The sequence below is a fragment of the Ictalurus punctatus genome, chromosome 27, assembly GCF_001660625.3.
Source record: "Ictalurus punctatus breed USDA103 chromosome 27, Coco_2.0, whole genome shotgun sequence".
In the NCBI taxonomy this organism is placed as follows: Eukaryota; Metazoa; Chordata; class Actinopteri; order Siluriformes; family Ictaluridae; genus Ictalurus; species Ictalurus punctatus.
The window spans coordinates 12,677,119-12,799,014 of NC_030442.2; the positions used below are offsets into that span (position 1 = coordinate 12,677,119).

General features: G+C 37.8%; 4 protein-coding genes across 6 annotated transcripts in view; 3 read left to right on the forward strand and 1 right to left on the reverse strand.

Annotated features, from left to right (window-relative positions):
- coro2ba (coronin, actin binding protein, 2Ba) overlaps positions 1 to 4,441 on the reverse strand; it is a 57,064-nt gene extending 52,623 nt beyond the window's left edge. For both annotated transcript variants that reach the window (XM_017458604.3, XM_053676502.1), the window contains exon 1: positions 4,221 to 4,441. In XM_017458604.3, coding sequence (XP_017314093.1) covers positions 4,221 to 4,235 — 15 coding nt within the window. In that variant the 5' untranslated portion in view covers positions 4,236 to 4,441. The remainder of the gene's footprint in view (positions 1 to 4,220) is intronic.
- A 28,479-nt stretch (positions 4,442 to 32,920) lies between these two features.
- itga11a (integrin, alpha 11a) lies at positions 32,921 to 89,452 on the forward strand. The gene is made up of 30 exons (XM_017458307.3): positions 32,921 to 33,137; positions 41,502 to 41,613; positions 53,849 to 53,961; positions 54,468 to 54,559; positions 55,546 to 55,660; positions 55,998 to 56,125; positions 56,359 to 56,507; positions 57,653 to 57,797; positions 59,727 to 59,892; positions 60,169 to 60,239; positions 63,243 to 63,387; positions 64,808 to 64,956; positions 66,601 to 66,744; positions 68,072 to 68,275; positions 68,439 to 68,569; positions 69,078 to 69,244; positions 73,126 to 73,265; positions 73,597 to 73,707; positions 74,145 to 74,230; positions 74,326 to 74,530; positions 75,498 to 75,596; positions 80,155 to 80,231; positions 81,861 to 81,944; positions 82,042 to 82,132; positions 82,244 to 82,357; positions 84,124 to 84,207; positions 84,672 to 84,782; positions 85,075 to 85,170; positions 86,786 to 86,899; positions 87,997 to 89,452. Exons 1-30 carry the CDS (start codon positions 33,089 to 33,091, stop codon positions 88,072 to 88,074), a joined length of 3,570 nt encoding a protein of 1,189 aa, XP_017313796.1. The 5' UTR covers positions 32,921 to 33,088; the 3' UTR covers positions 88,075 to 89,452.
- Positions 89,453 to 90,725: 1,273 nt separating this feature from the next.
- mns1 (meiosis-specific nuclear structural 1) lies at positions 90,726 to 95,799 on the forward strand. 2 transcript variants are annotated; one of them, XM_017458351.3, is made up of 10 exons: positions 90,726 to 90,911; positions 93,093 to 93,317; positions 93,411 to 93,538; positions 93,627 to 93,729; positions 93,837 to 94,066; positions 94,274 to 94,490; positions 94,647 to 94,754; positions 94,901 to 95,158; positions 95,319 to 95,444; positions 95,514 to 95,799. In XM_017458351.3, the coding sequence occupies exons 2-10, from the start codon at positions 93,099 to 93,101 to the stop codon at positions 95,622 to 95,624; spliced, it is 1,500 nt and encodes a 499-aa protein (XP_017313840.1). In that variant the 5' UTR covers positions 90,726 to 90,911; positions 93,093 to 93,098; the 3' UTR covers positions 95,625 to 95,799. The 2 variants fall into 2 exon arrangements, with proteins under 2 accessions (XP_017313840.1, XP_017313838.1); XM_017458349.2 differs by lacking the exon at positions 90,726 to 90,911 and adding an exon at positions 91,683 to 91,832.
- Positions 95,800 to 106,533: 10,734 nt separating this feature from the next.
- tph1b (tryptophan hydroxylase 1b) lies at positions 106,534 to 114,815 on the forward strand. Its single transcript, XM_017458363.3, has 11 exons — positions 106,534 to 106,658; positions 107,731 to 107,865; positions 108,312 to 108,495; positions 108,589 to 108,689; positions 108,808 to 108,875; positions 108,995 to 109,191; positions 110,953 to 111,088; positions 111,444 to 111,570; positions 112,300 to 112,395; positions 112,574 to 112,707; positions 113,817 to 114,815. Exons 1-11 carry the CDS (start codon positions 106,569 to 106,571, stop codon positions 113,989 to 113,991), a joined length of 1,443 nt encoding a protein of 480 aa, XP_017313852.1. The 5' UTR covers positions 106,534 to 106,568; the 3' UTR covers positions 113,992 to 114,815.
- The last annotated feature ends 7,081 nt before the right edge of the window (positions 114,816 to 121,896 follow it).

A 121,896-nucleotide genomic window follows, 5' to 3' on the forward strand; every position in this document is an offset into this window, starting at 1 on the left:
ATGATGTGGACTCGATTGTACTCCAAGATTTTTTTCCGTGTCCAAAATGCCCGAGTCCGTGTCAAGTTCGAATACAAATTTACCCAAGTGCATGACAAGTCCAAGTTTGTTCATAATTGGACTCGAGTCCAATCCAGTCTCGAGTCTGGGATTGAGTACCCCAACTCTAGAGATTTCTTTGACTCGTCAAAGTTTTCTACATAAATTCATGTATTCATTTTTTTTTTTTTAAATCTTTTTTTATTCTTATTACTGTACAATACATCACAATTCTTGTTCATGGTAGTCACACATTCACATGTGATATCCCTTTAACATAGAGCCTCTCTGTTTCTGTATGAATTGTGAGAAGTAGTTTAACAACACTTAACTCAACATCCAATGCTATAAACATGCACACAATACACATCCTGTTTCACTCATTCATGTAAGTGTCACATGACTTGGATGATGTAATGACTAGTTGTAGTTGCAGCTGAACATTGTGTGTGCTACTGTTTGATTTTATTGACCCCCTCTATTAATAGGAGCATAAGGGGAAAAAAGTTGACCTTGTGCTAAAGGCAAACAAGTACCCTTTAAACCTCTCTCTCTCTCTCTCTCTCTCTCTCGCTCTCTCGCTCTCTCTCTGTCATTTTTATGAGAGTATCATACAATTGTTCATTCTTTCATCATTAAATATTTCATGTTAAATATCATTTACGATTAGGCAAGAATCTGAGGCTATCATGGGCACAGATTCACTCAAACTGGACAGGTGAAGACTGGAAAAAGACCAGGTGATTTTTAAAAAATATATATAATCTTCAACTGTTCAGTTTCTGTGAGCTTGTGCCCATGATAGCTTTAGATTCCTGTTCTTGCCTGATAGGAGTGGAACCCGATGTGCTCTTCTGCTGCTGTTGCCCATCCACCTCAAGGTTTGATGTTTTGTCAAACATGCAAGTGATTATATGAGGTACTACAGTATATTCTTCCTGTAGCTCGAACCAATCTGGCCATTTATCTCTGACCTCTCTTATCAACAAGGTATTTCCGCCCACAGAACTGTCACTCACTGAATGTTTTTTGTTTTTTTGTAAACTCCAGAGACTTTTGTGTGTGAAAATCCCAGGAGATCAGTGGTATCTGAAATATTCAAACCAGCCCATCTGGCACCAATAACCATGGATAAGGATCACGGAGATCACATTTTTTCCCCATTCTGATGTTTGATGTGACGATGAATTGAATCTTGTGACCTGTATCTACATGATTCAGTAAAACACAATTATGCATGTTAACAACAGCTTTATCAATGGTTACATTTTATATTTTGGCTGGAGTGCCCCCTTAACTTAATGGCTAAAGATGCTGCAGGCCCAAGCCTTGTTGTCTGTTATAGAAAGCTGGAGAGTTATAAACTGTGTACTGTGAGAGACTGAGAGATGCAGCCTGTGCCACACACCACCATCTGGACCACAGACGGTTTCTGCCTCAAGGTCAGAGTGGATATCCTGTCTCGTCAGTTCTATTCAATTCGATTCGAAACAATTCAGATCAAGTTAATGAGCCTTATTAGCCTGACCTTATGTAGTTACAGTTTTGGCAAAGTATCACAGGAAATAGTAGAACAGTTATTAACAACAATAAACAGTAATAATAGTAACATGGTAAAAAAGCAAGGAAATGACAAACATCGTGTGTGTGTGTGTGTGTGTGTGTGTGTGTGTGTGTGTGTGTGTGTGTGTGTGTGCAGATAGACAGTAAGCCAGTTATTGCTCATTACTATGCAATCCCAGTCTGCCTCCCACTGTGTTTCAGCCCTGTCAGCAACCAGCAACACACACACACACACACACACACACACACACACACACTTTTCAAGGTCATTGTGTTTTTCAGTGCCAAATCATTTAGTGGAACCACCCACAGTTATACTGTCCTCTACATCTACTGCAGAACAGTGCACATGCACGTACGCACAAACATATGCGCACACACACACACACACACACACACACACGGTTATAAAACAAGGTAACAGCAATGTTAATTCTTTATTGTACTACTCATTACACTTTGTACAGGTGTGTATATTATGAAGTGTATTCTATGATGTGTATCTTATGTGCAGATGTGTTAGGATGTGTATGGTATGTTATGATGTGTATGTTATAATGGGTTTGTTGTATGCAGATGTGTATGTTATGATGGTATGTTATATGCAGATGTGTTATGATGGGTATGTTATCTGCAGATGTGTATGTTATGATGTGTAAATTATATACAGATGTGTAATGATGTGTGTTATGTGCAGATGTGTTATGATGAATATGTTATGTGCAGATGTGTATGTTATGATGGGTATGTTATGTGCAGATATGTATGTTATGATATGTATGTTATGTGCAGATGTGTATGTTATGATGGTATGTTATGTGCAGATGTGTATGTTATGATGGTATGCTATGCGCAGATGTGTACGCTATGATATGTATATTATATACAGATGTGTAATGTGTGATATGTTATGATATGTAGGTTATGTGCAGATGTGTATGTTATGATGGTATGTGCAGATGTGTATGTTATGATGTGTATATTATATACAGATGTGTAATGACGTGTTATGTGCAGATGTGTATGTTATGATGGGTATGTTATGCGCAGGTGTGTATGTTATCATGGTATGTTCTGTGCAGATGTGTTATAATGGGTAAATTATATACAGATGTGTAATGATGTGTGTTATGTGCAGATGTATATGTTATCATGGTATGTTATGTGCAGATTTGTATGTTATCATGGTATGTTATATGCAGATGTTATGATGGGTATGTTATGCGCAGATGTCTATGTTATGATGGCATGTTATGTACAGATGTGTAATGATGAATATGTTATGTGCAGATGTGTATGTTATGATGGGTATGTTATGCGCAGGTGTGTATGTTATCATGGTATGTTCTGTGCAGATGTGTTATAATGGGTAAATTATATACAGATGTGTAATGATGTGTGTTATGTGCAGATGTATATGTTATCATGGTATGTTATGTGCAGATGTGTATGTTATCATGGTATGTTATATGCAGATGTTATGATGGGTATGTTATGCGCAGATGTCTATGTTATGATGGCATGTTATGTGCGGATGTGTAATGATGAATATGTTATGTGCAGATGTGTATGTTATGATGGCTATGTGTGAATGAGAGATTTAGAAGTGGTGATGACATGACCACAATAGTCCAGCCTTAATTAATTAACCATACTTGAGTGTGATATTGGTGAGCATAACTAAAATTAGCTAGCTAATTTCAATTTTATATTTTTATGTATATAGTACATTAACTCATGGGCTCATATAGTTTAACTGTATGTTGGCTGGATACTGTGAGAACAGTGCTATATGGATTTAATTGTGTACTTGGCCTTTAATTATGTTTGACTTCTGTATTTAAAAGGTTAAAGCTTAATTAATTATGTGACCTTTAGATGTAAAGTAATACCAGTTTATAATATAAATTGTGGAAGTGACAGCTGTTTTGTTTTGATTTAAAGAGATAAAGTAATGAACTGCAACCCGAAATATTTTTAATTGGCTAAATTACTGTGATTTCAATAAGGATTATTTTAGTTGTTGTTACAAAGCCCTACTAGATTACTTTTCCATAAATTAAGTAAACTTCATCACATAAATCACACACACACACACAATTGCACGATTGAGTTTGATCTAATGATAAATCTCTCCATCTGGTCTCAGAATGTGCCACATGCACAATGATTTATACTGCATCATGTCACTTCCTTCCCTTTATTTTGAACACACACACATGCATGCATGCACGCACACACGCACACACACACACACACGTCAGTATGCATGACAGTGCTGGATTAAGTGCTTCTGTCATAATCGGTGTGTGTTGAGGTCACGGACAGACAATCCGACTACACACTGATGGCACAAACATTAGCCCAGACTGCAGGTAAGATAGTCAAGCAAGTACTAAAACACACACACACACACACACACACACACCCCTTCAACTATAGACAGACACGCAGCCTCTGTATCAGTAGCTCCACTTATGATAACTCAAATGGTGCACCAAAAACAGTCTCACACTCTCTCTCTTCCTCCACACACACACACAGATTAGCGCACTGACAGCATCACCCCACTGCAGCACAGTCGGAAAGTGCTCCCCGCCCCTCTGCACCACTCTTACCTTTGTGACAGTCATGCAGAGATAGGGTGAGAGTAGCCGGTGTCTATCCCAGGAAGACCACAGTGTGTGAATGTGCGTGTGTGTGTGTGTATGCGTGTGTGTGCGTGCGTGTACGTGTGTGTGCTCTATAGCCGAGAGAGCAGCAGCAGCAGACTGACAGAGAAAGCAGGATGAAGCAGTGCTACTGCTTCTGTAGGGCACTGCAGTGAAGTACGCTCAGCCTGCCTGCTTCCTACTACAGAAAAACATCCTCCTCCTCCTCCTCCTCCTCCTCCCTCTGTCTCTCACTCTCTCACTATCACACCCTCTCTCTCTCCTGACTTCTCTCTCCACCCCTGCACTGTACAGCCTGATTAGTGGGCTCTGTAGTAAAGCTTACTAATGAGTCAGCTATGGCTGAGAGATAAACCCAGACGTTCTCTGTATCTCTCTCTCTATCTTTCTCTCCATTTGCAGTTGAATTAAAATGTACACTATAGCTTAATACAAAGTCTATTCTTCTCTTTGCACCAACAGCAATAAAATAATAGTCAATTATAGAGATTGACCGATATTGATTTTTTAAATAAAATATCTTTCTCTCATATATATATATATATATATACACACACACACACACACACTGGTTTTCTTGCCAGTTTCTTTGCCATTGGAATGATGTCATTTTCAACCTCAGTGCATTTGACACACACACAAAGTGGGGGGAAAAAACATGGATGACTCCATGTTCATCTTCTGTAAGCATCAAGCTAGCCAGCGAACTGTGATGAGTGATGTGTATTTACCTCTGCAAACAGCCAAAAGTATAGCCAGCGTTATAGTTTAAACAAGCTAATATGTGTGTATGTTGATTGATCTAAAGCAAATACTTGTATATAAAGCACAACTCATTATAAGTTAAGTCCTACTTCATTTAGCACTGGTGCTGTGTGCCTCTATGTTGAATTAATGTCACTTGCTAATCTCATACGAACTTGGAGAAGTTGAGGAGACCATCTCGAGTTCCGAATTAAGGAAAGTTTTCTTTAGATTTTCCTGGTCAGGGGTCAAGAATTATGAGTTATGACTTCTAGTCAAATGCAGCATTAGTTCATGTTTACTTGGAAAAGAGCTGCACAGCTCCACCTGTTTCCTTTCATGAGGCAGAAATATATTGCATTCGACTAAAACTTGTAACTCAGAATTGTAACTCAGAACTCGGAAATCCAGGACAGTCCCCTCAACCTCAATATGTCAGATCAACATGGCTACTCACAGCATAAACTGTAAACAAAGTAGCACTTCTTTACTGTACTAGTATGACCTGTAGACAATTCAACATACAGACATACTGTGCTGCTTGAAAGTTGTGAACCCTTCGGAATGTTCTATATATCTGCATATATATAGCCTCAAACATCATCAGATTTTCACACAAGTCCTAAAAGTAGATAAAGAGAACCTAATTAAACAAATGAGACAAAAATATTATACTTGGTCATTTACTTATTGAGGAAAATGATCCAATATTATATATCTGTGAGTGGTAAAAGTACGTGAACGTCTAAGATTAGCAGTTAATTTGAAGGTGAAATTAGAGTCAGGTGATTTCAATCAATGGGATGACAATCAGGTGCGAGTGAGCATCCTGTTTTATTTAAAGAACAGGGATCTATCAGAGTCTGATCTTCACAACACATGTCTGTGGAAGTGTATCATGGCATGAACAAAGGAGATTTCTGAGGACCTCAGAAAAAGAGCTGTTGATGCTCATCAGGTTGGAAAAGGTCACAAAACCATATCTAAAGAGGTTGGACTCCAACAAATCCACAGTCAGACAGATTGTGTACAAATGGAGGAAATTCAAGACCATTGTTACCCTCCCCAGCAGTGGTCGACCAACAAAGACACTCCAAGAGCAAGACGTTTAATAGTTCACGAGATCACAAAGTCCACCATCATGAGAACACTGAACAACAATTATCGGCATGGCAGCTATTGCTCTATAAAACAAACATTGCTGGCCTTCTGCAGTTTACTTAAGATCACATGGACAAGCCAGAAGACTATTGGAAAAATGTTCTGTGGACAGATGAGACCAAAATAGAACTTTTTGGTTTAAATGAGAAGCGTTGTTTGGAGAATGGAAAACGCTGCATTCCAGCATAAGAACCTTATCCCATCTGTGACACATGGTGGTGGTAGTATCACGGTTTGGGCCCGTTTTGCTGAATCTGGGCCAGGACAGCTTGACATCATTGATGGAACAATGAATTCTGAATTTATTATATACTTTTAAGACTTGTGTGAAAATCTGATGTTGTTTTAGGTCATATTTATGCAGAACTATGATATATAACTTTCAAGCACCACTGTATTAGTTTGTTAAATCAATAACACTGACTATACAGTTGGCTGCTTTGAGGAGGTAAATATACAGGGTGTCCCAAAAGTCTCCATACATACGGGGCTATGTTTGCCAGCACCACGTCAGTTGTGCATTCGTCAGTGGGTGTTTGTGGACGTCCACTTCTTGGTTGGTCCTCAACACTAAGTCTTTTTGAATTTCTTAATAAGTTTAGCAACAGTGTCATGTGTGATGTTCCTGTTAAAGTCCATGGCAACCTTTTGACAGATTCCCGATCCAGTCATGAGAATGATTTCAATATGTTCTTCTCTTGTCAAAGGTGTTCTTAAAGACTATCTGGGCAAAAAAAAAAAAAATATATATATATATATATATATATATATATACACACACACACACACACACACACACACACACACACACACACACACACACATATATATATATATATATATATATATATATATATATATATATATATATATATATATATATATATATATATATATATATATAGATATATATATATATAGATAGATAGATAGATAGATAGATAGATAGATATACACGTGTATATAAGCCACATTTTGTCAGTGGTTGTGTTTCTATGCAAAGATTTTCGAGAATTTTAAAATTTCATTCCGATTGCAGATTGAGAATGAACTGTTTATATGGATCCTTACCTGGGCAATCTGGAGACAATCCTCATTTCATGTTGAAAATAAAGAAGCACACATTTTCTACCGGTATAATGTCTTTACTCATCTTATAATATTTCCATCCATTGTTTGGGAATAACCCAAAAAACAGATAGAACAACCCCCCCAAGAAACAAGCAAAACAAAACAATAAATTGTGTGGTTCTTTGTATTTATTTATTTATTTATTTATTTATTTATTTAACATATTTGTGTAGAATATTTCTGCAAATCCGAAACACTGAACCATACTGAGGTCAATCCGCATAAAGCATTTGTCTTGTAATGTTAACTTGGTGTCCATTCCACCTCAAAATGATTTTTAAATACACGAAGTGATGTATCAAGAGCTCTGTTTTCTTATAGGATTGTTTTATTGCACAAGGAGCATATCATGATGACTCAAACGCATGTGCAGAACACACACATGCTCATTCTGGTAGTGAAAGTAATCAGACACAAACGTTTACATGACTTTTATTCTTGGATTATTCAAAGGATGACCTACTTCATTCATTCAGATAGAAATTTCATTCAGATTGGCCTCAATCAGTGTTCCGACTGAAGTGTTTACCTGAACATTTTCTATTATGATTGGGTGCCGATTGATCGTTCAACTTGCACTCACAAATCAACTGTAGTAGCAGGTGGCAGCAGAGGCAGCTACAAATTACAAAATGCTTCTTTAAGGTGTTCAGGGTATTTGGAATCTGTGCCAAAGTTTCTCCCAATGCAACCAAGTAAATCTAATACTTTGCAGCATTTCAATTTTCACCCCAAAACTGTACTCTTTGGCTCATATCATGCATGAGATGTGTTTTTTAATCAAGATCGAGCTGAGGTTAGTCAGCTGGATTCAAGTGAGCTGTGCACCATAATTCCACAGAGATATATTAGCTACGTACATGAGAGTAGTAAATGTAGAAGGAACAGACTTTGTTTTGTTTTATACCGCAGTGCTGGATTGGTCAGAAGGTGGTGATTCATTTTCTATAACAGCAACTTTGGCAGTAGAGCAGCTGCAAATCACATGGTTTATACTGTATTGTTTCTCTCATTCTAATACATTACCTTTAGAACAGAAACAACTTATGGAAGGACTTATATGGTGGACACTCAACATAAACATTTTAAAATGTGAGCTAATCATATCATTAATATGATGTATTGTTTCCTGTAAGAAGACGTTTCGATGCAAGTTTTAATGCAAGTAATATTGTTGTTGTTGTTGTTATGTTATGTAGACTGTTTTCTATTGCATATAGTGAGATATCACTCAGTGATGCCGAAATGAGATTTGCCAGAAACTGAGTGTTGCTGAAAATATCCATGAGTATACATCCCCCTCTAGTGGTCTTCTTTAGTACTGTAGTAATTATTGTAAAGCAACCTTAAAGGCAACATTCATTTCAAAAGTTGGGTTTTTATTATATTTAATTAGAAATTGTTTGATTTGAAACATAAGCATCTATACATCTGCACACATCACAAAATCCTGAATAATTGAATATCCAAACTATAAATCTACACACAGCCCACCGCTTTCCTCCAAGTCTTGTACATCCATTAATGTGGAGCGTACACCAAACAAGTGTCTGTGAATTTTACTACAGGAACAATAGCACACACTATATGCTCAAAAGTATGTGGCCACCTGACCAATCACACCCATATGTTTTTGTTGAACATCCCATTCCAGATTTAGCCCCCTTTTGCTGTTATAATAAGCTCCGGTCTTCTGGGAAGGCTTTCTATTAGATTTTGGAACGTGGCTGTAATCCATGTTGTAATTCATCCCAAAGGTGTTCAGTGGGGTTGAGGTCAGGGCTCTGTGCAGGAAACTTGAGTTCTTCCACTAAAACCATGTCAAACCATGTCTTCATGGAGCTCACTTTGTGCACAGGGGTATTGCCATGCTGGAACATGTTTGGGCTAGGTCTGCTAGTCCCATTGAAGGGAAATCTTAATGCTACAGGGTGAAAAGCTTTATTGATAAGATAAGAATACTTGTTCTGATTTTTGGTGCCAGACTGGCTCTTGCGCACTGCATTTGAGGAAATTTATCTTATGTGCACTTGAAGTATTTAGATGAATTACATATAGTCCTTTAAGTGTTTGAGCTTTTAACACAATTTTGGCATATTTAAAAAAAAAAAAAAAGAAAAAAAAAGAAAGAAAAGAAATTAGAGTTTGACATGTGAGATAAAGACTATTGAAGTCAAAAAGACCTCATTACTGAAAAAGCACTTCTTTTTTTTTTTTTTTAGAAATCATTAAAGATAGCAATCTGTACTGCATCTGACATTTTATCAGCCCAATTATTCGGTTCTCATTTAAACAGCCGTGTCTGGGTAAAGGTTTGAAACGCGTTAACAATGCATATCAGAGATACCTTGTGACCATTTTGGAGATTCAGATACAAGCATCAAGAAGCGTTAAAGGTCAGCACTTGTAACACCTGTACTGATAGGCCTCCACCAATAGGGGTCAGCCTCGTAATCACTGGCAGTTGAGTATGATTTGAAATAAAACACATTGTACCTCTATCATACAGCATCCTCCATCAATGCACTCTGAAATCCTCCTATTCATGCACCATCTGACCACTAAATCCCTCCTCACGGAAAGCGTTACTCTAGTGGAACTTTTAATGTGCTGCTCTCCGGTTTCCCGTGTGAAAGACGTTGTCCCAGCCAAACGCTGTCTGCACACAAACCACTTCCTTCAGCACCCGAGGGAAAAGAGGGAGATGTTGGGGGGTTTGGCGCAGAAGAGAGGAATAGATGAGGTGAGGTGCATGATGGAGAGAAAGAGAGAGTGATATGGTGGAATAGAAAATGAATGATTCATTCAGCATGGATGTAAGATCTGAATCTCTAATCTTTTTTTTCTGTCAGAGTTTGTAGTTCTCAAATGATTTTCTATAGATTATTATTATTATTATTATTATTATTATTATTATTATTATTATTATTATTATTATTAGTTTTATTATTGTATTTAATAAAATATTGTATACATCATCTCTCCATCTTTTTCTTTTCTTTTCTTTTTTTGTTTTTTTTTAAAAAAGGTGTTTCCAGTTTGTCAGTAACATTGTGTCAGTGAAGAATCTCACGCTTCCAGAAGCACTTGAGTCACATTCACATTGGAAATCTCTTGGGATTTTCAGGAACAACTATCGCTAGAGTTTAAACAGAATGGGGGGCAGCCAGTGAGTGACACTTCTGTAGGCATACATGCTTTGTTCATGAGAGAGGTCAAAGGAGAATGGATACTGGATTAAGCTGACAGGAAGGCTACAGTAACTCAAATAATCACTATCAATGTGGTGAATAGAAAAGCTTCTCAGAGCACACAACCTTTCTGTGGAAAAGCTACAAAAGCAGACGACCACATCAGGTTCTTCTCCTGTCAGCCAAGAACAGGAATCTGAGGCAAAAGTGAGTGAAAACTGGACAGCTGAATATTGGGAAAATATCTCTCTGACATATTTGTTAAAAGCAAGAGGGTCATGATAATCCTTTTTTATAATAATTTTTCATTTTGCTTTGGATTGCTGTAATGAGAAGGCACAGTGGCTTAGTGCTTAGCATGTTTGCCTCGCACCTACGGGTTAGGGGGTGTGAATCCTGCCTCTGCCCCACGTGTACAGAGCTTGCATGTTCTCCTCATGCTTCTGGGGTGCTCTGGTTTCCTCCCCCTTTCCAAAGACATGAGTTGGAGGTTGAATGGCATTTCCAAATGATCTTTAGTGTGCGATTGTGCCCTGTGATCAGTCGGTACCCTATCCAGGCTGTCCTCCACCTTGTGCACAGAGTTCCCTGGGATAGGCTCCAGGCTCCCCACGGCCCTGTGTAGAATAAACGGTATAGAAAATGGATGGATGGATGGCCTTGCCACAAGATACACCCATTTATAGCTTCTTGGAATACTTTTTATTTGCAGAGAAATAATAAAATACAGGTACACTTTCCTTTATTCCCATTCAAAAGCCCTGAAAGGTGCAAACTTATGCACTTGATTGTATGAGCCCCACAAGTAGCTCTTTTTCTCTGGTATTCCCCTGCTGGGACAGGTTTTGTTACTGTTTTATTATTTCACCTGCAATCACAGTGATTTACGGTAGAACAAGTAGGAAAGAGCCATATCTCATGCCTTCTTTTGCTCGTTTTATCTTTTCTCTCTCTCCTCAGCGCAAGATGTGCAAGAGTAGTTTTCTTTCCTCACATAAAACTGTTACTGTAAGAAAATAATTAATCTTTTTAACCCCAGAACATCCTCATGGGCCATCCCGATGAGTTACTACAGCCAGATGAAGGAGGGGAATAAGAGATGGCATCATCAACACAGTGCTACTCTTAAAGGAGACTAAATATATTATTGTGAATTTTTTTTTTTTTTTAATTATGACTTAAAATTGAGTGTGCATATTGTGTATTTCTTGTACAGTGAGGGACTTCTCAGATTAAATATATGTTTAATACACATGTGGAAGCAGTTTTGAGCCTTTACAATACAATACTTAAAGATGACAAAGATATACTGCATAGTTTAGTTAGTTACATAGCTTAGAAAGTCTCACATTTTAGTTTAATTATTACATTAACTTCAGTAAGCAGCTACATCAAGCTAAATTATACACGAAAAGTCCTTATGGGCATTATTAAAGTTGTGTACTATAAAATACCAATGCTTTGATGTATAACAAATTATTTCAGCATAAGTGCCAAGCTGCAATGATGCACTGAAATACCTTTAAGGTGAAATGCCACTGTTCATAGTCTGTACAGTACGTCACACATGAGCCATGTCTGGTTGTGGTTTGAGTCCACAGAGAGGAAGCCACTATTATTTTTTGAGTATAAATACTGAAATATTTGGCTGAAGGGGGTTAAATCATCTGTTTTACTGAGCTCATTTAACATCCTATGGGTAAAATGAGGGAGAATGACATAACAGATTGTAACAGCTGGATGACGCAACAGCTGGATGATTAAAATCAGTTTGCACAAGCGTGTGCAGGACAAAATATTCGACTAAGATCCTTTTTAATTCAACACTGCATTCACTGAGCTATCACAAGAGCAAGATGGCTATGTACAGTATTTAAATCCCTTGAGGTTGAGTTTTACAGGATTAAAGGCTTAAACTCCACCCTGAAACACATTAAATATGTTTCTAATTAAATATTTCTGATGTGCTTAGGAGTTCTGGTGCAAATTTATTTATTGATGTGTGAGACATTGTCACAGGGGACATTGCTAATGCAGATTTTTTTTTAAAAAAATCAGAAACTCAAACATAAGGGAGAATGGTCAGGTTTTTCCAGCAACGTTCAGGGTCAATTTTGAACACAAAGTTCCTGAATGCAATGCAGCTATACAACACTGCAGCACTGAGGTACAGCAGAGACTTTGCGTGGCTAGTTAATGATTTACCAGATGACAAGCATGATGGTGTTGATGCCGGTATTAGCATGAAAGCTCAAGTTTTGAATTTGAAGCTGATCCGTTTGAGTGAGCTAGACAGTCTAAAAGTACTAAAGCACTACTGCATTTTTTCTTTAGGTGGAGATTAAATGAGAGTTAATGCTGCGTCGACTTACTTCGAAAGTGGGAAGTTGCAGCTTGGAAAGAAGTCATTTTTGACCTCCATGTGTTCAAGCTACAAACTGCGAAAAACAAGCAACAAGCTAGCCAGCTAGCTGTTATGAATGATGTAAATTTTCCTCCCCAAAACAGCAAACTGTATAGTCTGTGTTATAGATTTAACAAAGTAATATGTCTGTATGTTGATTGATTTAAAGTACATACTTGTATATACAGTATAACTCATTTAAAGTTTTTTTTTTATTATTTATTTTTTATTTATTTTATTTTTTTTAAAGGGCTGCTTTGTTTACTGCTTATGCTGGGTGCAGCCATATTGATTTGATATTGATCACTTGCTGAAATTGGAGGACTCAGTTTGGAGGAGGCCACCTGGAGTTCCTGTTTAAGAGGAGTTGAGAATGCATTTTCTTTTTTTGCTTTTTTTCTGTTCAGAGGTCAGAAATTGCATAGTCGTATAGTTGAATGCAGCATTTGCCCCACTGGTGCCACTATCACTATCATAGTCAAACAATATTGTGGGTAATCTAAGAAACTGTTAACCATGAAAGAAGTAAAAACTTAGTCAACTCAGAATTTAATTACAAAATACATCTTGAACACTATCGAAGGTCACATTTTAATTATAAAGATTATGTACAGTGTGTGTGTATATATATATATATATATATATATATATATATATATATATATATATATATATATATATATATGCGTGACAAAATGCAGCTCACTCAGGGTGGATTTTCCCTTTAAATCCAAGAGCATCATGTACATGCTTGCTTGGCTCTGAGCTGTCAGTCCACCTCCAGGCTGTGAGGGTTATCCCAGTGACCAGACCTTTCATCTGTGTTTGCTCTGCAACAAGAAAAATAAGAGAGAACAATAGTGTATTCTGTGCAGGAGTGTGTGTGACTTGTCAGATGCTTGCCAGGATTCGGACTGCAAGTCCATTGCTGCTGCCTCTGTTTTGAAGGCCTTGAACCACGCTTACACAAAGCTTTCTATTAACCAGCCACAGACTACAATGAAAGAGGTGGGTTTCACTTGTAATCCCTGAAAACAGAAGAATGTGAGTGTAAAAGTGTGCAAGTCAAAGTGTGTGTGTGTGTGTGTGTGTGTGTGTGTTTGGTAGTTTGAAAGAATTGTGCCTACCCTCCTGCATGTCTGGCATTCACAGCTGTGTAGTGTTTTACAGTTTCCTGTACTTGTGATCCATCTGCACACGCTGATCTTTAATGCGGTTACAATGTTAATTAGGCTTGATTGAAATGATAATTGGATACAGAGCTGGGTGAGACTTCATGATTACAGCCAACTGCGCTGGTAAACAAGTGAAAAACATCAGCATATACCTATGTATGACTCAAAAATAAACTTGGCAAATTGGTCAAAGACAGTAAACTACAGAAGTGTGGAATAAATAACAGAGCCTTTTAGAGCTATGGTGCATGGTTGATTGAAGGTTGAGTTGGCATTTCCAAAGTATCTTTAGTGTGCGATTGTGCCCTGTGATCGGTTGGCACCCTATCCAGGCTGTCCTCCACCTCGTGGAATGAGTCCCCTGGCATAGGATCCAGGATCCTCTGACCCTGCTTAGGATAAACAGTACAGAAAATGGATGGATGGATGAATATTTTTGTTATAAAATATTGCAGGCAGGTACTAACAAAAATAATAATGGCACATTTGAGATTAAATAAACGGCTCTGTGCACATCTTTAGTTGAGACCAGTTATGAACTTGAGTGATGTAAGCTGAGGTTGAGGAGAACAAGTTCATGCTGACAGTGCCGGTGTTTCTACCTCATTAGTCAATCATAAATTATACAGACACAGATAGTGTTATTGCATTACCTCCCTACTCTTTTTTTTATTTAAGTGTAATTCCAAATTCCAAATTGTGATATAATACATTTTGAAATACATAAATTAAAAATGTTTGAGTTGTTTCCTCAGTGTACACTTCAGAAAAAAAAAATCTAGATCTTAACTAGAACTAAAAAATGACCATTCTGCATTGGATCAAATCCAGCTGTCACAGTACTGATGGAGATGAGGCAACGGCGTCCACATCGATTTGAACATGAAAACCTATTGACACATATGGGAATGTGTGTGTGTTCACGTAACACTAACCAGGCTAAAACACACAAGACATGACAGCAAGGACAAAATATGTTTCATAACTGGAGACATGGGAAACCATTCAGCTCTCCATTTTACTGTGATTTTTCTCAGAGCCTTATATACTGTATAAAACAAAATCTAACTTATGAAAATATTTCATATATATTCAAAGCTGCAGAATCTAGAGCCTTAAAACGTACAGTGAAATGATTTGTTTCCATGGTGATCTGAATCCTGTTTGGAAAATGAACATCATGGTGTAAATTGTAATAGTAAAATTTTTCCCAGGAGGATGTGAAAATTGTTTATTACATTTCTAAACTTGCCTTGGCTTTCAGCAAATTAAACTTTATTTCAGGAAAACCTGTCACTTTTCAGAATTATATACATTTTGTAGCAAATTTCAAAATTTCTCACGTGAAAGGTTTTCCCAGTCTGCCACACATATAATATAATGTCACCTCTCTCTCTCTCTCTCTCTCTCTCTCTCTCTCTCTCTCTCTGAAATATTTTGATAGAGAGAAATTGATGTACATCTTCACCATTCTTCTCTGTGGCAGTATTTTATTTTATTTTTTTTACATTTCTCCATCCAAATCATCTCTCCACATACTTCTTATTATTATCCATCTATACTTTATACTGATTCAGCATTTTCTTAGCATGCAGTGTGGCCTTGGCCCCAATGACAGTGTTTCTGGTATACAAAGAGTCAAATTTGTCTAACTATTGGAGAAATTAAACTGACTCAATATTTCCAGCTGAACCCTGTCATTCCAGGACTCCAGCTGTTTGGCTAGACTCAATCCCCGGCCCACCAGCCTTTGTAAAGGTGCCTAAATGTATTTTTTTCCCCATACTCAGGAAACAGGTCATTCCTTTTTTTCCCCCTGGCTCATGTGATGTTATGAGTTTATTTTTGCTCCTGTCCGGGGCATATATGCCATAGCTGTGAGGTCCATTTCTCAAATCCAGGAAGCTCACTTGATCCCCCTGGTGGGAGCTTCTCGTTCATTCTAGGCAAATGACATGTGACTCGTAATTCGCTGCCTGGATCTGCGGTCATGATCAATATGCAAAGCCATGAATGCAGACAGAAGGGAAAATCTATTTTGGGGAAAGTGTCACGTTAGGAAAAAATCTGCAATTCTAACACTGCCATGAGTGAAAAAATCTGAAATGCATAAACTTTCTCAAGAATATGATTTCTTAAGGACCGATGAAACAAGTGCTCATAGCATGACACTACAACATGAAAAGGCCAGATCTGTTTCAAGTTGGTCCAGTTAACCTTCAGCCTGGCATTATATCAGACACACTATATCATAAACATGGAAATCGGTCTCATTTATAAACCCCATGTCCTCCTGTGGTAAACAGCTCTTTCTTTTTTCATCTTGGTGGGAAAACAGATACTTGGGATTGCTTTGATGCCATTTCATAGGAATAGGAGAGTATAAGGGAAGTTTTTGGTCAAATTTTAGGTCACTTTTAGTTTTAGATCATGGATGAAAGTACTCACAGGCACCATCTAAAATTCTAACTGAGGAGTGAATTGGTAATAATCTTAAAACATTCACCCCTACATTTAAACACCTTTCATTGGATTATGGCAATACTTTAAAAAAGCATGCGTTAACAGTATTAGCTAACTCATAACCTCCTGTTAGTTAATATCGAAACAAACATAGGTAGAACAAATACATTACTTTGTCACAGTAAACACGTCGTGAACAAATACTTCATGACTCTAATGAACTCATTGCGCTGTTTAATTCCAAGTTTTGAATGTCTTGTTTTAATAGCAATATGACCTAATTTAATTCTGAATCTTACTGAACCTCACTTAGATAGCAGTGCCTCATCTCTGAACACAAATAATATTTTGTTGTTAGTGGTGAATTCTTAGACATTACCAATTTGCACAGTCATTACTCATAATTTTATTCCCTTCCCTTATTTAATCCTTGTTAACCAATAGTAAAATATAATTTGACAGGCTGTCTGGCTTTTATAATGTAATAGATTGTAAGTCAAATAAAAAAATCTCTCTCTCTCAACACACAATCTCAATCCCAGCTAGTTAACTCTTTATACTCAAAGCTTCTAATTATGTAATCACTTTTACCTACGGTAAATAGATACACATATAATGTAGAACCTCATACCCTAATACTTGTATATGTTAAAAACCCTTGTAAAATCCTGAGTAAAATGCCAGACGATGTGCTGAAGCGTTGTAGATTGGAGAAAGCATTTAAATTGTGTAGTCAAAGCACATTAAATTATTGGATTAAATTATTGATGTCAGGTGAGGAGGCCTAGGGTGCAGTCAGTGTTCCAGATCATCCCAAAGGTTATTAGTGGGGTTGAGGTCCGGGCTCTGTGCAGGACACTGAAGCTCTTCCACTCCAACCTTGACAATCCATGCTTTCATAAACCTTGCTTTGTGCACAAGGGCATCGTTATGCTGGAAAATCTTTGTTCAAATGAAGGGAAATCTTAATACTAAAGCATATAAAGACATCCTTTACAATTCTGCACTACCAACATCATGGCAACAGTTTGGGGAAGGCCCATTTATGGGTGTGATGGTCAGGTGTCTACATACATTTGAGCATATTCAGCAGTTTTCTAAGACACAAAATTAGTGCAAAATTGGTGTTTATGTTTGAGATGTTGCATTAGCAGCAGCACCATTAGGAGATATTGACATACCAGAAGTACACTGAACTACAGTTCAGTATGGAGAGTGTCATAACTCAAACAATATCCTTTAAAACATGTCAGGAATGCTCTTATAGTAAAATATTCAATCATAGTGTAGTGTGATGCAGTTTAGATCCACTAACACAGCAAAGTTGATTATTTTTCCAATAACAGCATGTCCTGAAGTGTTGTAATCCTCTTAAAGCACATAATTTGCCAATGATTACAGTTTTATTTTTTATTTATTAACAAACAACACAGCATACCTCTATCCATTTAAAGTAACATGCTGCATAATATTGTGGAATGTCCATGAAACAAGACGTGGTATCATTTTTTACTTTGCTGTACATCAGTTGCAATCAGTTAGCATTTCCCAGTGGTTGTCTGTGTATTGCATTCTGGGTATTGTAATGCAAGCAAAAACACCACCAAGTACAAAATATGGAATTCTTCCAAAACACTGACAACGAGAAAGTTAATAACATAACACATTAAATACTGTTTGAATGCTTGAATTTTACTTTAAATCTCTGACTCTAATCATAATGGATTAGATTTATACTAATTGCTTAAACATTGTTAAAGGTGCCAATCATACGAGACTAATTTATGGAAGACAAATGAGGATCCAGGCCATGACCAAAAGCCATAACTAGATTATTTAAGGATCTGGCGAGAAACAAAGCACCTGAAAACACTCAGCATTTTTTTCCTCCTCAACCTCAAGAAGTGCTTCTTTAACTCCCGGATAGGCCGTCATGTGGAGAACATGTACAGACACTGCACATAAGAGCTCAGCTTGGCGTTTAGGCGGTCAACCACGAAATAAATAATTGCATGCACAGCTCCCCATAACTAATAATTACATGCTGGAAATGACGGAGTTCTGGTTTTCCATGGTCACAACACACACAAAAAGTCAAACTTGCAGAACTAAAAGACGATTTTTCCTCCCCTCCTTCTTACATTTTTCCATTCCATTCCATATGATCTAAACCGGAAGCTCTGTGAAACAAGACCGTGCGTTCTTACTTCATAGACGTTTACTCTGGACTGTATTACAAGCTTACAGGACAATGCGATCTGAGCCCAGTGGCTGGTAAAGAGGTCAGGAAGGGCAAGCTGAGCGTGCAGCTCTGCTCTGATTGATTTTATGCATGTTAGGAAGAGCAGTTTCCGACCACAAGCACATTGTTTTTCTTTCAATGCTAACAGGGGTCTGTGTCCTCAGAGCCATTCTCTCAGCACACATCCGGTGATTTTATACGTGCAGAATGTTTACCTTTGGAAATAATTTGGAGAGGTGACATGGAAGGTGGGTGTTGAGGGAAACATGTAGTTCCAGGTTAATGCATGTGTTTGCATTGCATTCCTCTGTGTTTGTGTTCATGCCCTTTGTGTGCATTGCATGGTGTGAACTGTGTGCTGCAGTCTCTCTGCGGTGTATGTGGTTTCAGTTTCCACATTACCCCATCTCTCAGTGTTGCTACTGGCTCTCTTTGCCAGTGCCCTTCCACTGCCAGATATCTGGAAAAGTAGCAATGACTCACTTTTCAGGCTACACCATTTTTTCTTTTTCTTTATATATTTATTTTAGGCTGCTCTACCATTATAATAAGCTTTTCTAATGCCACACTTATGCTCTGCCCTCAGTCTAAAGAAAGTGGCCACATGAGTACAACAGATATGCAAAAAAAAAAAAAAAAAAGCCATCGTCTCATTCTCTCATTTCATTAGCACTATTTATGTTTGCTGCCTATGCTTGGATTTTATTGCTCCTCTGATACTCAGGCTTTGCTGCAGAATCTGAGGGCAGTCTGTAACGTCAAACCTCATGATACTAAAACTGTGTAAAATGTTTAGTGTGCCTCTCAAAGAGAGACAGCAAGGAGACATTTCCAACTATTACATAATTACGATATCACATAATGGCCATACTGAATGCATTCGATTCTGTGAACCATTATTTTTCCAAAATTATTCGATTGCATATGTGTATGTTTACAACAAATAGTGTCAATAAGTTGAATTGAGGGTAATAAACACGTACATGAACACAACAGCCTTTGCTTCATGCTATCATCAGATTGAACAAACAATCCGTCATGTAGTATTCCCTATATCATTATTCATTTCAGTGGTTCTCATAGTGGGGTCCAGGAACCCCAGGGGTCTGTGAAGTACAGCCAGAAGGTCTGTGATTTTTTACATTTTGTTACAGGAAATCGCAACCCACCATTATCAAAAGTTATTATAATTATTGTTTAGTTCACATTGCACAGCTATAAATAATTTCCACTGGGACCAGATGCCTTCTGTTCCGGTATAGAAAACTATGTCTTTTTAAAAAATAGACAAAACATTACTATATACATTTAAATCATTTTCTTGAAATCAGTACTGAGATGATCTGTAGAATATATTTTACAGACTACAAAAGGTTTGAGAACTCCTGTTTTTTTTTTCCATACATAAAGTAATTTCTCACAAGATAACACCTCAAGCAGGTTTAACAACATTTCATCCATATTATAAAAGTGTTGCCACATTTTTATGTGTTAGATAATCACCATTAAACTGTTGAAACCACACATTTGTGTTGCATATGAGTTTTTGGAAATGAAAGACCCATCTATACACTAGCTAACTTGAATAGCTTTTTAGCAGAACGTTAGGCATACAATAGTTGTGTAAAGTTGTGCTATTCGAAGTAAATATACGCACAGCAGATGTGACATCATTGATGAATTATACGTTTAACTCCTTTTCAAACAACCACATCATTTTCATAAGCAGCCATTAAAATGAAAAGCATGGATTAAGGCCTTGTTGCGAAAGCAAACACAACATTACCACTGTGGTAACATTTTGGTTTGAAAAAGGAGACGAATAACTTGGTAGAGGCGGGCGATTTGTTAGAAGTGCAACGAACCTAAAAAGAAAAGATTCGCCACCCCACCAAATTTGCCAAATTTAGAAAACCAACCACAGTTGTAGTTCCTTCCCAGCAAGCGGCTATTCTGAAAGTATATGTATGCTGCATATAAATGTGACGTCACCACAGGCCTGTTTTTACTGAAGAAGGAATGTTTCTATATCTTAAAATGTTAATTAAAAAATGGAATCATTAAAATTGAATTTCTTTTTAAATTTAGTACTGCTCTGAATAAGCTATTTCACACAACAGATGTTTACATATAGTTCACAAGACACAATAATAATTGAATTTACTCAAATGAACCTGTTCAAAAGTTTACATACCGTTGTTTCTTAATACTTAGAAAAACTGTGGGGCTCATACACAACTATTACAAAAGCTGCAAACATTCACGATACATTAAGAGCCAGAGGGGTGTAAACTTTTGAACAGGATGATTGGTGCAATTTATTATTTTGTTTAAAGAGCTATTTTTAATTTTATTTAGTACTGCCCTTCAGAAGCTGCCCACGGTATTTAAATGTATCCCAGAAGACGAAATAATAACAATTTGCACAAACCAAAGACAAATTCCACTTCCTAAGATCTTCACTGCGACAATCAATGGCAAATTACGTCACATGACCAGTCACCTGGTCAATATAACATTCACAGTTTTGCTAGTGATGATATGGAGCCTTGTCTGCTATTTCGGTCTTGACCTCACCATGTACTTTCATTACAGATTTAAGTTTGTTTCTTTTCAACCTCTCGATCATTCCAATAAAACCCTGCATTTACATCCATCCCAGTCCTTGCCTGACAGTATTCTGGGTATGCCACTTATAATATTTTCCTTTTTTTTAATATGTTATTATCCACTCAGGTAAACACAGATCTCCATAATAAAACTAATAAATGATTTCTGCTGTACAGTCACGTAAATAAACCGTTATTGCTATATTTGGTGTCAAAACGAAAGACAAAATGGATGCTTTTAATAGATTAACCCAAATAAAATTTGGGTAAGTTCCAAACAGGTGTACTGGATCCAAAACAATGGAAACTACTCATATTTATTTGGATGTCGGTAAGTATCAGGATAAAGTAAACTTCCTAAATGATTAAACTCATGCAGTGGTGAGTAAAGAAATTGAGTCAGAAAGATAAACTTTAAATATCCACTCTTTCCTCACTGCTGAACTTTGGAACGTACTATTGTATGGCAAGGTTAGAGGTCCTGCGAATGCCAAGACAGAATTTCATTAGAGAAACGTGGAATTATCTGCGAAAAAAGAACAGTTAAGTCATCAAAAAGCATTAACTATAAATGTTACTGCATTCTGAGCTTGTCAGAAGATGCCAACCAAGTATAGTGTGAGTTTCCAGAAGATGTGAAGATAGAATAGCATGGTTTTTAATAATATAAACTTAAATCACTTAACCACCCAGATACAGTATGGCCAATCCCAACAATACTGGGAGTTTTGTCCTAAAAGGAACCCTAGACCACTGTGTGTGTGTTTGTGTATGTGAGAATATGTCGGTCCCTCTGTCTGTACTCATGCAGTGTTTGATTTAACATTCCCTTAGTGTGGCCTTTTATTGAAATTGTGTCACATGGTCTCGCACTCTCTCTCAAATTCAAAATGACACAGACACACACACATAAATTTGCATTTTTAAAAAAATCCAAAAGTTAGTGATAGCTTTGGGGCAGGCTTAGTGTCCGTATATTTTCTGATGTATAAATATAAATTCATTTTGATAAGATTAATTTCATCTGCAGATATCCCTATTATGGAAGCTTTCTTTGAGTCAGTGTATTCAACAACATGTGGGAGTGTATTTATGTAGAAACGAGGAGGAGTGGATTAACCAGAGCGTCTTCTGGTAATAGGTGGGAGAATCTTAATGTGTTGGATGGGTCAAGAGTTTGTGATTTAATTAGTTTGGACTTTGGGCTTTGTAGGCAAACATCAGTGTTTTAAATCGAATGTGGGCAGCTACAGGAAACCAGTGGAGGGAGCATAGCAATGGGGTGGTGTAGGAGTACATGGAAAAGTTGAAAACAAGTCATGCAGATGTATTCTGGATCAGTTGCAGAGGTCAAATGGCATGGAGAGGCAGACTCCAGCAATGTGTGGTGAGAAGGACAGTTGATTGTCCATGCAGTGACAATGCTAATTGTGAGATCTGAGAGCTGTCCAGCGAGATCACAAGATCCTCTTGTAAGGGATGAATCTCCAGGGATGAACAGCAGCTCAGTTCAGCTGGGATTAAGTTTCAGTTGCCATTCCTGATGAGATGTCTGCCAGTTGAGTGTCATCAGCATAGCAGTGGTATGAAAACCTTTGTGAGGATATGACCTCTCCAGGAGAGCAGGTATAGAGGGAGAACAGAAGAGGACCAAGCACTGAGCCTTGTGGGACACCAGTGGAGAGTATGCATGGAGCTGCATGAAGATTGCCTTTATGTCACCTGATATTACTGTCCCTCCAGGTATGAAGCAAACCATTGACATGCTGTGCCACAAATTCCAAGACTCTGTGTAAAATACTTCGAATTATCTGTGGTGGTGTAGTTACATCACTCAGTTCTCCCAAGCCAAACCCATAAATATGAAATAAGCATCTCCTTACAGTTTTGTAAAATAAATAGATAAATAAATAAAAATAAGTTTATTCTTAGACTGAGTGAAGTTATTGAGTTATTATAGAAACAATAACATCATGAGCACATTTATATAAATCTGTAATTGACATTGACACAAGATGACATTACTTTGATTTGAGAATTCACCACTGCTGTGGTGAATTCTCTGTCCTAAATTGATATTGTTTACTGCTTTTAATATTCTTTTGAATTATTTTATTATTTAATTAATTTATAAATCTGCCACATAACCAACAAGATAATATATTTCCCTGGCTTGACAGTTCAATGCTAATGCTCCTGCAATCACAGTTTATAGTGCATAACAGGAAGGTTTTTCAGTTTCAGGTTGATTCTATATTAGCATTCCCGGACTCCCAGACACTGTGCTTGAAATATAACATGATAGATTTGAAGAGTTAAGATTTTATCACAGCTTGAGAGTTTAGTGAAAACCACTGAATTCCTTCCCTCTTAAATGATCAGTCAAGTTCACAGTCCAAAGTACTTAAGCATGTTTACCTTGACAAGTCTCATCAGTTGATGCAAGATTATGTGTCCTGATCATGCACAAATGTATGTGGTAAAGCGAGGACCTCAACCAAAAATGGCAAACTGATGATGGACTTATAAGGAACATTCAGAGAATTATGACAGGGAAAAAATAACTTACTGAAACCGATGGCATGACGCACATGCCAGTTTTAAGCTTCTGCCCATTTTAGAGAGTACTTTTTTCCAGATAATTTTGGTTTTTCAACTTGATGTGCACAGTCATTTACTGTGGATGGGGCTGAACATTTCACAGAATAAACAGCTTCCATACTTTGCATTCTGCTGTGGTTTTCTGGTGTGTCTTCTCACTGGGTGAAACTGAAGCATGATGCTCTGAGGGATAACATTAGGAATGTGTTTATTCAGCCACAAATTATCACATAAACTGACCTTAATGTAGTTTCATCACACACCAATTCCATGGAAACCAGTCTACATAAAACCTGGAGAGGTTTTATCACATTTCTTGAGAAATATGACCAAATTTTTTAGAAGATAGTTGACCTTAAAACAGAGTAAGCTCTCACTGATAGTAATATAGCAGCTGAGTGATCTGACTGTCATATAAAATGGTGTTTGTTAGGTATTAAGCTTCACTAATGGGTAAAAACGTATTAAAATGTAACCTTAGCATGGGTTTAGAGAGCACTCTGCACTGTGGATTGCTTGAAACTTGGAAGGTTTATCCCAGCTATTCAAGTTTATGGATCAAACACCAACCTCGGACTGTGTGGGTAACAGTATCCTTTGGTAACATGGACCCCCTGTACTTATATCTCACAGTATCAATCATTTCCAATGTTACAACTTGGAAAAACTTGGCAGATCTGTAAGGAAAATATGGAAAAAATCAACCCAGTTTGGTCTGTACATGTAACTATAAAATGTCAATGAAATCTATTTAAATGATTGACCTCGGTTGATATTTTTTGGACTATGTAATAGGAAATGGCCTAGATCTGGGTTAGCGCTCAGTAGGGTGTTTGGGATAGCATGGCTCTGAACACTGATGCCTGAGGATACTTGACTATGTGGTTTCTGATCGGTCCCCATGCAATAACGATTTCCAAAATTCGACCACAGGAGAGCTGCAGAGGGGAGCTGACACTGATGCTGCCAACAATGTGTGTTTTTATGATCTAGCATAGATCGGAAAACGCCAGCTTGCAGGCAGGCCTAAGAAGAAACAGACAGAATGAATACACTACTCTTTTCAGAAGCATGGCAACCTGTAGGTCAGCCCCTATTCAAGTGTTTATGGTCAGTCCAGCTTTTACAGATCATCTGGATTCCTTCATCTGGGAAAGTGAGACCTTTTAGAGGTCCTTTATTCTTTTCAAATAGTTCTTTAGGCTACTGTAACATAGTTGACTCAGAAGCAGGAAGATTTTAATAAAGTTTGTAGCAAACAAAGTGAAATCATAATCCAATACTCATTAACATTGAAGGTTATAAAGATGATTATCCACAATAAACAAGGCCAATCTAACAAGGTAATCTAAAGAACAGTCTAGAATGAACACTGCAATAATCAAAAAGACAGAAAGGCAGTCAGTGAATACAAATGCTCAGAATTTACCTTCAACCTTCAACTGAAGGTATGGCAAGACTTATGGCAAGGTATGAGGTGCTTAAAAAAAATCCAGGAAGTGACCAGGAAATGAATATGTGAGGTCACACTAAACTTCTGGTGATTCTGACCTCTTTTGTTGGGGAGAGGAAGTGTCCTAAATTCTTCTTACACCTACAAATTACAAATGGATTCATACATAAGACATACGCTGTAGTGAAAATCACAAAATCATAATCAAATGGATCATATTTAAGAGCCTGTGTGTGGGGTTATCAGGACTTGAGTAAACTAGCAAGAATATATGAGGCAGGATTTAAGAAAAGAGCCCACTGAATGAGGTATGCATAAATGATTAGACTAAAGCATGCCTTTCTTTAAACAAGTGTTCCTTAACTGCACAACTGCAAGCTGCTTGCAGTTGTATGTCTGGTTAGTACGTAGCCTGAAGGACACAAACAAGACTGGAATTAAACGAACTGTACAGTATTTAAACTGAAACAGTGATGAGTAAATGAGATGGTGAGTGTGATTAGTAACGTGCGTGGGCTAGCTGAGAGGTGGGTGTGGCATTCGGCAGGGGATTCTGGGAGATGGAATTCCAATAGCTTTAAATATTAGGACACCTATAAGAGACATTATTATCTGAAACTTAGCACCTTTGTGGCTTAGTGGTTAGCATGTTTGCCTCACACCTCCAGGGTTGGGGGTTCAATTCCCACCATTCCCACACCCGCCCTGTGTGTGCATGTTCTCCCCATGCTGCGGGGGTTTCCTCTGGGTACTCCGGTTTCCTCCCCCAGTCCAAAGACATGCATGGTAGACTGATTAGCATGTCCAAAGTGTCCGTAGTGTGTGAATGTGTGTGTGATTGTGTGTGATGGGTTGGCACCCGGTACAGGGTGTAACCTGCCTTGTTCCTGATGCTCCCTGGGATAGGCTCCCCGTTTCCCCATGACCTTGAAAAGGATAAAGCGGTATAGAAGATGGGTGGATGGACTTAGCACCTTTGAAGAAGGCTTAAAGTCTACCCACATGTCAGCAATCAACTGCTGAAGATTGTTTTATATAAAACGATCTTATTAACGTGTATTTCTTCCAGGTAGTTCATAATGAGTCAGTATTGGGACAGAGTTGAGATGGAGATGGTATCTGCAGGGATGGTGTGAATGATCACAGTGATGGTAGAGCTTGAGGGCAGAATTTTACAAAGGTGTGACTATGTCATTGTTTTGCAAGTCTCAAGTCTTGACATTCAAGTCCCATGTCAAGTCCCAAGCCAATACAGATAAGTCCAATTCATTTACATTTACATTTATTCATTTAGCAGACGTTTTATCCAAAGCGACTTACAAATGAGAAAATACAAGCAAAAGTTACAAGTCCTTAACTTTAAGTTTTGAGTTACCTTTACCAAATGTAAGACCAGAGTAATAATAAATATAGTAAATTTAAACAAATCAGGCTTTTCAAAGTTGGTGTTCATCACTTTCTAGACAAACTTCTTGAACCACAGGATGAACATTCACCTTGGAAATGAAGATTGGTGCTGATTTGTTGAAAATTTATTCTTTGTTGGGAAAAAAGAACAGTTGATTCACTGCACACGCTCAAATATATAATTATTGAATTCTGGTTTTGAAAATGTATCAAGACTCTGTGTAAAGGTTTTGAAAATGTATTCCATTTCGTAAAGCTCGAGTCGCAGTGAAGTCACAAGTCATTCATGTCAAAACCAAAGTGTTCTTTAATTATTCAAAATCGAGTCGAAAGTCAGCAAATTTCTGACTCTAGTTTAATTCAAGTCCAAGTGACTTGAGTCCACAACACTGGAATTTCATCCCCCTTGCTGGTATATATCCCAGACTTATAGTAACAAAAGTTTCCATTCCAGTTGGATCCTTGCCCTAGTGTGTGATATATCATAGGCTTTGCATTGAAAGCTTACAGTCTCAAACTCCCTAATGAAGTTGACAAATGAATTTCTTTCTGCTTGGTCCACTCATATTTTTCAGTATTAGGCTAGTCTCTGAGGGTCTGGTCTGGCAGAGGACTCCAGATTCTGTCCTTCTCATCAGCATCTCGCTGGAGGTAAATCTGAGGCAATGTGCTTAATTGTTTGCAGTTGCTGGTCAGCATTTTGAGCCTCTGTGGACATGAGAGGTACTTTCTGCTCCTGCACTGGATGGAGATTGATTTTTAGCTACTCCTCTTTAAGGGATTCCCCGACCTCTGAATGTTGGAAGGTAACAAAAAAGAGGGTCATTATTTAAAAAATTAGACACATGTCCTCAATGTCTCTCGCATCTCTCTCCTTAAATATCTAAATCCACTATTCTGTGGAAACACTGACAGATACAACCCAGGTCTTCACCCTTGGTCATTTTCCTCCATTTGCTGAGAAAAAAAGAGGTTCATTTTAATTGTATGTTCCGCTCTAATTTATCATTTTTTCTGATTTTTTTTATACTTCACAAGCAGACAGTGGGAGATTTTTTAACCTTGAGCTATGTCTCTAACTTCTGTTGTGTAACTTGCCTGATGTTGTGTTGTGACAGTTACCAGAGTACCACCACCACCACATTAGCCCTTTCTTCCATTCCATCCAAGCAACTCTTATAACCCTCCTATTTACTTCAGTCGTTAATGGAGGAGCATGGGATTTAAAGCCCAGAATTTAAGGCCTCCCAAAACTCCCACCCCCGTAAGCATTCCAGGAGGTGGACTGGCTACTTTAAATTTCCCATATTTGTGAATGTGTGTGCATGTGGTCTTGCGATGGACTAGTGTCCAGGATACAGCATTTAGTGAAGATGAATGATGTACTGTGTAAAATCTTGTTAATGAATTAAGTACGAGGGGCCATATTACCAGAGCAACAAATGCTATGTTCCTTCTGGAAATGTCATGGAAAAATCATTACATACAACTAAATGGAACATCCATTGAGCAGGACAAATGGAGGAAAAACTAATTTCAGGGCCATTAAAGCATTTTAGAAAGTGAAATTGGTCACTACAACTGAACTTTATGGAATGAAAGACAAGCCTATCGTTCAGCTTATAGCTGAAAATACAAGCATTCCAACAGTGCTGATTTCTACCTTCAACATCATAATAAAAACAGGTTTCTGAATAGATGAACCAAGATATCGTGCATTGTGAACAGATTGCCTTGTAAAAGAGCCAGTATTGGGTACAGATGGAACAAATCAGATTTAAACATTCCTTCCACTCAGCTCGGAAATAAAAGTGTTCTTACTCTATGATTGTTTAGAGTGCATAACTTAAGGTCACGTCTGAAATTAAATTTGCTCTTGATATAATTCCAATGTTTTTGTGTGTTTTTCCAGGACGGTTTTAATTAGTCTAAACTGCTCATTTGACATTTTGTAGACGGTCTTAATTATTTAACCCCTTTGTAAAACATGCCCTGAACAGACCAGTTCACCGAAATTCAATCTCTCATGCTTCCGAAATATAGCTGAAAAGGTAGTATTTAAACAACGGCATGTTAATGAAGATTTCAGTTAGTTTACTTCATATACATCAGAGCACTAAAACTTTTAAGCAGATAATTTAGAATTTAGTACTGGGAGTTATACTATATCTGTACTAGGGATGTAACCAAATACAAATCATTATTTAGAATGGATAGAATAAATGACTCAAACAAATACAGATACAAATAAGAGACACACTGCTAGAGACCACGGCTGGTGGTCCTTAGTAACCGCCTGGTCCAGATCATGGTGGTTTCAATTAGGCTACTTGTTTATATTTTGGGAAATAGAACCAACTAAATTTGTCAGAAAATATTGTGGGCAGGTAACAAACAAAAATAATAACTACACAAGTGGGATTAAAACAATCACATATACACTCTAGTTGAGACCAATTATGAACTCAAGTGATGTAGCTGAGGTTGAGAAATTGTCATAGCCAGAATTCACACACCAAAAAAAATGAGTGTTTTTGGATACAGATAAAGATACAGTAGATACAAATATTTGGAAAACTACAACCTCAATTCCAAAAAACATTGGGATGCTGTGTAAAATGTAAATAAAAACAGAATACAATGATTAGTAAATCTCATAAACCCATATGTTATTCACAGAAGAACATAGAAAACATATCAAATGTTTAAACTGAGGAAATGTACCATTTTAAGGAAAAAATAAGGTAATTTTGAATTTGATCGCCGCAACCTGTCTCAAAAAAGTTGGGACGGGGCAACAAAAAGCTGTAAAAGTAAGTGCTCTAAAAAGAAACAGCTGGAGGAACATTTTGCAACTAATTAGGTTAACTGGCAACAGGTCAGTAACATGATTGGGTATAAAAAGAGTATCTTATCGTGGGCAGTGCAAGCTGCCCATTCCATAGGCACTAATGCACCTCCATACCATCAGAGATGCAGGCTTTTGAACTGAGCGCTGATAAAAAGCCAGATGGTCCCTCTTCTCTTTAGTCCCCTTAGTTTAGAGGACATGACGCCCATGGTTTACAAAAAGGAATTTAAAATTTCGATTTGTCTGACCACAGAACAGTTTTTTACTTTGCCTCAGTCCGTTTCAAATGCGCTTTGGCCCAGAGAAGACGACGGTATTTCTGGATCATGTTCACATATGGCTTCTTCTTTGCATGATAGAGCTTTAACTAGCATTAGTGGATGGACTGTTACAAAACGCAGAAAGTGGAAAGTCACAAAATACTTAATAAATGTCTCAACGTTTTTTAAATCTATGTACGTGGATCATCCAGCATACAAGTCCCTGTGTGAGCTGTTTCTATAGAAATGATAACAAGTGCATTAATATGAACCTGTGATTTGCCTTGCAGCCAGCACTACTGTAACTGCTACTATTATTGAAAATGAATCAACACAGATTCAGAATGGAGTACTACACAGTGCCGTGGTATAAATATACAATTAATTAGGTTTCCCAATTGCTTAATTTGTAAATCATGTTTAGAATATTCACAGAATATTATATGAATAATTTGTCCTATTTATTCACATATGTTGACGAAAAACAAACTGCCTGTCAGTTTGTCTCCTTGTCTGTATGATGCTGTAAATCCGCCATTTCACTTTCTCAAAATAGAAACAAACAACTGGCATTTCGGAGACGCTTGGGTGTGATAGAACAACTTGATGAAAGCAAACGGAAGATGACTTTTTAAGTGCCCTAAATGAAAGCTGCTGTCTTAACTTTAGTTGTTCTGAATGTTCAAGATGCAGTTATCATCAAAGGTCCTGTAATTTGGTGTTGTGGAGTTCTTCTTCAAACACAAATACAATCAGGAGGTTGAACAATAATAATAACATTAGATTGTGTAGACTACTTGTACTTAGAAATGCAAAAAAAATAAAAGAATAAATATAATATAATATAACATAATATAATAATATAATATAATATTAGTGGTTAGCATGTTCACCTCACACCTCCAGGGCTGGGTGTTCGATTCCCGCCATGGCCCTGTGTGTGCAAAGTTTGTATGTCCTCCTTGTGCTGCGGGGGGATTCCTCCGGGTACTCCAGTTTCCTCCCCCAGTCCAAAGACATGCATGGTAGGCTGATTGGCATGTCCGTAGTGTATGAATAGGTGTGTGAATGTGTATCTGATTGTGCCCTGTGATGGATTGGCATCCTGTCCAGGTTGTACCCCGCCTTGTGCCCGATGCTCCCTAGGATAGTCTCCAGGTTCCTCGTGGTATAGAAGATGGATAGATAACATTATATAATATAATAAAAACCACAAACTGAATGATTAAAAGTGATTTTTTCCGGATAATCCCTGTGCTTCGGGGGTTTCCTCTGGGTAGCCTGGTTTCCCGCCTCAGTCCAAAGACATGCATTGTATTGGCATTCCAAATCGTCTGAGGTGTCTGAATGTGTGTGTGTGATTGTGCCCTGTGATGGGTTGGCACCCTGTCCATGGTGTCCCCCGTCTTGTGCCCCGAGTTCCCTGGGATTGGCTCCAGGCTCTCTCATGACCCTGTGAAGAATAAACAGTGCAGAAAATGGATGGATGGATGGTCTGAGATGGCAAAGTGTAAACTTGGTAATATCTACATTATTAATAGTTAGTACCACAAAAATATCAAATATGGCCATGGGAAATGTACTGTGTTTGTGGAAATCTAAAGCTTCAAAAGTTTTAAAACTCTCATTACTTTACAGTCTAAAGTTGTCAGCATTTAAATTAAAATAAGCAGTTCAGAGAAAGTAAATGTATAGTTTTGGTAGCATTGAGCGGATGTTACAGGTCTGATTACAGGGCAGTGAATATAAGCCTGATCTATAATGGGTGACTTATTGTGTGTATTTGCCACAGTAAGCAAGAAAGGCACTGGGATATACCAGGATATAAATGCACTCTGGCATCCAAGTGTGTGTGTGTGTGTGTGTGTGTGTGTGTGTGTGTGTGTGTGTGTGTGTGTGTGTGTGTGTGTGTGTGTATTAGAGACCGAGAGTGAGACAATGAGAGCGAGATGAATATAAGGCATAGAGAGGACCTGATGTGGCTTATGTGGAGCCGGATCAATTACTCAACTTTGCTATAGTTGTGCAACATGTACATAGAGGAGGATTGTGGGTCTGAATGGTCGTGAGTTGGACGCCAACATGGGTTGTTATGCAATATGTAATTATTTGGCTGGTTTGGATTTTGGAGGTTGGATAAGGATGAGTTGGGAGTTCCACATCAGGGTTTATCAGCTATCTCAGGATTATGTAAACCACAGATTTATGAAGGCAATTTGCCTTCAGCAGGGGTTGACAACAGGCAGTTCCACCAAAGTAATTCAGCGAGTAGAACCAAGCACTGGAAAATATTGGAGCAGAATTGTTCAATGTATGATAACAGGCTGTAGTTCAATGACTCCAGATCTTTTTTTTAGATATAACCCATCTCTGTTCCTCTAGCAGATCATCTGTTGTGACTTTTTGCATCTGATAGTTTGTTTCTCCATTGTTCAAGAACAAAGGTAAAGTCTATATTTTTATAGTTTAGTCTGTATGTTTTACCCAGGAGGGTGCATATATGGTGTACCTTTCATTAGCTTTTAGACTATCAGTAGGACCAATTATGTCTCAAAAACTCTTTTTAAAGGTATACTCTTTTCATGTTTCCAGAGGGATACATAGGGATACATACCCAACCAACCTAAACTTTATTACCTTTACTTCTGAGGCTGTATGCATACTCTAACTGTATAGTATATTCAACTACTAATATTCAGTGTTATCAGATTTTAGGGGTTACATAGTTGATGCCACATTTGATAAAACAAAGAAGGTAATACATTTTTTTGAGGTAACTAATAGAATGATGAAGAGACAGTAAGCGTGAGAGCGCATGAGTGAAAGAGAATCAGAGTGAGATTCTCTTGAGATTGAGAGTTCAAGACAATCTGCCTGCTGGCTGAATGTGCACCTCCTTTTCGTTTGGCCACAGTCTCCTCCTCTTTCCCCCAGATATAGTGAAGGTTTTCAGCAGCAGTGGAGTCAATCAGGCCTGGAGCTTTAAGGAGAACACACTGACAGATATTCTGCCCTCATACACACACACACACACACACACACACACACACACACACACACACACACACACACGCACGCACACACGCACGCACACACACACATATGCACACACACTCACAAGCATGGAGTACTACTGCACTCTGCTGCTTTGGACTCTGTGCCTATGGCCAGGTGAGTGTGTGTGTGTGTGTGTGTGTGTGTGTGTGTGTGTGTGTGTGTGTACAGTTATGTAGTTGTTTTGATTGTAAGATGCCCCTTCGATGGATTCTTTAAAAAGAAACAGAGCTGTTTGCTTTCTGTTGCTTGGCAACTACAGTAATGATTATGTGGGATTTTTTTTGAAAGTCGGAACTTTCTCAGACCAGCGTTAATACCAAAGTCGTGTGTGTGACCAATATAAACGTTCTCTCAGCAGAAACTTCCTGCTTTGACAGATGCTGAGCTTGCAATGGAACGTTTCAAATTCTTAGGCTCCCATATTTTTGAGCTGTTCTCAAGCAGTGTTTTGAAATGAAAGGTGATATTACCTGACTTCTAACAAAGTGCACTAATACATGACAGAATGTGCAAAAAAAAAACAACAAAAAAAAAACACTGGTCTCCTGCCACAGCCTGGCTCAATTAGCAGTGAAATTATAATCACAGCAGCTTATAGAGAGAGCTCGAGAGGCTGGCAGCTGAGTGCTGTCCTAAGGCGGTTAGTGCACACAGGCTTATTTAAATGTACTCTTCTCTCATGTGGAGTGGAGTCCTGTTGGCGCTCATAAAAGCTAAGACATGGAACTAGACATAATTAGGACTACAGGTTATATAAATGATATAATGTAATGTGTTTCACTTGGATGTTAGCTCATTGTGGTTAGTTTAATTAGTGATATTATAGTGAGATCCAGTTTTCTCACACAGTTTGTTTTGACATATTCCGAAAGGAATTGTATTTATTTCATATAAAATGATTGGTATTAATTGCAGCGATTGCTTTTTTTTTTTCATCTTTTTGACATTGCTGGGAAAGAGTTACACTATGACTTCTACTTGGCGCTGTTATAAATCAAATTTGTGCTGAAACATTAGTTTATCTGGTGTGTAAATATTTGTGTTGCTGCAGAAATTGGATTGCTGGCTGGAAATCATGGCTTCTTGTCCAGTAGGAACTAATTTATCTACTGCTGGAACAGACAAAAGAGCTGGAAAGACTCATACCAACAGTCATGTATGATGCCTCTGACAGCTTTTGAAGTTGGATGATATGTAATGTGCTGGATCTAATGCAAGTCTGAGGACATTTAATGTGCATGCATAAAAGTGAGAGAGAGAGAGAGAGAGAGAGAGAGAGAGAGAGAGAGAGAGAGAGAGAGAGAGATGTGTGTGGGAAAGCCTGCTCTGTGTTTGGTTTCCGTCAGCTGCTTGTTGTCCAGATGATGGTCTAGACTGCTTACTGGCCAAGCAAGTTTTATGCAGCACAATCTCATCAGAGGTCCTGTCTTTATGGTTGTGCCCTTCCTTAACACTTCTGCTGTGTGAACAGCTGGACATAGTAATCTTAACAACAGCATGGTATAGGCAGTGTAGATTTTTTTTTTTAATTCAGATAAAAAATGTGTGGAGACAACATGGTGTCACACTTACAAATTTGTAGCAAGTCGCATGAATTAATGTGTGTGAAAGCTTACCATAGTTAAGTTTACACTAGAAAAAGATAAAAGAAAATGTTCAGTTTAGAACATTAAACTGTTCTTTAGTTTGTCCCTTTGGGGAAAGAGAAAGCTCCAAATACAACCCCTTTATGAAGCTAAAAACGTTTAGCTATCCAAAAAATACACTCTGAATATAAGGTTAGGACTGAGGTTATAATTTCTTGTGACTTTATTTGTATAAACTCTAACAAGAAAAAAGAAACTCCAACCATACCCAGCTCATTCATTCTAATTCAAAAAATATTATCAAGGACATTCTCGCTGTATCTAAATCTGTGTATACATATACTTTATATGGGTTTACATGGGTTTTTCCCCATGCAGTGCTGTGAAAAAGTATCTGATTTCTGCTGTTTTTATGTATATCTCATACTAAATAGTTTTACATCTTCAAACGAAATATGAAATAAAACAAAGGCAACTTGAGTACACACACAATACAGTTTTTAAATGATAATGTTATTTATTGAAGCAAAAAAGTTTTCCAATACCAACTGGGCCTGTGTAAAAATGTATTTGCCTCCATAGTTAGTAATTCCCAAAATCTATGAAACTGCATTCATAATGGGGTTCAGCTGTTCTACACGCAACCAGGCCTGATTACTGCAAACCCTGTTCAATCAAATCAACACTTAAATAGAACTTTTTCAACAGCATGAAGTTGCTTAAAAGGTCTTAGTAACACACTATGCCAAAGCTGAAAGAAATTCTAGAAACTATGAAGAAGGTGATAAACAAAGCTATTTCAAAGGCTCTGGGACTCCAAAGATTCACTATCGCCAAATGGAAAAACTCGGCCAAGTAATGAACCTTCTAAAATTCATCCGCGAGCACAGCAACGACTCGTCCAGCAAGTCACAAAAGAGCCAAGGACAACATCAAAGGACCTACAGGCCTCTCTTGCATCAATAAAGGTCACTGTTCATGACTCCACTATCAGAAAGACACTACAAAAAAATGGCATCCATGGAAGAGTGGTTAGGTGAAAATCACTGCTAACCCAGAACAACATTAAGGCTTGTCTGAATTTTGCCAAACACACCGTGATGATTCTCAAACCTTTTGGGAGAATGTTCTGTGGACTGATGAGTCAAAAGTGGAACTGTTTGGAAGACAGGGGTCCCATTTTATCTGGCATAAACAAAACACAGAATTCCACAAAACGAACAACATACCTACGGTCAAGCGTGGTGGTGGTGGTGGGGATGCTTTGCTGCTTCAGGGCCTGGGCAACTTGCAATAATTATGGGAAATATGAATTCTGCTCTCTACCAGAAAATCCTAAAGGAGAATGTCCAGTCTTCAGTCCATATGTTGAAACTCAAACACAACTGGATTATGCAGCAAGACAATGATCCAAAGCATATGCGTAGGTCCATTTCTGAATGGTTTAAAAAAAACTAAGATATACACAAAACCAGAAGAAATCACAAATTCTTTTTCACAGCACTGTAATTATGTGTTTTCCCCCCAGTTCATACGTTTGACTTTTACTTACTCCATTCCAAAAGAAAAATCTCTTTCTACTCACATATGAAAATATTAGGAATGGTTAGTTAGCCTTAGCTAATTTGCTCACATTTTTTGGTTCCTTAGTGAAAGGGGCATTATTTCCATTCAGTAAGTAAAATCAGTGCAAGGTTTGAGGCAGATGTTTTATTCTTTTGTGAATTTTTGTTGTAGATGTACTTAAATATTTTAAGTTATTTGAACTTTTACTTTTTTTTAGTTCAAGTGAAGAACTTGAAGATGTACCACCTCTGCGTATAGGTATAATTTTCCTTTGGGACATGCATTGTCCAGTTTTCCTTTCTGGCTCTTTTATATTCAGTGCACTTTCAGATTGCAAACACTATTTTACTATGGATATCACCCAGTGGAGCAGTTTGTGTACTTTCACTCACGAGTAATTGTGGTTATTTTGTGTGGCTCAGAAGACCTAGAGCATTCTGGACAGCACCCAAATGTTCCAGCAGCCCATTTTCTTTGCAAGAGCTCACACGCTGTTTCATGCCACTGACCCTGTCCCCTGCAAAGCGTCTCTCCATCAGCACTGTGATTAGTTTTCCATACTGCAGAACACACAGTAGGAAAGTTGGCATGGATCGATAGATATTTGGTTTTGCCATTCTCTTTGTGTTAAAACTTCCAAGAAAAATCACATACATATTAGTGGACAGTGAAGCGCAAGAATATTTCAGTGGTCAGAAGGATGAAATTCAGGCATGTGCAGTTCTTTAGAAGCAAATCTGCTGGCTCATAATCTTAGCTGATGGGCCGCATCGGGCCTCATTAGCATCAGAGCAGCTCCACATGTAAATATTTGTGAAGGAAAAGAGGGATGAGTGAGAGACAAGCAGATGTGTGGAGGTGCTCTGTTCATCACAGATGGTGATCACATATAGCTGGGAGCTTTGGGTTGTTTTTTTTTTAAACCTTAAACGTGTTTATGATGGAGAGCTGTTCTGAGTTTTCATCTAAGATTTCTGGTTCAAGTCAGATCAAGTCTATCATAGTTTTATTTTTGAGATGATGCAAGACTTTGGGAAATCTGTTTCAGATTTGTGAACCACCATGTCTTGAGTTGATTGAGTTTTAAAGTGGCTCATGTCTCAGGGGAATGCAATGTCAGTAGGGTTCATTCAGTTGTTCCAGTTAGAGTTTTCTTGACTTGAGGGTTGTCTGTTGACCCCATTCTGTTGACTTTTGGTCTTTTAGAGACAGGGGATTCCACAAAGCATCTCAAGTAAGGATGCTAATGTAGGATCAGATTTGTCATTGTTAATTGGGATCATTGGTAATTATATGGGGTCAGGGAATAGTCAGTGGTTTCTCCTCTTAATTCTTTGAATCTCTGCTTGGGACCCTCACTGCTGTTGATCTGCGGGTGGATGTGTGTCAGCGTGGCTGTGGTGAAGCTCCTGCAGCTTGCTTCTGGGCCAAAGGCAACGCAGTCTCATTCTGGACACACAGGGAAAGGAGCCACATTACTGAGGTTTATTTATCTGGGCAGAAGCATCTGTACACAAAAAAGACAAGGCAAATACTGCTTCGTGAGTCGCTGATATTAGTGGGAGTATTAAATCGCTGTGCCACGTTAGGGTTTCAAATAAAAAACTGCAGCTTCTCCACACTCTTCTGCCCCCCATCCTGATTCTTTTTAATGCAAGAGTGAAATTGAACAAAAAAACACTTTTGATGGTAGTCTGAATAGTTTGTGTGATCACTTTGAAAGTCTCACCAGTAAATTATTAAAGTTTTTGTGTGTGTGTGTGAATGCTTAAGAAATCAAGCAGAAATGATTGGAAAACTTGGAATGGGAATTTGAATCAATCAGTGAAGAAAATATCTGCATTCAGTATCATGATATGCTAATTAGACTTTTCCTTTCTTGCATCTCTTCTTATTTAATGCACTCACTGTTTTTTCACACACATGTGAGCTATAAACTGCTTTTAGTTTTTATAGCTATGCAAGACGTCGTCTGGAGAATATTCCATGGGAAAAAAATACATCAAAGACATGACTTCAACAATGTAGAGAATGTGTCAATATTTAAACTGGATGTCATGCTGAAAGAAATTATTGGTTTGATCTTGTCAAATAGGGTGGGTGGGGGGTGGGGGGGGGGGTCAGATTGTATAACCTGTCTGACTGTCATTACAGTTGCTTAGGCTCCTTATAGGGATATGGATGAGGTGGTGAGCATGGGTCATTTCATCTGTTGCTTGCATGTGCACGTGTCATGTTTCTGACTGGTTCATGCCATCATTCTAGCAAATGTTATTGTCATTAAATATTTTTTAAATGATTTGAACATTTTCTTATGCTACTCCAACTGTCTGATTTAAGTCCAGTCAATGTGAGGTCAGAGATTTTGTAGATGTATTAGTGTCTCCCATGAGTAAAGATTACCCACAATGCCATTCGACTACCTGCTGGTAGTAGCACCATTGGAAATTAGCCCTTGCTTCATCTCTATGTATAGAGAGCAGTGCAGTGGCACTTTAGTGTTTTAGTCTGTCCAGCTCTTTCAATCCCTCATCTGCATACTTATCTCAAATGCTAATACTGCTGTTAACACCATTCAATTCAATTCAGTTTTATTTGTATAGCACTTATAACAATGGACATTGTCATAAAGCAGCTTTACAGAAATATATAAATGTCAGATCCCAATCATAAATTGATGAATTTATCCCTGACCATCATGCTCATCATCTCATAGATTGCCAGTTTGAGTCCATGATATTGAACATCACTGAAAAATTTTCAGAGCTAACAGCAAAAACCTGACCATTATCCCTTATGTCTCAGCTGTCCCTAGTGATGTCAGCTTGGCACACGCCTGCTAGCTTCTCACTGAATTTATAAAAATTCCACACAAACCAGCAGATTAGCACTCGAATTGATAAGCACATCACAAATATTTCCATACAAGCATATTTAATATGTTTCAGGTTGGACTTGATTATTTAAACATTCCCAATTTCTATGTCAAATTTCCAGGGCGCAGCAATTCAAACATTTCAGTAATGTTATGAATGAAGTTCAGATGTTGTTTTCACAGACATGTCAGACTGTTATCAGTCTTGGCTAAAAGAGAATGCAGGCAGAAGATGAATGCTAGAGGGAGGGAGAGAGAGAGAGAGAGAGAGAGAGAGAGTCAGGACAGAGACAGGTGAGAGAGAAGATCCTTTGAGAATATCTTGTGTGTGTGTGTGTGTGTGTGTGTGTGTGTGTGTGTGTGTGTGTGTGTGTGTGTGTGTGTGTGTGTGTGAACAAAGGGTCAAATTCATCTTCTCTATGAAGGCCTTCATACCAGCTCACTGTGGGTGTTCATGCAGTGACACATATTAGAGAAACACTACTGACACGCATAAATATCTATCTGCCACATATAACTATTATCAGTGATTATTTTTGCAAGAAAAGCCCTTTTTGCTTCTTTGTTTCTCTCCTTTATACTTTATTTATGCTTTCAATGAAATGATTTTTAGTGTTGGCTGCAACAGTATAGAAAAGGATAACATTTATTTTCTCATTCTCTCTTCTTAAGTACACGATGCTTTTATGCATGGAACCAGAACCAAAAAAGCAATTAAAGAGAAACCAGCATTAGTTAGCATGCCTATCATCTTTCATGGTGGAAAACAGTGTGCAGTGACATCAGCCTTATCACCACAGTAGCATATCATTGATGTTACTGCAGCCAAACAAGAAAGCATTTCAGAGTGAGTGACAGTGAAACGTAGGAGGAAGACATAACAAAGAATGGTTTTAAAATGTCAGGCCAAGGCTAAGAAGGCTTAACTTCTCCTGTCTGCCAAAAGGCCATTACTCCTCTTTGCTATAATTTCTTCAATTACTGACTTCTGTAAGTGGAAAAGTAAATCGCTTGCAAAGATTCAGACATCACATTTCACAATGTTGTCATCAGCAAATGGCTTTAACCCCTTAAAGGCTCAGCTTAATTATTTAGTTATTTGTCTATATCTATAAATACTTTGGTATACAAAAGTGGCATACAAAAAGATGTAGATACTGATCGACCGCTTCTGTTCACATCAAACACCAGAATGGAGAAAAAAATGTGATCTCAGTGATCTCAGTGATTTCCACCATGGCATAGTTGTTGGTGCCAGATGGGCTGTGTTGAGTATTTCAGAAACTGCCGATCTCCTGGGATTTTCATGCACAACCATCTCTAGACAAACAACAAAAGACATTGGCAGTTTTGTGTTGGCAAAAAAATCTTATTGATGAGAGAGGTCAAAAGAGACTGACTAGACTATGGTAACTCAAATAACCACCACAACTGTGGTGAATAGAAAGGCATCTCAGAATGAACAACATGGGAAACATTGAGGTGCATGGGCTACAACAGCAGAAGACCAAATCAGGTTTCAATCCTGTCAGCAAAAATCAGGAATCTGAAGCTACATTGGGTACCAAAACTTCTCTCTTCACTTAACTGACAATGCCATTTCAGTCTCTGGGATTGTCTGATGGTTCTACTTTACCCTGATGGGGCAAATCATTCTCTTTATTGTACAATGGCATGTTGAATGAGTGGCAGACAGTCAGTTGAAGCTGAAAGAAAGCACAGACTCCTTCTTTGTATGCTAGGAATTAAGGCTGCTCTTCACAGAGATGCTTTAGAGGACCTCCATGAGAGTGTTTGCTGTTTTAGTGTGTCCCAGAGGTTAGATGCTCCTCACACTGGGGGGTGACTGTGCTCCAGTAGGAAGTCATACTGAGTGATAACAGATTCCTTACTGAGATATGCATACATCCAGAAAACATTTGTGCTTATTTCCAAGCTGATTGTGTAAATATTACATTCACATTACATTTATGGCGTTTGGCAGACACCCTTATCCAGAGCGACTTACATTTGTGTCATTTATACAACTGAGCAGTTGAGGGCTAAGGGCCTTGCTCAAGGGCTCAGCAGTGGCAGCTTGGCAGTGATGGAATTTTGAACTCACGACCTTCCGATTGGTAGTCCGACGTCTTAACCACTGAGCGACCACCGACCCTATACAAAATAGTTTGTTTTTACATGGTTACAAAATTTATTCATGTAGTACAAACGAGGGCTACACTACAATTAAGATTCTTGCAATAATTGAATTGTGAGGTTTAGTTCAAATCACCAACCCGTATTATCATACTCAATCCCAAACTGGGGAAACTATATAGCTTGGCCCCAGATTTCTGTTTCAGTTTCTGGAAGAAAAAAAAATTCTGAAATTATCACCACTGCCAATGAATACAATAAATTTTAAAAATGTTTTGAATGGCTTGTGTTTGACCGATTTCTGCTTTCTTGCAGGACTCCATGACTGTTTCAACATAGACACAAAGAGCCATAGAGTCATAAAGGGCCCAAAGCAGGTGCAGTTCGGTTTCACCGTTCAGCAACATACAGCTGGTGGACAGAAATGGTAAGATGACATTCTTCATTTACTTTCTTTGTCATTTCTTTCCTTTGTATTTCCTTTCTATGTAACATTTTTGCCCATTTTGGTTTCGGGCTGAAGTGTGAAAGGTAATATCTACAATGCTGTGCATGGCACTAACAGAATATGGTCCAAACAATATTTGTTTTTTAGCTGGATTTCTCACTCCAGTGTTTTCTTATGAGTGCATTTAAGGTCAATTTAAAAAGTATTATATAAACAAGAAAACATTATTCATCTTGCCTACCATTGTTACTTGCCAAAATCCCCCAGAAAAACTCCTAATATCATGGTTTATGTGGTTAACCACTAGTAAGTATTGCTGTGAGTTGAATGAACAGGGCATTTGTCATCCCTCTATATGACATCATCAGTGAGGATACTGGCATCCTTACTGTGTGTGCTGACCACAGAAACTGTGTCTCTTTGTGGTGATTATTGGGTTACAACATTACATCATGGTTACTTCTAAATGACCTTGGAGTATTTTAAACCGTTATGTATGTACGCATTCATCAAATAAAATATAGACATTTACCGTAGAATGCCGTGTAAAGACAGTTCCATGATTGGCTTTCACAGCCTAGATCAGCTAGATCCTTGCTCCCTCTAAATCCCAAGCATGAGTTTTAGCTTCAATTCATTAACTATTGTATAACCAAAACATATTTGATCAGTCTTCTGACTTTCTCCTCCAGTTGAACTTCTCTGTATTGGTTGGGGGGTGGGAGGTTGTGGGAAGTTTTCTACCTCTGGAATAAATCTTGTCATCCCAATTACCACCCCAACATTTGACCTCAAATCTATGAGAGGTCTGTTTTGGTCCATTACTTCTGTAGACTTAATTAACCATACGTGAATTCATGCCGATTAAATCAAAACACATTGTAAGTAGTTCAAGTACATTCCATTGAGAATTAGAAACTACAGGGAAGCTCATTATGTGGCCATTCATTTTGCATTAAGGATCAAATCAGATAATCTGCAAATACAGCTATGTACCATACATAATTGGTGTTGCTAACCCTTTGTCTGCTTTTGCTCCCTATTTAGCAGTGCACATCTAAAAACATGGATGTGCCATTGCTTCACAAATGAGACTGGTTTTACTATACAGGGCTCAGAAATGTAATTGCTAAGTGAATAGACTAGTCAATTCAGACAGGGTAAAAGTATCTTTTTAATTTGCCTGGATTTACATGTCACAGCATGAATTTACTTTAGCATCCACAACCTACTGTACCTAAAGAGAGCGATGCAGCAGTGCTTTAGTTTGTTCATCTGTACATACTGCCCAAAGAAATCAGCTTCCAAAGTTTCAGGCTAATACCACCATAAAAACAATCACACTCTTCATCTAATAGCTCACTATCTAGGGTCTCTGCGATAACACAGCTCAGCTTTTGAAACACTTTGAGTCCAGCTTTGCTGTCCCCAATACTTCTAAGTTGGATTTCTCATTAATGATATTGAATGTCAATGGACAATGGTGAGTGAGAAAAGAAGCTCTTACTCTTTTTTTTTTTTTCTTTCTCGGCGCTAGCAGTAAAATCTTACCGTTATACCTTAGGGTTGAGAATGTTTGGTTTTTTCTAGTATTAATTCCCATTGTAATTGCACTAGCAATGTCTGCTTGTGACGTCAGAGCAGCAGACAACCACTAACCTCTCACAGACATAACAAAATAAAACCAACAAATTAGCACCAGAATCCCTAAGCAGACTGCAAATATTTAAATATAAACATATTAAATGTGTTTGAGGGTGGGGTTTTCCTTGAACTGACTCTGGAATGATCTCTCTCCAGACTTTGCTGATTTGTATTGGATTATAATCATGGAACTCATAATCACTTGAATAGGGCTTAAGGGATCGAAGGGCAAAATCAATTTTGTTATAATTATGTGATATTGAACAGATCAAGGTATTTAGGTATTACAAATCTGAACTTCAGTACTTCCTTCCATTAAGAGTAAACATACCACATACACAAACCCTGTAACTGGAGATAAGTAAACAATAATGATGTGAACTTATTTGCTGCCTTGAATAATCACAATTACTTTCCTATTGCTCTCCAGACCATGCTGAAAATGCTTCTCCCTAGTTTACATTCTCCACATAGTTTAGTGTAAATGCTTAATGCCAGGGCTGTAGCTGGAACTAGAAAGTTTGTTGTAAATTTAGTTGAGCTGATATTTGGGGATATCAACAAAGATCTCCTCATTTGCCGCAGCCAAATAGTCCAGCTCTCTCTCTCTCTCTCTCTCTCTCTCTCTCTCTCTCTCTCTCTCTCTCTCTCTCTTCCCATCAGTCAAAACACATCTGGAAATCATTTACTAACTAAAGGAAATTTTAGCACTCTGTGTGTGTGTGTGTGTGTTTGTGTGTGTGTGTGTGTGTGTGTGTGTACCTGGTATGTCTGGCTTCTCTATGTGTCTGTATATATGTTTGTGTGTCTGAGGTGTGTATGGGGGGTGGGGGGTTCTATACGCTCACTGTTTGGCACACATTTAGCTGGTTTTTACAAAAAACTGCAGCTTTATTTTAAAAACTAAAACCAAAAGATTGTTGGTGTTTATTGTCACACAGGATTCTGTGAACCATGCATTCATTCATGTGCACAAACAGATTTCTAACAATTTATTAGCATTATACCCTTTGTTGCAAATCTTGGAGGCATTGTAAAGAAACCGCATTGCCGTATCCATTTACTGAAGGAGAAATGCAGGAAAAAAAGACAAGACAAAGAAAGAATTTTTTTTAAGCACAATACAGGATTGTCAAAGGTAGTTAATGGAAGTTTAGAGTTCATAGAGTTCATGGAAGTTTGCACAGTAGGTTACTTCATGGGGAGTTGAAGAATTAATATTACATTTTTTTGTGTGTGAGCATCAGGAAGCTTGAGTGTTTGCACTGGCACAGCTCTGGGCGATAGGGGATGGGAGGAACAGTAGCTAATTGTCAACATGGTGTAAGGCTACTTTTGATCGGTCTGAACACGGGAAATGCTTTAGGTGCTAAGAGACACTGCTGGCTGTGGATGAATGTAAAAGAGTGTGTGAGACATGCAGTCCACTCAGGAAATGTCTTGATAAGTACTTTTTCAAGTAACATGTCATGTCCTCAAGAAAGAGAAATCTAGGCTTTTTTTGTTTTTGTTTTTCCTTCCTCCTACGCTGTTATATTAAATTGGATCCATTGAAAGCAGCTGTAGAACATATTTAGCAGCTTGAATATGACTCATAATGCCAATATTAGATAATGCCAAAGTGAGACTGAGTGGGACTAGCTCCTCTTCCCTTGTCTTCCTACATGAGAAATAAAATAACGATTTATGAATGTCAGCAGTCACTGCACACATATTTGGTCTTTTCTTTCTTTCTTTCTTTCTTTCTCTGGGTCCCTTGAATTGCTGTTTGGTGAATTTGCATTGGTGAGCTTCAGAGGCTCAGTGCGGATCTGAGAAAGTTGACTGTGGTCTCAGAATTACATGGACCACAGAGGTGTCCATTTCTATCACCCCGTATGTTTTGACAAGACATTAAAACACACGGTACATTTAGGGTCAGTTCCAAAACCCCACAAAATACTACAGTTCTAAGTAAGAGATGTAGTCTACACAAGATGAATTTGTGCATCCTCAGCAAGGACAATTTAATCTTCAACATGTAAATGCAATAAACAGGTATGAAATAGTGAAAAGTCAAACGAAAATCCTACAGCTGCCTTTAAATATGGCCATAGATCAGATATAATTTCTACATAGCCAATAAAAGATATTGTACTTTAAATACAGGGCTCTAGCATTGTTTTTGCCCAAAAGAAACTAATGGTGCCAAAGTGGTTTCAACTTTTATGAGCATATAAAATCATGTGAGTGTATGACCAATGTATGAGTTTACCATTTCCTTAACTTTTTTTCTTTTTTTTTTTTTTTGAGGAATCATCTCAACGATTTAATCAAATTAACCTTAGTCAGTGAGATCTTTTGCACAGCAGAAACTTTCTAGAACTTGGTGCTAGATCTGAGAAGATGGCAGCAATGCTTTAGATGATCATCACACTGTAATGTTCTTGTTCAAAATGGTGAAAAAGACCTCCTGGTGGCTCCTGGCATGGCTATAATTTGACAACATTTCATATGATATATTAGAAAACTTTATTTTTGAAGTTCTATTAATAAAAGTGGTGCAGATGGGTGTTATATTGGTTGGGAATGCACAACGGAGCAGCTCTGGGACCTTTGATTTATGTGAACACTATGTATTGTGATGGACATTTGAATAATTTCTAATAGAAACTAGATTAAATCCATTTAACTCTATGATCTATTCAATTATGCTGGCAGACAGCCAATAGATAACTACATGCTAGATGCACTAAAACCTCAGATTCACTGCTGCATCATACTGCAATATTTTAACTAGATACATACATTTGTTAATACTGTGCCGGCCATTAAATAAACCACATCATTTTTCAATTATTTCACTGTTTGTTATTGTTATATCCATGCTATAACATTATCCAAACTAATTCTGCCTTATAGCTAGCTAGCATCTTTGCATAGCTATAACTGTAACTTACCTAACATGTAAAGTAAGTCTTATTAAATATACAGATCTTTATTAATTTGTAAATAGGCAATTTGTATAATTATGAAAGGTACCATTTTGCCAACAGGTACTCAAAGGCACACTAGCAAACTAGCTAGTCAGTACCTTTCACATGCTAAACAGAACCTCGAATCAACAGAATTAAGAGTTGTCTGAATGGCCAGAAGTGTCTGCTACCTGACTATTGGGGATAAAAAAGATTCCCTGTTCATTTTGTTAATATATAACCTTTAGTGTATCCTGTATCTTTGCCAGAATTATAATGTCCAAACTGGGTGCAACTTAAATAAACATGATTTGAAATACTTGAAGAGATCTGGATCCTGGATCACACATGTCAACTTAACTCCACATTTAATGTCAAAAAGAAGTGTTTCCTTACATCCATCTCAAGCCACTCACTTCCACTTCCAGTGTAACCTGACGAATTCCTCTAGGTTCTGTGATGTTTAAAGCACACACTGCTCCACACAGCTAGCTTTGTGCAGTTCTCAGGGTCCAATGCGGATGCCTTAAGGCACAGAATATTTTTCTGGGAGGATGAATGTGTTGTTTATTCCAGGAATCCAGTTGTCTGGGGAAGCACTGGGTTGTTTGGGATCTTTGAAGTAGGAAGTGCTCTGTAGGAGGGATCCTCATGGCTGTACATTCAGTCCATGCATCTTTATTCCTGCTGACATGCAGAGAGTATCGGGTAATAGTTTATATCAAGGCTACCTTTACTGACATTATTTAATGCATTTGTTAACATGAACAAACCATGTACTTGACCAATAATACAGTATAATCCACACTAACAAGGTGACTAACAGCTGTATTAATAGATTTTTTTTTAATAATAAACCAAAATAAGCAAAATTATAACCACTATTTCATACCACCAATAAGTAAAATGAAGCTCATAAAGGAGGTAGGCAGTGTGTCTTTTAGTGGGATTGAAATGAAATCTTTAAATGTGAATCCTCCCTTTCAATTTTGGGGATAACGTCTGACTGAGATATGTATGTGAGAAACATATGTATTGTAACTCATAGTCTTAAAGTAAATTCAAAGAAATAACACTTAATATTTGGTTGCAAATCTGACCCACTGACATCACCAAACTGTTACATTCTTCATTTTTTATGTTTTCCAGGTTTGTACTGCAGCTTCTTTCAGTTGTTGTTTGTTTTGGCTGGTGTCTCCTCTTCAGGAGGTGAAATGCATGCTCAAGATGTTTCTGTAGACATCTGAATTTATTCAGCTGCTACCATCATAAGTTATATCATCAATAAAAATTAGTGAGCCGGTTCCAGAAGAACCCATGCAAGTCCAAACCATGACACTACCTCCACCATGCTTGACCGATGAGCTTATATGTATGAACAGATCCTGCCTTTATCAACACTTTGGCCTTTCCATCACTTTGGTAGAGGTTAATCTTGGTTCCATAAATTCCGTGGCTCATCTCTGTATTTCTTTGCAAATTCCAGTCTGGCTTTCTGACTCTTATTGCTGATGAGTGGTTTGCATCTTATGGTATGGCCTCTATATTTCTGCTCTAAGGCTTCTTTGAATGGTAGATTGTGATACCTTCACCCCTGTGGAGGTTGTTGGTGCTGTTGGGTTTTTCCTTCACAGTTTTCACAATGTGTCGGTCATCAACTGCTGTTGCTTTCCTTGACTGATCTGTTTGATGCCTGGTTGCTAATACACTAGTTGTTTCAGTCTTTTTCAGGACATTCCAGTTGTTGTATTGGCTATGCCCAATGCTTGTGCAATGGTTCTGATAGATTTTCCATCTTGTCTATTGAATATTTTATTTTCATATATAATATTTTTTATTGGCACCTTTAATCGCTTTTGTAAGTACGACTTACATCAAAAACTTTCAATTCATACACAGTCTAAAGGCTGCTGCAGTATTTCTGCTGTCAGTCTGTTTGGATTATAACAGAATCTGAGTTCAGAGAGAAAGAAAAGGAGGGAATTACTCAATAAAGGACCTGTGAGTGAGCAGCAGATCTGGAGTGGAAACACAGCTGATTTTGGTTAGAGCTTAGTAAAGCAGCACTTGAGAATTTTTTTTCTGATCTGAACTTCTGATATGTACATATTTCATTTTCTGTTCTTCTGCATGGACCATTGAAATACAGTGCCTTTAGTGGTGATATCTGTCCCTTGTTGAACAAAGTTTAAATGCCGTCTGCACACACAATTTACGTTTGTCTGAGTCTAGATATGAGTAGAAGTTTAAAATTAGGCTTCTGGCAATGACCATTTAATTTATGGGCTTACAGTAGTGTGATTAACTAGAAATTTCTTTCTAGATTTGTAATGCCTTTGAAACATCGGTGAGTAGATGGCACAAGAAATATGAAAATCCCTCAGGGAATGGGCATTTATCCTGCTACCTCTAACACTAGTTTCTTTTATTTCTGACAAGGTGGTGATGAGTTTCAGTGTAGCATTCATGCTGGGTGACATTTTTTGGGCTTTAATGAGGATTTGAAGCAGCAGGAAGACCAAAGAGCTCTATCTTTGGGCTTGAATAGACTGAATATAGCTGTTATCCAGCCACAGTCCACGTACTTGATGGGGTGGTTTGGCAGGCCAAATCAATAAATCCAGTTTAAAATGGTCCAACCAACGCCCACAAAGAGTGTTACACAGAAGTGGCTTTGCCCTTGTGAGAATTATCGTGTCTATGAGTTGAAAAATAATCACACAACAGATGTTTAACAAATATTACTGGATTTGAAAGACAAGTTGATATACATGTATATTATCTACTAATCATCAACAATTATAAACTTGTTGAGAAGTTGTTAATGGTCTGGTTCATGACAGTCACCTGAAAAGTTATTATCTGTAGATGGCTTGTTGATGGATGTTGTAGACTATCCAAAAATTGTCTATTTACATTTCATTCATTAAAATACATTGCATTGGCAATTTATTAAGGTGGCAAATCACATACGGCATTTTTCCACTGCACAAAATACCAGAATTTTTAGCACATGGTCAGGGGAACTGTGCTTTTATTTTGGCTATGATTCCAGTACCAAATATTCTAGTTACATAGCTTTAAGTACCTGCTCAATAGTGGAACAAACAGAAATCTGGAATGGAGGCTAGCAGCGGTGTTTGTTGATGATTGGTTATACATATAGAGTCACACATTGTTGTACACAATGTTGACAAACACTGGGGAAAAATTGTGTGGTTTGTTTTTTCCCCTCTGTATCTTCTATTCAATCAAAATACATTTCAAATCAAGATTTTCCTATTTTATTCCTGCACAACAAACAGGGATTGTTGCATATAAAACATGCAATTGAATCTTCAATTCTCTGCCTTCTCTCATTTTCAATTTCCTTTACCAAGAATAATGGGAATTAGGAAAAAAAAACAAAAATAAATTCTGTCCCCTGTGGTGTCAAATTTGGTTGAAATTTTGACACGGTGTAGATTTTTAAAAACTAGTCTGTATAGTTTTACGATTTTTTTTCTGTAAATTGATTGCTGTCAACGGTGGGCATGGTGGCCAGGGTTGAGGGTTTTAATCCCGCCTCCGCCCTGTTGTGTGTGGAGTTTGCATGTTCTCCCCATGCTTCAAGGGTTTTCTGCAGGTACTCCAGTTTCTACCCTCAGTCCATAGGCATGCGTTGTAGGCTGATTGGCATTTCCAAATTGACTGTGGTGTGTGAGTGTGTGCACCCAATCCAGGTTATCCCCTGCCTCATGCCCAGAGTCCCCTGGGATATGCCCCAGGCTCCCCATGACCCTGTGTAGGATAAGTACAGAAAATGGATGGATGAACTGGTTAGCTCAGTAAAGGAGCTATGTTAAATCAAGTACTTTTTCAGTGTTTATAGTAACAGTGATATCACTGTACACTGAAATGATGATGCAGTAACTTTTAGTGTTGTCAATTTGAGAATTTTAGCAGGCAGAAAATAAAGTAGAACTGATTTCCATTGTTCTGTTGGGACCAGTTCATGTTTCTGAGGCATGGAAAAATGTCCATAATGCCTTATAATAGTTCATTTTTTACTCCCTCAGTATTAGACCACAGTTTTGGAAATTGTGGTGTGTGTGCGCATGTGTGTGTGTGTGTGTGTGTGTGTGTGTGTGTGTGTGTGTGTGTGTGTGTGTGTGTGTGTGTGTGTGTGTGTAAATACATGAAAGTGTTGAAACAGCTTGTCACTTTCAACTCTTTCCCTTTTGATACCTGAGACATTTGGCTTCATTTCCCTCCATGTGCTAATGGGAATAACACACATGGTGCATTAATCCGTTTTGCCTCATGGCATTTTTCTCCAAACCACGACTTTGTTGTATGTATGTTCTGTGGGAGAACATGTATTAGCTTCTTGTTACTTATACTGGGAAGGTGCGCTCTTACCCTCTTGGTAGTAGCGGTGCATGAAGGATACTTGACCCTAATGAGTCACACACTAAACGGTTTAGCAGCTCGCCATGTCTCTGGCCTGAAAGCTGAAAAAGAGCCATAAATCAATGCAAAATAGCGACCTTCTCTCTCAGTAACACAGCTCTCAGGTATCTGTATCCTGAGCTGAACTTTCTTGGGTAAAATAAAGTGCCAGAGACAGCAAAAATGTCAGTAATAATCACAATATCCATGGCCATCAAATTATTAGCACCATCTGAATCCATTCAGTTAAGATTGTTACCAGATTCATAATGATTGTTTAAGAAGTTCAATCTCAGTCTACTTTTTGCAGAAAAGGAGGATACATACAGTTTAGTGTGCGAAGCTATTCTACAAGGCGTAAGGGCGCAAAATGTGACCTCTGGCCTGCAGCGTAGCACCGACATCTGGATCTGTAATAAAGAAGTATCGCCTGGCAGTCCACTGAGCTACTGTCATCTGCACTACTGAAGAGACAAGTGTCCTCCTACTGTCCTACATATGAAGTCCCTTAACATCATCAAACAGTTCATGTGCATGACATGTTTAAACATGTTTGGAGCCCGCTGAAAGGCCAAACCATTTGTCATCATCATGGATAATGTATACTTAAGTGGCACAGGGCTTTGTGGTGGATAAGAACCTCTTAGCACTAGACCTCAAGTTTTATTAAGTGTATGCCCCAAATACACTGAAACAATTTGAATCAATTCATATGAGCGAGTAAGAAAGCTTTAAAAGATTAGACCACTTTGAACAGTCAAAGAATGCTTATTGCCATGTTAAATGGACAAAAGCTGTTCCTTTTATGAAAATCTAACATTTTATGGCAGGAATTTTCCTTGCAAATAATACAGGCAAAGGTCATAAAATCTTCAGGCTTTTCCAGAAGAAAGGAACTTATTGTTCTCTATCTGGCCTACAGAACCATTACAGCTAAGACTACTTTACTACTGTCTCATTTGTTTTTCTTTTGGGTTTAGAGACTCTCTAAAGGTGCAAGGTCACTCTTCAGGGTTGTGAAAATACATCACTGCAGAGAACACCACTCTCAGACTTAACGTTTGGTACTCCCAATGTTCTTACTGCTTTATAAAGTCATTTGCTGACATTTATAGGTCCACAGTGACCTTAACATGTCATGTAATGTTGAGCTCAAGAGGATTTTCTTCCTCCTTTGAGCGCAAAAAGATTTGGCATCTGCTATATAAAATGAATAAAGTGTGAGTGCTCCTGGTAGAGCCGTACGCTCTGAAAGGTGAAATGATTCCTCTATGAGTTTTTGATCTAACACAAGGCTTGCTGTGTGCCCGTCACAGAAGAGTCTTTCTACCACACTGTTTGAATGTCATGTGTGTAGGGATAGGTGGATGTTTGCTGATGTGTGGGTCTATCTTTTCTCACTACAGAAGATTCTTCTTTTGTAACATTTGCAATACGTTGTTAATGGGGAATAATATGTTGTGTCATGTCACTTTGGATCACAGTACACAGAAGTAAAGCCTTACATATCAAACAGTCTTTCAAGGACATTTTCATAGAAAAAGCACACTAAACCTGAACTCAATCTGCAATCTACATCACACTGCTAAGCTGCTTTTTGCTGGGATGAATATTGATATTTCATCAAGGTATTGGATTGTTTGTTGTTGTTTTTCCTCTACAGCTCTTCCAAAAGACTACTGACATTTGCTGAGCAAATAGCAAGCAGCCTAGTGATAGCTAAATTATATAATTGGGCTTTTTTTGTTGCGTTCCAAGAGCTAAACTTAACAGTACAATCCAATCCAATATCCAATTTTTAGATTATAGTGTGAAGTGCAAATATTTTTTAGGATAAAATTAAGAAGGCAAGTAAGGAATAATATCTAGTATTGTATATTGTGGGCAGGATGATGATACAGCATATAGCATTGCAGCTTCACAGCTCCAGGTTTCCTGGTTTGTTCCCGAAACCAGGGTACTGACTCTGGCAGAGTTTGATGCGTTTTTCCTGATTCTGCATGGGTTTTCATGGGGTTTTTTTGGTTTTCTCCCACCTTCCAAAAACATGTTGAAGGTGGATTGGCTAAGAACAATTGCCCCTAGATGTGAATGTGTCTGTGGATTGGCATTTCAACCAGTGTGTATTCCTGCTTCCCATCCAGTATTCACATGATAGACTCTGGATCCACCATACTACTACTACTACTACTACTACTACTACTACTACTACTAATAATAATAATAATAATAATAATAATAATAATAATAATAATAATAATAATACTTTTTTGGGGAGCACGGTGGCTTAGTGGTTAGCACTGTTGCCTCACACCTCTGGGGTTGGGGGTTAGAATCCTGCCTCTGCCCTGTGTGCATGGAGTTTACGTGTTCTCCACATGGTTCTCTGGGTACTCCCCCAGTCCAAAGACATATGTTGTAGGCTGATTGGCATTTCCAAATTGTGCAATGTGTGTGAGACTGTGCCCTACAATGGGATGGCATCCTGTCCAGGGTTCTGTGGGATAGGCTCCGGGCTCCCCTGCGACCCTGAGTAGGATAAGCATTATGGAAAATGGATGGATGGATGGATGGACATATCTTCATATTGTGTGTATGTGGCCTAAACTTGAAGGTGTTTTTTTTTTTTAACCCTACCACTATGCTCCCAAAAACACTTGAAAACAAATGTAGTTGGTTTTATTTCCAAAAACATAAACAAATTACTAGCCAAATGTATACGAACCATGAACCTGGCAGTTACTAAGGATTAATGAATAAATGCTGTATGTTCCTGTTCATGAACATGGTAATTTCTGTCTGCAAGCTTCATATCTGGCCACTTGCGCATGCATGAAATTAAAAAGCTCCCACTTGCATGACTTTTTTGTTGTGTCCCAGTCCTGATGCACACCTAGTCACAACCAGCTGCCCTGTAAACCTTTCTGGCAAACTTTGTAAAAAAAAACAAATAAATTTAAAAAAAAGTAGATAAAACTAATAGTGCACATCCTGTTTGTATCTGTTAATTTTGAAGAATATATTCAAATTCAGTTATTACACATATTAAGTTATTCATTTAGGGAAATTCAAGGGGAAGAGTACTGTAGAACAATATACACCAGTATACCAAACAGTATACCATTACAGCTCTATTATGAACCACTTGTTTTCTTCAAAAAAACAACTGTGTTTACATTTTTCAGGTTGTTGGTTGGCGCTCCGTTGGAAACGAATGGCCAGCACCAAACAGGTGATGTGTATAAATGTTCGTTAAGTAGAAGAACCCCAGGCCCCAGCTGCACAAAGCTCAATTTAGGTACTCTATCTCCACTACATATTCCAGTGGTTTATGCCTGTAGATTTATTTATGTAAATACACTTTATAGGCATCATAACTCTTTACTGTACCAGTGTTATTACTTCACAATATGTCTCTTAATAAGTGGATGAATCTTAGAGCTGTGGTTTTGGGTAAAGTGTTACCAGGCAGCTTTTGGTGTGAAAAGCTATAGGGGGGAACAATCACTGTGATTTATTCTTTCCTCTGTTTATATACATTTCCACATCTGTTCCTGCACGTGTCACACATCTGTATGGGATAGTATATGTGGACACTGTGTGTGTTTATGTGGGTGTTGCATAGTTTACAGAATCTGTATGCTGTGGATTTAGCTGACACTGGCTAGACAGACTATGAAAATGACATATGGTACATATCTACTGTAGCCAGGCATTTAGGGTGGATAGCCTCCTAAAATTTTGCATGCCTTGTTTTAGAAATTTGTTTCATTTTGTTTTATTTCATGTTTTGTTTTCTTTAAGGGAAGATATCTTTGACGAATGTCTCTGAACGTAAAGAGAAAATGAGACTAGGGATGACACTTACCTCCAACCCTAAAGACAACAGCTTTGTGGTGAGTTAAAGAGTGAAATGGTTTCTGAAGTTTCCTCCATCTTCATGTCACACATAACTGATAAGTTATTCAAGCCCAGGTAACTCTCACATGTTGATTTAAGATGGGTGCACCATGAATAACCCTAAAAATATAAAAAGATTACACTTATTTGGATATTTAAAGGAATGCTTCAGCTTTTTTCAACCTGGCTCTTATCCACTGCATCTGTAATGTGTCATTTCTCTCGACAAGTTCTCTGTACTGACAAAAAAGTACAGAGAACCCATTTCCTTGGGTCTCATTTATAATGAATGTACAGTATAAGGGCAGCTGTTTGTGCAGACTTTATAAAACAAAAACTCTTAAATCTGTATAATCTCTACATTCAGAGATGAAATTGCTCAATAATAAGAATATGAGATTAAGAATGACCAACATATTCAGTTTAGCTCTCATAATTAAACAAGCATGTGTCTGACTTTTCATTTGATCATACATGGATGTGACAAAACCTTGCATGAAAAAATTGATGAATGCATGAATATAATTAATGAAATAAATATAATAACTTGTTGGTAAGATGTTCTCTCATAGCTGCTTCACTTTAGTACCTTTATTAATAGAGAATTTGCATTATATATTTGCGAATTTTAAAAGTTTTGTTACAGAAACTGCCCTTAGGCTTTTAGTATGGGTTATGAGTTGTAATTAAACAATGTTCTATCAGCATGGGAACACATGTAAAAAAAAATATCTGTTGCAATTTCATATATATTACTTTTGGGGTAGATTAATTTGAAGAATGCTGGCGTACCCCTTTAAATGAAGTATGAAATATAAATGCAAACAGTTCACTCTTCAGTTCCTCAGTTCAGTTCATCATAAATAAAATATTGGTTATATATGCTACAGCAGTGGTAAGTACCTATCTCCTGTTAGACAGCAAAATGTATAACTGAGCATAAAAATCTGCAGAGAAACTGAAGGAGCCTTTTGACTTTCAGGCATGTGGTCCTCTCTGGTCGTATGAATGTGGTAGCTCCTACTACAGCACAGGAATCTGCTCCAGGGTCAATGCCAGCTTTAAATTCTCACGCACCATCGCTCCAGCTTTCCAAAGTAAGCTCAGCACACCTGCACACCTCCTGCACCTTGATTTAACTAGGCACCTTTTTTGGGTGGGGACCTTTGTGTGGTATTTCTAGATTCCCCTTTGATCATGGTCAGCATTTGAGCATGACATTTTCGAGATGTGAGCAATCAAAAAGAATTAAGAATTTCATTCCTGAAACCTTTAAAACCTATGAAAGCTTGAATTCCATCACACACTTGATTGGGAGGAAACTGACAGCCTTGAAATCTTCGATGTTTAGTTTCTAAACAAAACTTGAACATGAGTCACAACAGACTAATTAGCAAATAGTCTCTTGATTGTAAATGTTTTTGTTTGTTTCAGGGTGTGAGACTTACATGGATATAGTTATTGTTCTGGATGGATCTAATTCCATTTATCCATGGTATGAAGTGCAAGACTTCCTCATCAACATCCTGCAGAAATTTTACATCGGACCAGGGCAGATCCAGGTAGAGTTTGTATTCAAATATTATATAATGATAATGATAGTCTTCAACTAATTTTCAAATGCTCTCCACCTGAACCTATTCTTGACTTAGACAAAAAAAAACAAAAAAAAAAACAAACAAGGCACTTATGTACTGTGTATATCAAATAGTTATACATGAGATATGTTCTTAAGTGTGTGTGTGTGTGTGTGTGTGTGTGTGTGTGTGTGTGTGTGTGTGTGTGTGTGTGGTAGGTTGGTGTGGTACAGTATGGGGAAAAGGTGGTGGCTGAGTTCCAGCTAAATGATTACCGCTCAGTGGAGGAAGTGGTGAAGGCGGCTCGACAAATACAACAGAGAGGCGGAGAGGAGACCAACACTGCATTAGGCATCAGTGTGGCACGGTACTATGAACATCTACTCACACATAAGAAACAGGGATTATACAAAAACCTACACGAAGCAAACACAACAACACATCCTGTGAATCCTTTAATCCTAATGCATTATAAGTAAGGTACAAAACACATATGGGCATGCTTTATAGGAGTATAACCCCCAACAGGGTCATGATGGTTTATTACCACCTTGTGATGGATTATGTCTTTTTTTATCTTATACCACAACAATTTATTAACTAACTTTATTGTTTAATTATTATTATTATTATTATTATTATTATTATATTTTTACTAAAGAACAACACATCATATGTTGTATCAGTTTATAGTTTAATGCTATAAACATTATATAAGTGTTTAATGCAAAAAAAAAAAAAGCTTTTCACATTATTGGGAAATTGCAAAGACCTCCATTTTTTAACACTTTTGCATGGTGGAAACCTGGAAGTGACAACTTTACCTTACTGTTACAAAGCACTAACACTGGAGACTCCTTCCAAAAATCCTAAATAAATCCTGTTCAGTAAACAACACGCCGAATATATCCATGTCTATGAATTGTTCCAGTCCTACTTCATAATATAAGGTTGCGTAACATTATCATATCGCTCCATGAATGTTTTAATGCATGATAACACAGACTGTTTTATATGACCTGCACCACAAGTTAAATATATATTTCAATATACAGTACACCTTTGGCTTTTATATTGTGCTCAGGTGTTTAATATGTTTATAAAAAACATAACACAAAATAAAGCATTATGCCTGGTCAGGGTCCAAGTGATTTGAGATTTTTATTTAGCTTTTTATTAAGACATTATCTACTATCTGTCTTACTTATGAATGGGCATAATAATCCTTTATATATAACCTGATACTATCAATGCCTTATAAATTGTTATATACACAATACTTTGAGCATTTATACAGGCATGTATAAAGTATTGTGCATGTTATATAATGCATTACATTTTTATATATTATACTTTTTCGGGATTCTTAGGAGGTGTTACTTCCTACATTCACATATAAATGGTACTGAATATATGAAACTGCAGTACTTGTTCTGTAATTGCTAAATTTCTCATTTTGTAATTGCTAAACAGATAAAGGGATCAGATTGTTACTATCACACTTATTCCTAGATCTCAGGCCTTTAAACAGGGCGGAAGGAGAGGAGCCAAGAAGGTCATGATCGTCATAACAGACGGAGAATCACATGACAGCCCCAACCTGAAGCAGGTCATCGAGGACTGTGAGAAAGACGGCATTGTTCGATACGCCATTGCTGTGAGTCAGTCGTCTTTATGTTTCTCTCACATTCTATATCTTTCATTTCTCCTTGCTTGTATAAAAGTCTTTGCATGGTTCCAATCCAAATACTGAAGAAAAATGATAGTGAAATTTTAAAAAATTCAACAAGTACATTTCATTGAACCACAAAATTGCCCCAGTTATATACAAATTGAAGCCCAGAGCAGCTTGGTCAGTGTTAGGCAATGTGAATAATTATCCTGACATAAAGCAGCTAGATTTCTCAATATCCTGTCTTAGTGCTGAGAAGGTACACTTGTAAAACATTGTTTAAAAATGATGTCTAGCACTCTAAAGGGCTCTTAAGAGTTAAGATTCTCTTTGAGAATCTACAAGGAAAACCACAAGAGAACGTTTTAGTTTTTACTAAATGTTCCGAATACAACAATCCTTGTAAAGAAAACAACAACAACAACAACAAAAAAATGCACTGTTACAGAGAGTGTTTCTCAATGGTTCTTCGGATAGTTAAGGGTTCTATATGAAACTTTCTCGACAAGGGCTCTATACAGAACATTTGATAGTTCCCTTAGCTGGAGAAACCAAAGAATGCTTTGAGCTGCTGGATGTAACCAAGTTAGAACAATTTGCCATCTAAAAAAACATTGAGGAGAGTGTGTGAAGTAGGTTTATTTTACTAGAAAAGGGTTTCATCTAGACCCCTTTAGGGGTGTTAATTTTGTCCCTAATGGACCTAATGCTTTGTATGGTTCTTTGGACAGTTAAAGGTTCTTAGGATGTCTTAATCTACAAAACCCTATTTACAAAGAACCAAGGGACAAGCTGAAAACCTTTTAGGGCACTTGAACAATCCTTTTCCACCTAGACAATAAAACCATCCAAAGCACCTTGAGAAACTCTTTAATGTAATTAAATCGAATACCCTTAAGAGCTCTTTTGTCCCTCTGGAGAACCCATATAGTTTATGTAGAACCTAAGAGATCCAAGTAGGGTTAAGAGATCCAAGTAGAATTTGTAGAAGCTAAGATAGCTTAACTATCCAACGACCCTTGAATAATTATTTGTTCTATGAGTACAGGTCTGTGTTTTCTATCCCAAAATGACAGAGTTGATGCACCAAGGTCTACTACTGATCAAGACCATGAGTTTAGGTGCTGTCTTTGACAGAATTTGTAACACTGGCTCATTCCCTGGTAGATGAATGTCTAAGCCTTTCTTAAAGATAGCTAGGTTAAAGAAGTTGAGTTAGCATGAACCCTGAGGAGAACCAAGGCCTGTTACTGTTTTGGAAGACAAGGACATAGCCAAAACCCTTTTACAATGGTGACCAGGTTAGATCCAATAACTTTCTTGGGCTGGCAATCTATAGTGCGGCAAATACTAACCCGAATCCACAGAAGATGTCATATGTGGTTATCCCTATCTTGCATGGCCTAAGTAGGATGTCCATCAAACATAAAAGGCACACACCTAAGCAGCAATTGTTTTTAGATTAGGCTACAGCTTATGAAGCATATTAGCTTTATGATTTCAATATCCGTTGCTAACAGTAGCGACCGAAGGATAACACACTGAAGGAATTCAATGTTATGTCTTCAAATAGTTAATATTGCTAACATAAATAAACTTGGCCAATATTTGCTCAGCTGTTTGTTTGTTGTGGTCAGTGGGGTCAGGGAATTGTTTGCGTCGGTCTTAGCTAGCTAAATGTGTTTGTTCCTGCAGAAAATTACACATGTTGTAATCCTCACTATTAGACAATGATGAAATTAACTTTCAAATTTCCCAGAGATATTGTAGTGGACATTCCCTTATATAGTCTATCACAGCTAAGGTGGCAGTGACCACACCTGACCACCACTTAGCTCTGCCCATGGCTTCAGAATTTCTAATAACCTATGAGTAGAAGTTCTCTCTGACTCTCTCCACACTATTTCTTTCCAGGTCCTTGGCTACTACAATCGCAGAGGAATTGACGCAAAGGCTTTTCTCAAAGAAATCAAAGACATTGCCACTGATCCAGATGATAAGCATTTCTTCAATGTGACTGATGAAGCTGCCTTGAAAGACATTGTGGATGCTTTGGGGGAGAGGATATTCAGTTTGGAAGGTAGCTAGAAGGGCACCACACACTGTGATGCTTTATATCAACATTACATTGAAAAGCTGCAACTTGTAAAACATTCACACCATCTCCGCAATTGGCTGCAGTGTAAATCTCTCTGGAGCAAATCTTAAGCACTCTCTTTTCACGTTGAAATATGCTCAGTGTCATAACTCATCTTAAGATGCTCTAAGACGTAGGCTAAAATGCTGTGTAGGGAGTTCTAAGTCAGCAAAGGAGATCACCAGCTCCCTCTAAGCTCACTATTGGCTCTAATTCTAGGTACCAGTAAGAACGGGACAGCATTTGGTCTCCAGATGTCTCAGGCTGGTTTCTCCACACATGTCGTTGAGGTAAGCATTGCTATTTGTTTGTTCGTTCATGTTTGTCTCTTCCATTCCTTTAGTACACAAACTGGTTTTTCCACATCTTTTTTTATTCACGTGCACTCCCTAAATTCAGCCTGCTTTCTCTCTGTGGATCTTGAGGTCATCATGATCTATGACTCCCACCCGTCTGTCCCTGACGGTGCAGAGAAGGATTTTTCCAATCCCCATTCCACAAGACGTGAATAAAACAGCCCTTCTTCCTCTTCCCAGGGGAGGAATAGTAGCAAGTAGAAGAGGAAGTGTTTCACAAGAAAGACAGAGAGAATAGCAGGTCTTTTTTCAGCCAGTGCATTTTTCTTTTCGGCCCACAGCTGATAGCACAGTGAGAATCCTTGGCTCACGAGTTGACACAGCTGGCTTGTCCTCGAGAATTCCACACTCCCTACTGTAACCATCAGCAGCCATTCATCCAAAATTCAAAAGCCCATTCCAGACTGTACCTGTTGTTTTTTTTTTTTGTCTTTCCAAATCTTATTGCCAGCTGGAACACTACATATTTTCATTAGTGTCTAAGTCACACTGCTGATGTAACTGCTCCAATTTTCCGATTCATCACCAGAAATGAGACCCAACCTGCTCTAGGAATTATTAGTATATAATCGTTTGATTTTTGTGGGAACAAAATAGATAGGAAAACTGCAGATTGTAAGACTGAGAAGGCTGGAAATCTCATCTGTCAATAAACCAAATGCCTGGAATAGCACATGCTTAATAAGAAGCCACCTGAATGTTGACAAGAGGGATAATATATTGGAAAGAAACTTTGAGCTGTCTGAGAAAATTGTGCCACAAACGCTCAGATGGTTTTCACTGAAACTGGGATCTGGCCTGTTAAAACATGGCTCTGGGCACACATAGTCCAATGTTCCATGTGGTCTTAATTGCTTATTTATGTTTTTCAGCCATTGGTGATATGATCAAAGTTGAACTCATTACAGGACCAGACAGAGTGGTTAAGTTAGTTTAGCTATGAAACCTTTTGTACCTGGCAAGTGGAATTATCTAGACACTATTGAACAGTTGTCACGCTATAGCAGACAAAAGTCCCACTACATAAAAAAGCTGGGTTTATCTATGCTAATTACAATCTAATAACACCAAACATCTAGCCAAGTACAGTCACTAATGATGCATGAACATCTGAATAATGGTGTAATAAAGCCAGCCAGCTGTTTGCTAATGCTATAGTAATTTAAAAACAAAAAAACAATGCAATAGTACTGTTTAATGACATCAGCCTTCTTGTTGATAATGTAACATGAAAATATCCCAACAATGGAGGTCCTCAAATGATTTCTTGTTAGAAAATTAAAATGGGACATTGCAACTCACTTTCATCTAACTAGCCTGTCTACTAAGTATTATGCATCATGAAATTAGATTCCGCTTGATAGTCATCGTGAGATGTCAGATCCAGGCCATTATGTCATTTCGAAAACTTTGAACATTGTTTGAGCCTTACAGAGTCTCATCTTAATTCCAACGCAATTGATAGGACTTTTTGTTTTGTTTTTCTTTTTCCCCCTAAAATCTTAGATAAAGATGCCAGCTATCTATAACTGTATCTGGATTTAGACTTAAACCTGAAGTGGCCCTGGCCATGGTTTATTTAGAATTTAATAAGAACCCTACCACTTTGCACCTGGAAACACTGGAAAAGACTGGAATAGCCAAGAAGTAAAAAATGTCAGCACTGTCAACACAGTCTGTGAATTCTGGCTCTGACAGTTCCTCAGTTTCAGTTATATCATTCAAATGATGTGTGCAGGACATTTTTAAATTCCTGCTCATGCAGTTATTATTTTTGGTTTTACCTCTTCATGACGTTTTCAAATAAATTTTGTTTGTCCAATTTCTCAAAATACAAACGAATTAATGAGTAACCTAATTTAAATCAATATGACCCTGACCAGACAGTTACTATAGATGAATGAGTGAATGCTAAATGCATCATGTTAATGAATGTGGTCTTGCTTTTCCCACAAGCTTCATATCTGATCATTTCCCCATATGAAAGCAAAAACCTTCTGCTCACATGAATTTTTTTTCACACGAAAAAAAAAAAAAAAAAAATAGTGCATCCTATTTATATCTGTATTTGTACAATGGTGTATTCATTTTTAGTGACATCCCTAATGCCAGACAGTGGCCATACCTTATTTTGTAATCTGATTGTGGATTTAAGCAGTTGTCCCTGTTGTGTAAATTTTCAAGTTGAACCAAACAGTTCAGGTTCTATAATATTATATAGTCATTGTATGATCTATGACTCTTCCAGTCATGGTCATTATGAATGGTTTGCATTTAGAATTTGCATTCTTCTCCTCAGTGAAATAAAAGTGTTTCACCTTCTCACTAAATATCTGAATTGTTTTGAGTTTGCATCGTTTCTATGGAAATAGTCTTCAACACACATGCATGACCTTTCCAAGAATTACGTCCTGGAATAAGTGGGAGAGTTAGTGGATCACTATAATATTGATTTAGAAACTGTTCCAGTGGGTTACAGGGTATTTGTGGTGCTTTGCTATGCAAAAACCACTGGAAAATGTGCAGTGGCCATGCAGCCAGTTGAGCTTTGCTGTTTCAGAGACCTCATGCATGACATACAGCAGCACAAAGATTGTGAAATATGTTTGGGAATGTCAGGGAAGAATTATTTTATGACCTTCATAAGACTTTCTAATGGCAGACAGTCATATATCTATTGGATTACCATTTCGGTGAATAAGAACTTGACTAAAGATTCATGATTGGCCCTTAATAGCAATTAATTACAGCAATTAGGGCTCAGATGCACTCATAAGTCAGTAAAATTAGTTTTATGACACAGGAACTGGCAGCTCAAATGCAAGATGGATGCTTCCACTCTGTCAAAAATCATGGTTCAGTGGCTTGATTGTTGAAAAAACAGCAAGCATGTACTGTCAGTGGTTTTCTCAAGTCAATGTCATGGTGTGCTTGCAGGATGGGATTCTTGTTGGGGCGGTTGGGGCATATGATTGGAATGGAGCCGTGTTAAAGGAGACCCGGCATGGTAAAGTGGTTCCACCAAAGTCCTCCTACGCACAGGAATTCCCTGAAGAGCTGAAGAATCATGGAGCTTACTTGGGTAAGGGTTTCTCTCTTCCTCAGCCTGTCAGGACCACTGACTCAGCTATACAATGGACTGACTAAATTAGTATTGTGGGCTATGGCTCTGTGAATAAAGTACTAGTGATTGGAAAGTTCAAATCCCATGGCTGTCAGTGGGAACCAATGTTGGGCCCTTTGGCAAAACTCTGAAAGCTCAACCATTCAGCTTTGTATTTGAATCATATTCTTTCGTTTTGTAAGCTGCTTTGGAAATTGGCTGTCAAATTGAAATTTTGGAGAACTGAGCAATAGATGACCTTCAGTAAGGTCAGAACAGCAACAAGTTTTTAGCTTTTTTTTAAACAAGATTTTAAAAATACTTTTAGTTAATATTTTGGTGTAAAACCTACTTTGCATATATCTATAACATCTATGGCATATATCTATAAGATTTTTCACAGCTCTGTCATCTGTACTTTTGTGTAATTTGTGCTTTGATTGGACATTGTGTTCCTAAATCTTTCCACTTCTAGTTTCTCCTCCAAATGCATTCTGTGGAAAACAGATGACAATAGTAATGATAATGAGTTAATAATCTACCTCGTTCACATTCATTAAACCTGCTACTGTATTTCGCATGCACCTTCACTCACTGCTTATGACATGTTATTGATGAGGCTGAAAAATATCCAATCTAATAAATGGAGATCACATCTAGGGGGCATTTTGGAATGATAGGCAGAGATTTTTCAATCTGGCCAGATTGAAATTAGTTCTAAAATCACTTCTTAATAATCTTAAAATGTAAGGGCTTGACATGAAATCAAATAAAGCACATAGTCCTTCATTTTATATAAACAAACTACCTCATTTTAAACTACCTCAGATAAACTACACGTCTTCCTTTTCTGTATCTTTCTTTCTTTTTATGTTTTCATTTTATTGCACATCACCACTGTTGTTCAGTCTCTTTCTCATTCTTCACTGTTGCCGGTTCTGATTAAAATGGGTAGAAGTATGGACGCTCCTTTGTGTAGTTTCTTCACTGCTCCAGCTCTGTCTATGTATTCTGGAATCTTCTACAGACAACAATCTGTCATCGCCTCTCTCTCACTCTCTCCCACTCTCCCTCTTTCTTTTCGGCAGTGAAGGCCAGTCTACCCACTCATTATCACAAGCGTAAAGGCCCCATCTTTTCCAGATCTGTGTGTGCCAGGCTGACACTGATGAGAGAATGATTACAGGGCACTAATTGGGTTTACAGGGACTTGGGTCTATGTTCTCTAGAAATGCTTTTACAGCTCAACAGTTTATATATTTTGCCATTTGATTTTCTAAATTTGCTTCATACACATGTTATTTTTAAATACTACCATAAATTTGAAAGTGGGTTTAATTTTATGGATCTATCAAATTGTATTATATTGATAGCAATGTTTTTTCCGTCATTGTTTCAGGATACACAGTGACCTCGGTGGTGTCAGCGAGAAGCGGGCAGCTGTATGTGGCTGGAGCCCCGCGTTTTAACCACACGGGCAAAGTGATCATCTTCACCCTGAAGAACACAGGAGAGCTCACCATCCTGCATTCACTGAAGGGACAACAGGTAGGATTTAGCGCATAAGCTAGATGGTGTTTTATTGCTTAAACACACACATGCATTTACAAAGACATCATATTTCTAGTTGTCCAAAGATTTGGAATATTTGGAATTCACATACTGTTTGTCTCAGTTTTTTTATGTATTACTATATGCTGTATTTTGTCTTCTTAACCCTTGGAGCTCTGGGGCAATTTTGGCTGTTTTTGTATGCTTTTGATTCTGGTTTTGGTGTATGGTTACACCCGTTACAGTTACCAGTTATTTGTATCCTGCCGTATATGTATTCCCTTACTCACCAAGCCTGCACCTGGGTTTAGTTACAGATACAGAAACATTCTTCACTTACGAGGCAGTGAAATATGCGTAACTCGTTTGTGTCTTGGCATTGCCCTAAGTGTTCATTAAAATCTTATAAGCAGAATTATGGAACTCACACTGAATTGTACTAACGCTGTCGTCACAAGGCAATTGTCATTGTTAAATCTTTCACTGTGTAAGAGTGTTGTGTATATACAGCTGGTTTTTACAACCCAGTCTCACAGGAAAAAAACACAACAACAAATGGGTTTTAGTTTATGTCACGTCATCACCATTATGTGACCCTGACATACAAGAAGCACACTGAGTGACAAATATAGCTGCCATGATGTTCTAATTAGTCAGCCTGGAACGTGCCTGGAACTATTACTCAAGCTTATTATTTCACAAAATATATGTTACTTATATAAAGTGTTGTATCAACTTGACATCAAAACATATATAAGCAGTCATTATGAAAGACGGCATGTGTGGGAATAAGTCTTACGTAATCTTGTGCAAAAGACTATAAAGTATATTAATGTTATTTAAGAGTGACAAATGCATTAACAATTCATATAGAACAAAACAAATCTGTCAAAAATCTGGCAAAATTAAAATTTAACCAATGGGATTAAATATTCAATGGACATAGTAATGATGCAAAAGATAATGTGCTGTGTTTAGCGTGAAAATCAGAAATCTCATTCAGTAGTGTTATCATCTCTTATTTAGGAAACAATATGCAGTCTGGACTGCACACATCCACAGAACACATCCCATATGCTTCCAGTCACAGGGCGCAATGTAAAACATAGACAAGGTTACACATAGAAGTGTGCATGCATGCACATACATGCATTTGTCTTATAGCCTTTTGAGGACCTTCCACTGACAATTATTAATGCAGCAAATTAATGCGATACTACACCTAATCTTAACCTCAGTAACCAAAAGGAAACCTTTTGGCTCTTTTAAGTAAAAAAAAAAAAAATAATTAAAAAAGTTAAAACTGTCAGATATTCCTATCCTGGTGGAGACATTTGTTTTGGTCCGCCAAGATATAAAAACATTCCCACACACACACGCATGCATGCACACACGCACGCACAAACAAAGTCCAATATAATCTATTTGTCAAAGCAATCCATTCTGAGATTGTGTACAAACCTCGGCGCCATATCCATTTGCTTTTTGTGTTTACATATTTAATATGTTTATGTGTGCAGATCATTCAAGGGTCTGTATTTTTCAAATTAGCATAAATGTATAAATTTGAAGCTTGTGTTTGGTGTGTGTACATTCCTGTGGTTTCACACATTCCAGCACTGACCCTCTGACTGTGTGTAGATCGGCTCGTACTACGGCAGTGAGATTGCTGCGGTGGACATCGATGGAGATGGAGTCACTGATAACCTGCTGGTTGCTGCACCAATGTTCTTCAGTGGAGGCTGGGAAAGGGGCAAAGTGTACATCTACCGCATTACTGACCAGGTAAACACACATCATCTTGACATTGTTTATACATGCATGCCTGAGGAGTACTGCAGAGATGCAGCATACTTTTCTTATTTGCACAATTTGCTATGTTTGGGTGGAAAACTGAGGGCCATTATGGTAAAAATCTCAGTACTCAGTATAGAATTTCTGTATTGATGAGAAACAAAATAAACTGAACAATTTGAAAGTGTTTCTTCATTAGAATCCCTCGTTAATATCCTCTCATATCTGTGCCAGCACAGACAAGCACTTGGCACCTGCCATTTTGTGCCTCATGCCAGCGGCATACCGTGTCTTCATTAGGCTGCAAGTGCACATTGAACTCAGTAGGAAAACTTTTGCTCTTTCAAGCATAATTACCTGCAGCTTGCCAAGCACAAGAGCTTCACTAATAGCTGGAAAAGGCTGGGCAGTAACTCTGGATGTGAAAGAGAGCCGCATACTTTTTTTTAATTCAGTTCAGGTTTATTTCCGAAGACAGAGAAGTCAGCACGTGCCAAAGAACGATTTGGAGAAGGGATGGTTCATATTTAGTGCAGGTGTCTGTGGCATATCTTTCAAAGCTTCATGGCAGATGAACAGTTGTAGACGATACATAAATTGCTTTTAACATAGATCTAAAGCATATGTACTTTATCAGTAGACTTGCCCTCAGGTGACTAGTTAGAGATCTATTGCTGTCATCATACAAAAAAACAGAACATTCTATAGGCTTTATATCCTAAATATATATCAACTAAACCTCAGAGGATTCTTTTTCTCTCCCCATCTACACTATTCGTCTTGCTTACACTCCCTTTTCCTCACCTCCCCCCCCCTCCCCCATCCTTTCCTCCTTCCAAAAACAAGTGACTTCATGTGCCTGCAGTCGTAGGGCAGTATATAAAAAATGAGAGAGATGATATTCTGAGCAGGAGGAGGGCTGTGTTGGCTAATTGCATGCCCAAATACTTGGCTGACATGTAGTGCTTTTGCTCTGAGAAATTGCACCTTTCCTTCAACCTTTTCCATCTCTTAGGATACTAATTGATTTTAAAGGCACTGTGGATATCATCTCACTGACTTCACTATAGACACACGCTAGAGACAGAGACACTTAAGTGATTATACAGATGCATTTTATGGATTTGACCTTGTCAGTCTTGGTATGTTAATAGTTTTCTCACTAAGAGATCCGTGCACCCAGTATTGAGATATTGTATAAGTTTTCAGGATAGTTTTCACTTGGAGCTTTGCTTTCATCGGGAAGTAGAAATAATAGAGTCTAAATATTTTGGCACTCACCCACCATGGCTCTTAAGTAATTCCTGTATGCTTCCAGCCCCGTTTCATCCTGGAGGGGGTGCTGGAGCTCAGTGATCTGAGTGAGAACGCAAGGTTTGGATCTGCCCTAGCACCAGTATCTGACCTAAACGGGGACTCCTTTAATGACCTGGTAGTGGGAGCTCCATTAGAGGATGAGCACCGAGGAGCTATTTACATCTATAATAGCCAGCGCAACAGGATACTGAGGAAGTATAAACAGGTAGGAATAGTTGATTTTACTTTTTGGTAACAATTGTCATAAATGTCAGAGCATTACCCTTAGGTTAAATTATCTTCTGTGAATAAATTTGAGTTGCTCTGGTATGTCAGGAGATCCCTGTATATTTCTAAACAGTATATCTATTGCTCTTTCTCTCTCATAGAGAATCAGTGCAGCAGAGCTTGCTCCTGGTTTGCAGTATTTTGGCAGGAGTATCCATGGGAAGATGGACATGAATGGTGACGGACTGGTGGATCTGGCTGTTGGTTCTTTGGGTGCTGCTATACTCCTCTGGTTAGTTAATCCATACCTGGAAAAATCTCATTATTATGATGGCTGATAGATGCATAACACTACAAAAATGACCACATCACAAAACAATATCTGAAAAACACCACAACATTTAGGGAAACAGAAAACATAAATGTTTTCTCATGACGATAGTCAGAGAAAGTGACATTCCTGTTTCTAGCTTTAGAACAAAGCTGTCATTGACTAGATTATTTGTCCTAAATATTCTCTCTAACATTCTTTACCCAGTGGTGTAAATTTTGTAGCATGGTTGGATTTGCTTTTTTGTGTTGTGATAATGCTGTGATGTTGCAGATCTCCCACATTTGTTTTTTGTTTCAAGTTCTGATCATCTTAAGGTTTTTATGCACCTTGATCTGAATGGCTTTGTCTGGCTGACAGTGTTGGTACAATATCCCAGCTACAGTATATTCCTTCATTTTCAGTTTTTCAAACTGAGGCCACATGTAAACATTGCTAAAGTGCCCCCCTCCCCCATTTTATGTTTCAGGTCTCGCAGTGTGATCCGCATCCATGCCACTGTCCGATTCGAACCCAGCAAAGTCAACATCTTCAATAAGGACTGTCGGCGTGGTGGAAAGGACGTGACGTGTATGTCGGCTATCGTGTGTCTGAATGTCACTGCCAGGACTGTCGTCAAACCCACACAGGAAGTAGGTCAGTCCTCAAAGTTATTTATTCTTTTATGGATTGCTACAGCATACATACTTCTACAAACTCCCACCTAAACTCCCAGGACCGATTGGCAAGTCCAGACTGACTCTCCACTACATACAGTACCTTTCCCATGAGGTTTACTGAATAATTCAAAGTACTTTCTAAATAATATCAGAATCAGATAGAATTTTATTGGCTAAGCAAGATTTCACTTGCAAGAAATTTTAGTTGGCATATAAACTCATTGGCATATAATACCCCTGCTCATTCATGCAATTAACCAACTATCCGGCATTGTTGTTGGTGCCAGAAGGGCTGGTTTGGTTGCTGAACTCCTCAGATTTTTTTATATACAAAGTTTGATAAAGTGTACACCACATGGTGAAAAAAAAACAACAAATATCCAGTTAGCATCAGTCCTGCAGGTGGAAATGCCTTGTTGATGAGAGGTCAGAGAATGGCCAGATTGGTTCAAGTTGACAAGAAGACAACAGCAATTAAAATAGCCACTCTTTACAACTGTGGTAGGCATCTCAGAATGCACAACACACCAAAACTTTATGTTAAACCTTTACCTTTAACAGCAGAAGTCCAAACTGGGTTCCACTCTGTCACAGGAGAACATGAATTTGAGGCTACAGTGGGCATATAGCAAAAAGTATATATACTCAGCAAAAAAGAAACATCCTCTCACATTCAAAACAACAACATTAAAAGACTCAACAACTGAGACATAAACTGAACAAGTTTCACAGAGATTTGTTGAACAGAAATGGAATAATGAGTCCCTGAACAGGGGATGGGGTCAATCTGCTGGCCTCCAGCTGCTTTAAGTACTACAGTGCATCTCATCCTCATGGACTGCACAAGATTTGTCAGTTCTTGTTGTATGATGGTACCCCAGTCTTCCACCAAGGCATTTGCAAGTTCTCGATCATGTCTGAGGGCACACATGTTTACATGTAATTTTCCACTGCAAGGACGATCAGCTGTCCTTCCTGTCTCCGTGTAGCACTGTCTTAGGCGTCTTACATTACAGACATTGCAGTTTATTGCTCTGGACACATCTGCAGTCCTCATGCCTCCCTGCAGCAGGTCTATGGCATGTTCACACAGGTGAGCAGGAACCCTAGGCATCTTTCTTCTGGTGTTTTTCAGAGTCAGTAGAAAGGTCTCTTTAGTGTCCTAAGTTATTGTAACTGTGACCTTAATTACCTACCGCAAATGTAACTATATATGACTTTCAGGGGGTTATATACTGTAGATTGAGTAATTGAAAACTGTTGATGCTTTTGTACCCTTTTATTCCCTTTCTTTTAATGATGTGTTCATATGAATTGTATTACCGTCACCCAGATGTGTACTTCCAAAAGCTCTTCTCATCATTTTTTTTCCACGCAGACTGCATACTATAAAACTGCAACTATTTGAATCGTTCTTTCGTTTTTATTGACGTTCATGAGAAATCCTTTTTCTTCTGTTAGTGGAGACTGTAACAAACAACTCCTGCTTCCTCACATCTTCTTGGTGCATCTGGGGTTACTAGGAAGAGTTTGCCACATTTTATGGCTTGAAGAATAACAAGAGAAGATGAATGGGTGAATACAGTGTAGGCTTTTGATCATCCATGATCTCTTTGTTGACTCAGGCTTTGGGTTTTGAGGGAAAAAAGCCCTCAATCTGGAAAGCAGATTAGTTAGATTGGAGTGAAACTAGGAATAGTAGATGATATAGCTGGAGTGTAGAATGATGTTGCTTTTGGAATAGCACTAAATTAAACTCTGAAGCAACATATTGTTTAGGTTAAGTGCTTTAATTTCTCATTCTTACATATTTATTACTTGAGTACATTTTCTGTAAATGAAATATCTTGTCTGGATATAAGTGTGGGTTATGAAGATGACACACTCCTGTTCTATGCTCTAATTATTTTTTAATGTTTGTCTTTTAGATCTTGCTTTCCAGACACAGTACACTGTGCTTCTGTCTGACCAAAGCCAGAAAGTCAATTATCTTGTCTAAGTGCAGTCAGTTACTAAGTGTGAGAAACACAACAGGACCATGAGAAAACACACTTGTTTCCTCAAGGCAGGTCTGCTTACCATAGTGCTGAGAGATTAGGGCCGGTGAGGCCCACCCGCATTCTGACACTGACATTCTGATTACAAATTTGTTGCAAAATATGTGAAAGGTCAATCACATTTTAACCTCAGGTCCTAAAGCTACATATGGTTTGTTTTAACCAGTATGACCTCTGAGCATCCCTATCACATTCGTCATTAGCCTGAGACAAAGAAATGGCCGCAGAGAGATGTCACATTTGGCTTGGAATGGACAGCCAAGGCAGTAAAAGTTGCAGCACATCTTGTTTGGGTTTTCCACTGATATTTTGTCTGATGCTAATTCTCTTCAGATTTACAGAAGAGTATGGGTTGATTTTGAGTACAGCTTTATAGTCTGCTTTGTGTTGAAATAAATGATTCAACATTTATCACTTTGATTACTCATTTGGTGTATAATCTTGTAGTGCATCTCTCCTCCTTATCTGATTCTAATTTGCATCCTTGTGTCAGGGATTTTTTGTCTACTTAACTCTGCTAGAAAGTTTTACAGAGTCACAGAATAAAAGCAGAGTGATGGGGCGGGGGGGGGGGGGGGGGGGGGGGGTACAAGACACCGACAGTTATCCACTCAATATCAAGATACATTAAAGGCAGTTTTTCCATGTAGTCACTGAAGCTCGCAACAAACAGATGCTTAATTTAGCAAATACGTAAACAGTATTTACTCCATAAGCTGTAAATGCTTTTACATGATGTGTCAGTGGAAGATTCATTTTTAAGTCTGCATTTGAGACTTTAAACTCACAGGTTTCAGGTCTCCTGAGTATTATTCATCCCATCACTACTGGCCTTAAATCACAGTTTATTATAGCCATAAAATACACTGTTGTGCTCTCTGAGTTTGGTGGAGTTAATCATCTAAGCCATGGATGCACCTATTGTGCTCACGTATGATGAACCAGAATTTGCACAAATGCCTGAAAGGTACAAAGTGTTGTTTTGTGAGTGTAGACAATTATTTCAATTTCTGCTTGTGGTAGGAGGAGGGTCTATGAAACTGTAGTAGATGGAAAGAATTCAGACATTGTACCCTGGAGATCATCTTAAACAGAGATCAGAGAAAGGATATAAGTGTGGAACCAACTGTAGAAGTAATGGAGCATGTGGAATGATGGAGAGCTTAACCAGTTATGGATGTGCAATTGTGTCCACTATAATGTGCAGAAATATACAGAGGCAGTAGAAGTGCCCAAATACTTTATTAGAGTAAAAGTGCATTTAGTCGATTAATAAATACTCAGGTAAAAGTTGAAATACAGCTTGGAATTCTTCGCTCAAGTTAAAGTAGAAAAGTATAAATGCTTATAATATATAAAAGTTCAAGAAAGATTCACAAAATGAAAATCTGAAAACACACTGATTTTAATTACTGAATGCTTATTAGTTATGCTTTGACCGAGGAACATGGGAAAACACTAGCTAAGGCTAACTAAGAACACCTTTATTCCTAATCTCTCAAATGTCAGCAAGCATGTAAAAACGCTGATAAATGCTACTGTAAGAGTAGAAGTGTTCACAATGCAAACTCCCTTGATACAGTAAATACAAACTATGCATAGATTTGTTAGGATTATTATTTGTTATTAGGATTAATTCATTAAATAAATATTTTTCAAACGTCACCTTATAACTTTAAAATGGAATATATAATTATAGAGAAATGTAATGATTGAGAGTTTGAAAATGTAATGAGTACAAAGTACTGACCTGACTGCATACTTAGTAAAGGTAAGAATTGCTGTCTCCCCTTCTCTCTAGGTCTTTGGTACAATACCTATATTGAGGAGAAGCGTTTTAACCCTCGTGCTGTGATGGATGATTCAGACCGGCAACAGCCACAAAATCTTACTATGCTTCCTGGAGAGGAGAACTGTGAACACATCTACTTCCACGTAATGGTAAGCCATATACACATTCCAAATACTATTAGAGCATTGTGAACTAGATAGATCAAGCCCACCAATTGAACATCACTTCACATGTAGTTACTTTAACTCTAGATTCTCCTGCCAAACCATATATTTAATGCCCTACTGTCCAGTGCTATGCATTTTGTAATCCAGACTTTGTAGCACAGAAGAGCTTTGAGTCATGACAGCTGGCTATAAGAAGATCTACTGTAATAGAAATGAGAGCCATATACTGTAGCTTCATTTCCCAGGCTTTAAATAAAAGACTTATGTGTTGTATTGTGTATTTGAGTCTATATGGTTTCGTTTTCTATTCAAGGAAACAACAGACTATGCCAGACCCATCATATTCACAGTGGAAACAGGTCTACAGGATCCAGAAAATGGTCCCACACTAGATGATACCTGGCCAACTACAGTCAGAACCCAGGTTAGTCCCTGCACTCTCTAACACTTGCAAATTGCATGAAAAGTCATGCGGTTAAGGTTCTCACTAAGAGTGGGTTTATCTTTCTTACCTTTTTATGACTTTAATTGTATCAATGAATTAGGCCCATCTTTTGTGCTCAAATTTGTATTTCTTTTCAATGAAATCAGATTCTTAATTGTATTGCATGGGTTTTTACCCATAGCATGTTTATGCAGTTAATTCTATTAAGAATTAACCAAACTCAAGAAGAAGAACCAAACTCAAAAAAATTATTATTCAATAAGTACAGAATGTGTTGAAAATATACAGGATTTTTGGCATGACTGTATAGGAGTTCTCACTCAGACCCTTAAGCAGAAGTCTGGACCTACTGGCAGGTCCTCTCCTACGGAGATGTTTATGTTCTATAATCCACTGAATTTGTGTTTTTACTGCAGCTTCCTTTTTGGAATGGCTGTGATGAGGATGATCACTGTGTTCCAGACCTGGTGATACAAACACAGACTGACCTGATCAGCCGCAAGTATGATCACGTAAACCACCCCCCGTATAACCACAGACATACAAAACATACCAGTTCCAAAAACGTCCTCAGACTCCATCTTTTCTCTACATTAGGCAGTTCTGTGGACAAGTGTTTCGAGTGGGCAGTGCATTATGCCTTAGCCAGTCTGAACCTGAAGATACTGAGCGTGTCATAGAGGCATCCAGGAAGAAAATGGTAGTGGATGTTCGTTTGGAGAACCGAGGAGAAAATGCTTATGGAGCCCACATCAACATCTCATACTCCAGAAACCTACAATTCTCCAGTCTTATAGTAAAGGTGCGATGCAGTAAAGACTTAAAGCTGTGAAACACAGCCAGCAGTTTGTTTTGAGAGAAGTAGAATTGCAAATAATAAGTGCATGGATTAGCAACAAGTAAAAGTAATAATAAGGCTACTGTCGCAGCAAAAATACTGGTAGTCAATCATAAAGTCTGTTTAATATATTTCCACATGGCTGAATAATATCGAGCTGAGTGCAAAGATTTGCACATCCTTACTTTGAAATATAGTATGGCTTTAATAATATTGCAGATTCCCTTATATCTACAAGTAGACAATATGGCTAAAAGGTGCGTGTTTTAATATTAATATATTAATAATACTAATATTCATAATATAAAATTAAGAATACCTTAAAATATAAGAAATAATAAAATATAATGTAATAAAATCATTCATATATGTAAATCATTTATAATCATGTATGAATGTAGCATAAATATGACTTTTATTCTACTTTCTGACTCAACTTTTTTAGGTCTCTTATTTATTTTTCATTTTTTAATCTCCCTGGCAATTTATTTTTGTCCCAATTATTTGTGACTATGTTTCTTCCTTTCCTGAATAAAAGTCCTATTGGTATTGATGTTCATAAACACTTTATTTTTTATACACTTTTTTTTAGATCCATTTAAGGTCATGTGATAGCCGTTTTCCATTGACAAGTGAATGAGACACTTTCAAACAAATTACAGAGCACGTCAACAGGGATGCAAACTTCTGAGTTTGGTATAAAGAGAACCGCTACTTATGCTCAGCTGTTGTAATATTTATGTCATTAAAGGGTTTTAATTGAAAAGCATTACAGGAGTAATAAATCTGAATAGAAAATGACATTATATGATTGATATTAATATAAATGTATAAATATTTTTTTTCTATTTATTTACCTAGAAACAAGAAAAGGGGAATGCAAAGTTTTGCACTTAAGTACAGATACATAAATATTTCTTTCTTGTTATAGGATAATTCAGACATACAAATCGTCTGCCACAGTGGAGACAAGCATAGAAATGAGAAGTACTGCGATGTCGGTGCTCCCTTTATGAGAGCTAAGACACAAGTAAGTCTTTATGTTACATTTTTATAGCCTATGTGTTTTACCTCCAGAAATATAAACCAAATGTTTATTCACACTGAACTGAAGTCACGCGGCTTAGACGTTCCAGATGTAGAGATCTGAGCTAGAGCTCTGCAGTCATTTGTACTTACCTTTTTTGTACTGGTAATAATGAATTAATTATGACAGAAATGTTGAATTCTCTCATCTGATTGGTCAGAAGGCAGCTCTGGCAATAGTTCTGGTTGTAATATAAATTATAGATTTATTTATCTAAATATACAGCAGGAAAATGTATGATTGTTGCCTTCTTAAGTTTTGTGTAAGGAGACATTTATTTAGCATTTGTGGAAGGAGTCTCCAGTGTCAGTGATTTGTAACAATCAGTAAGTTTTCCACCATGGCAGGAAAGAGAACTTTTGTGAATATTTAATTTATTAGTGAATGACACATCGTAATTTTTTTAATCGTTTTTAAATAATATTGGAATCTTTGGTTCAAAATTGCTCTGCTATAAGAGGAATAAAGCACTTCATGGCATGCTATTATAGGCTAATCATCAACTTCAACTCATTGTGTTTTATTTTTTACTTATTTCCTGGTTTGTCTTTTAGGTTGTCTGCTTGACAACCAGTTGTTGGGGTTTTTTCCTTGCAGATTTGATTCAGCAATATTCTGTGCAACACTTTGCTGTTTGCTGTTAGATTGGATCAGGAAGGATATAGGACATGCATTAATTAGTGGTTGATGTTTGACCAAAGAGATTTATGAGCTCTGTACTATCGTGACTGCATGCTTTTATTGTGTACTGTATATGTGAAGTGGGCTCTTGGTTGCTGTGTGGTAAGAAAAGTCTCTCCTAACTTTCCTGTGGTTATTTTCATATCCTTCTAATGCTCCAGCAGAATACTTACTTTGGCTTTGCTCTAAATCAAGACTTGTAAACATACAAACATGTATATTCCACTGGTGCAAGGATAGAGAAGTGCTGTTAAACAGCTTAGGATTTTAACTGGGTGGAGTGTGTGTGTGTGTGTGTGTGTGTGTGTGTGTGTGTGTGTGTGTGTGTGTGTGTGTGTGTGTGTGTGTGTGTGATGCTTTATTGTCACTGTATAATGGCAAACTTGCTCATGCCTATACATGATATAATTAAACAGCATTTAGAGCCCAAGAAGATAAAGAAGGATGGAGAGAGACAGAGAGAGAGAGAGAGATTTAACATTCTCTTCCTAATATTGCACTTGTGAAAATGTTTATTCTCATCCTTCCAAACCCTCAAAAATATCATAAAACAAACACAACAAAATATTTTGTAGTATAATTCCATCCGGTCACTCAAAATGATTTCCTTTTCAGTAGCATTTCACAAGACTTTCTTACTCATAAATGAATGAACTTGGTACAACTTTTTCTTATCTCACTACTGACTCTTTTATGTAAATCCAGGAATGGTTCAGTCCGGCAGCGAGGTGCTTGGACGTAAACCTGCAGGCAGTTAATGTGACGTCTATACACCACTAATAAGGACATGTTTTATTGCTATGTGAGCTAATCCTAAAAGATGAAACAGAAGATTCACCCTGGTTTAGTGACCTCACACAAGACAGGCCTGCATACACTCACTTTACACCAGGACATCAAACTACGAAAAATCTCTGGCAAAATCTCTGCTCGGTTCCTGTAAACACACTTTAGCAGAATGACGCAGGTCTGTTATGGGTGAACTCTTTCAGATTCTCTCTAATGCGCTTTCTCTACATCTTGTCTCTCTCTCTCTCTCTCTCTCATATTTTTTTTCTGTGTACAGCCGAAATCTTGCACAGAAGTCTGAACTGAAAACTCGCCACAACTCCTTGGCAACACTGTCAGCTAGCACATAATGATGAGTTAATACAAAATTTGCACATATCAGTATTCAGACCTCAAAATTATTTCTAGACAGAGACGCTACACAGACAGTTGCGCACACCAGGGCGAAAGCAGAAAATTCCATTTTCCGCTATTCAGACATGTCTGGCTATTTGTTTCAACCACAAATTTTCACCTTAAAATGAGGTGGGAAAATATCCAACATGGTACCCCATTCCATCTTAGGGCACCATGCACTCTCTCTCTCACACACACACTCACTCATTCAGGGCCAATTTAGACCAATCAATCCACCTATTAGCAGATTTGTAAGAGGTGGGAGGAAACTGGAGAACCCAGAGGAAACCCACATGTGAGAACATGACTTGAGTAACTTGAGCTCAGGATGAAACCCAAGATGCTGGAACAGGTAAGTGGCAATACTACAGACTTTAGATTTTATTGCTGATGAGAAATAGCTGGTGTGGTTGCAGAATATTCACTCAATTATCCCCAGTGGACTTTTGAGGTTAGTGAACGTTAGCATACGCTGGCGTACATGTAGATAACTTAGCAACTTTGTAACTTGTTGCCATCGCAACCTTTTTCATAACAGGAAATTCTGTCTTCAAAGACATTGAGGTATGAAACATTGTAGGCAGCTTCCTTCTGATTCAGAATTTTAAAAATCATTTGAATTACTAAGCTTCATACAACGTGCTATTTTAAGTAGCCAATTAATATGGCTGAATCCCACATTTCTAAACAGCAAATTAACATGATGATCACTACTAGGATTATTCATTGACCTTATACCTTGATATATTATCAATATATTGCATATTTTATTATTGTGTCTTGCTTTTGTGCAATATCATATTGCAAGTGACAGCATATTTTCCACCACCTGACCTTTTTCAGGGATAAAGACCAGGTTTCTTTTTTTTTTTTTTTGCTTTAAAGCGGGTGGTCTAGAGTCAGCTGAAAAAACTCATACCCTAAGAATTCTATTCAAGAAAAACCTGGCAATCTTAATAGAGACAAAGAGTTTCCATGCCTTTCCTGGACAGCACCAGGAGGCAGAAGGAAGCCTCCTAGCCACACCACTTCTGCCACTTTTTCCAGGCACAATCATCTTTCCACAGAGCGGTGACAGAACAGTTACCCAGAATCCTCTTCTCTCGTTGAGCCATGCCAAAGAGATAATTCAGAGTATCATTCTAGCCATCCCTGCATCACTTAAAGAAGAAAAGCTATAAGGAAAATAAACTCCTATATTCTCGGCAGATGCAGATGCCTGTGGGTTTTTGAGAGAGGTCTAGTGGTTAGAGCTGAGTGCTGCTATTATCAGGTGGGTCTGTGTGTGCCCTGTGTCAAGACTTACAGTGCTAAGGGATGTGACTAGAGAGTATGGGAGTTAGGGCCTCATTAGGTGGATTGCTGTGCCCATAAGCAGTGTTCAGACTGGGGTAGGAGGCAATAAACACTAACATGTTTTACTGCAGGAGTCTTTCACATAGACAAGGTTATGGACAGCATGGTGCACTGGTTGTTGTGGTATTCAAGACCAAATCATTACTAGAATTTTTCTTTGGGTCTATTACCCTAATGAGACAATGATTTAATATTAGTATGTTTTTTTCCTCTGTGTGCCGTGTTAGTGTGTAGGCATGAGAAGTACATTTTTTACTCATTAGATTGGCTTACATGTACGTTTTTTGTTTGTTAACAGACTAAATGCAATTAACATTCATCTGATATTTAAAAATATATATAATAATTTCAATGAGCAGTAATACAGGACATGACATTGACCATGCCAAGTCCAGCTAGCTGTACTTTTACCTGCAAATATGCTTTTAAATGTGACCCTATAGTGATAGATTTTTTTTTCCTGGACTTTTGCCTTGCTGTTTACTTAATATCATTTGTTGCACATTTGCCAAAGCCAAATTAGCAAGCTAGTTAATGGTACAACTACTTTCCCTCTGAAATCACCTGCAGGCAAAGATGTACTTGATTTCAGTATGTTCTTAGTACTGAATTCCAAATGACAGTCTATTGGGTATATTGTGCACTTCATAAGTCACTTTTCAGTAGATCAGTAATTATCTACTGCAGTGAACTGTATTGAAAGATTTTAATTTCAGTATCATCACCCCTTATCCAATGTAGCAAATAAAACACTAGGCTAATTTTCTAGTATTTTCACCGGATACTTTTCTACTCTTACACAAGTAATTATTTGTATGCCTGTTTTTCCTTCTACTTCAGTGTCTATTTTATCAAGCATTATTATTTTAGTACCCAGAGTAAGGTTTCTTTGTGTGTGTGTGTGTGTGTGTGTGTGTGCGCGCGCGCGCGCGCGTTGGTCATCGGTGAAGCAGCTGTGAAGTTGTGCAGCGGTGCCCGTGGCTGCCTTGCTTTGCGACCACAGTATACTTACAGTAGATTATTCTAGACTTATACTGCTAAACCCTGTGCGAAAGCTTACACTGTTGCTGTTGGAAGCTTTTATATACAGTGGGGAATATTTTCCACTCCTTGTGAGACATTAAAACTCACTCATTTGTAATCCTGCTCGCAGGATGATTGGCCAGTTTTTCTGCAGTGGTGATAAAATCATATTTGTGATTAGATCATTTTTACCTACCAGCTTATGTGACTTAAATGACAATCTTTTCTCTCTCTCTCTCTCTCTCTTTTTCTACAGGTCACTTTCCGCTTGGAGTTTGAATTTATTAGCTCAGTGTTGCTGGACCATGTTCGGGTCATTCTGGTGACTGGAAGGTAAAAAGCTCTATTAAGTGCCCTTTTGTACTGTCTAGTGCAGTACTTGTTTTTGTTTGTTTGTTTGTTTGTTTTTTGTTTTTTTTAAACAAAGAATATAGTAATTATTTAATCAGACATATCATATCATACCACCATTGAATACAAATGACCAATTACATAGTTTATGTAGGTATGTGTAGATCACTCACAAAACTATTGTTTCCAGACATTTCCAGGCTTTCTCTATTATCTCCTTCATGCCTGCTTTTTGGTAATGTCTTATTTGGAAAGGTCTAGGATATCCATTTCTGAAAATTACAGAGACTTAAGGAAATAGGTGGTTTGGCACTGCCAAATTTTGAATTATGTTATTGGCTAATAGAGAATGCTAGCTATATGGGTCTTGGGTTATTCTGACTCTTTGACCCCCCGGAAGCAGCATTAGTCAAATTGCTACAGCTTCAGAATATCATCTTACTTCCCAGTAAACCAAAACCAACTTCTGTTTTATTAAATCTGACATCATTATGAATCATACTCTTCTAGACTTGCCCAAGACCCCCCAAAACATGTCCAAGATCTTTGCAATCAGTTCTTCTAAAATGAGACTGTGCTATTTATAGCCTTTTCCAAATTACAATTGTGTGGTCTGATGCTTTGAGCATTTGTCAGCGCTTTCTTCTTCATCTTCCCATGAACGGTTGTGTCTATTTTGCATCACAGATCACAGCAGAAAAATTAAGCATTGCCTGCAAATACAGATGGATGACTGGTGTACAGTTACTGAACACAAGGATTTCAATCCTTTATTCTTAGGGGAAAAAAGGGTTAATTTGGATAGTTAAGGATTCTTAGCTTTCTTAACGGGTTCTACCTGAGACTTCAATTGGTTTCTTTAAAGAAACATTAGGCTTGTAGATGGAACTCTTTGTTTCTTGTGGGGTTTCTTAGCATGTGATCTCTTGACAGCCATGATTCTATATTTAATTTTGTTTTTTAAAAACTATATTGATGATGGCTGTCAGTAGGGAATCAGATGCTATGCTAGAAAACCCATAGTATAATCATCATAACATACATTCATAAGCGTAAAAAAAAAAAAAAAACAAGCTCTACCACCCTAAACCTTTTTTTTTTTCAGTTTGTCCCTCTGGGGAGCCCTTTAAATGTTTTGTATAAAACCCTACAACAGAACATTTCCATTTCAAAAAGATTCCAAGTATAATTATTTTATAAAGCTTGAAACATCAAAAATTCAGAAAGAATCTAAGCATGACGTTCTTTAAAATTTTACTAATGCGTAGGAAGACTTGTTTGAGAGAGAGAAAGAGAGAGAGAGAGAGAGAGAGAGGGAGGGGAGAGCAAGAGAAAGGCTTCTCGCGCATCATTGTGACAAACCTTAAAAACTTAAAGAATTTCCATATGTGACTAAGTGTCACTTGCCTGTTCCCAGAGCCTGTTTTGCTAAAACATCTCAGTCTGGCATCACTCCCAGTCTGTAGTAATGGCTGTAACTGTGAACGAACGTATCCAAACTGGTCACGAACAAGCATTCGTACTTTGGAGAAATGTGAAAATAACAAATATTAAGGGAGAAGGGAAGAGTAACTTGAGCACTTCTTATTCCTCATCATTGTCTCTCTACAGTGATGGAGAGGAAGTAGCTTTACAAGACAACATTAACGACATTTTCTACATGCTGAGATATGAGGCTGACTTGCTCTTCACAAGGTCAGTCAGAGTATGTGTGTGTGTGTTCATCTGTAAATCTAAATCAATACCAAGTGGCCTGTGTGAGAAATTAAATTGTATCTGTTTGTCTCTGTAGAGATTCCAATCCATCACACTGGGAGATCAAAGCCAACCTTGCTCTGGAGAAGGCAGAAAACCTCCGTCCACCGTTCAACTTTACTTTCCAAGTGAGCCCAACTCACCCAGCTCTTTCTCAGATTACTACAGACAAAGTGAGATTAGGTAAAATAAGGGGGGGAAATCGTCTGTTCTGATTTAAAAAATTCTGTGCTGTTCAGATCCAGAACCTGGGCTACTTCCCGATAAGCAATCTACAGCTCAACATTATGATCCCAGAAGTGACGAAAAATGGGAATCGCTTCCTACAGATCCAGCACTTTCACATAGACCAGGTGAGAAATATATAGCAAGCTGAAGAATTATCAGACCATTAGTCTTAAGGAATGCAGAAAGATCCCAAAAGGAATTTAAATGTAAACATGAGAGGTGTAAAGTCACCAGTGGGGGTTTCTGAGAATATGTTCAGGGTTTTTTCTACCAAATGCATACAAGGTCAAAGTAATGGGTAACAGGGGTGGATAAAAAAGCAGTGCAGGAGCCCACGACAAGTAGATGTTGTGTCCAGGCTATTAGCTTTTTGATTCCTACAAACCCAATTCCAAAAAAGTTGTCATGCTGTGTAAAATGTAAATAAATGTAAATTAAAGCAAAAGGCATTGATTTGCAAATCTCATAAACCCATATGTTATTCACAATAGAACATAGCAAACAAATCAAATGTTTAAACTGAGGAAATGTACCGTTTTAAGAAAAAATATTGAATTTGATGATCACAACATGTCTCAAAAAAGTTGGGAAGGGGCAACAAGGCTGGAAAAGTAAGTGTTACTAAAAAGAAACAGCTGAAGGAAAATCTTGTAACTAATTAGGTGAATTGGCAACAGGTCAGTAACACGATTGGGTATAATAAAAGAAAAAGAGCATCTTAAAGAGGTAGAGTCTCTCTGAATTAAAGATGGGATGGAATCTGGTTGGAAGCATATATTTCTCTAAAACCTGTATATGCCTTTCAGCGTTGATGGTGCCTTTCCAGATGTGCACGCTGCCCAGTCCAAAGGCACTAATGCACCCCCATACCATGCAGGCTTTTGAATTGAGCGCTGATAAAAAACAATTTTTTAAAAGCCGTATGGTCCCTCTCCTCTTTAGTCTTCTTTAGTTTAGAGGACACCGCGTCCATGGTTTCCAAAAAGAATTTCAAATTTCAATCCGTCTGACCACAGAACAGTTTTCCACTTTGCCTCAGTCCATTTTAAATGAGCTTTGGCCCAGAGAAGACGGCAGTGTTTCTGGATCATGTTCACATATGGCTTCTTCTTTGCATGATAGAGCTTTAACCTGCATTTGTGGATGGCATGGCGAACTGTGTTCACAGACAGTGAGTTCTGGAGGTGTTTCTGAGCCCACGCAGTGATTTGCTTTACAGAATCATGCCTGTTTTTAATGCAGTCCCACATGATAAAGGAGAGCTCGGTGTTAAGTGGGATTTGGCAGTTGACCAAATTGGGGAGAAAATGTTGAAAAGTCCAAAAAAAAAACACCAAGCAAGATAAAGTGTAACCCCACCTGTCATAAAACTCTGCTATAAGGTTAAAAATGTCGACATAAAGACGCTAGCCAGACTATATTTTACGTATGTGTGATGCGAGTACAGAACACCACATCTCATAACTCAAACTTTAGCCAATGACTTTTAGCTGAGATTTTTTTTTGTCAAGACTGAAAACGTGTTGTGCTACATTAGCAAATTAGTTATAACAGGGTAAAGATCATATACTTGTTAATTTCCCTTAGTCTAGTATATTAATACACTTAAATAGCTAACTAGTTTGTCAATTCTTTCATTACATTAGCTACCGATTTTTTAGTCTAGTCAGTTAGGTTTCTGGGCAACAAAAACATGCTGGGCAACAGATTTTACTTGCCCAGTGGGCTTGCTAATACATTTATGATTTGTCCACCACTGCGTCAATCTGTATATTGCCACTATCTTACTTTATGTTCTTACTGATTTCATTTGCTGTTTGAAATAATTCAAAATAAAATAACATACAGTATGCCTATTCTGGTGAAGTGATGAGTTGTGTTCTGCCATTAGGTAGATGGGACTCACTGCATTCCCCCTCAACACATAGCACACAGTCGAGCATCACCAGAGGACCTGAGTCGTGTCTCTCGCCTGGTAACGCTGTTTCATCTCATTTCGTGCTGTAATTCTGTGATTAATATCACACAGTGCATCTAAAACCACACTGATCTTTTTATACTGCTGCCTTTGGTGCTTTACTGAATTTTTAAAAGTCTATCTTGTGATGTCAGTGCTATTTAATCAGTATTTGTGGCAAGCAGATTGAACATTTGGTCATCTAGCATGCCAGATTGCTTGCTTTACGTAAGACAGAAAGTCTCCAGTACAGTGGTTTATCCTTTAAAATGTTGGCATAAAAATCTTTAACCAGTGTTATTAACCGGATTCATTAAGTTAACAATGCCTTAATATCACTGGAAGGGGTTTTGTAATGAAGTGTGTCTCGTCATGACAGAGAAGTGGGTTTTTGACCAACCATAATCTTGCCACAAGCAGCTGAAGTTGATTTGCAAGTAAGGGTGTTTGTGAACAGTGTGTGTGTGTGTGTGTGTTTGTAGAATTATACCAACTCTCTGGCTGTGCCAATTCAATGCAATGTGAATTTAAGCTCCTATAGAGAAGTCGACGTGAGAATCAGTGGATCTCTGCGTGTTGACTCTCTCCATGAAGTAAGTGGAACCTACCATTCAGTTATATAGGGGTCTTGTCTGTAAACTTAGAAGCACTTTGTATGAAAGAACACTGTAGTAGTAGGGCTTTTTTTGTAATCACACAGAATTGTCTAGAAATAAGAGAGAGAAAAAACCCCACACATGTATAGAACTGTCTATTAGAAAGACTCCATATCTTTGCTTTTATCTTCTTTGCTTTCAATGCGTTCTTCCTGATTCTCTTCCCTGTATATCTCATCAGAAGAAGTATATCCCATAGAATTGACTGTGTTTGTCCTGTCATGTCCAGCTGAAGTTTAAAACACTGGAGCTGGTGACGACAGCCTCGGTGGAGCTGAGCCAGGCCAGTCCCATGTTCCTTCAGGAGGAGAGGCCCATCAGACATGTGAGTCACATCCTCATGTCCACGTAGACAGGAAACTGCACATTACCCCACATACACTTGGGCCATGAGAATGTATAAACACACCGATTTAGGTCACATAATAAAAAAAAAAATCAGGGAATGAATTCAGGATGTAGTTGATCTTAGTGTAAGAGTAGGTGGCTTTCATTGGCATATAGTTAGTGTTTAATATTTTGCTAACTAATATAGTAGTGTATGGTAGGTTATTTATTTATTTATTTTTTTAATTTGTTCTTTTACATATTTTCCTTGTACATACTGTAGTACTGTGAATGTCATATCTAGGCCAGGGGTTTTCAAAATAAATTATGAATGTCCAGTGACATAAAATTCCTTACTTACAAAGATCCAGATATGCAGCTAATCATGACTGAAATCCTTTTAATGCTTAACCATTAATGATTAGTTTATGGCTATAAATTAGATGATTTGAAGTGGTTATGTTTTGTTTCATAGGGGCAATACACATTACCACTTTTGCATCTCACCACAGAGTCCAAATAGATGAGACATCGGATTTGAAAGTTCCCTTTCTGACATAATGTCTCTAGTGCTGTAGCTAGTCTCTGGAGTGATGAGCTGCCTTCAGCTAATTATTTACATGAATGCATGTATTGGATTAGCCACAACAGAGGAGAAGCAGATTTGATTCATGTTAAGAAAACTAAAGTTACTGAACCTCAGTTTTGAGCCAGTTTTGTTTTGTTTTTCCAGTATTTTTGCTCCAGTATTTTCCAAGTACTCAGTTTAATCCATTGAACTACTTTGCTGTGTCTGCAGTACACCAGTTAATGACTCCTGACTGAACTGAACACTGGATGACTGAATGAAATTGAATGTTATCTTAGTCAGCAAAACCTTTGTGATTGTAATTGTGTTCTACACTCATCATTGAAGTATTTAAAAGTATTTAGAAATCTAAAAAGTACCTCATTTCAAATGTGAAAGTACAGACCTGAGTGGCTAAGCGCAGATGTTTTAACATGGTATAGTAACACTAATCAGTCTGGGCAGCAGACGTCCTTTTAACAGCTCAAACGGTGGAAGTTTTTCAGTGAACACCAGTAACCTGGAGCCAAAGGACCGAAAGGACCAGCAGACCTCCTTGCAGTTCTTATTCCTCACACTGAACTCTTCTGCCATCTATGGACACTCCAGGAGAATGCAGCACATGCAAAAATCAGCAAATTAACAAGTTTTCTTTAAACACACCAAAAACATTTAATCATTGACATTTCTTACCCCTTAAACCCCTTTCTGATTATTTCCTCCTGAAGAATATTATTCAGTTACTACTATAAATCATTCAGTAACTACAGTAAATCCTATAATAAAGGACATTCTAGGAGTTTAACTGTTAATAAAATCCCTCATTTATATGGCATGAAGTGAGAAGGCTGTACAGTAAAGCCGATCTAATTGTATGAGTTAATCGCAGAGTAGTGAGTTGAATCAGGTGTATTTGAGCAGGTAAATCAAAATAATGTGCTGCCCTCCTGTACCGGAACTGAGGAATGCTGATATATTTAACCTAATTTTAGATGAAAAGTTTATATGTACAACAACTTAATCATGTATAACTGCATTTTTTTAGATTATTCTGGAAGTGAGGAAGGAGGAAGATTATCGCGTTCCCATCTGGATTATTATTGGGAGTACACTAGGAGGACTATTGCTACTCTCCCTCCTCATTTTAGCTCTATGGAAGGTAACGATTATATCACAGTCATCTATCTATCTATCTATCTATCTATCTATCTATCTATTTATTTATCTATCTATCAATCCCAGTATTAGAGCAGAGTATTTTTGGGAATTTTTTGAACAAAATATCAAAAAGTTAAACAATAAAGACCATTTCTTTGCTTATATTTACGAAGGGTGCCAATATTAGTGGACATACACACTTAGCCCATTCCTCAGTACAGAACAGCTTCAACTGGGATGTTGGTGGGTTTTCTCAATTAACTGCTTGCTTCAGTTTTCTATTGGATTAAGGTCAGGACTTTGACTCGGCCATTCTAAAACATTAACTTTCTCCTTCTTTCACCATTCTTTGGTAGAGCAACTTGTGTGCTTAGGGTTGTTGATTTGCATGACCCACTTTCGCTTGAGATTCATTTCATGAACAGATATCGTACCTGACTGATTTTCCTTTACAAAAATACTTCAGAATTAATTGGTCCATCAATGATGGCAAGTCATCCTGGCCCAGATGCAGCAAAATAGGCCCAAACCATGATACTACCACAACCATGTTTCACAGATGGAATAATGTTATTATGCTAAGTCTTCTGGTAAATGCAGTTGGGCAACAGTGTTCTTTTTGGAGAGCATTGGCTTTCTCCTAGCAACCCTGCCATGCATACCATTGTTGTTCAGTGTTCTCCTAATGGTGGACTCAAACATTAGCCAATGTGAGAGAGGCCTTTAGTTGTTTAGAAGTTACCATGGGTTCCTTTGTGACCTCGTGGACTATTAAATGTCTTGCTCTCGGAGTGATCTTTGTTAGTCGACCACTCCTGGGGAGGGTAACAGGATGTGATTTTTTAAAATATTTTGTTTGCATCGATACTTATGTGGAAATTTTCTATTTAGGCCTATGTTCAGTGTTATAGCATCCTATCTCCCCTTCATTCTTAACCCAGATATAACCTTATAATACTAATAAAATGTCATAATTTGTTATTGCACTACAGTATAACTGAAACAACTCCCTACAAGTAAATTAAATGTTTTTTGTCTGGTGGAAGTTTGGCTTGTGGTATGTGTCATGGTAAATCCCAGCTATTTCTGTTTCCCCAGCTGGGTTTTTTCCAGAGACAGAAACCCAGGGAGGAGGCAGAAAACGAGGCCAACGGGAAAGTAGCAGAGGAGCGATAACGCAAGCTGCCCACAGGGCTTAATCTAGCCCAACTCTCAGGGAGCGTCCCAGTACAACACTACACGTGTCTGGATCGGAGTGGAGGAAGAGAAAGAAAAAGAGATCGAGAGAGGATATATATAAATGAGAGCGGTAGGTACGTAAATAATAAGAGGAAAAGAAAGTGAGCAAAGCGTCAAAGCAAGAAACATGAGACTGGGTAAAAAGACAGAAAGAAAATAAGGGATTTGCTCAGTGCACTGGACAGTCTGTTGCTCATTCTGTTAAAAAAAAAAACACTGCACCACCTTTCACCTGGCCTGCACTGCTTACTGAGCCCTTGCATCAAAGACAAGCCTCTATAACTGATGACCAGTCGCAGTGGGATTGCATATAAAGACTTAAAGAGAACGGCTTCTTAAAACATGAACTTTTACATGCGAACTGACTCATCACATCTGATCTTATGCCAAATTAATCTCCTTTTGCAAAGATACAGTATACAAGAGAAACCTCAAAGGGCTGTGACTCTCCACAGCAGCCATGTTTCTTGGTGCTTTTTCTAAAAAAAGATTTTTAAAAAAAAATAATAAATAAATAAATCTTGGAAAAAATAGAAAGTAGGGAATTGAAAAGCAGAGGTCCGCACAAGAGCTGGCTAGCATTTTGTAATGATGTTGACAGATTTAAGATGTAATATTAGGCACTGGTGTAAACTAGCTCCTTGTTTTATTTTCAGTGGTAATAATTTATTGGTATGAAAATGAAAAAAACGTTTTGGATTTTTTTTTCACTAATGTCCTCTTGTGGTATTCTGAAACAATAATACATAAATTTTTGCCCTAGCAGGGTTATGTTTGTTATTCAAGAATGATTCTCTACTCTTTGAGAGGATGATTTCCTAATTTCCTTTTTAGATCAATCTTTGATGCACTTTTGATATTGATATAAAAATGAACTTGAATTTTGTTATGAATAACTTTTTTTATAACCTATGTCAGAAATAGTGTAATATTGCTTCCATACGGACTGTGGCATTACCTTGTAGCTCTAGTTTGGCTTTTAAGATGAGCTGTAGTTTTTGTCTTCTGCTTACAGACCCAGCATCTCAACAAATAGCCTTTAAGAAAGGATAGGCTTACTGATCAGTAGTTTTTCCAACCAGGCCTAGTATTTCTACCCGTGCTGTGGATGTAATTAAATGTCCAGAACATCGCAAAATGTTCAGGTATACTTACGATTGTCATTGTGTATAGTGTCAAAACTGAAGCATGTATTATAGTCAGAGAAATTTAAGTGTACTATCATTTTTATCTGTATGTCAAAAAAAAATAGGAAATGAGGGAGTATTTGTACAAAAAGTAATAAAGAATAAATACCATTTTATGAGAGTGTCTGTATCATTTGTGATTTTGGAACATTTGTTTACATACAATTAACATCCTCCAATGTAAACTCTGATTATTCAGAAAAATACATTTCAAAAATTGTAAACAGGAAACTAAGAAAATTATTATTACTGCCTGAATTTCTTTATTTATTGTCTGTTTATGCTTATATAGAATAGTTCAGCAGTGTAATTCCTCAGTTGAAGAGCCAGTATCTTATTACATTCAGGCATTTTGTTATACTTTTAGCTGCCTCTCCAACTCATAGTTGGTTTTCCTTGATTAACACCAGTCAGCATAGAACCACGAACAATCTGTACTGAGAGCATTGTTAGAACTGCAGTGTTTCCATCCATCCATTTTCCATAACATTTATCTTACACAGGGTCACGGAGGAGCCTGGAGCCTATCCCAGGGAACTTAGGGCACATGGCCGGATTTTGTTCGTTTGTTAGTGTTTTGTTGGTTTAAATAAAACCCTGTTTTCTCACTCTCTGCTGTTCTTTAGGCAGGTGAGAATAGCAATGTTTGGTCTCGGGATGGTCTTGGCCCAGTTTCAAGTGAAAGCTAAAACAGACTGAAAATGTTTTGACTCTGAATCAATAGCAGGAAATTAACCAAACATGCTATTTGTTTGGGGCTAGTAAACTGAGCCAAAATTCTCCATGCTTGGCTAATTTTTGTGATTTCTGTGAATGTGGCATACAGTAGGTTTATCTTGTCCATCACCACAGTTCTGACCAATGAATGAATGAGATTTGCGAGTGTCGTGGAAATTAGACAACACTTGCAGACTTGTCCTCTTAAGGTAAAAAAAGGTTTATTACAGAAAGATGGTTAATACAGGACAGAATAAAGCAGGATAGGATAATGAGAGCGCTCTGAAGCGTTTGTGCTGAACCACTACTATAAATATGAAACGCAGAGCATGACACACTTCTGTGTACTGTTATGAAGCGGTTTGAGGCAGTTCAAACAGGCTTTGTTTCAGGGTCTTAGACATTCTGTACTGACCTAAGTGGCATGACATGACCTTCTTAGGTGTTATCCTCTGATGAGAATGAAACGGAACAAGAACAAAACTATTACAAAGTAAAAATGAATGATTTCCCTCACATTTCCCCCATTTTATCATTACAAAATATGATAACTACTCTCAACGCAATACACGCATTCCTTATATCATTGACTCCCTTCCACACAGACCGCAATACACAATGGCTTCATAAAATTCTAATTCTAAATTCTTGATGATTCCTACCAGTCAGTGGTAAGGATGCATAGGTCTTTCACTCTGCACAACAAAAGGCAAACTGCCTGCATGTCAACACAGGCTTCAGGGTGAAAATTTCCTCAAGCGTCCTCCGGTTTGCTAATTATCTAGAAAAGCTGAAAAGACTCGCGCCTCCCAGCCAGGAGACGCCAATTGTTGTGAAATTAGACAACACTCGCAGACTCATCCTCTAAAGGTAAAAAAAAAAAAAAAAAAAAATTAATGAAAAAGGTTTATTATGGAAAGATGGTTAATACAGGATAGAATAAAAGCAGGATAGAATAATGAGAGAGCTCTGAAGTGCTTGTGCCGAACCACTACAATATATATGAAACGCAGAGCATGACACTTCTGTGTACCGATAAGAAGCAATTTGAGACCGTTCAAACAGGCTTTGTTTCAGGATCTTAGAAGATGTACAAATGAAACTTGAACAGAAGAACATGTTTGTGTCTCTGTATGCAGATAAACATTATGTAGTAATGTAAGTCACATGACATGGACTTCTTAGGTGTTATCCTCTGATGAAAAGAAACAGAACAAGAACAAAACTATTACAAAGTAAAAATGAATAATTTCCCTCACAAAAATATTTACATTTCTGTGATGGTTTCTATTGTTTTTTTTTGTTTGTTTGTTTGTTTGTTTGTTTTTGCGGGGGGGGTTCCCAGCAGGGATGGTTTGGTTGGTTTCATCATATGTGGTTTTCTTTTAAGTGTTATTTAAGAAAATGTACCTCACTCGTTGATGAGAGAAAACAAAATCTAAGAATATAAACACACGTCCCTTTACAAGGATTCCTGGTAAATCAGTTCATAAACACCAAAAAGAGCTTTCTGGAAGCTCTTCAGAAGGAGTGAAAATGAATAGCAGTGTAAATATGGCGCTATTTATTCACACCAATGAAAACCCTACACAGACTTTTGTACTGACCAATTACTATCGAGTATGCTGGCAAGGAGGGACACTCTTGTTTTCTATGGCAACGACTTACAAACAAATTTGGGGGGTAAGAATGGTGTTAGGTATCTGGCGGTTTGTTGGAACCTTTAGCGAAACGTTTCTGCTCCACACACGACTGCACTGACTTGAGTGACCAATTCTTCCGGCTAGCATGGTAAATAACACCTTTATTTCTGAGTAGGAAGAATAATTATTTCATTATTAACCGGTACATAAGCTTTGAATTGAATGCAAACGTTCACGACAGGCTATCTTAAATGCTAGGTAGTTTACCTAGATGTTAGCATTTCTTAACATTTTTTTTTTTTTTTAAACCCTCGTTTTTAACATCGCGATATTTGGCGATATTTAGCCTGGAGGATAAAAAAAATAATATACATTTAACAGCTAGTTAAACAACTTTTCTCTGAATGAACACTCTGTAAACAAAGTATATTTTTGTGAATTTAGCAGAGGGCACCACAACAGGGGTACTTTTTAAACGAGGCAGGCGAAATAACACGAATTTTATTTATTAATCCAACGATGGAAAAAACCAACAACAACCAAAGATTATCCTGCGCATGCGCAGTCTAAGGCGTTAGTGCATGTGATAACAGGTTGCTTAGTTTAGTAGTAACAGATTACATGTAATCTGGATTATATAAAAAAAAATTCGAGTTTTTGTAATCAATGTAGGAATAAACACAAGCAATAAGACTTTGTTTGCAATAGAGATGTATATGAATTAATTCATCTTCAGTGTGTATATATATATATATATATATATATATATATATATATATATATATATATATATATATATATATATATATATATCTTATTCTGATGGATCTACAGCCTATTCTGGAAACACTGGGTGTGGTTCTGTAATGAGATGGTCTATGGAGTTTCCATTTAAAGCAGTCCATGTCTACTATTGATGTAGAGTACAATATTGTATATCAAAGTTGAATGTACATGTCTTCCATTTGAACCGAAGTTTAATTAAATTGAGGAGAATAGTGTTGGTTTTATTATCTAGTTATGAGGTTATGTTTATTTCATGTATTTAAAAAAAAAAATTGTGAAAGGTTCAATTATTTATTGAAATGTACTTTAATAATTGGTTAAATAAAACTACTGTTATTAAGGCATTAGATTATTCTACACCAAATAATTTTTCATAATTAAAAAAAAAAAGGCATTTAGATTAGATAAAGTCAAACAGTAACAATAGGGCCCAGTTTTTCAGAGAATTTAATCCAGATCAGAATGATCCGGATTTGAAAATCCCATGTTTTGCTATCCACGATCAAGTAATCCAAAGTGGTTTTTCAAAGCAACACTGGATTGGATTACCCAATTCATTTGTTGTATTTATGAAAGGCTTGACTTGAACAAGCCTTTGGTTTACTTTGGCATTAATTTCCAGGCCAAAATGAGCCAGCAGCGCAGCATGGCGCACAGCTTGCACGAGCGTACACTTGCAGAATTCAGGCGACAGGAGGAGAGACGTGAGGATCAGAACAGATATGTGACCAAAGAGAAACAGATTGAGGCCAATCTCAAGCATGAAGAGAGAGCCGAGATGAGAAAGTATCTGCGCACGATGCAAGACGAGGAGTACGAGAGACAAATGGAGGAAGCTTACTTGAAGGTTTGGTGTCGTCTTTCTTTACAGTGTTTGAGGGTTCAGTACATACTGTATGTTTTTTCTGAATGTCGGCTTTAGCCCACTTTGTTTTCATAGGCAGAGCAGGACAGGATGTACAAGGAGAAGCTATTGGAGCAGGAGGAGAGGATGGCAAAAGAACTGGCCCGCATAAGTTATGAGAAAACTCGAGATGAGAAAATGAGGCAGCACATCAAAGAAAACAGGTGCACGGTGGTGAATAACTACAGCATGGATTTCGTCGTCATTCTGTGTAGTTCATTTATCTTTTGCCTACATTGTATTCATTTCTAGTGTGGAGATTCGCGAGTTAGAGGCAAAGCTCAAGTCTGCTTACGTAAATAGAGCGAGAGCAGCACAGATAGCTGAGAAGGAGGCCATGAGGTGTGAGGCCATGGTGAGTGCTAACTTTCTGATCTACAGTACATCAGAAGTCCTTAAAAGACGAAAGAAATGTTTAAAATAGTAGACATGACCTATTTATTCTGACGTGTTGTATTTCAGAAGGAGCAAGCTGATATTGCACGCAGTAGGAAGAGTGAGCAGGAGCGAGCAGCCATAGAGCAGGAGAAGCAGGATCAGAGGCGCTATGAGGAACTGGTTCGCTATCAGCAGGAACTGGAGAAGCAGCTGGAGGAGAAGGAGAGGAAGAGACAGGAGTCCTATGAGGAGTTCCTCAAGGAGAAACTCATGGTGGATGAAATTGTGCGGAAGATATATGAGGAGGATCGCATGTGAGATGATGTTTAGTTTATTTTCTAAACAAATACGATAATATTTTGATTGTCTATAAACTGATATACATTTTTAATATTCTTCTCTCACTGGCTGGTTCACTCGGATTAGCAGTTAGTTTAGCACATTATCAGATATGAAGATTTTTGTTGTGGATTGTAGGGCTTGTGGGGTTTGACTTTAATAGGGAGTGTTTTGTTTCGCAGGAAGCAGGAGCTCCGGCTTGAAATGGTCACGGCCACACAGCGATACATTCAGGAGTTCAAAAGGCAGCAAGCAGAGTGGAAGCGCCTGGAGCGAGAGAAAATGGAGGAGGAGAACAGGCGCATTTTGGAGTACACCAAATACCAGGAGAGGAAAGAAGAGGACAGGATGGCTAATGCTAGACAGAGAGAGACAGCTAAAGAGAGCCTTCACAAGTTGGTGTGTGACTCTTCTGAATAAAACTTAACATTTCAATCTTAGGACATTACAGACCACAAAATGTTAATCCTCAAGCTTGTCAGTAAACATTCTGTGTTTAGAAATGCACATTATTGATGAATGAATTCTGGATAAATCCTTTGTTTTCCTTTTTAGCTAGCTGAGAAGATGGAAGTGGAACAGAGGCATCGTGAGGAGATGGACCGTGTCCGTGAGGAGCTCTATCTTGAGGAGCAGGAAGAGTTTGCCAGACAGAAAGAACTCGTGAGAATCAGTCTTTCAACTCTACTAAAAAGCAAAGCCATGTATCAGTTCACTCAAGTTTGTCAATTTAACAGTTATGCTAATGTAAAGTAGCCCTACTAAAGGACACTAAAGGTTCTTTAAAAAAAAATTTTTTTTCCCTACAGGAAGAGATGGAGCGGAGAATCCGTCAGAGGCTGGAGCTGCAGCAGACGTGCCAGGAACAGCTGGCCTTCAAACAGCTGCGCCGTCAAGCCGAAAAGGACGAAGAGGAAGCGTTCAGGTTCACGATGTTGGCCAAGTTCGCTGAAGACGACCGCATTGAGCAGATGAACGCTCAGAAGCGCCGCATGAAGCAGCAGGAGCACAAACATGCTGTGGAGAAGCTAATAGAGGAGAGGAGGCAGAAGTACCTGCTTGATAAGGTGAAACTTCAATCATGGATAAGCTACTAGGTTGCTTCCACAGTCCTACAGAGATGTAATGCCGGCTTGTCTGATATGAGACCTGATTATTGATATAGTTTAGATATCTAGGAAGGTGTGATATTTTAGAAGGATGTGTTCATCTGTGATCTGTGTATAGGAACGAGAGGCGGAAGAGCGAGCTTTGGAACAGGAGAGAGAAACTCTGCGCCGACAGATCATCGAGGAGGAGCGACTGAAGCTCCTCAAGCTCCATGCTACAAAGCTGTTGGGGTACCTGCCAAAGGTAGACACCACACAATCTCTTAATTAGAAATTTCAGCAGTTTGTGTGACTGTGATTCTTTTTTTTTCAGGGAATTTTCAGGGAGGATGATTTGGATCATTTTGACGAAAACTTCAAGAGCAGTTTCCGGAAACGTCATTCTGACATCTCCGGGGAGGGAGGTGGAGATGCTGAGCAATAACTCGTATCTACTCGTGACCACTAGATGGCAGACATGATTGATTTTTTTCTGGTTTATTTCAATTGATAGTTCTAAGAAAGATTCAAACCAGCTTTTTGCATTTTTAAAAACCCATAAACCAGTTGAATAATCTGTTCAAGCCTTAAATAAAATTACAAAAACACTACAAGCAGAACCCTGAAGCAGGATGCTTATATTTGAAATCCTTTTACTTATTTAAAACCAGCATTGAAATTATATCTAGTGTGATGATCATATTCTTTGAGGAAAAAAAATTGAGATATTCTTCTTTTTTTAATGGATATATATATATTATATTATATTATATTATATTATATTAAATATATATATATATATATATATATTATATATATATTTGAGACCAAATTTTATAAATCAGTGCAATATTTTGAAATCATATAGAATGCATTTCACTACAGATTCAAGGGGAAGTAAATGTGAAAGTGACTAGGGATAATGATAAGTTTGGGATCTTCTTATGTCCAGGTGATGTGACTTTTAGTATTTAAAATATGCATCCTGACTTGACCTGTATCCTCTTACAGTAAGTAATCAGGCAGTTCAGAGCTTCTGCTTATAACTTTACTACCAATTTAGCCAGGGTTAGGGTAAGGTTAGGTTACTTGCAATATAGCAAGCATCTAATGATTGAAAAACAATATCTAGATAAACCTGAGGCATTTTGGAAACAAGTGCTGTGGACCGATGAAGTAGAAATGAAACTCTTTTGCCTCTATGTTTGGAGAAAGAAATGAGCATGGGGCACAGGAAGCACTGCACCGTTAGGTTTCAGTAAATATCAGCAAACTCCAGAAGCAAATGCTGTAGTCCAGGGGTGTCCAAACTACGGCCCGCGGGCCAACTGCGGCCCGCGGTCCAGTTTTTATTGGCCCGCGGCAAATTCTGAAAATATAATTGAATATGGCCCACACAAGAAGCTTGAGCTCGACTCTGTTGCACTTCTCAGTTTCAACACTAGATGGAGCCAGCCATGGAAACGGTGCTTCTCAACCGTTACCGCTACTAAACAAAAGTAAGCAAAGAAAAACTTTTACCGCGAGTCACCATAAATGGCAGCACCCAAAAAACGAAAAATAGCCAGTGAGTGTAGAAGATTTCAAACACGGTGGGAAAATGAATATTTTTTCAAAGAAATCAATGGAAAGTGTGTCTGTTTGATTTGCAATGAAGATGTTGCTGTGATGAAAGACTATAATGTCCGTCGGCACTATGAAACCAAACATCAGAGCTACACATCGTACACCGGTGCCGAACGAACACAGAAAGTCAAGCAAATGGCGGCTAGCCTGCAAGCTCAACAACAGTTTTTTTCGTGCTAACAAAATACAGGAAAACGCCACAACAGCAAGCTATGAAGTCGCTAAACTTATTGCCGAGCACGACAAACCGTTCTCAGACGGTGGTTTCATAAAGCAGCGCCTCATCAAAGTCACAGAAATAATGTGCCCGGAGAAAGTGCAGGATTTCAACAACGTGAGCTTATCCAGAAATACAGTGGTGCGAAGAATCGAGGACTTGTCAGCTAACTTGAAACTTCAGCTGAGAGACAAAGCTTGTGCTTTTGATTTTTACTCGATAGCATGCGATGAGAGCACAGATGCTACAGACACTGCGCAGCTGTTGATTTTTTTTTTTTGCGGGGAGTTGATGATAATTTTTGCTGCACTGAGGAGCTGCTTGATATGATAAGCCTAAAAGGCACAACGACGGGTAGAAATGTTTTTGAAGCTGTGTCAGAGGCAGTTGAAAAGATGGGGCTTAAATGGGACAAGCTCTGTGGAGTAACAACGGATGGAGCTCCGGCCATGACGGGCGATCGTAAAGGAATGGCATCGATGGTGTGCGCCAAGGTAAAAGAGAGCGGAGGTGAGGCTTTTAGGATGCACTGTATAATCCACCAAGAAGCACTGTGTGCCAAGACTGTCCAGCTGGGCGATGTGATGAACACTGTTGTAAAAACTGTCAACATAATTCGAGCTAGAGGACTGTACCACAGAGAATTTCAAGCTTTCCTTTCTGAAGTGGATGCTGAATACGGGGATGTACTCTACCACTCTGAGGTGCGCTGGCTGAGCCGCGGCTATGTGCTGCAGCGGTTTTATTCGATGAGATCAGAAATCGATCAGTTTATGAAAGAAAAGGGCCGACCTCTTCATGAACTGAGTGACCCTCTGTGGCTAGCCGACCTGGCATTTTTAGTTGATCTTACTCATCATCTGAATACACTGAACAAGAACCTACAAGGCAAAGAACAGCTGGTGCCACACCTGTATGCGCACATGAAAGCCTTCTGTGTAAAGCTCCGCCTGTTTGAGACGCAACTACGAAGCTTTAATGCTGCACACTTCCCTGCGCTGTCTGAAATCAAGTCTGCTTTTCCAAAGGCTGACCTTTCTGCTAAAAAAGGAGAAATATGTGTCTGTGATTGCATCTCTCGTGACAGAATTCAACCAGCATTTCCAAGATTTTTCTGTCATTGAAAAACAAATCAAGCTGTTCTCGACCCCCTTCCTGGTGGATGCAGAAGAAGTGGAAGAGAGTCTGCAATTAGAACTGATTGAAATGCAATGCGATGATTCTCTGAAGAGTCAACATCAGCTTCTCTCCCTCTTTGACTTCTATCAGAGTTTGGATAGTGCCAAGTTTCCTCTGATGAGACGCCACGCAAAAAGAATGATGAGCCTGTTCGGCTCAACATACATCTGTGAACAAGCATTTTCTGTGTTAAATCAGAACAAAAGCAGATTGAGAACCAGAATGGCTGCCATGTCTGTGAAGTCCTTCGTGTCTCAACCACAAACTTTCTCCTGACATTTCAGCCATCCTTCAATCCAAAGGACAGCATCACTGCTCCCACTGAGTGCAATGTTCTTCACATTATAGGTGAGTTAGAAATAGACACACTGTTACGACCCCCTGTGCCACCTACAGGCCTGTTCGTTCCAGTGCACGGGCAGTGCAGTTCCAGTTATTAACCTGACTCTTTGCAAACACACACAACTGACATTGTATTTAATTCATGCCACACTTTTTACTTTAATAATAAACAGTTCTTTATTCATTTTAAATTTTAAACCCTAAACTGTTTGTTCGTATTCATGTGTCAATATTTCACCTCTAGTGTGTGGCCCGGCCCTTTGTTTATTTTTCTGTATTTGGCCCTCACTAAAAAAGTTTGGACACCCCTGCTGTAGTCAGTCAAGAACCTGAAGCTGAAAAGGGACTGGCTTGTACAATGACAGGACAATGATCCAAACCAACATGCAAGAGGGCTCAGAAATATTTCAGGACCAGAAATGTTCTGCAAGGAAAAGTGAAAATTCATTAAACAAGAACAGAAAGACTCCTAGCTACAAGTGTGGTATCTACCAAAAGCGGTGTTATTAAATACTGACATAGTACTTATGGGGTGCAAAACCTTGGAAAGTCTACTATTTTTTTTTCTTTCTATTTTTGGCTTATCAAAGGCTTATCAAATCTAAATTAATTGTTTTGTCTTTTCACTTTATCAACTAAATATGTAATATGGCCAGGAGTGCTCAGGTAAGTCCCTGTGAATGAACTGTTATTAATAACGTATTACCAAATGCACATTAATATAAACCTGCAATTTGCCTTGCAGCTGGGACTATTTTCAACACCTTCTGAACAATCTGATTTGAGAATTTAACAGTACTGTTGTGTAAACATTCATAGTAATTAAATTGGTTGACTTCTCAAGAACAATATTCGTTTCTATAGCAGTCAGTACTCATAAGTTAGCCAGTTAATCTTCTTCCAAAAGTGAACACAGCTCTGCAGCTTGACCGAATCTGACTAGGAGCAGGTTCATGATCATAGTAGGATCTAATCAGATGTGATGGTTCATGCACAGCCCTTGAGCCTTGAGCATCCTCTCAGCTGTCAGTCATACCGAACTTCACAGACCCTGTCTGAAGTCTATTAAGAGACTCTGGGTTCCTCTGCAAATATTTGCTGTTTTCATCTCTGTTGATGTTTCTGCATCATGTCAGATCCTTCTAGGGTCTAAGTATAGTAACCAGACCTGTTCATATGGGTAAATAATACCAAAAATTGAGAGGAGGGAAGGGAGTCATTATGTCATTCATGCAGGAGTTATCGAGATGACAGCTGAGACAGATGACAGGTAAGAATGTGTAAACATAGGCATACAGAATACCACACTCAAGTTCACACCCCAGATGGCTGTATAAACACTCAGAGCTACTGGAAAGTCTTTTAGTCATGCATGAGTGTCTCAGTACGTTATATATTGTATAACGATGGAGAAGATATGACTTTAGGTGTCATTTATATTTAACCAACAAATAAAATAATAATGTGGTTTCCAAAGGTCGATCGAAAAAGAAAATAATGTGAACTTGTTATTATCCTTACGGTGCCAAGCATTGACTCAGTTGTGATTCAGCCCTACTTTGTGAATTAGTGTTTCCTCTACATTTCCAAAGCAATTTATAAACTTTCTAAGGGAATTGTTCATAGTTGGTATCACAAAGTGGGATCTGGTACATGACTGAATGATTCAAACTTGGTACAAATCAAGTCTCTTAAGCAAAGCCCACTGAACACACCAAGACATAATTCAAGCTGACATCGGTTTCCATTGCAGAGTTTCTTTGACTTACCTGAGAAGACAGATTACAATGATGCGTATAGGAATGACCAGGGGTTACACTGAGGGATCACCAGAGACCCTTCTGAGATATCTAAATTTTAATGTGCCTTACTGTCCTGCTCTCTTGCAGTGCGCTCCTGTGAGTCTGGTGTTTGTAGAACATTGCTACAGTAATGTAGATGTTAATGGTTCAAAACCCCAGAACAAAATTAGATTAGAAAGCAGAACATTATACTCAAATCATATTAGCTTTACTAGAAACTGTCTTAGTCTGTCTTAGAGATTAAGACAGACTCCATAGTCAATGTAATTATCACATCATACATCTAATTGCATTTGCATGTAACATGTAATAAATCTGTTGTATTATATACAGTATGTTTATCTGTATTGTCAAGGTTAAATGACCTAGTAATATTCAATCCATTTATAATATAAATAATATATTTAAATCCAAATTAAATCAATTCTATGATGATACATAATCCTTTTAGAATGTCATAATGTTTAGTACTAATAGTTATAGTTATTTATATATTTATAGTTTATATATAAACAAGTTTTTTTCAATTATGCTTATTTTTTATTTATCTTGTTTTGTTAAGTATTAATCTTTTTCGCTTTCTGTTATAAAGCCATCTTTTTTTATTTGACATTTAACCCATTGACATCTATTTCACACCTATTGTAAATATTCCTTTGACCATGACGACTCTCATTTCACCCTAAATGAGCTTCCTTGACCAGAGGATACTTTATATCTGCAAAACAGCCTTAGTGCCTGCCTTATGTCTGTTTTATGATGAATTCAGTTAAACTGTGAAAGGATTCTGAAGATCTGATGTATACACAGCATAATAATTTCTCTGTAGTTTTAGGTGTCATATTCTGTAATGATAAAAGATGTGATGGAATTTATAAATTTTTACTTTGCAATAGTGTTGTTCTTGTTCATCAGAGGATCATGCCTAAGAAGGTCATGTGATGTCATTTAGATCAATACAGAATGTTTATCTGCTTACTGAGACACAAACATGTTCTTCTGTTAAGAGTTTGACCCTGAAACAAAGCCTGTTTGAACTGCCTCAACCTGCTCCTTATCGGTACATAGAAGTGTATCACTCCCTGCACTTCATATATATAGTACATGTTCAGCACAAGCACCCCAGAGCACTCTCATTCTTCTATCCTGCATTCCTCTTTCCTGTATTCATCCTTCTGTAGTAAACCTTTTCACCTGAGAGGACAAGTCTGCGAGTGTTGTCTAATTTCCATGACACAATTTACACCATCTATTTTTTTTTTATTATATTTTACATTTTTACCACATATTTTGGCATCTTAACATGTGTAAATATTTGTATTAACATAAAAACTGAGACAAACAGAACAAGTTTGTCTCAGATGAGTCCCTGAACAAAATGGAGGGACACACACACACATAGTTACCTGTACAAGTGCTTGCCAGACACTTAATTAGGAGCTAATGATAACGTTAGCTAACGTTAACGTTATCATTAGCTCCTAATTAAGTGTCTGGCAAGCCAACATTAGCTAGAGTTTGTTTCTTCTACTTTTATACGATTTCTGATTACTGGTCTATAAGTGAACTAAATGGAAATCTCGTTGAGTTTGCAAAGTTTGCCAATGTCAAATATGTGATGTTACATCAGTTATGTTAACAGTCTTTTGAATAAGAGAACAGCTAATATTAGCTAGCTAATTAGCTAAAGTTAGACAAGAACCTGCCTCCACACAGCAAAATCCCCAGTGTTGATTTAACACCTTTAAGCAGTTCTTAAAACTGTTACTCCTGAAAGTACAAGTTCAGACACTTGTAAAAGAATAGAACACTGTTTTGATCAATTAGGTAATCCTTGTTCTGCATTAAACAAGTCAAAGAGTCATAAATATTATGATGAGAAATGGGAAATAGTTGAACCTAAAGAATGTGTTCTTGGGGTGAGAATGGATTTGCACAGAGATAGAACTACAGGCAGTTTCCCGTAACGGACAAGTGCATGTATGTACCCATTTTGGGTACACTCATATCCATATTCAAAAACAGTCAAGTTAGAGAGAGCTTTTTACAGGACAAAGAGAGTGGAATTGGAGTTTACAAAGACATTAATGATGGGTCATATTTCCAAAACCATGCACTATTCTCACAGCAAAAGCACGCTTTACAGATTCTACTCTATTATGACGATTTTGAAACTGCTAACCCTCTAGGTTCCAAGAGGGGACTCCACAAACTTGGTTGTATCTATTTTACTCTAAAAAAAAATCTTCCACCCAAGTGTAACTCTGTACTGATTAATGTGCATCTTGCAGCTCTATTCTACACGGAAGATCTTAAGACATATGGTTTTGATGTGATACTAAAGCCCCTTATTGATGACCTGAAAATCTTAGAAACTGAAGTCATACAGCTTCCTTGTTTTGAACAACCATTGTTTGGCTCAGTAATTCAAGTAACAGGTGATAATTTGGCTTTAAATGGCTTGCTCGGATATGTGGAATCTTTCAGGGCAACTCATTTCTGTAGGTTTTGTTTAATTAGTAAGGAAGAAGTTCAATCTATATTTACTGAAGATCATTCTGGGTTAATTTTCCATTCCAAAGAGGTTCATACTGAACATTGTAAGGCACTAAATGAAAATCCTGAACTGCGGTCAATATATGGTGTCAAAAAGTCATGTGTGCTTAATTCATTACAGTATTTCCATTGTACTGAGAATTATGCTGTTGACATCATGTTTGATCTGCTAGAGGGTGTGGTACAGTATGAACTTAAACTGTTTTTTGAGTACCTTGTTAAACAGGACTATGTCTCTTTGAATACATTGTCAAATAGGATACAGAGCTTTAATTATGGTTACGCAGACTGTAAAAACAAACCAAGTGGGTTAAAAAATGGATAAGAGCAAACACCTGGGTTTGAATGCCATACAGTCATGGTGTCTTCTGCACAACACTCCACTGATATTTGGTGATGTCATTGAAAGGAATAACAATCACTGGAACTTTCTCCTGCTTTTGATACAGGTTGTCAATATAGTGTTCTCCTACACCATAACTGATTGGATGATGTGTTACTTAAAACCTATGATCTGTGATCACCATACTCTATTCAAAGAATTGTTTCCTGACAAGAGGTTGATTCCCAAGCACCATTTGATGATGCACTATCCAAGATGCATAAAAAAATTGGCCCTCTTATCCATATGTGGTGCATAATGATTTGAAGTGAAGCACCATATTTTCAAAAGCTGTGGCAAAAATTTCAAGAATCTCATTAAATCATTAGTAAAGCAACATCAACATCAGTTGGCATTTAACTATGAAAATTATTGTTTTAGAAGGTTTGAATTTGGTCCTACATCAAAAACCATCTGTAACTTGCAAGATGGGGAAGAACTCAGACAGAGATTATATTTAGAAGCCTGTTTGAGTGTTACAAGTACAAAGTGGATCAGACATTATGGTACTGAGTATCAGGTTGGTTTGTTCGTATGCACTGGATGTACCTATGATCTCAGTGTGTTCAAAAAGATCTGTGAGATAATAATATATGAAGAGAGTGCTTTCATAATTTCCTGTAATGTAAAAATATTGTACTATGTTGACCAATTCAATGAATATCGTATAGAAGATGACCAAATGGATGAGTTTTCTGTCATCTCTGTGAACGAACTGACACATTTTAGGCCATTTGACAAGCAGTGCTATAACGAGAATGATCAAAGAGAGTACATAGTGCCCAATTGTTACATTTAGAAAGACTTGACCTGAGGGGTCAGTAATGTTAACGCCCTTGAAAAAAATAAAACTATTATAAAGCAATCAACTTGTTTTTTTTTCTTTATTTGCCTTTTAGATTTGTAATCATTTAAATATCATTTTAATTGTGAAGTAGCATATTAACACTTTACAGTGTTAATATGCTACATATGCTTCATAGTATGCAATTAACACAGAGTTAATGAATTACTCATAGGAGAATAAATTTCTAACACTACACACTGGTGTTGAGCAACTAACACAGACACTTTAAAAGTGTTGGCATGAACTCCAATAGAGTTGATTTGTTTCTGTGGATTTTGCGGTGCATATATATATATATATATATATATATATATATATATATATATATATATATAGAGAGAGAGAGAGAGAGAGAGAGAGAGAGAGAGAGAGAGAGAGAAAGAGAGAGAGAGAGAGTGTATATGTGTGTGTGTGTGTGTGTGTGTGTGTGTGTGTGTGTGTGTGTGTGTTAAATATTTGCACCCGTTTTAATGATGTATGATCTTTAAGGCATGTTTTTGTTTCAGACACAAATATAAACAATGAAGCCGATGGATCTGGATGAAATTATATGTATGAAGTTGACTCTTATACAGTTAGTGAGTATATATTAGATTCTTGGTAGCGTACATAGGCCTATAATATTAGATCACATTGCTTTGCATTACATTACATTATTAACATTATAAAATCTGGGGATTTTGTTTGTCATATTCTGAGGAAACCCTTATAAATTGGCTGTTATTCCCCTAATAATCAGGTGCAAACATGCTCTATTTCCAGCCCTGTAGGTGTTTCACATCAATGAAGCAGAGACTTTGGAGCATTAGGAAGGAGTGGAAGTGTGGGAATGTTGAAATAAAATATAAGCCATGGGTTTACAGCAGCGACTCATTATAGCACACTTTTGGCTTGATTACTGCAGGGGTGAGCTCGTAAAATGCCATTGCTCACAACTACCAGATCATTATTATTATTATTAATACATTAAAGCGGGCTTTAATTACTTTCCATCTTCGCCCACTGGAACAACTTAGATGAGCAGGACTCAATCTGAATTTATTTCTCGGCAGGTTTGATAGGGGGTTTCCTGTAAAGAGTGACAAGTAAATACCTGTCCTTCACCATAACCTCATTACAGCTTGTGGGCCTGTTTGGTTATGTGCTTTTTTTGCCATCAGTCTTTCAGCAGGCATTTTGTCCGGCGAGGTCACTGGTGAAGTTCACTGATCCACACCACGTCATGGAAAAACAGTGAGGAGACATGACCACAATAAAATAAATGTACCTGCTAACTAATGCCAAGGTCTGTCAATGTGTGTGTTGGTTGGTAAAGTGCCTTCATGTCCTCCTCCATGTCCATATTTCAGAAGGAATATCTTAATATGTAGAAATTTTTATGTAGTCCAGTGTTCATACAGTAATAGAATATGTTGATGATGAACGTTTTGTTGATGATGATGATGATGATGATGATGATGATGATGGACAGGATTTCTTCATATCCGGTTATATCCGGTTATTGAAATTTGATTTATTAATGCCATGAATAAGTGTGCTACAAACCGTTTTATCGCTGTGTAACTTAGCATGACAAAGATCTAAACTAATAAAAATACGTGTCCCAAATTTCATGTCATTATAATAGTTTTAGTAAGCTTTAGCTTTTAGTTTATGGTATAAACATTTTTCCTTCACATATAGATAGTCAACACTGAGAATTTTATAATGTATCAAGTTCTGTGGTATTTGTTTTATTAATAAGAAAGAAGCTTATCCACAAGGTGGAAATTTAAACACATCTAAGTTCATGTTAGTGTAATTAGGCATACAAATAAAAAATTATCAATTTCATCCAACATAAGGGACTTTTCTTGAAGGAAAATGGCATTAAGTCACCCTGCTCAGGTTTATAATGATCATATCAGCCAAGTACAGTTTTCCAAGCACTATATTTCATTAATTATATCAGCATGTGCTGCTTGTGTTATTTGCCCTAGGTATTTTACTAACTAATGGAAATGTGCTATATCTTATGGCTGTTCTTGTGTAGCTCAGTAAGGAGGAAAATGTTTGTGTTTTTCTTCTAAGAGTCATTATTTAAATAGGCGTTGCAGAGGAGTACAAAAATAAATCAAACAGCCACCATCTTCAGGTGTTAAACTATAAAGGTTTATGTAAAAGCATTTTCCAAAGAAACATTTTATTACCTTATTATTATAATGAGTACCGTGTCGGGTTAATCAGCCTACACCACTCTTGATCATTATTTTCCGTGTCCTTTCCCAGTTCTTTAATCAGCACACGGGGTGAGTCTCGCAACACCGGCGTGCTCGCGCATGCGCGCACATGCCCCAATCCAGTCCCGCGCGCTCGATAAATACCGCGTCGCGCTGAAGTCCTGAAGACACGCGCCATCTCGGTCACGCGTTCACGCGCCGCTCTCACTGTTAGATGGCATGTTTTCGACTAAGACAAACGGACCACGCCGAGGACGCTCTTTTGACTCCATTCATAAATATCACGTAGAAAATCAACACAACAATGAGGTTAGTGGATTTTTTCGTATATATATATATATATATATATATATATATATATATATATATATATATATATATATATATATATATATATATATATTATTCTATTATTAAATTATTATTAAATTATTAAAATAACACTATTGACCTAATACAACTATTTAACAAAAAGACAACTGATTACACATCTTGTCTTTAATAGGATCTACTAAGAGAGACTTAGTTACTTAGTGAAATTGAATGAACCACGGTATAATGGTCATGGAATGTGGACCAAACTTAGACCTCTGATTAGACTGAGATCGCTGTCCACAACACAGTGCTGAACTTCCTCCCACGTGCCAATATACAGGGTTTTAACCTGAATCAATAGTTCTCTGATCCAAGTGAACATTGGAATCTACACCAAAAAGAAACTTAATATTACTTCGAGAACCTGGATATTTGCATATAATATTTGAAACTTGAGCATAAGACCACATTCTGTATACATTCAACCCTGCATTATTTCAAGAATAATTAAAAAGATTTAGTTATGTATCAAAATTATTCAATACTGAATCATATTTTCACTTGCAATTTCTCCAGACTTTGAAACTGTATCACCAAAGTAATGGTGTGTCAGATAAATGCAGCGGAATATTATTTAAGAGTAAGTAGTTTCAAAATGACTAAATAAGTAAATAATGGAAACGCTAAAAACAGAAAAACACAAATATTCAGAAATGTTGTCAGTAAAGCAATGTAGTACTTGTATATAGTTTATTATCCCCACCAGTGCACATTTATTATTGTCACAGCAGGCTTTTTTTTTGTCAGCCTTGACCAAATTTATGTCATTTTGTCCAGGGATGTTACATTGTTACAGTGCTGAACAGTGCCAACATAAACATAAGTCATAAAACATTTTATTTATGTAATGGTGCCGATATGTCTGGAGTTTCACAACAGCTTATAATGAAAGGCTGTAACTGAGTAGAGAGATGTATGTATCATTATATAAATGTCAATGATTTCTTATTTGGAACTGTATTATGGTAATAAACTTCCCTACTGTGTTGTGTCCTTTTGTCTAAAGATGAATAAATCCACATTTAATCATACTAACGAGAACCAAGACGATTCCCTGTCCTCCAAAAGAGAACATGCAGCAATTGTCTTCTCTCTGAAGAATGAAGTCGGTAACCTTGTAAAGGCATTAAAACTTTTTCAGGTATACATAACTGTTTTTTTTTCCTCTTAGCTAAGATCTGCTGCTAATTTCACATTTTCTCTGAAAATAATTCATAGTATTTACTCTCAGTACTTTACAATGTTGGTGGGGTGGTACTCTTATGTGTCTGTCACCTGGAAATGCAGATATAGTGTACCTTTAAAAAATATTTATATATTTGCTCCATAATTAAAGCTTTGACATGCTATGTACCTTTCTAGAAAAATGATACATATTAAAGATACAAAAGGTGTATTCTTGATAATACCACCCCAGTGACAAGGAATGGTACAGTTTAGTATCCTTTTTTCTGAGCATGTGCAGTACATTTATGTGCATTTCTTCTGAAATAAATGAACAGTAAAAAGATAAGACCTATAGAGCTAGGTAGAGTTTCAGATTGTTGCATTTGTTCCTTTTCCCATTCATCTAACATTCCCAACCAGGAACACCATATCAACCTTTTGCACATTGAGTCCCGGAAGTCCAGGCGGCGTAACTCTGAGCTGGAGGTGTTGGTTGACTGTGACAGTGAGAGAGAGACGCTGAACAAAATCATTCAGCTTCTGAGAAAACAAGCAAACATCATCACCATGGACTTACAGGACAGACAGAGCACAACTGAAGATGGTATAAGTCTTTTCTTTTTACACTAGAATTAATACCTCATGGTTTAACAGAGCTTCTATATGATGCAGTTTTACCTGTTACTGGTTTTTGTAGCTATCTCAGAAGAGCCCTGGTTCCCCAAAAAGATCTCAGATCTTGACAAGTGTGCTAATCGTGTTCTGATGTACGGTTCCGACTTGGACGCTGATCATCCTGTGAGTGGTCCCCCCCCGAGTGCTTTTGTAACAGCCCTGTTTGCTTCATCAATTCCATTATATCTGCAAGCCTTAGAGCTCGGAATATAACAGCCGTATTTATCTGATCTTGTCTCAGGGATTTAAAGACAGTGTCTACCGTAAGAGAAGGACGTACTTTGCTGACCTTGCATTGAATTACAAACAGTAGGTCACAGTTTTTCATATTTCCATAATCTGTAAAGTAATCAAACTATACTGTATATCACTCAGCCTTTTTTTCTGTTTCACGTTCATTTCTTGCTCGCTCCCAACCCGACCTGAAGTGGAGACCCGATCCCACGTGTGGAATTCACAGAGGAGGAGGTGAGGACGTGGGGCGTGGTGTTCAGAGAGCTGAATAAGCTCTACCCTACACACGCGTGTAGAGAGTACCTGCGTAACCTGCCTCTGCTCACACAGCACTGCGGCTACAGAGAAGACAACATCCCTCAGCTGGAGGATGTATCCCGCTTTCTCAGAGGTAAGACGGGGATTCCCTCATCATCAATTCTGCATTATATTTCAGCTGACAGTTTGGAGATTATAATACAATGATAAAAAAAAAAATAATTACAATACAGACCATGGTCCTGTTGAAGTCTCAAATCCGATTGGTTTGAAATCGGTTTCATTTTTTTATGTTATTATTTATTATTTTTCTTTAGCAGCAGCTCTGACAGTAGTTCGGGCTGTAATTCAAAACACAGGTTTATATTAATGTCCTCGATCTAATACGTTATCGTTTCTATAGTAACCACTCATTTCAGAGAATGGCACACATTGCATAATCTAAATGGTGCACTTATATAGCACTTTACACTGTGTCTCATTCACCCATTTACACACACACAACAACTGTAGCAGAGCTGCCATGCAAGACGCTAACTTGCCATCAGGAGCAACTTGGGGTTCAGTGTCTTGCCCAAGGACACTTCGGCATGTGGAGTCACGTGGGCTGGGAATCGATCTGCCAACCCTACGATTAGTGGACAACTAAACTAGGCTGTTTATTAAGCCTAATAAACACTGTGTCTAATAAACATTGTGAAAAATGTCTAATCGTAGATATGGTGAAGCTTACTGTTAGGAGATGTTTATTTATGAAAGGAGTCTCCAGTGTTAGCATTTTATGATGGTCATTTATTTTTCCGCCATGGGAATGTCTTCAGTACAGAAGACTTTGCAGTTTCCAGCTTTCCTTGTAACATGACAAGCTGTTTTGTTATTGTTTTTTTTGTCTTTTTAACTTACATACTGAATTAAACAGACACTGGTAAGAGAACAGTTTTTATAGCTGCAATCATAATTGATAACAAGAACTAACTTGTGTACGATTCACAACGTTAAATATAACTATAAATGGTAAATACTATAATATGTCATTCATTAATGCATTAAAAATGGTAAATTTTGGTTTACAAATTGACAGAAATGAAACACTTCAGGACATTTAATAGACTTAAGATACATTTAAAAAAAAAAAAACTTTAAAACAATCAAAACAAAGCATCAAAACAACATATCGAAAAAGTGAAAAACAGGAACAATTTAAACAGACATAATTACCAGGCTTTTGAGTATCTGGTTCATTCCCAAACCTATAGATTACTGGCTGTGTGGAGTTTTGCATGTTCTCCTTGAATCCACATAAATTTCATCTGAGATCTCAAGCTTCCTCTGGGTTCTCTGGTTCCCTCCTACCTCCCAAAAACATGCAGATAAGTATATTGGTGACTCTAAACTGCTCCTAGGTGCAAATGTGTGTGCATTGTGTCCTCTGATTGACTGGCATCAAATTTATTGTGTAGTTCCCCCTTTTGCCCATCTTGAAGTGCTGACACATAAAAGGAAAATGCAATTACTGCAGTTGGAGAAGGAAAGAAAGAAAGAAAGAAAGAAAGAAAGAAAGAAAGAAAGAAAGAAAGAAAGAAAGAAAGAAAGAACAGGATAGGAGGAATGTTATGTCCTCAGTCCTCTCCAAATTTGTATCCGTTTTATCATGTGCATAGACTATTGTGAAAAGCTAATGACCTTTAAGCTTCAAAGAAATTGTAAAGGTCATTAGCTTTTCACAATAGTCTATGCACATGATAAAACACAGATATAAATTATAAAACAACAAATGTGAGAAATGATGTTTTCCCCTAAAAGTGCACATGACTCTTGATACTGTATAACTGTGTGTGTGTGTGTGTGTGTGTGCATGCCATTTCATGTCTATTTGCTTGTGGTTTTTTTGTAGAGCAAACAGGCTTCATAATTCGCCCAGTAGCTGGATATTTGTCACCCCGTGATTTCCTGGCAGGTCTGGCATTTCGTGTGTTCCACTGTACTCAGTACATTCGTCACAGTTCTCATCCACTCTACACACCTGAGCCGTGAGTATGACATCATACATCATACATCAACTCTCTGGTCTGGTGGTTTGTCCTTGGTCTGAAACAACAAACACATCACCAGGTGTTGTTTGTCTCTATAACCTTCTCACCATGTCATCTCATCTCAACACAATAAGCAGCTATCAAAGTGCCTATTCTTTGTCTTATTGATGTTGGCTTGATGTCTGTTTATTTTATGTAGCATCATTCTTTGAAGATTAATAAGACTTAGAATTCATTTCAAATAATTTTTCTGTAATCTTCAACTATACTAGATTTTACTTAAGCATCAGCCTTGACCATCATGCAGTGCTTTATTATCACTTTATTTTTGTTGTGGTATTTTGTGTTACAGGGACACATGTCATGAGCTGCTTGGTCATGTGCCCTTGCTGGCAGAACCAAGTTTCGCTCAGTTCTCTCAGGAGTTAGGCCTGGCTTCACTGGGGGCCTCTGATGATGCTGTACAGAAACTGGCAACTGTAGGTCTTCTGTTACTCAGAGTTATAGTCACATCAACATATCACATTAACAAGTAGTCCTAGCATTGCATGGTGGTACAGCAGGTAATGTTGGGACACTCCAGTTTTCTCTCATGGGTGTATTTCTGCCTTCCGTTCTGTATCCATTGCAACCCTGATCAGGATAAAGTGGTTACTGAAGATGAACGAACAAACACAGATAACTTATTAGTGTGTTTGATGATCTGATCTTTCTCTGTGTGGACTGGTGTAAGTGTACAGGAACTAAATGTTACAAGAACTGAAAAGTTCCTGTCACATTTTTTAAAAAAATTTCAAGTTCCCGAGGGTAATATATGAACCTAATTTCATTAATCAGGGTCAGGGTCATAGGGGATTTGGAGCTTATCCCAGGAACACTGGGCACAAGGCAGGAATACATCCTGTATAGGATGTCAGACTATTGCACAGCACCATGCGCACACTTTTATATACTCATTCACAACTAAGGGCAGTTTAGCATATCTAGTCCTATTGGCATGTTTTTGTGAGGTGGACAGAGACAGTAACCTGAGTTTAGGATTGAACCAAGAATCCTGGAGCTGTGAGAATGCAACACTGCCAGTTGTACAACCATGAAGCCCTAGCCTGAAAATAATCTCTGTAAAATAAATGTGAATATTACCAATATACAATCTGGGCCATGAACATACAGAAGAACATAAGGTTTTATTATATGTTTGATTGCAGTGCTACTTCTTCACGGTGGAGTTTGGCTTGTGTAAGCAGGAGGGCCAGCTTCGAGCATACGGGGCTGGTCTTCTCTCATCCATCAGTGAACTTCAGGTAGCTAACTCATACAAATTTAAAGTATATAGCCTTAACAAAAAAGAAAGCAGAATAACAACCAATGGAGATGCAGACAACCAGTATGTTTATTAAGTTTTAAGAGTGATACAAACATTATGAATATATTATGAATTACAATTTAATATTACATAATGACAATGAGCTTCTTTTACAGCACGCACTCTCAGGCAGCGCCAAAATCCTGCCTTTCGATCCTAAAGTGACATGCAGACAGGAGTGTCTCATCACCACCTTTCAGGAGGTCTATTTCATATCCGAGAGCTTTGGGGAGGCCAAGGTTAGAATGAGGTATGTTAATGAGAAAAAAATTTCCCTTTAATTTAATCATCCTGAAACTTTATTTTCAGAATGTAAACATATCAAAAAGAATTGGATTTACTAATGGAACCAATTTTCCACTGGTTCTGTAAATGTCTAAAGCTTTTAACTGAGACAGTGAAAATAAATAAAAGATGTATTGATTGATGTAAGATGATAGATGTGGATTGGAGATCTTTCATTAACTTTTTTTTTTCAACTTTTGCAAGAATAAGCACCGGACAGAGCCTTTTTTGATATTTTGTTAAGTGCAATAAATGAATTTCAAATTTAATAATAATAATAAATCATTCAACTGTATTATACCAGTTACACCACATTAAGATTATTTCTAGATATTATTCATTTCTAATGTATACTATTAAGCTAATTTTATCTCCTTACTATTAAAATACATGTTTTTTCAACTTTTATTAAAAATTGCAAAAATATGCAATATATAATTAGATAAATAAGTGCTCATTTGATTATCACCATAGTCCATTTTCAATAAATTGATTTATTTTATCTTTCCATCCATCCATCCATCCATTTTCTGTACCGCTTATTCTTACTGGGTCATGGGGAACCTGTAGCCTATCCCAGGGGGCATGGGACACAAGGCAGGGGACACTCTGGATGGGGTGCCAATCCATCACAGGGCACAATCATACATACATTCACCATACATTCATACACTATGGACACTTTTGGACATGCCAGTCAGCCTACAATGTATGTCTTTGAACTGGGGAGGAAACCGGAGTACCCAGAGGAAACCTCCAAGTTGATGGAGAACCTACAAACTCCGCACGCACAGGGTAGTAGTGGGAATCGAACCCACTGTCCTACCCAGTAGTCAGACTCTCACATAACAGTTTATAAAAATTGCATAGTTTTATGGATAAAATGTATCATCTATATATGGCTCATGCATATTGTTTTAAGAAATAAGTGTTCCAGAGATTCCATATGGAGCAATTTAACAACCTGTTGAACCGCTGCCTGAAAAACACTACATTTGTTATGTCTGTTTAATAAAGTTGTGCTAAAAGCAACTATTTATTTCACATTTGTAACTCATCACATTACCTCCACAGGGAATTTGCTAAGACCATCAGGCGGCCATTCACTGTGCGCTACAACCCGTACACACAGAGTGTGTGTGTGCTGAGGGATATGCCCAGCATTAACAGCGTGGTCGAGGAGCTCCGACATGAACTGGACATAGTTGGAGATGCACTTCAAAGGCTCAACAAATGTATGGGGGTCTAAAATCACAATGCACTGCCTATATCAAGGGTCAAACTTCAGTCCTGGACGGCCACAGCATGGCAGAGTTTAGTAAGCTTAGACGGTTTGATAAACAGCTAATGAGTTAAACTGCACATTCTCTACAGTGTTGTGACCACGGTGGGCTGGAGTATATGATCATTGGCTTAAATCTTGTCAATTATCTTTCACATTGCAACTGCAAATCATTTAGTCACAACCATGTTTAAGACATAGCATCTCGTTTTCTGCACTGAAAAATCAATGCCGATTGAATGCCAGCATTACGCGCCTCATTGAATATAAATACACTTCAGTAAATGATGCACACTTGTCCCAATCAATTAATGCCATTAATTCTCTCTAGTAGATTCAGGCCATTTTTACATCAGTTTGATGTACTAATTAAATAAACACAAAACTGGTCAAAGCCTGAAAGAATACATTTATATAGAGAAGACATGAATTAGCCTCACACATATCTCAAACTATTAAATGACAGTTTATATAAAAGATCTTTTTTTTCTTTTTAAATGATACATTATTGTAATTATATAGAGATGATATGTTGTTTGTTCTCATTCCTGCAGTGTTTGGGTTAAAAAAATATATTCAATTCAAAATTCAAAATATCTCAAATATATTGATTTAAGTGATCATATGTTTACATATATTCATGTGTGTGAGAGAGAGAGGTATATTCTTTAGATAATGAATCCATTCTCATGTATTGGTGAATATTAATTGGTAAATATGATTTTGTAAGTTATCCTTGTGGTCTGTTGAAGTTCTATGTAAACAATACAGAATAAAAAAAAGACATTAGAGCATCATATCAAGTAAAATATTTAGAAATAAAAAATAACTTTTGACCTGGATATAATGTTTATTTGCCTTTGAGCTCTCTCAAATAGCCTTGACATTTAGTTGCAGCTTATCATATGGCATATAAAAGTGAGAGAAACAAAGAAAGACACCAAGCTTGGGAGAGTTTGCCAAATAACACACAGACAATCAAAGTTCAAATGGCAAGATCTCTCATTTGTTCCAAGAAAGGCAGAATATATACTTAGACAGTGGGTTAACTATTGATAGGCTATGTGGAAGGGCATATTTGCATGAAACAAGGTATTTAGGGGGGGGGGTTCACAGAGAATGTGGTCTATTGATGATTTGTTATATGGCATGTTTTTGAAATGGTTCACACGTCATCACATTTTAAACTTTATTACACGTGTCTGTTCCTCCAGGGAATGGTCAATGAAAAAGAGGAAGATAAAAGTATCGGGGCATTCACCTCCTACCATGACAGAGAACCCATCCAACTCAAAACCCCGCTGCAGCATCCGCTAGAAGTAGACTAGGATACTATATGCACCTTTTGACCACCAGGTGGCACTAGCGCCTCTTGTGTTGAAAATCTTCAAGTAATGAACCCTTTATAAATATATGTATTTTTAATGGATAATCTCATTGCTATAGGATGTACTAGTATTTTGTAATATGATTATTTCTTTTATTTAATTATTCCAAAATATGACTAGATTTAATTTTTTTTAAATAAATATCCAACGCTTAATTTAATCTAATAGAGCCCTTTTCATACCAACCAATACTATCCAATAAGCAGAACTGGCAGTATATAAATATGGTAATGTCAAAGTACACCTGGTGTTTGCCCAGGTGCATTGTGGGAAGTATGCAGTGTGTTCCAATCGATCATTTACCTGTCTCTCTCTTTTTTTAAATGAACACACATCCTGGGAGGAAATCACTTCATCATCCTACATGACTCCACCCATTACTTACATATTAAAGTTACCATCAGTATATTATTCATACATAACACTCCTCACTGCCCCCCCCCCAAAAAAAAAAAAAAAAAAACAGAATGTCCTCTCTTCTTTTCTTGTTAACACGAAATAGTTCAAATCGGTTACTGAACTAAATCGAAATAAAGAACCTGAAAGAACAATGAAAGTCACATGTAGTTATATATATATATATATATATATATATATATATATATATATATATATATATATATATATATATATATATATATAGTTTATATATATAAGACTGGGTCTTGTAGGTGGACAGCATTCTGTACTTGACATGGACTCTGAAACTGTTATACTGGAGCCCTGTTTCTCTCAGTTTTGTATCTGATTAATGTTTTCAGTCTCTCCTTCCACTGGTGTAAGTGGTGTGTCCACGCTCACTTCTGGAAACACTGGAGAGTCTAAACAAGTAGTAGGTGTGGCAACAGAACACTCAGCTTCCACGACAAATCCAAACAGCTGATCCAAATGTCTTTTCCAGATAACATTGTCAGATGTTTGTACAGTGTATGACACTGGGCCGGTTTGAGTGATCACAGTAGCTGGTACCCACTATAGTTGCATGCAGGAACATTTAGACTGCCCTGGATGGAAGAGTCTACTTTTTGCTTTCATGTCTCTCCTGTGAACTTGTTTTTGCTGCTGATGAGTTACCGCCTCATTCACTGTAGAACGTCTCAGTAAGTGAAATCCAGAGCACAACGAATGCTTCAACATGAGAAAAGATGGAGAAACCTCTCTTTTCCAATGTTTGGTGTTTCTGTATAACAACAGGAAATCGTTCAGGCGCTGGTGAAAACTCCCTTGACTTTGTGATGTCTTTAAGGCGTGTTTGATGGTTTGAACCATTCTCTCTGTGAGACCATTAGTGGCTGGGTGGTAAGGAGCTGACTTAATATGTTGTACACCACAACATTATAAGAACACAGCAAAATCTTGTAAAGTAAACTGTGGACTATTGTCACTAATGAGCCGTTCAGGATAGCTGTTCTAGTTGTAGAATGCATAACAGCAACCTCAAGCCACTTGCTGTGGGTGTCCACCACTATTAACAACATTTTACCTTCGACTGGCCCAGCAAACTCCACATGGACACGCTGTCAAGGGGTCTCTGGCCAGTCCTATGGGTGTAATGGGACCAATTGAGGTTAATTTCTCACTTGCTGGCAGGATGGACATGACTTTGCCTTTCGTTCAATGTCCCCCTGCAAACCTGGCCACCAGAAATATCTCAGTGCCATTTCCTTCATTTTAACAATACCACAATGGCCCACATGGAGCAGCTATAGGACCGTTTTCCTCAAAGATGCGGGTATGATCACTCTTTGTCCCCAAAGAAGACACCCTGAATGAATTGACAATTCATTCTGCCTGGATAAGTATCACTTCAAGTTAGTATTGTCTTTAGGAACTTTTCCGTCTTTCACCATTTCCATGACATCTGACAGAACTGGATCATTCTGTGTGCACCTTCTCACCTGCATTGATGTCATCGCAGCCATCTTGACTTGCTCGAATTAGGAGTTGTCTTTCTGCTTTCTCTTTGAACATGTCATGGGTAATGGTAGTCTAGATATACCATCTTCGTTGCAACTCTGCCTTTCGATATCTTATTTCATACACCCATCTTTGCATTAGACTTGTTGCCAAAGAGGGGATACCTGTGTGCGACCCAAGGATGGTGGTTAAAGGCCTGTGATCAGTTAGCAGTAGCAACTCTCTGCCAAACAGGTATTGGTGAAATTTTCGGACACCAAAAATGATTCTCAAAGCCTCTCGCTCGATCTGTGCATACTTGCTCTCTTCCTTGTTCAAAGTGCGTGAGGCAGATGCTATTGGCCTCTCTTCTCCCAAAGGCATGATGTGGGAAATTACTGCCCCCACACCATAAAGTCACACATCACAGGCCAACTGCAGGGGAAGCTTTGGATTAAAATGGGTCAACATCCCTGACTTCACAAGCGCTTTCTTGGCTTCTTAATAGGTGGTCTCACATTGCTGTCCATTGTTACACAGAAGTTGGTGTAGTGGTTTTAGCAGTGTGATTAAGCCATTGATGGATCATCCATAGTAATTCAGATCTATGAATGAGCAGAGCTGGCTGGTGTTCGAGTCTCCAGTATAGTTCTTACTTTGGAAGGTGCCTTGTGCAGTCCATCAGCATCAATTATGATGTCCAAGATACTCAATGGACTGTTTGAAAAACTCACATTTATCTTTTCTCACTCTTAGGCCATATTCCTTTAGGAGCTGGAGTGTACCATTCAGATTATTCAGATGCTCCGCTTCACTTTTTTCTGTTACCAAGATGTCATCTAAGTAGCACTGCACCCCTGACAGGCCACTTAACACAACATGGCCCTCTGGAAAAGTAAAGGGACCATGGATTAAGTGTTAAGTGGCCTGTCAGGGGTGCAGTGCTACTTAGATGACACCAAAAAGAAAATGCTGGTATCTAAAAAGTCCCTTGTTTTCAATTTTACTGAAATGCTGCCCCCTGCCAAACCAGCAAACAGATCATAAATGAGGGGAAGTGGTTACTGTTCAGAAGACATTATGGGGTTCACTGCCAATTTAAAAGTCACCACAAATTTAAATGGAACCATCGTTTTTAAGCACAGGTACTATAGGTGTAGCCCAATCACTGTTACTCACTGGCACAAGGACCCCACTGATAACCAGCTCTTCCAGATCTGTCTCAAATTTTGATGTGATAGCATTTGGCACAGAACAGGCTTTGCAACACTTAGGCATACTATGTTGCTTGATGTCGAGTTTGGCAGTGATACCTTTCATATCTTTTCTCTCTTTGAAACCATCCGCACCATTTGCCAATCCAGTTTAATTGTCTCTAGTCATTCTTGTCTGAGTAAAGCTGGGTAGTTCCCTTTTACGACATAAAGTGGCAGCTTTGCTGACTGTCCATTCAATTCCACCTCCACATCAATTGCACGTCTTATGGCCACAGACTCTCCAGTATATGTTTTCAACACTATATTGCTGGGCCAGACATGTTTGAGTGTTTTGTGGTACACAGCATCTGATACAATGGGGACTGTAGCACCAGTGTCTATCTCTGTACGCACACACTGTACTTCAATGACAGGTGTCACCCAATAGCCTTTCCATGGCTAGGATTTTTAATGTCACTTTCTCTGTCAGTGTCATCTGTGTACTTCTTGCAATCTGTCTGCATTGCATGCACACTCTTCTTTTTCTGTGATTTTTAAGGCACTTTGTTGAATCTTTGTTTTGCATTGTTTTGTTTTCCTCTGCATGCACATTCTACATGGCCTTTTTCCCCACATCTACAACACTGCAACTCTTTACCCCACCACTCAGATGCAAGATGCCCAACTTTGCCACATCTATAACATGTTGCATTCTTAGGTGCTTTGCCACATTGATTTGTGAATTTGTTCATGTCAGCTGCCAATTTATGCACTTTTCCTGAGCTACTGAATTGCTTTACTTCTTTAGTAGCAAGTTCCATGCTTACACTTATTTCAGTGGATTTCTGCAACGTGAGATTATTTCATTTACATGTAACAGTCTTTTTGGAACAGAATTTTTTGCATTGAGATCACGCAGAGTTTCATGCCCTAATCTCACATTTTGCGATTCACACACACACACACACACACACACACACACACACACACACACACACACACACACACACACACACACACACACACTCACGTCCTTTCAGAAATACTTATCGCCACTTTTTCATGCCTTCCTTTTATCATTCATTAAGACAGAGGGTACTAAAGAAGAGTCGGGAATACCAAGTCAGGAACAACAGAACTTGCGTCTTTAATGTTTACGTTGCACACACATTCTGGGAGCAAATCACTTCGTCATCCTACATGACTCCACCCATTACTTACATATTAAAGTAACCACCAGTATTCTTTATTTAAACTTAGATTTCACACATAAATGTTGAGTGCACTTTACATTCCAAATAATAGAGAATGGAAATAAATGTAACACAAAATATGTTACTAGTTACAGATATGTGATTATAGTGAAATGTAGTAGCATGAGCCTAAATCTCTTGCCTGGTACTCAGCAACTGTGACAGACAAGCTAATGCTTAAAGAAGTATTTCTATTCATAACACTGCTGTCTCCTACTAAGGAGACTATGAGGATGACAGCAGATAATTACATATTGCTCATCACACCTTGAATATTCTTTTAATATGTGTTGACTAGCAACTGTCAGTTTCATAAATGGGGAGCACAGTTGATGCAAGCTCCTAGCAATAATTCTGTATATTTACATGTGAGAAAATGCATTTGTTGAATTTAATTGATCCAATAACAGGTAATGGTTGGTTAAAGATCACTGTTGAGTTCTGAAGAAGAAAGCAGAAACAGGACTCCAGGTTGTCTAATACAAGCTGAGTGCTTAGCCAGTGTACTGAACTGCATTGAAGCCAACAGAGTAACCGAATGCTGACTGGAAGGAGAGCCACATTAGATTCCACCAGAAAGCAATGTCATACTTAGTGGGAAATGAACGCTACCTGCCATAATAAAAGTGTCTAGCCAATACACTAGTGGCAATGATGATGTTATAACCGGGGTTAGTGGTGCTTTTAGCATAGGACTTAAGGTGCACTCACAGGTATTCATGTTATCTCAACAGTTGAGGGGAGTGCCGTTCAATGAGGCTAATGTTAAGTGGATAGCATTTACATGCCCCAGGGGAGAACCCACAGACTAAAAAGCTAGCTAAAATCAATGTGACCTGGAGGTCATGCTCACTAGAAAGCCAGATGGTGTTCAAGGATGATACATTTCCTGTTCATTGCTTATACATTTATTTGACCTTTGGTGTGATTTTCAATTTTCTACCTGCTATTTCAGGCACGTTCTATTGATTTGCCTTCTTTAACACTTATTCAAGCACCAAATACTTAGATGTAGAAGCTACAAATACAGGTTCATGTTTGCTTCACACCACCAAGTACAAGTATTTATCCAACCACAGCATACAAAGCAGATCAATAGCATTGAGCTACATGTGTGTCGCATCCGCTTCCTGAAAATGTTCAGCCTCTGTTAGTCGTGGAAACACTCCAAAACCCCTGGGAGACTGCAGGTCTGACAGCTGAACAAATAGGAGAACCAGTTCAATTTACCGCTCCATCACTGTTGCTCTAATGAGCTTGCCCCATCCCCCCCACCCCCATTTTCTACTGAGAGTCAGTTAAGAATGTTCTGCAAAGCCTCTGTACTCAAGTTACTTCATCATACATTATATATTAATAAGGGTCATCTGACTATTGACCGGGTGCATCCTTGGCCGGATGAGGCTGGGTTGTTGAACTCTTTCTGTGGTTCATCCAATTCTACATTTGTGCAAGTGTGACACAGCTACTTTTACTTATCTTAGACATTACTTGTATCGCAAAACATGCTTAACTGGAAGAATCTAGAATCTCCATTTGCCTGAAGCAAAAGTAAATAAAATACAGAAAATTATATTTAATGAAAATTTGGGCATTATGTCAAAACTATACTCAATTAAAAGTAGGTCAATTGTCAATTATACCTGAGCAAAAGTAAAAGTGTTCAAATGTAAAAATTCATTCATTTAAACATTTTTATAAGTCAGATCAGTTTTTTTAAAAGCAAAAACTCATGAAGAATGAATAAAACTTGTGCATAAACTGTTTTCTGCAAGTGCAATATTTTAGGTTGTCCAAGTTGCACCATCCAAAGCATTCTTTAAGGCAATAGTCACCAACCCTGTTCCTGGAGCTCTACCTTCCTGAAGACTTTAGCTCCAACCATAATTGTGCCTACCTGACCATCTAATCATTACCTTAAGAAGGGCTTGATCAGCTAAAACAGGTGTGTTAGATTTTGGTTGGAGATGAAACTTGCAGGAAGGTAGACCCTGCTTTAGATTATCTATGTGGTGATTTGTTGTGGTATCCATTAAAATTGGTATTGACTTGATTAGATGTTTTAAATAATGTGGTAATGTACAATACTGTGACCGGTTAAATTTGTATCTGGCCAAAAGGGGGAAACAATTGGCTAAG

Bases quoted from the DNA above. Each gene is read 5' to 3' on its own strand.
- itga11a (XM_017458307.3), top strand. From the start codon at position 33,089: ATGGAGTACTACTGCACTCTGCTGCTTTGGACTCTGTGCCTATGGCCA. The intron at 53,962-54,467 runs GTACTCTATCTC...GTTTTCTTTAAG, and splicing joins CTGCACAAAGCTCAATTTAG to GGAAGATATCTTTGACGAAT. The intron at 81,945-82,041 runs GTCAGTCAGAGT...TTGTCTCTGTAG, and splicing joins GCTGACTTGCTCTTCACAAG to AGATTCCAATCCATCACACT.
- mns1 (XM_017458349.2), top strand. The intron at 93,539-93,626 runs GTGCACGGTGGT...ATTCATTTCTAG, and splicing joins CAGCACATCAAAGAAAACAG to TGTGGAGATTCGCGAGTTAG. The intron at 95,159-95,318 runs GTGAAACTTCAA...ATCTGTGTATAG, and splicing joins AGAAGTACCTGCTTGATAAG to GAACGAGAGGCGGAAGAGCG.
- tph1b (XM_017458363.3), top strand. From the start codon at position 106,569: ATGTTTTCGACTAAGACAAACGGACCACGCCGAGGACGCTCTTTTGAC. The intron at 107,866-108,311 runs GTATACATAACT...ATTCCCAACCAG, and splicing joins AGGCATTAAAACTTTTTCAG to GAACACCATATCAACCTTTT. The intron at 112,708-113,816 runs GTATGTTAATGA...TTACCTCCACAG, and splicing joins GAGGCCAAGGTTAGAATGAG to GGAATTTGCTAAGACCATCA.